The 144,179-nt window shown below is 40.1% G+C and overlaps 4 protein-coding genes across 11 annotated transcripts in view; 2 read left to right on the top strand and 2 right to left on the bottom strand.

The window, feature by feature from the left end:
• Positions 1 to 53,443, top strand: part of casz1 (castor zinc finger 1) — a 173,936-nt gene extending 120,493 nt beyond the window's left edge. For 2 of the 7 annotated variants that reach the window (XM_068326393.1, XM_068326385.1), the window contains 18 exons: positions 21,425 to 21,976; positions 26,984 to 27,884; positions 29,559 to 29,624; positions 32,284 to 32,380; positions 34,818 to 34,982; positions 36,417 to 36,589; positions 37,228 to 38,096; positions 41,444 to 41,576; positions 41,972 to 42,035; positions 42,977 to 43,131; positions 43,368 to 43,490; positions 43,593 to 43,913; positions 44,015 to 44,213; positions 45,067 to 45,238; positions 46,805 to 46,953; positions 47,683 to 47,920; positions 48,785 to 49,138; positions 49,886 to 53,443. In XM_068326393.1, coding sequence (XP_068182494.1) covers positions 21,469 to 21,976; positions 26,984 to 27,884; positions 29,559 to 29,624; positions 32,284 to 32,380; positions 34,818 to 34,982; positions 36,417 to 36,589; positions 37,228 to 38,096; positions 41,444 to 41,576; positions 41,972 to 42,035; positions 42,977 to 43,131; positions 43,368 to 43,490; positions 43,593 to 43,913; positions 44,015 to 44,213; positions 45,067 to 45,238; positions 46,805 to 46,953; positions 47,683 to 47,920; positions 48,785 to 49,138; positions 49,886 to 51,165 — 5,967 coding nt within the window. In that variant the 5' untranslated portion in view covers positions 21,425 to 21,468 and the 3' untranslated portion in view covers positions 51,166 to 53,443. Of the gene's footprint in view, positions 1 to 6,184; positions 6,329 to 21,112; positions 21,131 to 21,424; positions 21,977 to 26,983; positions 27,885 to 29,558; positions 29,625 to 32,283; positions 32,381 to 34,817; positions 34,983 to 36,416; positions 36,590 to 37,227; positions 38,097 to 41,443; positions 41,577 to 41,971; positions 42,036 to 42,976; positions 43,132 to 43,367; positions 43,491 to 43,592; positions 43,914 to 44,014; positions 44,214 to 45,066; positions 45,239 to 46,804; positions 46,954 to 47,682; positions 47,921 to 48,784; positions 49,139 to 49,885 lie in introns of those variants that run through there. The other 5 variants (XM_068326377.1, XM_068326370.1, XM_068326399.1 and 2 more) reach the window with 5 other exon arrangements.
• Positions 53,444 to 66,644: 13,201 nt separating this feature from the next.
• pex14 (peroxisomal biogenesis factor 14) lies at positions 66,645 to 124,644 on the bottom strand. The gene is made up of 9 exons (XM_068334336.1): positions 124,597 to 124,644; positions 118,980 to 119,027; positions 99,706 to 99,790; positions 89,142 to 89,264; positions 86,054 to 86,139; positions 84,366 to 84,468; positions 80,150 to 80,247; positions 71,039 to 71,130; positions 66,645 to 68,772 (listed from the first exon to the last, which is right to left on the bottom strand). Exons 1-9 carry the CDS (start codon positions 124,630 to 124,632, stop codon positions 68,316 to 68,318), a joined length of 1,128 nt encoding a protein of 375 aa, XP_068190437.1. The 5' UTR covers positions 124,633 to 124,644; the 3' UTR covers positions 66,645 to 68,315.
• Positions 124,645 to 128,080: 3,436 nt separating this feature from the next.
• Positions 128,081 to 134,069, top strand: dffa (DNA fragmentation factor, alpha polypeptide). Of its 2 annotated transcripts, none has more exons than XM_068334586.1 (6): positions 128,081 to 128,280; positions 129,266 to 129,424; positions 129,506 to 129,660; positions 130,793 to 130,997; positions 131,923 to 132,050; positions 133,093 to 134,069. In XM_068334586.1, exons 1-6 carry the CDS (start codon positions 128,187 to 128,189, stop codon positions 133,315 to 133,317), a joined length of 966 nt encoding a protein of 321 aa, XP_068190687.1. In that variant the 5' UTR covers positions 128,081 to 128,186; the 3' UTR covers positions 133,318 to 134,069. The 2 variants fall into 2 exon arrangements, with proteins under 2 accessions (XP_068190687.1, XP_068190696.1); XM_068334595.1 differs by having other exon boundaries at positions 133,051 to 133,185.
• A 2,233-nt stretch (positions 134,070 to 136,302) lies between these two features.
• On the bottom strand, positions 136,303 to 140,416 carry masp2 (MBL associated serine protease 2). Its single transcript, XM_068341878.1, has 6 exons — positions 140,349 to 140,416; positions 140,053 to 140,272; positions 139,787 to 139,964; positions 139,043 to 139,174; positions 136,749 to 136,945; positions 136,303 to 136,531 (listed from the first exon to the last, which is right to left on the bottom strand). The coding sequence occupies exons 1-6, from the start codon at positions 140,354 to 140,356 to the stop codon at positions 136,358 to 136,360; spliced, it is 909 nt and encodes a 302-aa protein (XP_068197979.1). The 5' UTR covers positions 140,357 to 140,416; the 3' UTR covers positions 136,303 to 136,357.
• Between the last annotated feature and the right edge of the window lie 3,763 nt (positions 140,417 to 144,179).

The following is a 144,179-nucleotide window of genomic DNA, read 5'->3' as shown; positions in this document are numbered from 1 at the left end:
CCTCAGATGACTTTCAAGAGGAGAATTAAAGCAACCAGAATTCACAGAATCGTCCCAGGTCTCAACCACAATAGTATGCAAACACAAATATTTTCTTTTAATTAAAAAGGTCTCATCTCGTTGTATCCTCCCCCAAGCCTTATGCTAACTCTCAGTGACCCCCCAGTACACACACACACACACACACACACACACACACACGCACGCGCGCCCACACTTGTGATGCTGTGCTGTGTTACTTACAGTCACACCAAAACAGAAAAATTTGAGAAAAGTGACTTTTAATTTTTAATTTTCTCTTGATTAGCTCCCACTGCACCCCGACCTAAAAAAATCAACAACAACAACAAAAACCTCGGCTCCTTCTCCAAAATATTGCAGCCTACCTGTCCCATGGTGGCACAAAAAAAAAGGCAGGGAAGGGAAGAGACGGGATGTTAAGGGCTGGTGTGTGTGTGTGTGTGTGTGTGTGTGTGTGTGTGTGTGTGTGTGTGTGTGTGTGTGTGTGTGTGTGTGTGTGTGTGTGTGTGTGTGTGTGTGTGCTGATAGCAGCGGTGTATGTTTGTGTATAGGTGTGGTTTTGCGGGGGGTGGTGGCTTGATAGTAATGCATCTTGATGGTTTCAGAGATCTTTCATTTCAGAAACAGGGGCCTCATTAACCATAGTCTTCATCAGGCCAGCAAGCAGCGGGCACATTAGGGGTCCACAGGAAGTTAGAGTACAGCAGGAGAGTGCATTAAGGAGGCCTGGGGAGACACACTCCCTTAGTTCCACTTCCACCTCCAGTGCTTTTCTATATCTTAATGTACCTTTCAGAGGAATTTGGATAGAGGTCAATAATTATGCTCTTTAAATTATTCAGTCGAGGTCCTCTGTAATTGTGCTTTTTAGAGCTCGGACATTGACAGCATGCTTTACTGCACCGTGTTTGGGGCACGGCCTGACCGGATGAATCAGTGTAGAGTAAGAGTGCATGAGTGTTCCACTCTTATCACCAACTTGTAACTGATTGATGTACAAGTGATGTTAGTTTCCAAATTTTCTGCCGTTTCAACTTCACGTGAGCAAAGTGACTCACTGATTGAACAAATTTGTCCGCACCACAACTCTGGGTGTCTTTCAGACATCAGGACTGACTTTGTTCTGGCCATGTTGATGTCAGAGACACAGTGGGCTACCAGCCACTGTGTGGGAATGTTTAGTTTGGGACACAACCTTGTTATTTTTGTTACACGGAGAAGAGGAAAGTGCAAACTGCTAGGGTGGCAGAAAAAAAATCACCGAACTTCCACCACAAAGCCATCCAGTGCAACGTTTGACTGCACATGATAACATTATCCGCCCGCACAACAAGTCCTCTTTCAGACACAGATTAGTTACACATCGCTGAAAGCGGCAGAGAGCAATTCACTGTTGTCACAGGGTCTAATATTTATATTTATTTAGTTGGGAGAAGCACTGACAAACATGTCACACACCTGCAGTTTTATGGCACATGCTACTGCAGTTTGGTGTCAAAGGAAGAGTCTGTACAGTACAGTTTTGTTGGGGTGTGAGGAAGACTGTAATTACTGTCTGACAATTCCTCTAGTCGCTGCATAAAATAGTGTTTATCCAGTCGCCCGTGTTTCTGTCGTGGCTGAGGGAGGGGAGGGTCATGTTTTGTACAACGGAGACAGCTAGGGCAATCAGAAGAAGAATCGTGACTCCAAAACATCCAGCCTCTCCTTCTTTTCCCTCCTTTTTTCTTTGTTTTTTTCTCCCTCTCCCTCTTTCCGTTGAGAACTGGTGCGTTAGAAAATGAGATCTCCCTTGCTTCCCCCTCTGACACACCCACACGCAAATAAACATAAAAAGCTAATTTGTTAGCGCCCTCATTTCAGAGGCCTGAGCAGCAGAATATTGTTGGGGAGAGAAGTAATGCTTTGTCAAATGTTGACATGTGTTGCAAACATGGGGCCTTCAGCAGCGTTTTGTACAGCAGCTCAGGCACATTGTCGGCACATGAAGAGAGGATGCTTTGAAACAAGATTAGCCTCCAAATGGCCCAGCGTACCCCCTCCCATCCATACTCCCATGCATAATGTGTGTGCGTGCGTGCGTGCGTGCTTGCGTGCGTGAGTGCGTGCGTGCGCGTGCGTGCTAAATGATCAGATTCAGTGAAATATTTGTGGGCCTGTTTCTCACAGGAGTCCTGGTATCATGTGCCGTATATCACGGTACATCTGATGGTGTGTGTACACGAATGTCCTGCTGCTAGGCCCTCATTGTCTTCCACATGATTTGGTTTTGTTTTGTGGGCCAGAAAGTAGGCGGCACTGAGGCTACCTCCCCTTGACTTTGGGTCACGGTGACACTGGGCAGGGGGAGGGAAAAAAATCCATCACCCCCACACCCTGCCCCCACAAAAATGAATCAAAATTGGAAAACAACATGCAAGGTCCGCCTAATACAGGAACACTTGCAATATGCTGATGTTTTCTTTTGCACACTGTGTTTGCTAAATTGCCTTTGACTGCGTGCATCAGTAATGAAACTTTATGTCCTTGCGGAGAGGGCAGCAAGTCCGTTCCAGTTAGGACCAGGACGATCTCGCCTGTCTGGCTTTTGTAAGACTTTTTTTTTTTTCTAATTTGTCCCTATGAATAAATGAAGCCCATGAAGTCATTTTTTTCCATATTTCTGTAAATTGCTTTAAAAGCATTTTATCATGTCATAAAAATGCACAATTGATCTGTTGGGTTTAGCCCATTGGACAGCTGTGTGTTTTGTTAATGGCCACTTTGCTCCAAGCGGCTTATTAAAAAATTTATATATAAATGCTAAAATAGCATAAATTATTTAGATACAGTAAGCATTTTTTTGTTTTGGTAAGGTAGGGAGGGGCTGTTATCAGTATGGAAATTTACCATAGTATATTATCTGCTGAAATATAGTAATATATCTGCTCAGACACATATGTGTCCTCCTCACTACACCCCCACACATGCAGAGGCGCAGGAAAAAAAGTATATATTTTTTGATGACTTCGTTTCAGCAACCATGGAATGTCACCCATATCCTGGTTGATTGTACTTTCGAGTTTTATGATGTTTTTCCATTGATTTGTTTCCCCGGCGCAGCTGCCGACCTCTATTGAGGGACGAACGTAATCAGCGCTGACGCAAATTAGATGGTTATTCGTTTCGAAAATTGACAGAAAAACAATAAAAAAGATGAAATGCTCCCAAATCAATAGATATAATGAAATTCAAATAATCCGAGAGATGAGGTCTCCATGGCAACTGATAATGTGGAAAAGAAAACAATTTAATAAAGGACAGACACGCTTTGAAAACAGATTGGGGAGGGGGGAGGCTGTAAAGCGGGGAGAGGAGAGGGAAGCAGAGCAGAGGAGGTGGGGAGACGGAGGGATAGAGGGAGGGAGGTGAAGGGGTGTTTGTGGCTGTAGTGGTTGCTCTATAGCTTGTTTCCCCCAGTGTGTGAAGGATCTGTGTCTGTTCCAAGGACACGGGAATAATTAGAAAAGCTTTCAGGCCAGAAAGTGCAGATTCAGGTTTTAATACACAAAATTATTTCAGGGGCAGTGAATCGGAAAGCCATTTGTTGGTGACCTTCCTGAGAGGCCTCCCCCTCCCTGGTACAGGGCAAGATGGAGGCTATGTGGCAGCGCTGCCTGAGTTATGGCATATTTGTGTTTTTATAGAGGCAGAGGGAATGGAGTTGGGGAAGTTGGGAGGGGGATGTGGGGGGATGTGTGTATGGTTGCGTTTCAGTGTGTGTGTCTGTGTGTGTGTTGCATCCTTTTGGGGGGTGGGGGGTGGGGTTCTGGCAGGAGTTTGGGCAGAGGCAGGGAGAGCAAAGACATGAAGGGAGAAGGTGCTGTGAGACAAAGTGGGAAGTTGCAGATCCGGCTGTATTTACAGATCAGTTGTCAAAAGGAACCATTTAAGGGGAATGCACTCGTTCCTGCGCCGTGACAGGCGAGGTGCCTGTTTAAGAAGCAAAAACAACTACGAACCTGAGAGGGAGATAGTCAAACACAGGCTTTTTCTGTTGAAGACAGACAGAGCAGGGGGTGGTGAGGGAAGCGAGTGGGTGTTAAGTGACTTCATTTGGAGTCTATTTAAGGTATGTTTTACTTGTCCTTGTGCCACTCCTTTAATATCTAATACAGGGGCTGCCTTCTAGCTAGAAGAGCAAGTGAATAATGATTGAATGCATCATTTTTATTTCCTGTAAATATAAATGACATTCCTTTTATATGACAAAAAAACCTGTGTTTGACTTCATTTTTGCTGTCCGAGGAGATTTGCAACTGATGTTAACAATACGAGTCTGTTCTCCTGAGTAGCTTATCAGGATTTTTAATATGTACACTTTCTGGCGGCTTTATTTAACATCCGTATCCTGCTTTTTTTTTACATCCTATTTTCTTTATTACCCTTTGTCAATGTTTTGAAGGTAGTCTGCTTGGGCGTTGGAGCCTTGTCTGTCAGGCAGTGACTACAATTTTTGTGTCATTAGAAGGCTTTGTTTGACTCAAATAAAGGTGATCCGCCCTCTATTCAAATGATACCAACAGCAGGTCCGGGATATCACATCTTGAGTGTAGATACTCTTATCCTGTTCCAGGCAGCAATAAATGGAAAAACAAGTCCTCACGCAAAACATGGCCTGATAATTACTGTTCTTGTATGTATTTTAACAGCATAGGATCCTGGTGTGAATCACAACTTTACTGCAATATAAACTGTCATAAATGTTGGGCAATGTTTGATAAAAATGTGGGATCAAGTTCCACATAGTGTTCAACTTAATCAGCTTTTATTTGTTGCTTAATATACCATTAAATTGAACTCACAGTCTCCAGTCTACATTTAAACAGCGTCTCACTCATATTCTCACATTTCTGATTTGATTCAGCTGATAATATGATGTTGGTTACAAAAGATAATCAAGGTCATATTCAGACTTTGGACTTCCCTCTCTTTTTTCACAAGGGAAACAGGAAAAAAGGGATCTGACATTCTTCAACAGGACAGCTAATATTCTCCTATTCTCATATTGCAATGTGAAAAGTGCCCCACAAGTAGGAGAGAAACTAAAAATTCCCCACTGTTCACCGAGAGCCTTCAAATCTAACACGAAAGTGTCAATGAAAACTGTTTTTTTTAATATATAAAAAACAGCTATAAAGATAGAACTGAGACCTGAAAGACGAGAGCTGCTGTGTGTTTGTGTATGAATGATCTGTTTGTGTGTGCATGCACATTTACTGACACGCACACATAGGGCACAGAGCACATGTTATCACTGTCACCAGTAGCAGTAGCAAACAGCGGTGGTTGTTCCGCGTGTGTGTGACTGTTGTGTGTGTGTGTGTGTGTGTGTGTGTGTGTGGGAGTGTGTCTACTTGTCCATGCCCACAATCTCTCTCTCGCTCTCTCTAGCTGGTGGTTGTGAGAGCCACACTGTAAGTCAATCTGTGTTCGAATGTTTTTTGTGTGTGTGCCTGTATGTGTGTGTGTGTGTGTGTGTGTGTGCGTGTGTGTGTGTGTGTGTGTGTGTGTGTGTGTGTGTGTGTGGGTGTGTGTGTGTGCGTGTGTGTGGGTGAGGCACTGCTGTGAACTTCAGTGACCAGGAGCCAGGACTAAGCTTTGCCAAACAAGGCTGGAAAAGGCCGAGGGCCAGCTCCCTGTGCACGTCACCAACTTCACACCTGTCTCTTTCTCTTTCTCTCTCTCTCTCTCTCTCTCTCTCTCTCTCTCTCTCTCTCTCTCTCTCTCTCTCTCTCTCTCACACACACACACACACACACACACACACACACACGGCTCATACAGCCGTGCTGCCCGGCACAGGGCTTTCATTGTAGCCGTGACAGGAGGGTGCCCGTTAAATGGCTCTCTCCTTCCTGGGCCTGTGCGTGTACGTCTGTGTGCAAGTGTGTGTTTTCTTCCCCCATGTGGCTGTGGGATGGAGAAGGGCGATGAAGGACCCCTACTGGTAAAGTGGGTAAACTCAGCCTTGACATCTGTGCTCGTAGAATGAGGGAGGGAGAGAGGGAGTGGAGAGGGAAGGGGAGAGGGTTAGGGTAAGGAGGGAGGAAAGACAAACAGCAAGAGAGGAGGACAGAGTGGGATAGAGGAAAGGAGTGAGAAGGAGAGAGGGAGGGAGAGAGAGACAGAGGAAGAGGGGGAGAGAGAGAGAGATCAGAGCCTCGACAGAGAGCAGTTGAGGAGAAAATGCCTTGCTTTATGGAGAAAATTCTTCCAGGGCAGGAGGGAGAGGTGAGACAGAGCGCAGAGGGCGGTCTGCTGCCAGGTAAGACTCACACACACTTTCCTCTCCCTCTCCCCTCTCTCTCCCTGTCTCTCTCTCTCTCTCTCTCTCTCTCTCTCTCTCTCTCTCTCTCTCTCTCTCTCTCTCTCTCTCTGATACACACACACACACACACACACACACACTCAACAGAGGAGTTGAGTGCTACCTCGAGGTGAACGAGTTTGCTACTAGTTGCAGTTGGCATGAGTCAGGCACGCATGTGTAGTAATTTGGTGGGTGGTGTCAAAGTGTGAGTGTGTGTATGTCTGTGTGTGTATGTGAAGAAGAGAGTTAGGAAATGTGCAGGTGTGATGTTTACCTTCTGGAAAAATGTATTTTTTAATTACAGATGCATATTTGTACTTTTAGCAGTGGGTATCAGTGGTGTGGTTAATTAGTTTTAATGGTGTGCTGCTTCCTTAAAAGTTTTCTTGTTGACTTCTTGTCCTAAAGCCTTCCTCGGTTTTACTTTTTATTTAAGTTTATTTAATTAATGGCATTCAGAGGTGAAAAGTAAATATATTTACTCCAATATCCCAAATACATTTTATTGGAGTACTTCTACCTTTATATACCGCCCGACTTTAAATTTTTATTCCATTTCAGGGAAATAGAGGCATAAAAGAAAAAAAGTTATTTATTTTTCAGCTAATGTTTTATTATTTTGCATTAAAGTTTGAACTTTCAATTTAACTACAATTTTTAAAATATCGCTGTTGCTACTTCTATAAGTAAAGAATCTACAGACTATTTACAACCACTAATTTTAAATTACATTCACAACGTAGCAACAGAACTATGTTTAGCAAATATTTGTTATTCATATGAGACCGTTTCAGACTGTTAAAGCGATTAAGTGCTACACAAGTATTTAACTTGACTTTAAAGTGAAAGGCATTATGCTATACATACACCACTACCTGGGATGAAAATAGTAACATTTAAAAGCACCTAAAATCCTGGCACGCTAATGTCTCACACAGACACGTGGTGATTTGTACTGTTGGTGTAGATTTAGTTGTTTAGATACAGATGTTGTGATTGAGATGTTTGTCATTGGAGGGATTTTCTACTTCACAGATGTAAACAGTGACTGTTGAACAAAGGCTAAAGTGTCCTTTTCTCTCTCGTGGAGAAATACTGATGAGAGGAGTAATCCTCCTCATGTTCAATTAGATTTTCTCCTTTTTGTTAAATAAATACTGTGTCTGTGAACATAAACATGGATTTACACGAGTTGCTACTCGTGTGTGTATTCCTCAGCCTAACGCTGCAGCTCGGGCCTGATATTTCTTGTCTAGGCCCACATATCTGGTATAAAAGGAAAAGACGGGGCAGGAGTTGATCAACTCAGATTTCGTGTCAGTTGTTTATTTGTTTTTTATCAAATGAAATCAGTTCTAGTGAAAAGTGAAGCAAGAATAGAATCTGGCTTGTTGTGGTGATTTGGCAGCCAGTCCCGTGTCCCATTGGACTCGTTGCCGTGTGGCGGTCATGTGTGTTTGTTATTTAAGTAGTGTGTGTATACACCACTGCTCTACATGCATATTGTGTGTGTGTGTGTGTGTGTGTGTGTGTGTGTGTGTGTGTGTGTGTGTGTGTGTGTGTGTGTGTGTGTGTGTGTATGTGTGTGAGTAGTGGGTGGCAAGTAGCAGCGTTCACAAGAGAGACATTTTACTAAGCAGACATTTCCCCCTCTGTTTTCACTCTGACCTGGTAGGAGATTGATGACTGAATTGTGGAGTACATGTTAACAGTAACTGCTGATTTATGAAGATACTTAGGGTAAGTGAGGCTGCACAGGCTGAAGGGGAAGAAAAAGATATAGCCTTTTAAGTTAATGCAAAAATATAGTCTTTTTAAGTAATAATTGTTATTACCACTGCAGGGTTGGGAGAGAGGTTTGAGTTAGAGTTTGATGCGCACAAAGTGCAATGTGAAGCGTTTCCTCTCTCTCCCCTGGCCATATGCCCTCCTTTGTTTCTGCCTTGAGCCTTAACTCCATTTAACATCACAATTTGTTTGCAAAGAAAAATAAATTTAAAGCAGAGTTGTTTGGATTTCCATTGACAGACAGATGGATTGAGGTTTAGATTCGTTTAAATAGCTAAATTCAAATATTTGAACTGAAAACATGGTTTTTTCCTGAGTAAACCTCAGTGGAAACCTGTCTTGAATGAACCTTTGCACTGCAACAAGTGCAGTGTATGTTTTGGCAGCCCCCCATTGCCAAAGATCCCTCAGAAAATCTGCATGTAATTTTAGAAGAATCAAATTCTTTCCCTTTTGTTGGCCCATGAACACCCTCGATATTATGCACACAGAGAATCCTCCTTTCAATTCAAATATGAGATTCAATCCATTTGGATGTGATCTATAGCGTTTTTAAGGAATAAAGCAATTTTGGGGGATACGAAATAGTGCTTCTCCTGTAAGAGAGATGACTTTCATTTTTTTCAAGGCACCTCTTTGACTGAGTGAAATGTTTCCCTTGTTCGCTCAGGGACGACTTTATTTCTTACCAGGGATTTAACACTCACTCAGTCCCCTCATAAATACAGCATCCCTCAGCCCTTCACTAGCCATAACTCATGCGCTAACTCTCTAGCTAACTAAACTCATATAGCAGAGCCAACACTTGTTTGTCTTTTACCTCAGCCTCGCTCTCTCACTGTTCCTCTCTGTCCCTTTTGTCTCTTCCCAGCTGATTTATTCTAGATGGAGTTTTTTCTGACTGTTGTCTCACCAGGTTGAGTTCCTTGGCCCACTCGTGGAGTGGGTTTTCGAAAAAATGTGCATTTGAATGTGAGCCAGCCTAATCTCCTTAAGGCCAATTCAGAGTGAGACTAATGTTACAAGAATGAATGAGAACAACATTGGAGAAAATGCAGACATCTTTCTCCCTGTGTCAAAACATATTTCAGGTCTCCAAAGAATGAAACATTTCTGTCTCAAAAGCTCTCTGTAAGGCAAACGATATAAACTTCCTGCTTTCAAGACACCTGTTGACACCCTCCATTTCTTCAGAAAAGTTTTTATTAGGACCTTCCCTTTGAGCAGAAGAAAAGTGTGATATTAACAGCAAGGCTCAGGTCTTTTCACTGATCTGATGGCGTTTTTAAGAGGGGAACAGTCCTTTTGGCATGGTTCAAGCATCGGTTGTGAGCACCCTGCAGATATCTTCTGTTTTCTTCTCTTCGTCAACATCTCAACACCCACCAAAATTACAACTGCTCATTTTGATGTCTCCTGGCAACATCCGGCATTTTATTCTATTTGCTTCCGAAATCACAGGCCCCACTCTGAGGAATTACCCTCACCAGAAGTTGATGCTGGATTGAGGGAGGAGAGTATCACTAATTTTGCTTCATCCGCATCTCCCCACTCTCCTTGCTGTCCTTCATTTCTTTTTGATCTCGCCATCAAATCTTCCCAGGTTTTTATGAGTGACGTTTACCAAGAGTGTCTTGGGAAATGGCATGCTGAAGAAGACATTTGAGAAAATGCGCCTTAGCAAGCTTTCACCTTTGATAAAGCCATAGTTCCAGTGGGAGAGGAAGAAGAAAGCCAAAGAGTAAGAGCATTGTTGGCAATGAAATACGCCTTGCAAGCAGGAGCATCTCTCTGATCTTAGCCTGTTAAAACAACAATGTATAGCACAACTGATTCTGTAATGGCACATCAAGCATTTCTCTCAGTGTTTGACTCAGAGCACTGATCTGTATCTGGCCACCACACTGTGCCTTTATTGCAAATCAGCTGGGCACGAAATAATCTCATAAAGGAGCACTCACACATACACAGTGAGTCACACTGGTACTGCCATCACTATTGGCATACTTTCAGCCACATCTCCAGTTGCCAAAATGCTGGCATGGCACTTGAGAGTGCTTCTCAAAAAGTGAGAAATAACGGGGAAGTGGAGAGTAGCTGGAGACACAGAGAACAAGAAATGTTAACTTCAGTAATTACTACCTCCATAGAGAAGCAGAGGAGAGGACAGTGAGGCAAGCAAGAGCATGAAGGAGGCCCCGTGTGCAGATAATGAAGGGGTATCATAGTAGCTCTGACAGCGTTAATCTTAGAGTGCTTCAATGTGTGTGTTTCTATCTGGGTGTGTGAATGCTCTGTGCAGCATGTGCATACACTGCCAAGGCACACAGAGGCCGGCTTGTAGTGCTGGTGACTCCTGTCCTACCTGTGAGACTATTCAACGCACCTGACAGCACATTTTATCCAACCATTTTTGAGAGTTACCACCTCTCACAGCTTCTCAGAGGAAATCCTGAAACTCCACATCCTCTCGCTCGTCCTCGCACGAGCAATCAGATCACCCATCAGCTCCCACCCTTTCAGAGGAAGGAGGAAGAAAAAGGAAGGCGAAAGGGGGGAAGAGCAGATCAACTTTCTTTGTGCATTTTCTTTTCTTTTTTCCTCTTCCCATTTGAAGTAGTGAGACACTCACTTAAGCCTCATTGCACACCAACGCACAACACACAAGAAAGTGTTATGAATATGTATCAACACAGCATATGGCAGCAGTAGCGCTGGGACTAGGTGTGTCCAGAAGGGTAGCGTGCTGCCGATGCATTATTCTCCATTCAAATTACCACGGTAAGAATGCAATGAGGAGCTGAGAGGTGTTCACCACATCTTTAGGTGGGGAAGAAGACAAACCTGGATCATGCAACACAGCAGGAATGACAGAGTTGTGATGAGCACAGTCGTGGGCCAGCTGAGTTTCCTTGATTTGGTAGATTTTTTTGGCAGTTTCAAACTCAGCACTCACTGACACGAGTGTGATTAAAGTGTGACACATTAGGATGCGCACGGGAAGTAACCTCCTCTAAAGCGTTCATTATTAGATGCATGACAGACCTGAATATTTATAAAATAGGTTTTAATAATTAATAGCAGCAATCTGCTCCCGTAATTCATCAGATTGGCACTTCAACAGAGTATCCGTTTTCACTTTAAAATAATAATAAGAGGAATATTAATGTTGGAGGAATGTAAAACTGGCAGCTGGATACAGCGCAAATAGGCAAGCACTCCATGTTCACTTCTGAGGCTTTGCTTAACCTGTCACTTTTCAAATAAAATTACATTTAAAGCCACCGACACTGCGCCGTTTGAAGAACTTCAGTTGTTTGTGCTCGACAATTTAGCGAGTGCCTTCTCACAAATGTGGCAAGTCATGAAGATAAAGATGCAGGAAACAAAGTGGGTTTGGTGTAGAATGCAAAAGTAGTCGGTGTGGTTTTATCAAAAGCAAGTTTATTTGTTTGAGTCAACTTGGCAGCACTCCGTTTAGTATACAAAAATAGACAGCATTTTTTTTCCTACAAAGCAATTCTTTCATTGTTTCAAGCTCGCTTTTCATTTTTCTTTTTTGTGAATGTTGTTTTATCTTACCTTCCAATTCACTTATGGCGCATTTCTACCGTTACTTAACTCCCAGAGAATGTTTCTGTTTCAGGTGAAAAGTGAACTTTTTGGTCACGCACACTTTACGTGCTATTGCTGATGCAATCCTGAGTTAATCTTCTTTGTGGATCAGTTTTTCCTCAATTTAAACTGTCATTCATTTCTTTTTTTTGTGCAAGGTATTTTTATTAGTTTTCCAAGTTATGCAAAGAGAATTTGTACAACATGTAAATCAGAGAAGGAAAATTCCCATCCATCCAACCGCCCCTTCCCCTTCCCCTTCCTTTGACCTAACGGGCTCACAAATTCATTATAGTAAGACAAATCATGTGCAAGATAGAGGTGAGCCTGTCAGACAAATATACAAATACACATACAACAACAACAACAACAACAAAAACATAAAAAAACAAACAAACAAACAAACAAACAAAAAACCCAACAACAAAAAATAAATAAAAACCAAAAGATAAATTTAAACAGAAAATTACATTGGTGGATTGTTACATAACAGCTACAGGAGGGTATATGGCAAAATCTGGAAAAAAGTGGCCTTAGTTGACGAGTTAACATTGCCCAATAATTGATATAGGTATGTGTCCTGTACATGCTAGGCATATAGGATTAAAAAAGTAAAATTCAGATTATGGGAGGGTTTGTAAATCTGTAAAATATTCTATAAGTGGAGACCACTACTTAAAAAATATGTCATTTGTTTCTTAACAAATGACAGGACCCTGCTTCCAGGTAGAGCAGAAGGAGGACGCGATACTCCACAAACACACATTTAATATTGATTACCGCCACTTAACATATGTGCATTGCATTGCACACTCCCCACGCACGGGCACACATCATAGATCGCTTGAACCCTTGCTGCCGCTGTCATCCTGCTCATCAGAAAAAGTAAATCTAAAGTTCTGGCAGTCACTGCCACAGGTTCTAAAACATGCAAATCCCAGAAGCAGGAAGACTCGTTCTCATCACTTCCTCTCTTGGAACCACAAAGAATGTGTTCTGATCAAAATTTAATTGTGCATCATCAGAAGAAAAGAGTTAATGCTGAAATTGTGATTTAAGGGGTTGAAATAGCAGCAGTTCACAGTGATCTGTGGATCATTTTGGGGGAATATAGAATCTGCGCGGGTTGACATTTTATCGGGCACCTGTGATTCACTCTACCGCATGTAAATTCTGAAAGAGGAAAGGTCTGTCAGGCGGAGCAAATTTTTTTTAATGGCAGCAAGGGATCGATGTTGTCAGCGCAGGCATCCTGTCTGGAAATACAAGCTTTTTGGGGGGGTAAATGTCACCTCCTTCTTTCTTTTAAAGGAGGGAGAGTAGACGAGCAAAGGGAGAAGAAGCAGGAGATGGAAGGGGTCAGAAGGTCAGTGAGATCTGACCGTAACATTCTGAGCTGGGCTGAATTTAGGAAAATTGCTTCAAAAATATTGACTCTCATTCTTGAGGCCCCCGTATCTGAAAAACAAATTTGAAACGTAACCTTGGAAATCAATTAAGGAGTCCTGGTAGCTTGAGAAGAAAAAAAAATAAGGGGAAAGGTCCACCCCTTTTTCCTTTCCCCCCTTCCTACATGTCTTTTCCTTTCCTCCACTTCACTTGGATTTGGATCTGTTCATCAGCCCTGCCTTGTTTGAGCAGGCTATGTCAGCAAGGGCATTATTTAATTTTTTCAACGGCATAGTGTTTTATATGCTGTCAAAATGTCTTAAGAGTCTTATTAAAGAAATGCCACAGCTCATTTCCTTGTAGTGCAATTCATATGCTGGTGAAAGGGGGCATGTCTAAAGATCTAAACAGCTTTGCTTTTTAGGCTTCACATTAGGGGTTATCTGTGAGGGCTTGTCATTGATTGACATTATCTGGCCTGACAGGGCCTCATATCAAGGTTAACCTCATGGACAAAAGTGCCACTCGCATTGGATGTACAACCGCGCCATCTCACTTTCACAATAATAAAAAAAAAAATACATGGAAATTTTATATAAAGGTACAGTCTCCTCCACTTGCAGATGAGCGGGGTACTGCGCGTCGGCTTTGTCTGTGTGTGGAAGCCAGGTGGAGATTTCCAGACTTAATTGATAACTAATGGAGCAGCGTGTGCTGAGTTTACCCTGGAGGATTGTCGTGTGTGTGTGTGTGTGTGTGTGTGTGTGTGTGTGTGTGTGTGTGTGTGTGTGTGTGTGTGTGTGTGTGTGTGTGTGTGTGTGTGTGTGTGTGTGTGTGTGTGTGTGTGTGTGTGTGTGTGTGTGTGTGTGTGTGTGTGTGTGTGTGTTCTTTGGAGAGCTGGGGTGGGGATGGGGCTGCAATGGCAAGAAGATGGGCAGAGTTCATTTTACCTCAAGAAAGTAGTGCATCCCTGGGATGCGCTTCAAGACAAATTTGTGGGTAGGTAGGACTATACGGTAAGTAGCTATCAACAGAGATGTTGATCCAAGCCAAATGAAAAACTACAGCAGTAGAAAGTCAGTCAATAAAAATTATCCAAAAGAGATGAGGAGGGAAAAAAAAGTATCAGTTGCATGAACCCGGAAAATCATTCCAGTTTTGGGGGCCGTCTCATTGTTGCCCCTCGGATGCACCTGTTGTGCGATTTCATTAACAACAAAGCAGCTGAAACCGATTAACAACCTCTTCTGCTACTTAACTGACCAAATCAATATCGCAGAAGTTTGACTGATAGGTTGCTATCCACTGATTAAAAAGTGTTCCTCTAATATTTTGTTTTTTTGGAAGAAAGCTCTCATTGCCACTTGCTTTTTCTCCAATTTTTGCATCTTTTTCAGGGGCATGGTGATAATCAGTTAATCAACCTTTATTTGTATAGCACTTAATCACATCAGCAGACATTTCAAAGTGCTTTAACAGACAGACAAACACAGAGAAACCCAACAGGACGCTTATGATTGCTCTGGAGGGTCTAACTAACTCTTCGCTCACTGCAGCGTGTAAAACGAGCACACGTCGTGTTGCTGTTTGGTTGATTTTAATATGGCAGAATCACGCAGGTCAGTCTCTTGACGAGAAACTCACGCCAGTGACTTGATTGAAACATATTGGCGATTTCCGGGTTCGAAATTTAAATGGATAAATGGTAAAAATTGTGAATATTTTTATTGAACAGAAGTACAAGCGTGGGTCCCTGGGACAGACGGTGTCTGATGATCGTGCGTCCCTGTCAAAAAATGTGAGTCAAAGGACGTAGACAAACGAGAACACTGGATGTGGATGACACAGCAGTGGATTTCCAGATCCTGGTAAATCAAATATCAAATATCACCCAACAACATCAGTCTGGAGGCGCTGAGCACAGTTCACATTTTGCTTTGTAGAAGAAAGTATGTAACTAACACAAACATGTGAGCACAATACACAAGCTCATTCACATCTCCCCTTCTCCCTCCCAACAAGCCACAAAGGCGAAGAGAGATCCCCGTGACCAAAATACAACTGAAGCAGTTAATCTGTACAGATATTAGCTCAAGGGCCCTTGAGAGGTGCACCGCTGAGCCCCTTCTCCACCGTACTATCTATGCTGCCTTGCTGCCGCACCAACCATAAGGGAGGGACGCAGGGTCGTCTGCTCATTTACCATGGCGATTGGCTAATCAAATTGCACTCCTGGTGTCTTGAAACTGAACATGGGAGCTGCGCTTCAAAATAAAGCTGCAGGAATATATTTCCCTTGTTCCAGCCTGTGGAAACATGGGAGTGTGAGTGATTGTGTATTTTGTTTAAGGACAACTTCTTTCTCCCGCAACACTTACAAATGAAGCCATCATCTGGTGCCAGCTGTGAGTCCAGATTTGATGTACAATTTTAACAACTTGGCCGTGTGTCCCATGAATTACCCTAAGCAGCAAACTCAATAAATTTGGCTGTTTTTGTACGAGGCTGTCAGAATGGCTCTTGTCACTCATGTCATATTGTTTTTATTTTTTTTCTCCCTTAGACCATTTTAGGCTGTTTGTCCTCTGTTCTGAAGAACAACATAATCACCCTGTTTGTGATGAAGCTTTAGGGCTCATTTGTCCTGAGATTTCAACTTCCTGTCTGATTAGCTTCAGGTTCATTATCTTTCCTCTTCTGTGTTAAAATGTACATTGTTTTCTTCAGCCGTTGTCCTAAGCAGTGGGTGTGGGTGTTACCGGGGCCGTTTGATTTTTACTTTGTCCTGTAGCATCTTCTTTGTGTTTCCTGGCGGTGTGACGGGAGCGTGGCATTTAGCTGAGGGCTTGCATTTGATAACAGCTTGTGGACTGAGCTGAGGTGTGATAGTCCAAACAGGTCCTTCAAGGTCAGCGCCACAGAAAGACAGCACACAACATACAAGGTCAGACTCAAGACTAAAAGCAATAAGTGCTTTATTGATAGAGAGAGAAAAAACAACAAGCAGGCAGATGTGCAACCAACTGATTAATAATAAAATACATTTGTGAGAGAGAGAGGGGGACAGGGGGAGGGTAGAGGGCTGGGAAGAGGAGACGACTACCTCCTGAGTTTATGCCCATGTGTTGTATACAGTTGTGTGTTACCCTGATTTGAACCAAAAACAAATATTTTTAAAAACAGTCATTAAAAATGGAAGAAAACAGGACCGACCCGTACTGGTGGCAGTTTTTTTGGCTGTAAAAAAATTTTTTTCTTCATGCATGAATCATTTTCTTTCATCTCTGTGTGATTTGCACGGTACAGTGTGAAAGTACAGTTTAAGTGAAGATCACAGAGAAGTCACTCTCCTGTTTTTACAGTAATCTACCTGTCACATATATCTCCCAGTATCAGGTTTTATGATAGAGAAAAGTCAGCTTAGGTTCCTTTTTTCCATCCAGTCACTAATGGACAATGTGCCAATTGTACTTTGCCTACTGCGCTATTATGTTTATGAAAATAAGCTGAGGGTATTGGCCTGTCGACATGTTTTATGTGCTTTTATCATCCTTTCTCTCATGCTCCTTATCTTTTTTTCCATCTCCTCCCCAACCTAACAAACCTGCCCAGTTAGAAGTGTTCCATAGTGGATCAGTTAGTGTCAATTCTTTTTAAGCACTCTGAGAAAGAGCAGGACTTGGTGATTTCTAGATGTGCTGCCGTCCCCTTTCCCTCAATGATTGTCTCTAACAGAACACACCCACCCCCAGCCCCTCAGTCTCTGGAAGTTTATATCCACCTTTACAGCCTTTTTATATCCCTTTTCAACATAAACCTCTCCTCAGATGTACCCACTCCCAAACCCCCATCTATCAACTAGTTGGCAGTGGCATTGTTTTTAATCATCAGAACCTCAAAATTATTATTATCACTTCTGATGCGGCAATTAAAACTTCAGGTCAGAGGCACAACGAGCGGTGATCAGCAGCCGAGCTGAGAAGTTTTAATTAGACGATCAGAACCATTAATGCACAAAAAAAAAGGTGTGCGCTGGGAAATTAACGGGAACATCTTAATCAGGGTTAGCGACTCCGAAGAGGAGTCAAGTGAACAGAGAGCAAAAAACAAATCATTTCCGCACCACTGGGACAAAACTCAATTAAATATGCATGCGGAAAAATGGAAATTTCTCAGCATCGGCTGCACCGACTATCGGAAAACTGTGGCAAAATCTCACTGCGGGGTCGGCGACCTGCTTATTGTTATTCTTGTGTAATAAAAATGAGAAAGGGGCCAGATGCTGGGGTCTAGGTGTCGTGGCATAGTTGTCCATCAGTGGCTTTCCGCTTGACTTCCTTGTGGCTGCCACAGCCTCTCTACCATGCAGGAGTAGGGGGAGCAGAAGGAAACATTTTCTTATTGCAAGTTGTAAATTTGCAAAAATAAAAACATGGTAATTTCAAGTGTGTCTGTGTATGTTTGCCTGCATGGCTCAGTGATTTCCCAGAAACACACATATACTCATACACTCTCTCACAGATACATCTCCCTGGAGAGCCAGAAACAGAAAGGGTTCTCTTAGCTACACACAGGGCGCTGCCGCCTTGTCGATTAATCTGCCAAAGGTTCATAAAGTTGTATTTGGGTTTTTTTTAAAGAGCTCCAGCAACTCTGGGTTCCATATTGTAAAATAATCCAGAGCTAAGCAGACATCTCCAAGACTCTGTTTGTGTTAATTAACTCCTGATATTGCCGGGAGTTTGTCCCTGTGTCAGTCATGTTGGAACTCAGCAGGAATCTACAACAAGCCCTGTACCTGTGTTTGATTAGGTGAAGACATAAGCTTCAGTTTAAACAGGTAATATCTACCCCTCGTATATACAGACCCTCCTGAGTGCTCCCTCCATACAAGCTGATAACTGACTGCAGGAAGTCTGTTTGTTTATAGTGCAGCACTGCAGTTTGAATGAACAATTGAGACAGTTTTCTATATCTAGTATGTATGACTATGTATTCTATAAGATGATTACACAAGCAATTTGGACATACAGTACGCTGCCTCGTCTTGTATGTCAGAAAGAAGTTAAGTTATGACCCTGCCTCTCACAACCTTTGTTAACTCCCATATCCTTCACCAGGAGCTGCCTTGATTGCAGTCTGTGCACGTTCATACAAATAATGCACTTCCAACAGCGTTATTAGGATTTGAAGCACCACTTGATTGGGCATGATATCATCCTGGCACACAAACAGAGATTCTGCATCAAAAACCAACATGACCTTTGGGGCTTAAAGCGGTAGAAGCGTAGGGGTTTGCAGCGTTGTGGGTTTAGACTTGAACACAGCGTCATCCAGCACTGAGAAGAAACAGGACCCATAAGAACTTTGATGCACTTATTTTTGACTGAAGATGAAAAAGAACCAGACCTCTCGCAAATGTATTCAACATAGTTTCTTGACTTTTTCCTCAGGTTTTTGCCTTATACAGACAGTATATGGCACTCCTTTGTGGCCCTGCACTGTTTCCAGAAAAATAGTGTCACAGTTAACATAAGCAGCTGGAAAAATTAGTTTCAGCTGTTCGGACCTGTCTGTTTTTTCCAACTCCCAGTGCTCAGTGAGGTCTCTCCTCCTTGACAATTAGCACACCAGGCTAAAACAGACTGTAAATAATGTCCGATGCATGTGACAGTGTTGTTTTTCATTCTGATATTCATTAATAAGCCAGGATGCTTACTGGACTCTCTGGGAGGTGGGAGCACTGGTCCCAGAGGGAAAAGTTGTTCTTTCATGTAGGTCCCCACAGATTTTATCTCATTGTACGCTATCATGCACACAAATGACTTGAGGTAAACAGCTTAGTGTTACCATAGCAATCCTTATTGTAAGCAATGGGGAAAAAAGCTGCTGTGGACAGAAACCCTCAGCATAAAGACTAGTTTAGACAGCTTCCATAAACCACCCAACCATAGCATGTTCATCCTCACGGGAAGCTCACAATTTTAAATGTGTTTTAAAGCTCTCCCTACCTTTGAAAGGAAAACACGGAATGTCTGCTTAAGATTTCTGATTATTCACTTAGAGGCCTGCTTAGACAGTCAGCCGGGAGCGCTGCTCACGCTTCTTATTCTTAACAGAAAACGATACATATATATTAACTAATGGAAAGAAACAACTGTGAAGGGGTCATTTCCTACAAGGAGCTGGAGATTGCAATGCAAAGGAAATCGGTAGTTGAGCATGAAATACTGAACGCAGTGAACAAAAAAAAATGACCTCCACTGCAACACCCAAATGACCTCAATCTTCCTTTGTAAAGTATTTCTGGAAAAAAATTGTGAAAATTTATGTCTTCCACTTCCTAATAGTTTTTCCAGCTGATTCCTTTTTTTTTTTTCCACAATTGCTGTCTCCTTAAAGGTGACCCTTTCACCTACACTTGCAATTGTCTAACACTAAATTGTACAATAATGTGCTGGTGATATACAACCTACTCAAAACTACATAATTCCTGAAGTCATTGTTTCAGAGAGGAAGCCTGCAAAGTAAATACAGTAAATGAGAAAGCATGTGTGTGTGGAGCCTGGTGTGTGTTGTCTGGAGACGGGGTGATCTGTAAACTCCTTCAGATTGTATATCCTTTAATGATTCCACAGCTTTGCAAAAGAAAATGAAAACAGGATTTTATGTTGCATCGATGTGATTTACATAATGCTGGCAATGGCTCACACATGATTGTGCTTGGCTTTATGGTTGAGAGCAAATGAAGAGCCTCATACTCATTGTTATATAGAGCGAATTGAGTCTTTAAAATAGAACTTTGTTACCCTTGATATCACATATTTTTTTCAGCTAAAATGGTATGTCCGTAGCTCTGTCTAGTAGACTATTATTACCATGGTGTGGTTGAGTAGAGATTCAACACGGCTTCACACAAGAAATATTTGTGCTGCTGTTTTCACAGAGCCTCAAATAATAAATGTATTCATAACCGTTGAACACAAACAGAATACAGGTTAACATGCTTTTCTGAGCTCTGGCAATTCTTCTGCTTTTTTAACATTATAAATTCAGTGTTACTCATGGTCACCTCCTACCTCCTTACAGAACTTCAAAGTTATTTACAACTTGATAATGATCTGGCCTTGATTTTGAGTCTGGAAAATCCTGTTGTAAGGTGAACTTTGGTGGCTCTGGAAATAAAGTGAAAGGTACTAGAGTGCATTTTCTGCCCTAAAAAGGCAGCTCTGGATATGGAATGCCACAGGCAGCTGTTCCTGCCTCATCAGAGGACATGTTATAAAGATAGCCCCACTTGGGTTGAAATAATGCCACCCATTCCTGCCCCAAAGCACACTCTATCAAGCTCTATTGTTCAGAGGCCACACTGAGGAAAAAATGTTGGGACTGTGCAGTATGTCTTGTTAAGAGAAATATGTAAAACATGACAACTGCATTTTAGTGTGCGAGCATGCATGCATTTGTGCGTGCATGCGGGTGTGTGTGTGTGTGTGTGTGTGTGTGTGTTCAAGTATCCATGTTACTGTCTTGGCTGGGTCAGCAATAAAATACAGCAGAGGGTAGAAACAGCTTATATACATGGATTATTATTTTCCTTTTAATAAAGTGAGACTAGCAGCCTCGTCAGAAACAGTTATTGAGTCTGATCCCTCTGAATAGCCAACAAGAGAACACGGCTCCAAAAAGCCCAAAAGTGCTCAGCATATTAACTCCACATCCTGACAGCTTTAATGCTGTGCAGCCCCTCACTCAGTGGCAGGACCACAGCCTCTTGAGGTGAGAATGAAGATAACATTTCACAGTGTCTCTAAAGCGCTGTCATGTGAAGGATTATGTAGCCGTGTACTTGCTGCTTGTAGTACCATAGGGGGTCTGATACCTATCTGACACTGATTTTCATCTACCACTTTTTTCTTCTCTTTTTTTCCCACTACTGCGCTGAAGTCTGAGCTGACTGAAGAGGTGTGACTTAGGAAGATATGTATAGTATCTGTGTGTGTCCTTACAGTCTTCTGATGTTATTGTTAAGTGTGGTATTGATAGCAGCAGTCACTGTTCTGTGCGTTTTTATCATTGTGTTGTTGAAACCAGTTCAAGCTGCTGCCATACAAAAGGTGGATTAAATGTTGGTTTTGATGATACTGGGCTTCACATTTTTTGGTTCAAAGGGTTAAGTTATAAGGTTGTTTTAGAACACCAATAAGTCAGACACTGTTTAGCTAATCTATATTCTTTTTGTGTTTGTGTTTCCTTCAGCTGAAAGGAGTTTATGCACTGAAACGACCTCAGGAAAATCCAAGATGGCTGCCAAAAGGAAAGGTGGCCTAAAACTCAATGCTATCTGTGCCAAGCTGAGCCGTCAGGTGGTGTTTGACAGCAGCTCCCAGAATGCAGAGGGAGACCAGAGTGTAGCAGACAACAGCGAGCGAGGCAGTTCTCACTTCGATGACAATGAGTCCAACTTCCCCGAGAGCCTGAGCCTAAGTCAAAGCCTAGAAGAGGACCAGAAGAGACGCGAGGCCATCGAGAAGTGGGTCAACGGTGAGTACAGCGACGAGCCACCAGCTCCTGAGGATGAGCAGGAGCATGAACTTAAAGTCAGCACTGACGAAGATGGCCCTCCTGAGGGCGTGTACATGGTACAGCCCAAAGGCTGCAGTGATGATGAAGAGGAGGCCGAGCCTGTGGTAGGATCTCGAGAGGGCAGCTTCCATGAAAACAAAGAAGCTGAAGACAAGCCCTCAAAAGACGACACGTACATGCCACCAAGCGAGACCCCAAGTCGCCAAACTACTTTCTCTACTCCAGGTACACTATGACGCTTTACCAGCCAGTTTCTTTGTGACAGCCAAAGACAGATCAGTAATTTCTATTTTTTATGTTTGTGTACTTATATTATTCCAGGTATTTCCAAAAAAATCCCAGACAGATTTGCAATTTTAGTGGTGAAGATGATGTCGCCTGTCAATCGCATCATGCATCATGGTGTCTTTACCCCCTGTCGTTGTAATCACACTTCTGTTACTGTGTAATTTAGAGACGTCTAAGCAGAAGTAATTACATATGTTTTATTTCATCCAACACTACCTTTGCCCTTCATTGCCAAATTCCACTCCAGAGTTTTGTGGGGCAAAGCCTGAGATAGGGGTTGGGTGACATTGCCACATCCACATAAGCTTAAGTTAGGCCTTGATTGGAAAGAGACACTAAAGTTACAGTATGAATAGCCGGTGACATTATTATGCTTAAGACAGGTTCAACAGGCAGGCCAAGGGGGGAAAGCAGGATCTTGTCAATGTGTGGTTAACTGTATGAAGGAATTCATAACTGAAGGAGGCTTATGCACTCCTCTAGCAGCTGTGGGCCAGGAGCACATGGCCGGACCAGGCTAAGCTTCATATTACACCCAGGATTACATATTGAGTCTTTGATTTTCCCTAAGCTCACTAAACTTAGCCACCGCCTCAAGCTCCTCTGTTACATGGAGTTTAATCTGCCATAGTGGGGGGTTGATTTTTTTTTTTTCACTTTTCAAAACCATGATATCAACCGTCAATATGTTCATTTGTTATATAATGAGTTCTTGTAAATGACTCATAATAACCCTTCTTCTTCTTCTGTTGTAAGAATAGATAAACCTCTTTTCCAGAAAGTACATTTTATAAGGTCTTTTTCCAGAAACTCGGGGAAGGGGAGTGGGGAGGTTGTTGTGATTCAAGAATAACTTTTGTGTTGTGCTTGCTCACTTCAGTTGAAAGGTTGGGGTTTTCTTTTTGTATCATCTTCTTAAGCTATGTACCTCAGCATCGTGTATACATGCTCTTTATGTTGTTATTTCTTGTTATTTTCACTAACTGCACAACAGCAACTCTGGTCACATATGGAACAGGGGGCAGGAGCTTCTCAGAAAATTAAACAGGTTTCTGTTCAGAGGCAAATGAAGAAGGTCTTGTGGTTTTAATCAGTCATTTAGTGTTTATTTCATGGCCATAAAAAAAAGGGTGTCTGTAAATATGTATTACAGTTGTGTAGGTGAACACCTTCCCTCAATGTTTGAAGACTGTGGGGAGAGCATACTGCATCAGTTGTAAATCTTGTCTGTAGACCTTTTTCTTTTTTTTTAGCATTGCTTTTTGTTGATTGTAACTGGGGCATCTATATTGCCATATTTCTACTCGGCTCACAATTAAACCATTTTTTCCTTCTCTCTCTCTCTCTCTCTCTCTCTCTCTCTCTCTCTCTCTCTCTCTCTCTCTCTCTCTCACCACTGTCTTTCAAAGTCTGATGCGGAGTACACATAATTATGCATATAAACATAGCGGCTTAATTATCTCTCACAACATCAGTGACAATGTAATTAACAAACATTGCAAGATCAATGAGAGAAACTGCGACCTTCAAAACATTTAACTCCTCACATTGAGGCATGGCGCGGTTTTCCTATCAGTGCAAAACCCCGGAATACTTTTCCTAGATAATTTAGAAGTCACATTAGAGCCCTCGTGAGCCAGTCAATCCAAAAAAACCAGTGAATGAAAGCAATGACAGTGATGCTGGCAGCGATGGATCAAATGGGCTCGACCATGACTCCCATTTGTGTGTCTGGCTTCACTGTTAAAGGTTATTGTTCATTTCAAGCTGATTCAAAGCCCTTTCTATTTACTACCTGTTAATTAACTAAGTAAACAATGAGGAAGTTTGAACCTCGTACAGTTCTGCGTGTGTCAAATTAGTTCAAACAAATTCAGGTAATATCATTTATTCAAAGCAGCTCCTGATTAGGATACCACTGTCCATTTACACAAAGCACACATGAACTAATTCACCAACATGAAGGGAAATTAACTTTTAAAAATCTATTTAAATTAATGCACCACGTAAAATAATATCATTCAATCCGTTTGAGAGTGCTGCCTGAATTTTTTTTTTACCAAACGGTTTACATTGTGAAGCCTTTAGAGGTTTTCCATGTCTAGATTAGTCCATATATAGCCACTAGTATGCAACTTTATCATCAGCGACACCTCTGCCTCTCAGTCCTCTTAGCAGAGAGGCTATGCCACACTGCTGGCCATTTTTGGTCAGCCTAAAGGAGATATGGTGCCCATCTGTTATCATATCTGGGGGAGGAAATGTGGCCTAATTGCCTTAAATACAGACAAGGCAGGTCTGTCATGTGTGTTACATGTTGCTCGCCTGAAGTGTCAAGATTAGGAAACACTCCTTTGTAGATGTTTCAGTGACGCCCAAGAGTGCAGAGGGAAATGTCAAATGTGTTAGCAAACAGAGCAGTAAAAGATGAGAGTGAAAGAAAAACGGAAGATTTTTTTTTTTGATGGTGCGGGTGGGAATGGTTGTACCAGGGTCACCTCAACCTATGCACATACATCTTGTTGCTCACATGGTTGACTGGTGTTTTAGAGGGGTTATCTCTTGTCAGACCCATCCAATCATGAACAGTGAGTTTGTCACATTAATGATACTCTCCTGAGTAGACGCTCGGCCGATTAGCATTAGTTGTATTTTAGAAGATAATGATTAGAAACCTCAAAAATGTTAGCAGTTAGCAGATAACCCGCTGGTGAATGAAAACGGGATGTTTTCTATATTTTGATAACTATTTAAATGTAATTCCTCATTCACTAAAGTGTACTTCCAATTTTTTGACTCATACCAATGTGGGTGGGTCTGTCCTAACTTTAGAAATAGATGATATACTGTCACCGGAGATGTCCTCGTAAATACAGTAGCACTAAAGTTCAACTAAGCACTGGTGTAATCAGAAATCCAATGAGAGATCAAATGAAAAAAATGTTCACTAACAAGTTTGGAACTCTTCCGATATGCAAGAAATGGGTAGAACGATGTCAGTTGGACATGGTCTACAGTAACGTACGGTATATCTGTATCTATAGCACTATATCTTCATGTGACAACTCAGTTGATATGATAAAACTATCTGTGGCAAACATGCAGGCATTTCCTGTCAAATATCTGATCAATTTCTCTTAAATTTTTCATGCCTTTTTTATCCACCAGATACTCTTTAATACTGATTCACTTATCAGGGGAGCTACTCCAACAGTCAATGGAAATTTGGAGATTACATGCTGCAGAGGAGATGTGAAGAAGCAGGGCTCACAACCTATTCAGCAATAACAGAGAAATTTGAGACAAGAGCATAAATATTTGTGTGTTAATGAACATGGTGGTAGGTGGCCTAACCTCTTGTCAAGACGCTTGTCTTGTTAAACATGGTTTTTAAAAAAAGGTTTTTGGACACTGGTCCTGCAATTGTGCCAAGAAGGAGCTAAGAAGGCCAAAGTTTTTACAGGATTCAGGTGACATTATACGTAATGTGGTGCATTCTGTCTTTTGGTATCCTGCCTAACATGCAACATTAACAAAAGGTTAAGGTAGGGAGGAGCTGCATCAGAACTCCTCTTTCTAATTGTGTCTTTCTGTCTTTCTATACCCTTTCTCTATACCTGGCCATGGTCTTCTTTTTCATGTGGAACTTCAATAAACTGCTGCCAGGCCAAATCATTTTCCATTTTCCCCACTCCCTGACCCCTTGCACTAACCTGGATGAAAGTTAATGGGCCAGAATTAATCTCCACATAATGCAATTATACTATACATTGACTATATTTCGCCCATGTCCTTGGGGAAGTTGTCCAATTTAATGGACTCTTAAAATGAAAGTGATGTTTCAGTTCACAAATGTGTAAAAAGCAGAGAGATGGTAACGTTCCACTCTTTTCACTGTTGAAGGTGACACAGTAAACATCTTATTTTTCAAATACCTTGGTTACGCCAAGATTCATGGGAAATTTTATGAGATGCCTTCAACATGTCATAATTTCATAGCATTTAGTAATTGTAAGTCTGGAATTTTCAAGATCAACTCAAGTAAAAAGTCACAGGAAAATGTACTTGAAGAGTAATTAATTTACAAATATTTCAGACTGATAATGTCTGTTTTATCATATACTGTGTATATACTCTTAAAATGATTATTAAACTTTTTTTTCTTTTACATACAGAATAATAGTGGAAGTATTTCATTATTGAAGATACTACCACAACATACAGAGAATAAAACATCAGAAAAGGGGTTGTTTTCTCTGTGCTTCATTCAACTGCAAAATTTGCAGGACTGACTTGTTGTGCAACCAAAACAGGAAGCGCATTGCCACAAACTACCTGTTTGTACACAAATAAATTCACAGACATTTACAGATACAGTTGTAGCTTACAGTGGAGAATCACTTGTCCCATTGTTTGGCTACCTACATTTCTGAAACAAGGTCAGCAATTACAGATGAAGATAATTTAAATAATGTAGTTACCATAAAATCCATAGAATGTCATAAATGTTGTAGGTTATCGGTAAACTATCACAAAAGCAGTTTTATGAGATAGACTTGATTGGGATGGAAAAAAATAATCTATACTTGTAGTACAAATTGTAGTTTGTGATTTTTTTTTTTTACAAAATGACAAAATAATGCAGAGTCAACGTTGACATCTTCAGCGATTAAGTACTTGTCCAAGCATCAGTCATTATGGAACAGAACAATTAGGTGGACTGACTGATTTGTCTAGTAATTAACACATCTTGACCAAGTTGGTTTAGTTCATTCTCAGAGTAAATAATGAATTAATATGTATTTACGGCAGTGGCAGGCACCATTAATGGCCCTGATATTTACAAAATTCATTAAAGTCTACATTATTGATAATTGCTTTGAAATAAAAATATATGAAAGCACTGCATAACGTAGGAGCTCACCATATTGTTTCTCTGTGCAGGAGAAGCATCTGCCCTGCGAGACTATGCAGCCAACACCATGAATGAATTTTTGGGAATGTTCGGATATGATGACCAGCAGGTAAGGGATGAGCTGACCAAGAAGATCAGCTTTGACAAGCTCAAAGCCGCTACCTCAGACCCCTCGTCCCTCAGTAGTGAGGAAGCCTCACGGCGCGCCCGCTTCTCCAAGTATGAAGAATACATTCGCAAGTTAAAAGCCGGTGAAACCTTACCTTGGCCCATGCATGCTTCCCCACCCAAACCAGATGACCTCAACTCAAAACTGGCCCAAGATACGAGCGGTACGATGCTCCAGACCTCTGGGGGCCTCCCAGGGGCTGAGGCACAGATCTACCCCACCAACCTGGACCATAAACCACCAAGTGGACCTCAGCTGGGCACTTCTCAGCAACCAAATCCCTCTCACGTCCAAAACATGGCACCCAGAGCCTCCAAGTATGATTTCTTTATTCAGAAGCTGAAGATGGGTGAGAGCCTGCAACAGCAGAATGGTAATGCATACAAGCGACCCTCCAAGTATGACTTGGAGAACGTGAAGTTTCTGCACCTCTTCAAGCCTGGTGAGGGCAACCCTGACATGGGTGGTGCAATTGCATTTAAGACTGGCAAAGTGGGCCGCCCTTCAAAGTACGATATCAGAACAATTCAGAAGTTAATGCCAGGAAATCCTGAGGGCTCTCTGATGCCCAATGTCCTTGCGACGGCACCAGGTAACCCAGGAGCTCCTGGTGTACCCAGCGTTGGCGCAGCTGGGGCTAGCATCGCTCCGGGGCTCACAATGGACCAGACGGGTCACATAAGCTTCAACACCTCTGACTACCTGAAGTCCAGCTTTTCCAAGACTGACTCCATCACAACTGGCACTGTGTCGTCCGTTAAGTAAGTCCTATGAAACATCCTAACATGCCATATCTCTGTCAAATTCTTAAATTGCAGCAAAATAATCTTACTTTGTTATCTGGGTATAGTTATTTAAGTTAGTGGGTGAATGATTTGAGTGTTATGCATTAAAGAAGCTCAAAATGATTTTCCTTATAGAAAGGTGCATTTTTGACTCATCCTCACAAAATGATAGGTACAACATTCAGTCCTGCTGACAAAATATTGTGTGAAGCACGGCATTAGTTATTTGCATCAAAAGCAGATAATAAATAGCATAACTTGTCATTAAAAATCCACTTAAAAGTTTACTGGTGATGTGAAAAGATCCCAAGTTCCAGTGGAACGCCTTGGAGATAATGTGAAGCTCACATACACTTAACAGCTACCGCGAGTCAGTTAGCCTTACGCAAAGGTAATTGCTACCTCCACAGCAGCCAACAGGAGTGTAGTGTGAAATAGCGCATAGCGCCCAATAGATCCACGACATGATGAGTTGCGAAGGCACATGAAGTGTTTACTCGCTGTAGCACTCCATGGAGACTGATTTAGCACAGTCATCGCAAAGTGACTGACTTCTTTCGTTTGGCTAGGGTGTAACAACTCTCCCTTTAATTACTTTGGAGCCATGACTAACCTCCCGGCAAGTCGCAAGGGCCGACTCTACACTGCCTGACGAGTGCACTTTAAAGGAAGCAAACGAGGGGTTTGGGGAGCTAGTCTACAGTCATGTGCACTACCAGTAGGAAACAGCTCCCAGAGTCTGTTTGATTGGTTTTGACCTTGTCTCTAGTTAGTCAAGACCTATCAAAGACACTGTTCAAGAGCCCTCAGGCACATCTCCCTCAGGCTTTGACCTTTGTCAGGTCGGGGCTCAGTAGAGCCGCAAGCTTGGCTAGCCGACCCAGTCTGGTGCTTGTGTACAGAGTGGAAAGGGGGTGCTAGGGAAAATGTGTGGCAGCGGATGCTCCCCTCTGGGCCAGATTAACCTCAGGTTATACCCCGTGTGGAGCTGCTTACATGAAGCTAAATGCCATTTCTGAAGGCGGACAAACAGAACCAATACTACATTACGGCTGTCATTCCACAGGCAGCACTGCTACCTACTTCTTGAGGGAAATCATATCACAGGTGACAAAAAGCATACAGCTTTCCTCAGCAAGACTCTGTAATGTGATAAATTCATCCTGAATTCCTGTTTTGAACAGAAACTGATTGAGTTAAAATTGGTGCTAAGTCGATTAGCTTGATCCATATGCACTCGGCGCTGCGGTGTTATCTTACATCTTTGTTTGAACTGAGTACAGACTGATTGGAGACAACCTGACATCAGTATTAGAGCCAAGGCCCTTATCAGAAAATGCCCTTTTAGAGCTTTTCTTCCACATCCCCATTATCCAGTTTTGCATATGAGCACTCACCAAAATACTCCATAAAAGATTAATGTCCCTTTGCTCCTGCATTTTGCTTTTCGTTGGTTGAGAGGCCATGCATCAAAGTGTCTGACTTCCATCCCTGAGTCATACAGCACATGCAAACGATGTTGTGCCACAAGAAAATGTATATTGATAGACCAAAGTTTGGGAACAGCTTGTAAGTTAATGTTATGTCAGTTTGTTTTTTAGCCCAACCTCGATATTAATCCACCCTGGTTTGTGTTAACTGTTGCATTAGGAATGGCCTGCCACCAGATAAACCCCCCAGCGATGACATCAACCTCTACCAGAAATATATTGCCAGGTATGCAAATCTCTCAATGTGCATCACAAATGAGAAAATGTACTGAAAACAGAGATGACCCTTCTTTGATAGTGTTTTTTCATTTATCATTCACTAGATCATAGAGAGGTATGAGAAGTTATTTATGCACTAAATTGATTAAGAAAAGACTGCAATTTGTATGCTCAAGGGAAGTAAAAGATGAGAGGTAATGAAAGAGAAATGGCTTAATGGTAGCTGACAGATGTGGTTGAATAAAGGCTCCTGATATGTATAAAACTAAAACACTGAAGAGAGCATAATTCTGTGAAACTGTGCTGTTAACTGAGACAGAGAGGCAGCTTGCTTTGTCAAAGCTGTTCTTGAGTTTCTCTGTTTGTTGTTGAACACATTAGAAACTGGCTGATCTAAAAAGCCAGTCATTCGCACCAACAAAGACAAAAACATCAGGGGAGGGGAGGTATCCTGTGTGTCAATGGACGCAGAACAATGTCCACGGTTCAGGATTCATTGTGAGCCGACACTAGAAAGGTGATTATCGCTTGTTTGTTTATTCCATTTAAAAAGAGAGAAAAACAGCATTTGAAAAGCCAAAGTGGCTTTGGCGTTAATGATTACTTCTCTAAGCCATAACATGAAGGACACAAATCAAAGCCTTGGCACTGACAGACAGACACACACACATACATACACGTGTCTTCTTCAGCATACACACACACACATACACACAACCCCTTCCTTGGACTGATTACATTTTGCAAGAAGATTTAATTAAGGAATTTTTAATGAGGCTTCTGCTGGCACTGCCAAGAACTGTTTTGATATTTGCGCTGCATAATGCATAAAATTTGTCTAAACATCTCGGCAGTTGATGCACGGGGAGGCTGCAGATAAGCTTAGATACAGTTTCAATTTCCGTGTTGGAGTTGTGGAAAAAAAGAGAAAGGATAGAAGAGAAGGGAGGGAAAAAATGGAAAAGGAGGGCTCATAAAAAGGGCAAATGTGGCACCGAGAGGGGCGGTAGAAGCAAGGGAGGGTCTTCTCTGGTGCTACGGCTAATGAGTGCAAACTAATACTAACAACCCACTTTGTAAATGGTTTCAAATTTAATTATTTGGGAAAAGAGATTTTAAAAAAAACTTCATCTCCTCACCACACTATAGTTGAATGTTTTAAAGAGCTTCCCTCGTACTGTTTAGTCTCAGTTCTCACTCTTTAAATGCTTTTATGCATCCAGTATTGCCTGAGAACATTCGTCTGTGTATCTCTATTGTAACTCGAGATGCGCTGCAATCTCTGTATCGTGGCGATATTAATATTTAATCTGCTTCTGAATAGCAGCGGCCCATTAGGCCCCCTGACGCGGCAAGTGGGAATTGTCCAGAGGCAAGTGATACAGCTGGGCAATGAGCAGAGGGGTGGGCTGTAGTCTCAGGAGAACTGGAGGGGGGTGATTAGTGTAAATGTGTATGCGGGTGCATGTATTGTACGTGCAAGAGTATAGCAAACATTAGTGGTCGGGATATATGTTGACACTGTTTTATGCATACACGTAGTTTGACTTCTGGTTGTATCTTCCCAAAAACAGCCCCTTTTACTTTCATCTTCATTTTCCAGACACAGACGCGCGCGCACACACACACACACACACACACACACACACACACACACACACACACACACACACACACACACACACACACACACACACACACACACACACACACAGCCAACTTAAAGAGTAGTGGATGTGCCGTTCAATTAGCTTAATGAACTCAGCAAAGTGATCTGTAAATGCAGCTCTGGGATAATCCTAACAAGGAAAAAACTGAAAGAGAGATGGAAAAAATATTACTTAGCCCCCTTTTCCCCCTCTCCTCTACGCTAGCAGATGGAGTTCTTGGCAGCAGTAGCGCAAATGTTTATTTGTGTGTTTTCACTGGTAATTGGAGGGTTTTAACAGTCATCATCGTCAGGCTTATAATCACCACCGTAAAAGTGGCTGTACTGTAGCAAGCAGTGGCCTTTTTTTTTTTCTTTTCTACCGAGCACCAGATAGAAATCTGTTTTCAGGGCTACAGAAAAAAGAGAGAAAAGGTTTTGGGTAAAAAGTAGACAGAGTTAATCCTACATGTCAGGATGTGTGACCCTTTTGCTCACAGAATAAAGCAATAGAAGAGCCCACTGATTTGACGAGGGCTGAGAAATAAAGTAGTGATGATGTTCGCCATCCTTGAGCTCATGTGTATATATGCGTGTCGAGGGAAAGGGTTTTAGTGTGATAAGTGTCTCTTACGGCTGCTTTGGAAATAAATGGAGCTAATTCAGCTGAAATTGGTGTGACAGACGGGTAAATTGTTGCAGCAGTGTGGAAAGAAGAAGTCAGTTTGAAGGTGTGAACCGTGTTACTTTGAAGGTGAGATGAACATAATGCCTTCATATTCTTTTTTTTTTTGCACTGGTCCTTGTATTTCAGATCATTTCTTTTCTAATTACTCCTGATTGCTTTTGATTATGGCTGAATCACACTAACATCTGTTCGAGCAGCTTTACCATTCAACTTTTTTATCATGTGACTGACTGCGCAATAAGCTCTGATGTGCTCCCATGTCTTGATGTTGCTCCGTGTAGCTATAAAAATATGCAACTCTTGGAACACATCCTGCTACTTGATTTTCAGGTTTTCTGGAAGTCAGCACTGTGGACATGTGCATTGTGCCTACCAGTACAGAGAGCATTACCACTGCATGGACCCTGAGTGTAACTACCAGGTGAGCGTGAGTACTATATTATCTTTTTGAGCATCACACAAATACATCTAAGTTTTAAGTTTGTTAGAGGTGTCAGCATTTCTTTGGAACAAGGTTCTAAAGAAAAAACAAAGGTTACCTTAGGTGACTTAAAGGTAAGCTTTTTTTCTTTAAGAAACAAGCAAGGTGAGATTGTAATCCTAGGATATACAAACAATATAATCTTTTTTTGGTCACACCCATGCAAATTCCACTTACACGTTCTGCTGTTGTTTGTTGAACAAGGTACGTGTGCTAACGTCCATTCAGTTTGCAGGTGCCTTCCAGACGCAGTTGGTGTTTGACAGTTGGCCTTTTATCACATGGTTTAATTGTAAATATGCTTGAAATATGGCTGTTTTTTTATGTATGTATTTTTTTTCTAGACATCTGGCACTGACTGGGGACCTGCATTTAATCCACTTTCATTAATCTTGTCCTGCTCCCAGGAGTTGTCATGTATGGCACAGGAAGGAGAAAAAACACAGAGCAGATCATACAGCAGGCCCTGTGTTTGCTGTAGCATATGGCCTGAGAGAGTTAGGCAAACACGGGAAGATTTGTCAAAGATGTCAAAAATCCATGCACAGCCAGCGCTGCGTGTGTTTTCTTTCCTTTCCTGACAATTTTCTGAATAAAGCCATCTTTAGCAGTAATCTTCTTTGTCTGCTCCTGATCAGGAGAGATTACCACCCGATAAATATTGTTTGCATCACAGATCCTAGCTTTCATTTTCTTCCACTTCACAGTCTGATGGGGCACGTTCTTGAAGGAATACAAAGGAAAATCATTTCATGTCATTATTTAGAGTGTTAGTTCAGGTTATCATGGCAATTTCCACGGTCAGCTCCACATTTCTCTGTTGCTTTTGCGTTGCGTGGAAACACCGATATGCTTTGGGAGCCAGCTCTCAGGGATGTCAATATGCTGAAAAAAACAAGCAGGCAGTGATGAGCAGCCCCTTTCGAAGTGATAACTCATGAAATGTTACATGACACACTCTCTTGGAATATTATCCCACTGCCAGCCTCATGGCGATTGGCTGAGTCTTAACATTCTCCTTTCATGGGCTTGTACATGAGCGAGAGTGTGCATCTTGCCACACTAGTGGGAATCCTAAAATAAATGTAGCAAGTGGCTCCCAACCTTCATCACCACTCAACTGAAAATGAGATCTTTTTCCCAGTCAGCTCTCTCCATGGCCTATTTTGGACAGCTTGATGGATCGAATGTACCATGACCGCAGTTCAACTCATCTTCCGGTCATCATTAACCAGTAGATACCAGAAAGGCCAAAGCCCAGAGATGCGCCTTGGATTTCTCAGCAAAATGATTCACATTGTCGTTGAATCAAAAACATGCTTCAATTAGATTAAAACTGTTGTGAAGTTTTTGCGCTACAGGAGTCAAACATCTCAGAAATATGCAGCAGGGAAACAGGCCAAGAGAAAGAAATGAACGGCTGTGTGAGATCTTAGATTTGAATTTGTGTACAAGAGAAACGCATGACACAAAGCAATTACCCTACTTTGTGTAGTAATTAGTTGCTTTTAGAATAGTCCTTTTTGATGTTTTTCCTTCAACTGGAGATAAATATGGATTGAAGACAGAACTGTCATTGATTTGCACGTCTCCCATTACAATTTCTGTAACATCAGCTTAAACCCAATTACAGCAGATTCAGTTGCTGCAGGTCTCTGTGGAGTGGCATTTCTGTTTTCCCTTCCTGATTCCTGGGCGGAGGAGGAATTTCATTTTTTATCTACTCATTTATACCAACATTTTGTAATTTTAGAAGGTGGTTCTCTTTGCATATTCACTCACCATTGCAGAAGAAGCCTTCACAAAAAGCGAGTGTAAATACTTTAATTAAAAATGGAATCATATCTCAGTGAATTAAAAAGGAAAATGTTTTTTTGGTTGGCTTATTTGTTTGTTTGTTTGTTTCAGTTGTCTTCTGTTTTCCCTTGTGCACATCTCGGAACCCATCTGCACGGAACATAATTTTTCCAATGAAGGAAACATCAGAACTGTGATCTTGCATGTCGATTGATTCATCTTAATTAAAAAAAAAAAACACCTTTTGGTAGATGGGAAAACATAATGTTGAGACAGTGGGTGGATGTGGAACGTATTTCATTTTCCGTGTGATAGCAACTTATGTGCTCAGTGTTGTCCCAGATTTTTTATGCTGATTTTGGACAAACATAACTTAAAGTAAATTGATAGAACAGAACTGTCTTTCTTAAAGACATCCTGTCCCTCTCCATTGCAGTGAGGATAGCCCTCCCTAAATGCCAGTTGGCTCCTGCATATTGCAGCTGCTGCTTCTGCACAGATTAAGTGACTTGTTGCTGATTCTGTGAATGGTTTAAATAAACACCAACCTGTTGTAATAAATTTCCCCCCTCGTCCCCATTTGCAGAGGTTTACCAGCAAGCAGGATGTAATCAGGCACTACAACATGCACAAGAAGAGGGACAATTCCCTGCAGCATGGCTTCATGCGCTTCAGCCCTCTGGATGACTGCAGCGTCTACTACCATGGCTGCCACCTCAATGGAAAAAGCACCCATTACCACTGCATGCAGGTACACTGCAACTGTCCTCCTTCTCCCACGCACCTCTAACCAAAAAGGAAGCCACAAGCACCTACAATAGACATTCATTTACACAAAGATACCTACATGTAAAGGTAAAGAGAGAAATGTTTGCCACATGTGCTCATCACATACAGTATGAACAAGCCACAAATCATTTATGCTGATGAAAGAATTAGAAATATACTGATGGAGATAAATGCATTATTCATTATTCAGTTCTTAGTCACATGTTGATGATATTCCAGTGTGATGTTCAGATCTGGGAAGTCAAGCCCCTTTTTTTATTTCCACAAAAGTGTCTTTATAGAATGGTTTTGCCAAACGTGTCTTAAAATAAATAAAAGAAAATTGGAAAAGGTTGAATACACGTGAGGCCGCTGGTGCTTTCTCCATCGCTTCACTCTCTCGCTCCTTAATTGGCATGGATAAAATTCAGTTAGGTGTTTATATAAACTACACATTTTTCATCTTTTAGTACCAAGCCGCCAGTTGAAGATTATTCCCCTTCTGGATTTGTTTAATTTTTTTTACATCTGCTTATTTTCAATGTGTCATTGTGCCGAGAGCTTTCTCCCCGGCGGGGCAGCGGCACAGCAGAGGATGGCTTGAGATATATTCTTTTTTAAACCCCTCTAACGGCGTAATTGTTATTAGGACATTTCAGTCCTTGTTTTAACAGTCCCTGAGAACCTGCAGATGTTGGCATCGGCTAGCTTGATTTAGGGGGGAAAAAAACAGAGTGGCATTTTTTTCATTGTTTGACTCAATATGGAGAAGTTGCCCGGTTTGCACGGGTGAAAAGTGCCAGGGATGATATACAATTGCTGCTTTTAATTCAAACATTACCTGTCCCCCTGTCCCCCGTCCCCCCTTTGCTGGCTCTGAAGACTCTTGAGTACCAGCACATTTTAAACTCAAGACCAAAACAGTCATCTTTCTCCCTCACTTTACTCTGCCCCCTCCACCTTTGAAATCTGTTCTCAGTGTTAGAAAAAGTTTTTAGTGACAGCATCATCGCCCTTTGAACATTAATTTTCTTTTCTGAAAGGCAGATTTGCAGATAGAAACTTAAATTTAAGTTGCCTGCGATAACCTCTGCCTAGAAATGATACTTTTTTTTTTTCAATTGCCACAGTCACAAAATTGTTTCCAATTCAACTGTTTGACTTGAAAGTTGGACCACAAATTATGAACATGTGAAACAAACAAACAAACTTCTTCCACCCATTTCTAGGCCACTAGCAGTTTCTTAACCACAGTGTGCTCCGGTCTGTGTAGCTTGTGCAGTGTCACATCTCTTTATAGCAATGTGTTATCAGGTTTGGCTTTTTTTTCCCAAAACTGTTCTTGCAACCTGAAACTCTTGTTTCTGCTGTGGACCTAAATGTTTTTCGGTGGCCATGCTTTATTTGCTGTTTGCAGGTGGGTTGCAGCAAGGTGTACACCAGCACCTCAGATGTCATGACACATGAAAACTTCCATAAAAAGAATGCCCAGCTGATCAATGACGGCTTCCAGAGATTTCGCGCCACTGAGGATTGCGGCACAGTTGGGTGTCAGTTCTATGGACAGAAGACTACTCACTTCCACTGCAGGTGAATGGGCCTAACATGATAGAATTTTTCATTTTAGTTACAAAAACCACACAGTCTAGGTAATCTGTAAACAAGCATAAATGCATAAAAAGTTATTTTCTCCATTTTTAATACTTATCTCTAAAGACATTTAAGTTCCCGTGGCCCATGATTGTAGTTTTCATACAAAACAAAATCCAGTAAATGAACAGCAAAATGAAAAACATTGTCAGCTAATTCTATTGAAGGTACAAATAAAATGGCAACTCATGGCATCCTTGTTTTAAAATTATGTTTTTGTCAGACTTTTAAGGTAATAGGAAAAAGAAAAAAAACCAATACATATACAAAAATAATTAATTGAAAAGGACTTTTATTCAAATACAGCCACCATGTCCGTTATCAATGGTTGTAGGCATTTGGTTTATTCAGACTCGCTTCCTGGAATGTATCCCTCTGGCAAAGGTTGAAGATGGCAAAGTGTCAATGAGCTGCTGCTGTGTTATTGAACCACCTCAGTTATCATTCCTCCATTGTAAAGTATTTGAATCATGTGGACCCTCTCCAAGACTCCCAGCAGCTTTCAGCTACTCCGGTGTCTTTGTAACAGAGCATCACGGCTAATCCTGTTTTCCTTTTAAATTCTGTTCTTGTTTCAGGCGCCCGGGCTGCACATTCACCTTCAAGAACAAATGTGACATTGAAAAGCACAAGAGCTACCATATTAAGGATGATGCCTATGCCAAAGATGGCTTCAAGAAGTTCTACAAATATGAGGAGTGCAAATATGAAGGCTGTGTGTACAGCAAAGCCACCAACCACTTCCACTGCATCCGGTCAGGTTGTGGGTTCACATTTACCTCTACAAGCCAGATGACCTCCCACAAACGTAAACATGAGCGTAGACACATCCGGTCCTCCGGTGTCATGGGCCTCTCATCCACCTTCCTGGTGCCGAAGGATGAACCAGAAGAATCAAGCAATGATGACCTGATGGACTTCTCGACCATGAGCAGCAAGAACTCCAGCCTGAGTGCCTCTCCCACCACCCAGCAGTCCACCACTGTACCAAGCTTACTGACCGCGGCCACCACTGCTGTCTCGTCCTCCTCTACATCAGGGCACACGCTCAAACCTGCGCCCACACTGTCAGGCGCAGGCCAGCGTATGTCCAACCTGCTGTCCCAGGCCCTGCCTAGCAACATGCCGGTGGCCCTGGCTCTTTCCAACAGCGCTCTGGCCTCCTCAAACCCATTCTTCCCCCTCATGCCCAGGCTTCCTCTCCAGCCACCTCCACCCGCCGCTGGCCTGATATCTGCTGTATCTTCTGGGGCCCACTCCATGCCCACCGACTCACTGATTCAAGGTTGTTCCACAGCAGGATCAGACGGACCCATGGCATCAACCCCAACATCTTTCGCAAACTCCTCTATTATGGAGAAGATTTCTGCAAGCAAAGGTCTGATTTCACCAATGATGGCAAGACTGGCAGCTGCTGCCCTTAAGCCTTCCAACACCCCAGACACAGGTAGGGCAACCCACACATGGGAACACTTTCAAAATAGAAACAAGTTATTTTTGCTGAATGAGTGAAATATTTTAATAATCAAATAATTATGGGTTATACATACACAGCTTGTCATACATCCACAGAAGGTAATTGTTTTGCTTCATATTAATGTAACTTAAATTTTTAAATTAAACAAGCGTACTGAAGACAGTTATTACTTGATAAAACTAAAAATAGCTGACTGATTAATTCCTAACACAGTTACAATATGTGATAAACAATAACCTTTTGAGTTGTGTCTTATTCCAACAAGAATATACTGCATGTATACTAAAGGTCACATTCTTTTTTTTTTTTTTTTTTTAACTCAACAGCAGCTAGGAAAGAGAAAGTACACTCAGAGTTAATCACTGTCCTACAGCGAGGGGAAAGGCAGCAAAACTGCTGCTTTCAGGTTTACAGGGACACACCAGAGGCATGGTCCTCCGCTCTGGGCTTGTTGTCGTGTTGATCATTTCTTAGATACCCACAATCCATTTGGTGATAAATGCGCTGACAGGGGAGAGTGGAGTCTGTAAAAGTCTCTTATGATGTTCAGAGTGGGGTATCCTGGGGCTTGTGTTGAACATGTTTCCTCATCATTGGTCTCTTATCTATGCCTGTGCTCGTTCCAAGCAAATGGAGGTGGAATAAAATTAAGTTTAGAAATTGCAAGAACAAAAAAAAAACAAAAAAAAAAGTCCTTTTACTGTATCTGCCATACAAACTGATAAAAAAAAAGAAAAAAACAGAAATCACTGAGGCAGAAATGACTCAGTGCACTAGAGCTGAGAAAGAGGCTTTTTTTCACTGATACAAGGAACTAGACACAGTTGCACGCATCAGCAAAGACACACTTTTTGAATTTCTAGAAACTGTTCCTACAAAACATGTCAATATCTATTCAGCATAAACACAATTCACATAAATTTTGGAAGTAATTGCCTTGTCAATGTTTATCATATTGCTGGAAACAAAGCATCTGAAAATGAAATTGAACCGTTAAATTGAAATTGAAGTGTGGGCTTGCATTTGGTAGCAGTGGGGCCTCCTGCAATGAGCCTAAGCAGGTGGGGTGCAGATTGTAAATGGGGCTGCAAGGGGGAGCATCTCCGGATGTTGAGACTGGGAAGGATTACAATTCCTGGTGGTGTTCCTGGAGCAGGACAAGCCCTCAGAGATCGCTGGGGCAGCTGCTCTGGGGAGCTGGGCTGAGCCCAGGCTGTCAGACTGAGCTCCACCTCTGGGCTTCCAGCAGGTAGCCTGAACATTGGGAAGACCCCCACTGAGGGTGTGGATGCCACAGATGGTGCTTTCACCACCCCTCTCGTTGTCTCACTGAGAGACTGCGACTCAAATCTCTTAGCTAGATAACAAAGCTGGTTAGAAATAAGCTGTACTACCGTGACCACATTCTTCACTGTAATGCATACAGGATGGAGGTTAGCTGTAGTTTTGTTTCTTGTATTTGCTTCATAAAATGTGTGAACAGGACATTTGGGGCTAAATTAAGTAGGAAGTGGTTTTTGCTTCTCAGAAAAAAAGGTGTGAGAAAAGTCAGTGTTTGTGGCTATTTTTCAGTCTTTATTTTCATGGGGTTATGAAACTGCACCTCTGCTGTGGTGAATTGTGTATTTTCCTAATTCTGCTCTCAGTATTTTCTCAATATATATTTTTTTATTATTAATGTTCCACTCCAATTTACCCCTAAGTGTTTTCCCAGAGATCCAAGCATCTGAAGGGTTTACTAATTAGACACACAGTACAAATGATCTTTCACAAGCTCTGTATCTTATCCGGAGTAATTACATGGTGATACATTATTCCTGGATAATTTCCAGAAAGAAGTTGCTTTGAATCAAACTCATTTGTTCTCCTTATTTGGGGAGTAGATAGAAAAAAAAAATAACATGATGACGTGCAGCAGAATAAGAGACTTATGTATTATTATCCAGTTTAAACAGTCAGTTTATGCTCTGATTTAGTAAAGGAATTCTTTAATCTGCCCCATGATTGTATGGAGATCATATATTGAGGGGCTGCTCTTGATATACTGTGCTCTCATTTGGTCAACGTTGATTTAATCGCCAACGACAAGACAGGATCTGTCTGGCTAGTTAATTTTGGGTGTACTCTTATCAAGTGGGGGGAGGGGAGGAGTTTTAGACCAAGACTTGGTTTCCATTCTGTGACCTCCAACCAAATGCAAAATTGTTTGACTGCTGTTTTCCTTCAGCCCCCACTCCAAACACACCTCCAGCACTCCAACCTCAGCCATTGTCAAACAAAACTGACAGTGACACTTCCCCATCAGCTGACAAGGCCCAAGACTTGCTTTTCCACTCCTATTCTGTGTGATATGTCTGTGGGTCATCTTCTGAGAGGGGGGAACTCGGTGGTCTGTTTCCCCCTTACGTAGGCTGGTCTTGTTTTCTCCGCATCAAGAAAAAAAGGACGGAGGCCTCACCAGTCTGAGGGCCAAGGGCACACACTTGGTTGCTCATGACCTTGCCTGTCACTATGCCTCACCACCATCCCCGATTCCTGAACAACAGATTCACTCACCAAACCAATCACTGGTGTTCTCATGTCTTGCCTGAGAGGCGACTAAAGGGTCACCCTTCCAGTCACATTTTTTCTAGAAATAAGACACCAGTTATTGTCTACCAAAAGCTTTCCTTTCTCGTCATAGCCCCAGGACAAATTAATATTTCAATCCCTTGGGAAGGGAGGGCGGGTAAGAATTCACCTTCCTGTCAGCATTTTTTACTGCGCGTCATGTCCTGGTCTTTATTTATTTAATTTCAGCGATCCTGTCCTCAGTCACAGCATCTACTGAATACCTATTTGGAGGAGAATGTGATTGAGAGGTCATGCTATTTGAACCAATCTGATTGGCTGTCAGCTCTAATCTGACCAACATAGCACCCCTGTTCCTTGTGGGTACACTCAGTGGCATTGGCTGCCGTCCGTTGTCAGGCCAACGAGGAGTCTGGGAAGGTGGGAAAGGAGGGGGGTGGCCAATCTGAGACTGCCACTTTCCCTCAGCATTAGCATCTCACTTAATGACCAGTTAAGAGGCAGTCTGGCAAATGAGTTGTGACAAGTGCTGCAGAAAAAGGAGTCTTTTTCCCTCATATCTCCCGCCTCTCAATCACCATTTAAAAGGCTTGACAGCCTGACATAATTTTGCAATAATAATCACTCAGAGTATTCTTTTCAGGCCAGGACAGAAGTCACATTAGATCTTGTCACCGCATAATAATGCTGACCAACAATAACTTGGTTGTCTCGTTTCTCCTCTGCATCTGTGGCTTAATCCTCAGGGAATGGGCAGGCTGTTCCAACCAGCCCATTCAGAGTGGTTCAAGTGAAGCAGGAGGCACTGGACGTCAACTCTGGGGCCTCCCTGGACTCCGGACAGGAGCACAGCCTGGACCTGAGCAAAAAAGACCACAGGTACACTATTGCATGATACACAGAATGTTAATGATAATGCAACAATTCACCAAGTAAATCCACAAGGAAATAAGGTTTCTGTGACTAGTCAATGGTTTTTACCTTCTTGGCATCGAGGCTTAGATTCACAATTATTTACCAAAAATATGTCATTTATTTTCATGTGCACACAATTATAAAATCAAAGTCATGCTATATTTCTCCGTGTTTGCGAGTGAACGATGTTTGTATATACCTTCAACTCCAATTTTCCCTTCAACTCAAAGTAAATGTTATTTCTTAGGAAGACAGCATTTTTCTTCTTCATTATATTGCCACACCTCGTGTGATAAATAGTAATATTTACTGTTCTCATGCAAATCTTGACTAAACATTGTTCATTTTCCTTGTTCCAGTAATGAATCAAATGGACATGCTGTACCAGGGAATACATCTCTTTTATCCTCGCTTATGAATAAGGTAAGATCCATCCATCAAACGCCTTTCATCCAAAGACAAATTAGAGGGACACAGAGGGGCCTGTTTGTTTTTTAATGTTTCACCGCTAATAAGATGAGTTTGTACCATTTAAATTTTCCAACCATTTTTCATACAGTGTAATTTTCACTGCACCTCTCACAAATTAATATAATGAAGCAGTAGCTGGGTGTCATACCAGATATATAGAGATGTTTGTTTTTGATGAGCTGTTTTGAACTCACCGTCCATTTTTTCTCCTCCTTTATACTTTTCGTTCCCCTGCCTCACTCTGCATTTATTTATCGAGTTGGTAAATTATTTGATTAAAAAGTCAGAGGAGGAAAAACACAGGAAGGTGCTGCCCTCATTTTTTACCATACTAAATGTTAGTGTATGTAAATTCAAACGTGTGGGGGTTTTTTTTTTGGTGAAGATTAAAATGGACATTGTCTTGATCGTATATCTTGTCTGATTGATGTAAATGTGCGAGGTATTTTCCATCACATTGATGGTGTAATGACAGATCAGCTTCCATTTTAATTATTTATCCTCCCCCTCCTTTCCGCTGAGCGCTTGCCTTCTAACACACGGACACACACGTCGTTTTTTTCTCCCCAGGAAAGCTAAACTTTTGAGTTGCTTTCCTCAAAGCTGTCATTAAAGACAGATATTGGAGGATCTTGAAAACCTGTGGTACTTCAGCTCCTTGTCATGTCAGTTATTTGGGATTGATTCAAGCCACCACATCACATGAAAGGATGAACCATTACTCCCAAAGGATGCTTGGCACACACACACACTTGGCCTCCACTCAAGCTAAAAACTGTATGCTTTTTTGTCGCGCCAAAACATTTGTGGTGTGTGTTAACCCTACATTCTTTTTCTTTTTGCATATGCTCAGTTAAATGGGCAGCTGGGTATTTATTTGTGTGTGTTTTTAGATGTCACAGGTGAACCCTGCCCTGTTCAACATGAAGACAGAGCTGGAGGCCGGCCAGGGCGGCAACACATCGGAGGCAGCACAGTATCTGAACAGAGTCCTGAAGAGAAACCTGCAGGAAAAACCTACTGAGATCTGGAGGACATACCTCCGCAGGTGTGGGACATGAAGCGTGATATCAAAGTAGTTTTAGGAGTTTAGCTAGCTGAAGTCCTTTTTTTCGCTGCGCTATATGTAGTGCTCTCCCCTTCTGGTTGAATGGAGTGGAAATGAGTAATAGTTTACAGAACAATGAAAAAGCAATACATATCATTGGATGTGTAGAAAGAACATTTTCTTGCTTATTTAAGATAACAGTGTATTGACTGTTTTCATTATGTGTGTATGTCAAGGTTTGACACAGATGACTTCTGTGAGGCTCAGTGTGACTTCCTTCAGAAAGTTCATTTCCACTGCGTGGTCGAAGACTGTGGTGCGCTCTTCAGCACTGTGGATGGGGCCATAAAACACGCTAAGTGAGTGTCACACCACTTAATAATCAGAAAATACGCTCTTTCCGCAGTTATATTTTGACCTTATTGATCGACATAGAAATGAGTTTGAGTCTTGTTTTTCAGCTTCCACCTTCGAGCCACCTTGAAAGTGAAGTCGGAGCCTCAGTTCAGTGAAAGCAAGGAGTCCGGGGAGGGTGCCCCCATGCAGCCTGCTGCCCCTGTGTCTCTGGCCAACACTCCCTCCATGGATGGAGCACACCTCACCTCCTCTGGCGGCTACAGCTCCCCTACTCCCTCCCTACTGGCCTGGAAGCAGTTGACCGGCAGCATCCCTCAGATGCCGGCCTCAATGCCCAACCTGCCAGCAAACTCCCCTCTGGCCACCACCTCTCTGGAGAATGCTAAGCCACAAGTCAAACCTGGTTTCCTGCAGTTCCAGGAAAAGTAAGAAAAAAATTTGTGTCATTACTTTACATGAGATTGTGTTGATTTCCTTCTTTGGGCCAAGCAATGATTAAATTATATTTTCCATTTTATCCATCCAGTGATCCCTGCTTGGCTACTGATTGTAAATACTCAAACAAGTTCCACTTCCACTGCTTGTTTGGGAATTGCAAGTATGTGTGCAAGACATCTGGCAAAGCCGAGTCCCATTGTTTGGACCACATCAACCCGAACAACAACCTGGTCAACATTCGTGACCAGTTTTCCTACTACTCTCTCCAGTGTCTCTGTCCCAACCAGGTGAGTTTGCGCCTTGATAACTCAGCCAGGAGCTGAATCACCTACTGTCATCGCCTAGAGTTTTCTAAGCATGAAGTATGCTATCTATTAGACCAGTGTTAGAGGTTATTTGACTCAAGGCTTTCACAACCACTGCTCTCCGTCTTCCATCTCAGCTGAAAAAGACAGTCGACTCACCCCAGTAATGCCTGTTTATATGTCAATGATGTCATTTTGACTGCCGCATTCTCCTCTCAGAAAAGGCCAATTTAGCTGATATTACCCAATAAATCATTGTCACTTGCACAGTAAACAAGGCTGTCTGGAATAGGGCAAAAATCAGGGGAATGCTTTGCAAATGAAACCTAAATGGCAGCCCCTGCCTGCTCTCATGAGCCTGTATTTGGAAAACCGTTTAAATGAATTCATTAATGTGTCGAAAATCACTCCTCTCACAAAAAGCGCCCCCACTCATCCTCCTCCCTCCCCCTTTCCCCCCTTAGTCTCCATCGCCTGAACTGAACAGATCTTATTTACCCTGTCCTTTAGGAGTCTCACAAACAGATGGTGGTGTACAGACACGTTAAAAAGGAGGGGTATTTGTGGGAAGCAGGAAAAAATCATTCATAGTTATAAAACTGTAGGATGTTCCCAACAATCAGAAAGTAAAGGACCATAGGTTTTTGGAGACTGACACTTTTTTATTTAATCTTTCTTTAAAATTATTATTATTATTATTATTATTATTGTTGTTGTTGTTGTTGTTTTGTTACTTTTATTATTATTATTATTGTTACTATTATTAATCTTGCCTTCGACTTTCACATATTCACATGTGACTAATGAAACAGGAAATTCTTCATCCCTTCTGCAGCATTGTGAGTTCAGAATGAGGGGTCACTATCACTGCCTGCGGCCAGGATGCTACTTCGTCACTAACATCACCACCAAACTGCCGTGGCACGTCAAGAAACACGAGAAAGCAGAGCGCCGTGCCGCCAATGGTTTCAAATATTTCACCAAGAGAGAAGAGTGTGGGCGGCTGGGTAAGAAAGAAAAATGTCCTCTTGCACAAGTTGAAAGTTTTGGTCTTTGGCTCTTGTTCACCTAGCTTTCCGAATTGAAAAACACCATCCCTTGACTCTGTTTTACCATGATGCTTGTGTGGCTTGAAAGTGCTGTATTGACAAACACATAGATAGATTTTTGGCAGCTCTATGCAAGAGGATATTCTCTGTGTTTACAAAGGGAGAGAGACCAGTGTTGGCAAACAGTGTCATGCTGTGTGAGTTGTTTAAGAGGCATGAAACAAGTCTGCCTCGTAGGTTTTGTTGCCCACTTTGCATATTCACAATGGCACCTCAGGTCCCAGAGGCAGGCTTGTCTGTACTATATAAGCACTAATGTCAAAGAGGGGAATCACATTCAGGTTGTTTTCTTCTTCCTTTTGCCCCCGTCAGAAATGAGCAATTAGGTTTGTGTTTGTTAATTATCTGGCTTGTCTGGTTTAGCCTGTTTGTGTTCTGAAGCTGCGCCTCACGGCCACTGCTGCCATCACACAGGAATGAATTAAAGTGAACTGTTTTTCTTTTTCTGGTGGTAACGCATGCTTTTCAGAACACAGAAACAAAGCAAACAAAAAACCTTCCATAAACAGCCGTTTTTTGTCCTCAGCCTGATCTGCCAATTGCATTGTTTAGTGCTGGGGGAAAAATACAGAAAGGATTACCATCGCTTGCGCTCCAGTCATAAAGAATTGATGGGTTGCCAGTATCCATGGCAGCAACATTAAACTGAACACCGCCGATGATGTTACCTGGTTTCTGTCTGACAAAAGGCCCTCCATGTCACCAGGGTTACTGCTATTTGCTCAACTTTGCGTGTTTAAAATATTGTGTGTACAAAAGATACTTGATGACACAGACATGTTGTGCTCTTAAACCGGGTGCCATGGTAACTGACATGCTAGCACCTGCCCTGCATGTTACTCTTTCAATTATTTCTGCCTGCTTTTATATAATGGTATTTGATTAACAGACACAAAACGGAACACTCATTTAATTTGAAATCATAAAGCAATTAGACCTATACCTCTTAAAACATGTGAAAACAACAGAAGATTATGAAGCAGACAGAAGTATGGTGGAGAACAAAAGGGAAAATGACAATAGAGATACTTTGAAAAATGAATTTAATATGGTAATAATGGTATATTTACTTTGGTTTGCAGGGGTGTGTGCATTATTGGCCCACAGAAAATGAGAATTTATTTATGTAAATTCTTAATTGAATAAAGCATGTCAGTGTAATAAAAGAGCTCCACGGGTCTAGTGCACAGAAGCCTCCACTTGCTCAGTATGACACTGGAATGATCTAATATTCCTCCTACATTTATTCTCTGAAATACTTTGAAACCCGATCCCTCTTTTGTCAGAGCTATATCATGAGATTAAAAAAATATATAATAAAACATTTTTGCTTTAGATCTAATCATCACATTGTCTACTGATTATATTGCCTTCAGTTACAGGAGCTGCTCTCAGATGCCTGCCATCAAGCAAAATGAAAATTAATCTCCAAATGCAGAGTTTTTAACTGTTTTCTGTTTACAGGTTGTAAGTATAACCAAGTCAACAGCCACTTCCACTGCATCCGTGACGGCTGCCAGTTCTCCTTCCTGCTCAAACACCAGATGACCTCTCACGCACGCAAACACATGAGGCGAATGCTGGGGAAGAACTTTGACAGAGTGCCATCACAGGTATAAACACACAAAAGTGAACATGTGACGCATTCCATTATGTGAAAATATGCTGCAGACGTCCAAGTACAATATGTGTTACTTGAAACATTTTTCATCAAAGCCAAGTTTAACTCACACCCTTTTACAGAGAAACTACGTAAATAGAACATGTTTAAGTTTGCTTTGATTTGGGTTTATGCATACGGTGACTTAAAATTAAAACAAATTACATTAAAATGAAATACAAATTTCAACCATAACACATACTGTCATTTTTATTGTGATTCAAAAAAAATACTTAAAATGACTTAGAAATAGATTATTGAAAAAGCAAAATAGCAGAAAGATGGCTGTAAACATTTATCACACCAATCGGTCATGTTCATTTCAAGATTTTGCTCCAGTAATTATTTTTTAAAAACTACATTTATTGCATTACATTTATTTTTTGTTTTTACAAAATCCGTCTTGCTCTGTGAGTCAGATATAGGTAAGAGTCGTAAACCTGTAAATCACCAAAGTAAGTAACCTGTAAAACCAGTGAATGACAAATCAGTCTTGACTTTGTTTTGATGGTCCTGTGCCAAACATAATTTATGAGTTCTCTTCTCCTGTTTTTTCCTGTTGAAGTCTTTGTGTAATGTAATGACTTTTGAGTCATGTTCTGTCGGTCATGCTTATGTTACATGTCCAACTGCAGCATTTTCGCTTCAAATCTACCTCAATAATGAATTTTATTTGTTCAAGGTAATGCCACTTGGTCAGAGGCCGGACGACCAGCAGCATGCATCCGGAATGATGTCTGCACCGGTGCTGAACCAGTCCGATGTCAACTCCAACTTCTCCTCCGCCGGTATAGACGAAACTGATGATTACATGGACTACATGGGAGGAGGCGGCAGCCCCCTGGGCCTCTCCTCTGAGTCTTCCAACCAGGACCGGAGCTGCACCAGCACACCTGTAGGAAACGATGGCTCTCCCGCAGGTGAGCATGTGACAGGAAACCTGACAGGTGTCAGCATGGAGAAACTTCATATGAATTAGTCTGAAAGTTGAATAGTGCAAGAAGAGCTTCCTATTCTTTAATCATGCTTCACACTCCACACCAGCAACTTGTCATTTCATACATTCTTTAATCATATTTCTCATGATTTAGTCGTTTGACTTAAAATCAATAACATAATGACCCATTAATCATATTATATTAGGTTGATGACAATGCTGTGTTCTTACATCCCGAGTCTTGGACATTATCTTTTGCAGTGTGCCTTGTCATCCTCATAAAACATCCATTTTGCACATCAGTAGTTTGAGTTATTGCACTGTATGTAGCTTATTACATCCTCCCTGGCTGGAGATCATCCCTGTGGCTTTAGGTGTACTTCAGTATTTTTAGCGGGTGGATTGTGGGAGAAAAGACACTGAAGCCTTTTTTCCCTTAATCATGCAGATTAAATGGTTTCTTCTGTGATTTTTTTCTATATCTGAGCATGTCTGTGATTTTCACATTTCTCCATGTGATGCCAATATTATCCACTACTTTCATCATGGTTGTCTTGGCTGGTGTTTTGGTTACTTGTCTTGAATGGGCCTCATTTTGTATCATCCTCTTATCTTTTATCTTTCCCTTTTTACCCCCCCCCCCTCCATTTGTGTGTGTGTGTGTGTGTGTGTGTGTGTGTGTGTGTGTGTGTGTGTGTGTGTGTGTGTGTGTGCGCGCGCGCATGTTTGTGTGTGTGTTTGTTTGTTTGTGCGTGAAATCTGACCCTTGTTCTTGTGAATATTCCCGTTTGTGTGTTTTTCCCCTCCTGTGTGTCCTTCACCCTCTCTGGTCAACCTGTCTCTCCAGGACAAGGCTGCCCTGCTACCACTTCTGCTCCAACCACCCCTGCTGACACTAGTGCTATCCAAAATGCACTTCCTTCTTCCACTCCTCCTCTTCCACCGCCACTACTTCCTCCCTCTGCTCCTCAGCCTGGCTTCCAGTCCCAGGCCCCATCCCTCTCTCCTGCTCTCCTTCGACCTCCTCTCCCCTCACTCCCATACCTCCTCTCTCCATCCTGTCTGTCATACTCTCTGCTCAGCGCCTCTCTCGGAGCCACTCGGAGTGTTGTCATGCCAACCAACACACCAGCTTTCAGCCCCATCATTGCCACTCCGTCTCCGGTTAAAAATGACGTCCCTATAGTTCAAGATGCTGCAGGTACTTATCCCCGGCGCAAACCAACATTGCAGCTGTCAGTTGAACTTGTCCTTTGCAGCATTTAACTGTGTGAGCAGCCTGTCTCTGTCAGATTGTACTAGAAAAAAAATAGCTTTCCAGCATGCAGTACTTGTGTAGAACTGAAGAAAAGTGCATGCTTTTTGAGTGGGAACACTAACAGAATGTGTATAAATCCTCATACACTTTTTCATGTCTTTTTGCTTTATGTGTGACTGAGACTTAGCGATAGAGTAGCCAATGTAGCACCTGTAGTTTGAATCTATGGCCTTGTTTGGTTTCCATTAACACCAAAGCCTCTTAGTTTAATCACTCCAGAAGTTTTATCGAGGCCCACTGCTTGATGTCCTGCAGAACAGGGATCACATCATTAGCAATGACCCCAGGGTGTTGCAAAAGGTGGGGTGCCCTCATAAAACAACATGGAGATAAGATGGTTGGTTAAGACCCACAGCTCCACTACTGTTTGGAGGCTGGAGACACCCCGTAAAAGTGTCATGTTCCAAAGTCAATCTATCATTTTCCTCTCCTTTAATCAATCTGGGAATCAGGCATTTAAAAAAATGTGACTCTGTTCTTACTCAGCTATGAACCACTTCTGGCTTAGTAAGGTTGCACATTAAAGAATCAACTAGGGCGGCCGAAGTCTAATTTGCTTGTAGATTGTGGGCTTCACTTTGTAAATCGGCTGATTATTCTTTATTAATATGTGTCCTTTCTTTCTTACAGGTAACACCATCTCCATTCCCACGGCTACTGGTTCAAAAAAGCGTTTCTGGATCATTGAGGACATGTCGCCGTTTGGCAAACGCCGCAAAACTGCATCGTCACGTAAGATGCTGGATGAGGGAATGATGCTGGACGGATTCCGCCGCTATGACCTCTATGAGAACTGCAAGGACGCCGGGTGTCAGTTTTCCCTGAAGGTGACCCACTACCACTGCACACGTGAGAACTGTGGCTACAAGTTCTGCGGCCGCACCCACATGTACAAGCATGCACAGCACCATGACCGTGTTGACAACTTGGTCTTGGATGACTTCAAACGCTTCAAATCCTCACTCAGCTGCAACTTCCTCGACTGCCAGTTTTCAGGCAACAGCACCCACTTCCACTGTCTGCGCTGTGGCTTCCGCTGCACCGACAGCACCAAGGTGACGGCCCACCGCAAGCACCACGGCAAGCAAGACGTGATCAGCGCGGCTGGCTTCTGCCAGTTCAGCTCAAGCGTTGATTGTCAGGTTCCCGACTGCAAATATAAGCTCAAGTGTTCACACTTCCACTGCACCTTCCCTGAGTGCAAGCACACAGTGGTGGGCATGTCCCAGATGGACTCCCACAAGAGAAAGCACGAGAAGCAGGAGCGTGGCGATCTGCCGTCTGTGTCGCCCAAACAGGAAGGCACACACCACATGGGAGGGAGCATTGCCCCTCCAGTCTCCATGGGTCTGTCTATTTCCACACCTGGGGGCCTCCATGGGATGTCCCATACCATTAACACCAGTGCTCACTCCATGCTCTACCCAACTGGTGGCATTGTGTACCCACCGTCCTCCCTCAGTCTGGACAGCTCTCTTAACTTGAGCACTGATACCAGCAGCTCCCTGTTCTTCCTGAAGAATGCAGCCGGTTTGGGTCTCAGCGACTCGTTAGACCTCAGCAAGAAGATTCACTATGATGGAGCACGCCCCAGCCACAAGGCCACACCCCCACTGGGCCTCCCGGCATCTCAAGATGACATGACAGGAACGTCCGGAGACGCTGAAGATGACCTGTCGCCAGAAGAGGAGGCGCAGGTAGAAGAAGAGGAGGAAGAAGAGGAGGACGAGGAGGAAGAAGAGGATGAAGAGGACGACGAAGACGAGGAGGTAGAGGAGGATCTCAACACTGACTCGAATGATGATTCGATAACGGAGCCCGATGGCGAAAAGGACAACGGTGAGAATTTTAATGCTTCCGTTAACCACACTGATACTTCCCAAATGGAAAAGCAAGACGTTGACCCATGAAAAAATAAAACATGACTGTGTGAACTGAAGAAAACCCTGTGTACTTTGAACAAACAACAATGAAAGTGGCCTCATTTATCACGTTTAGAGACTTCAAATGACAACAAAAAAACACAACAGCGTGGAGAAAATGATGGCCCAAAATGATTTATTATGATGTTTACAAGATGACCAACATTATTAATTCAATTATGCATTAAAAAATATGAACGAAGACACACAGAATCAGGCTCTGTTTTACATACAGGGCAGCAATGTAAAGCATTTTACTACACATCAGTCTTTTTGTGTGCGTGCATGTTTGACTTTAATTTATTTTTTTCACTTTTTTGTGTGTTAAGAAAAATAATAGAAAATCAAAAACAAATCCTCACTATATAACTATATATGTAAGTGTGTGTGTGTGTGTGTGTGTGTGTGTGTGTGTGTGTGAACGATGATATACAAAAGGAATTGTTGGCTCAAGCAGATAAATAGCTGAGCTGTAGATACACAGAAAAAAGACATGTAATTCACTAAGGGGGAACAGGATGTGTTGAAACCTTTGTTTTTTTTTCTGTATTAAAATTATTAATTATTATTACTATACAGTGAGAGAAAGGAAGTGACATTGTGCTTCCCACCTCCTTTAGATGTATTTCTTTATTCTCAACATGGATGTGGAATTGACCAGGAAATGTCTGGTCTCTCAGCTGCAGTCAGGTGTCCAGAAAGCCTCCATTCTCAACAGTTTTCTCAGACGTTAGAAGAATTTGTTCAACTAGCAACCAAATCCAGGCTCAGCCCTTGTAATTTTATCCCCCTGTGGAGGAATCAAATTTGTGTGTGGGTAGTGCACTTTTATCCATGATAGATAACTCAAGTATATTTAAAAATATTTTGTTACCGTTTGCATCTGTAATACAAAGTTGTTTTGTTGTGTTGTTTGTCGGAAGCATATCGATTTGTAAAGAAGGTTAGGCCGTGATTAACAGCTGGCAAATCGGCTTGAGGAGGGGGTCAAACTGATCAGAGGAAACAATGAGTCAGATGCAGCAAAGAGGAAGCGGCAGGGAGCGTGTTTAATGTTGAATATATACAGACCGAAAATGTCTCAACAGCATTTTGTTTTCCATTCACTCTGGCTGTGGTTGAGCTCCTGTTGTTTTTATTTAATATTTATGTGACCTTCCAATGAGAAATTTCTAGGGTGTTATTGCACTTTTTTGTTTCATTTTTACCGTCTGAAAAATATATCTTTTAACAGTGAATTTGCTTTAAATATTTTGTTTTAGTTCACTTTTGCTTTAATGCACAAATAGATGTGTGACAAAGAACTGTCGTTCTGTGTTTTATTTAAGGACTGGTTTTATTTTGTTTCTGTAATTGGACATTGTATTGACAAGAAAAAAAAAAGGAAACAGGTGCACTTAAAAAATTGTGTCCTAAAAGGAAACACTAACAAGGGGTTTAAAATTTTTCAGAAGTGTAATGCTCACTTACTGTAGTGCTAAATTATACATTTGTTCAAGCCACCCTCTGGTTTATATTGAGAAATTATGTACGACCGAGAAGTTGACACACTGATCACAAGTTATCTCCTGAGCTTGGCATTGGAAATAAATTATATCAATATAGGGAATAATGTGTGTAGATGGTATTCCTCCAGATGTTTTGAGAAGAAAAAAGGTTGTACAGTATTTTCCTCTGTAAAAAATACTATATATGAACAAAATGCTCTTTGATGAACAGCTTCCTTTAAAAAGAAAAACGTTAAAAGGCAAAATGAATAATAAAAAGTTTAAAAAAAATTCAAATAGCCTCAACATATTTTGCTTGTGTGCATGGCCTTTTTTTATTAATTACACCTGAATTTTAAAAAGATTTGTTCACACTGTAGCATTGTCAAATTACCTTATTCTTTTTGCAGAATTTTTTTTTCTTTTCCAAACAATGTCAGAAGCTCAAACTAAAATACACTGATTTGAATTCACCAATGTTTTAGTTAGTGTTTTATTCATTGTAATTTTTCTAATTGTGTGTTCTTGGTTTTGTTTGTTTTCTTTCTCTTAATTTAAAATTTTGGTTTATATTACTTTGCTGTGGGCATGCCTTGTTCACAGACTACTCACTAACTGTCTCCTGGGACTCTGTTGAACACAGAGGTAACATTTGTTGTGTTTGACAGAAGTTGGGGCTCGGAGACACTGTGCACTTGAATTCAGTTTGTGTGTGTGAGGGTGTAAAATAGGACTTGTAAAAAGTTGAAAATAAAGAAACTATAATTATTATAATGATACACATGTAGTGCTTGATAGTGCTTCGTCCTTGGGTCACATAAAGGGGTGAGGTGCTGCAGGATGACAGCCGGGCAAAAGGTCACAGCAGTGACCTCTTCATCTCTTCTTCTGTCTGTTGGTGACACGACTCAGTGTGTGTGTGTGTGTGTGTGTGTGTGTGTGTGTGTGTGTGTGTGTGTGTGTGTGTGTGTGTGTGTGTGTGTGGAGGGGGGGTTCATTGGAGATGAATATGGCATTGCTGTAACAAAAATAAAAAAACAACACAGAAAAAAAAGAGAACAGACCCGTGGCTCCGGTCTAGCTGCTCAGAGCTTCAGCACAGCATATTTGAAAATCTTGGGACGTCTATTCTCTGCTTTGTCTCATTATAAATCTGAATAAGATACTGGACACTTCCTTTGTAATAGAATTTGACCAAAAAGTTTTTTTTTTTTAAAGTAAAGCCTGCATTCAAGCAGGTAGAGGAATCAACAATATTTGTTGGAGGATTTTCCCTTTGTTAATGTAAAGACATTGTGGTGCAGAATCAGATCAGAGCCAAGGACCATTAGGGAGATTTAAAGGCCTGCTACTGCTCTCTGCATCTTGTTCAGTGTAAAAAGGGCACCTTTTTTTCCTTGAGCCGTCTACTAGATTCTCCTCCCACTCCCCCGTGTCACCCAGTGGCCAGTGTGTTGGTTCTGTCTGTCCCTTTGTCTACAGCTGTTCTTGTCCTTCCTCTTCCTTGTGATGTTTTTTTAATAAAAAAAAAAGAAAAAAAAACATGGGTAAAGGCGTCACCATCTGTCAGCCAGCTGGCATCCTGTATATAATCTACCAGGAAAAAAAGAATAAATATGAAAATTATATTACACAAAAACCAGACGGAAACGACCTCCAAATCCTGCATAGGCTGCAGTTGAAACGACAGATCATTTTACTGTTTTAATTAAGAGAGTAAAAAGCATAAAAAAAGTGATGTGGAAATATACCAAGATGTATTTCCACTACTGGAAAAATGTAATATGAAAGCACCCTTATTACTGCGGCATAGTGGAGACAGAGCAACATTCTAGACTTTGTAAAATCTATTGCACTTTTGGACTAAAAGCCATCTCCCATTAGTGTTCAATTTGGCTAGATTCACGATACATTTTGTATGAAAAGAAGACAATGAAGCTTTTTTTTTTTCTTTTTTTTTTAGAAAGTCTAGTTAAATTTGTTGCCCTTGGCACTACTATTCATTTTTATCGTATTGCCTATTTCCACTTGGATACAGTGCTGTTCATCTTCATTGTGCAAAATTTATGTTTTTTTCCTCTGTTTCTGCATGTCTTATGCAAAGATTGAGCTTTTACTCAGTGAAATAAAAACAAACTGAATGACTTTTGGCCTATTTTCAGTGTCAATGTCTTTCTGAATATAAAAAAATATGTTTATTTATGCATGTTTAATATATTATATATATATGTATACACACACACAAACACACACACACTCACACACACAGTATATATACATATATAAAACAACATTTGAACACACCTTCCCAAATGGTGTCCAGTGTGGCGGGTACGCTTGTGTTGCTGACATGCTGAGTGTTGATGTGCCAAGAACAGGTTGAGCGAGAGTGTGAGCAGTGTGGAGAGGCAACAGTCAGGACTGGGAACACACATGACAGGTGTGCGCTGCATATGTGGTCACATGATGCCTATAAGGCAGATTAAGGCCCAAACAGATGAAGCGCTGCTTAATGGCAGCTTTTATTAAGTTCACAAAGCGTGGAGGGAGGGGGTGAATTGAGGAAAAGCAGGTGGCTGGGCCTGTGCACTCTTAGATGAAGACAGATACTCTACAGTAGAGTCTAAGGAGGATAGCCACTGTGGAAGGATTTATGAAGATTTGCCTGCCCTGGACTCATCGCCTTGCCTGTTCCTGAATACTGCAATCATAACCAGAGGGAGAAACTGAAAAGCTCTTAGATAAAACTGTAAAATATAGCGATATTAGTATAGACAAAAATGATTATAAAGATTGCATTTGAAGATAATGTGCAAATATCAATAACATGATAAATGTATCTGCCACCATTATAAACTACACAGAAATATGCATTAAGTTTGTCATTATTACAATATTGTAAATGTATGTAGAGAAACTGGCAGGAGAACTGCTGAAAAGCTGCTCAGATCAGTAAAGTGAGATACTCTCAGGATGTTTGATGACAGCCTGATGCAGATACACTGATATCTGTATGTCAACAAGACATTTCATTTCAGTTTACACTTCCTTCAGACAGAAACCACTTGAACAAATAATAGATTGACTCCTCCAGATACAAGGATTCATGATTTTCACTCCTGTTTCCTTTTGAATTAGGTGGAGACCAAAAACAAAGCCAAAATCACTCAACGTTGGACTTAATGAATAAGAAAAGGTTACAGATGTTGAGTGTCTTTTTTCTGCAGCGACCTGGAACATCAACAAGTGATACATTTGTAACATTTTACAGTTTTTGCTGTCCAAGTGTCGCTTGAAAAATAATTAGTTAATATGAAAAATTTAGATTTTTGTACAAATACTAAGCTCAGTGGCGAGTTTACGAATGATACATCTGCTCCAAGCTAATGTCGCTGCTTACAACTCCCAGCTAGTTGGAAACACATCAAAGTAACACAAAACTATTGTTCTTTTTTAAAAGGCTTTAAACGTATTTCCTAATATTTTTACATTCGTAATTTTAAGTTAAAAACATGTAACATCTATAATAAAAACCTATTCACAGTTTAACATAGATTGCACACACCATTTGTCCGCTAGCTTTGTGATCACACCAAATCTTATTGCACAAGGTATTGTACTGTCAAGGTGATTTGAATTCTAAGAGCCTTTCACATAGGAGCCTGTCTCACCATCTCACATCTCATATCTTCATCATCACACAGTCCAGATTGTTGCTGGTAGGCTCCACAGGTAAACAAAATATCATGTATCACATTGTATGTCAGCATTGCTCATTTTACTGCTTCACTCACCCATTTATAGTTCACATTTTTGGATGTTTCCCTCATGTCTTTCAGCATTCTGCCCCAGTTGCCCCTGTCTTTAAACACTATGCCCTTTGGAACAGATGTTCATTTATCTATTTTTGTATGTGTATCAGCTTATTTTGGAAAGACCTCAGTCACAAGGCAGAAAAGGGAGCTGTGTGGAAAAAAAACTGCTTTGCCATTGGTAGCAGCTGTTGCTACTGAGACACCTCAGAGGAAATGAAGAATTGGACACACATTCATCCAATTTGCCATTAACAAGACCTTATTGGATGCAGGGCCAGAAGTACATGCAACTTATCTTATGAAGCTCTCATGATATGCTGCTGCTCTTCTTCAACTGGACTGACATGTGAGACAATGTTGGTATCTTTGTCCGGGGATCAAAATATAGAATTTATCAGCTTCTAAAGTATGGTAGTAGGCATTGAACCTGTGTTATTTCATATGTTTGTATTATATAATTTCATTATTACAATGAGTAAATGTCCTATGTATAATGCCGTGAACATTAGGAAACCAAATTCATCATGCAATCTGTTTTGTTTTGTTTCGTTTTTTTAAATGCAAGAACAACTCATGAGTTCCTCATTTTCCATGACTGGTGTACAAGAACAGTTCACCTGATATACATTACATTGACTAAGTTTTAACTAAGTTTTATCCAGGGGTGGGCGGTCATGGCCAGCAAGGCCTTGACTGCTGGTCCAACATAATCAGAAATCATGATAATATATATGATAAAAGTTATATTTTAATGCATTTTTCTTAAAGAAATGCATTTAAATATATGTATAAATATATAGCATATATGTTGTATGTTAGGATATAATATGACATAGGCCAACACTAAGTTTTTGTTCTATTTTTAGATTAAAGAGTTTTATCCAATCGAGATTCAGCTAGCTTGTGTTGCCAGGTTGAATGAAATCTGCCCAGGGCCTTCAAAATTTAGAATGCAGGCCTCCCTGCACTGTGAGAAAACGGACACATGTAGTTAATAGACAGATGCGATAGCCAATCAGAGCTGGCCTTCTAAGGCCTGCTAGCTGGCCCCACGTTGTCCTGACATGCACATGTCCCGTGATTGGATACTCACTCTGAGAAGGCGGTGCTATGCAGATCACAAGAGTCGGTAACAGTTAGAGCATAGAGCTTTAGAAGTCTGCATGCGTTTTGAAACTGGGAAATCTACTTGCTATTTGCTCCCACAATGGCTGAATGAGGACAAAATGAAGATTTGGTTGCTAATATACTCGTAACGCCATTTTTAAGACGCACATTTGAAAAGAAGCTAGCTCTTGTGAGACAAGAGACTAAACCGAAGCTCTTTCAGCATTGGCCTCCATGTCAATAGAAAAGGATTTGTTTCGGGCATTAAAATGCACAGACAGACTGTACAACCAAGTCATCGAAGTTTTCATGAGTAAAGAATTGGATTTTGTGTTTAAATAAGCCGTTTGAACAGCTGTTTTGGTGAGTACAAGCATTTTGGTTTTTTTATTTTTTCATATTTAATAGACTTGTTTCATTATAACACTGCTGGAAAATAGCCCATTTTAAACACGATAGAGGTGATACAACATCTAGTATTCTGCGAGTACATTTCTGTATTTCATTTCTCTAACTGTGGTGTCATAAATGATCGTCATTTCAGGCGGTCTTGTTTTGTGACGTAGTTGTGTGACATCTAAAAAAGGTGTGGCCGCGGGTTCTTCTGTGCGAGTGACAATCAAAGAAGTAGGGCTGACGCTTCTTCTGAAGTGACGGTTTTTGTTCCATTTGAGAGTTATAAACGCCTCAGTCCTGAACAGTACATTGGTGGTAACGGTTGGAGCCGATTACAGTATTATGGGATGTATTTATGCAAGTTTGATGAAGTACAACATGAATGAAGGCCTAAGTGTCAAATGCACGGCCCGCCACTGGTTTTAACATAGCTATTTCTATTTTGTTATTAATTGACAGATGTGACTCTGATTGGAAGCCTTATTATTGTACTCAAATTATAATTTCCAAATATGTTGTTAAAGTATCTTCTGAAAATAATCGATTTTCTCTGCAGTGAAATCAAAAACCAACATATAATTTGCCAATATTTTACAACACTGACTTCTACACAGAAAAACATAAGGAATATTTATAATTATATATAAATATCTGCAAGGGCATCTTCTGCTTGCATGGTCATTGGTTTGATACCCAGCCCCTACAGAAAGGGCATCAGGCATAATTCCTGTGCCGGATCCATAGCATGGTTTTCCATTTTGTTCCTATGGAACAATCTCTGTTAAAACATTAGAAGAAATATCTGAGCTGGAACATGAGATTCTACCCAACATCCACTACTGATGCTAGTTTACAATCTGTCCAAAAAGGAGATTAAGTTTCTACATTTAAAAACAACCTCAGTAAGCCAGGTCATTGAACTAGAACTAGGTTCTTTGCAAGCTTTTTAGTATAGCAATAACTGGTCAGATGAATACTGACTTCATTTTCCACAAATATATATGCTAACTTTAAAAGATCATGTCTTGCATGATTTTAATCATGTTCCTCTCTCCTCTTGTGGGAACACCTATATTTAATTTCTGGTCGTGTACAATTTTCTGTTTTATTACAATAAATAGCACATACATTTTTGAGTGGCTGGTGCAGCTACAAACCTTTGCCTTTCAGCACATTTAGTTTGGTTCTATTTTGACATAAAGATAACAAAGCATTCCTCCCAGTCTGTGGAGCATTCAGTGAAAACAAACAATGGTAGTTTGGTTAATTAAAAAAAAAAAAATCTGAAAAACTGGTAACTCCACCCAATTCATACACACCAGAAAGCAAATAATGCATAAGTATGAAATGATACTCGTCTTGACTGAAGAAAATATTTTATCTAATTGCATTAAAGGTCATGAATATGTCACATCTCATCACAGATGTGACGGCATTACAGGTCAGTGAAGGCCACTGAAATTTCACATTTCAATTTAATTCTAGAAGAATCCTTTAAATACCTTTTATTAATCAGATACCTCATACCTTGTGCATTTTAAATTACAATTTAAATTTTAAATGTGACCGCATTCTCATAATAAAATGTGGGTACCTTGCTTAATTCCGATATTCCTGTGAGCCCGATTTAAAATGAACATATTTTCAGAGGGGTTGGGGCAGGGGAAAGGGGGCATAATATGATGATGATATTTGGTAAACATGCAGTTGTCATTTTACAAACACAAACAGAATCTAGGGGGAACATTAGCGCTGAGGCCCTTTAAACAGCTTGTGAAAAAATGAGCCTCCCGTCAACCCGTTACATAAATGTTTACTAAGATATACCAAACAGTGGGTTCTATTTGTCTTACTTTGCCTCAAGTTTGCCTATCACCATAGATTAGTCATTCCCAGAGGTAAACACAAATTTGCCAACAGAACAAAACAACTACGAAGAGACATCGGCCAGAAACAAGTGCATAAATCGGTGGATCCAGTCTTGCTTGAAGTCACATCTTTGTTACTCCTCCACTGTTTTGTTTCAGGTTTGGACCACAGATCACAGATGAGTGGGAGCATTTCATCACTTTATAAGTTTCATCCAAAAGGAGGAAGGGTGGAGGCTCAAAAAAAACAGTGTTCTGTCAGAAGCCAGAGTAATTCTTATACTTCAGTTGCCACAATTCAACACTGCAAACTGGCAAGTGAGGCCTACTGCTGCTTTCTTGCCAAACAGAGATTTCGAAGTGCTAAGTGCTGTAAATTTCCTTAATTTGACGTGAGTCAGAGGGGAATGAGATTATTTTCTCTCAGTGAAAAAGCTTGGCAAATTGGCTGACAATAAGCTGGAAAGGTCCAACATGTTGTTTCTGCTTTGTGATGATGGCTGAAACACACAACGGACAGTGTCTGACAGAGCTGTAAATCTATTTGACTCTGGCACCAACACTTTATGACTCATTCAGCTGTAATTTCTGTGGAGAAAAATGATTATTTTTTCTCCCAGACAGGGTAAAAGACATTTGTCTGCCTGCACGGAGAGGGTAGCTGGTATACGGACACCAAATCCCAAATTCCCATCTGTAAGCCAAGTTTCTGTTAGGAATTTTCATTTCATAGAAATAATTTGACAGTAATTGCAGGTGGTGAATCACTGCGAAATGGCAATGTTAATCTAGTTAACTGTGGTTAATTAATAATATCCTACTGTGACAAGGGCTTGGACAACACAAGCTTTATTTGTTCTGCACTAATCGCTTTTGCTCATGGTGGAGTTGCCAGAAATCACAAAAATAAAGGAAACATTTTAAAAGGTATTTCTATTGAGACTGCAATGCAAAGGGCATTTATGTCACTGAGCTTGCGGCGGGGGGGGGGGGCCTGAAATAGCACGGGCTTTACGCTTTACAGAAATGTGACAACTGTGGCATTTGAAAGAATACGTGCTGATTATTAAACGTTTTGCAGGTTGGAACGAGTTTAGGTGATTTGGAAATACAATATTGTTTCTGACCGGTTCCACTGTTGCACAACTGTTGCAATACATTTAAAATTAAAGTATTACAATCAGCTTTATTTTTGTTGAATGACTCTTGACTAACATCCCCCCTCCCTCCGTGAAAATCACAAGAGCCTTTAAAAAGACTGGTTTCAGTATCACAGCTGTGACCTTCATAAAACAGAGCTCGGCAACAGGTGGGCATCATGTGTGTGCTAATCTTCCACATTATGGTTGTTGATAACAGACACTCAGTGGCTTGCTCAGTTAAAACTCAGTAATTTAATATGGAATACATCAGCAATGTGATATTTGTAGCATGGAAGAAGCAAAGGTTGGGAAGATTTTACTGATGCTAATAATAGAAAACGGCCATCATTCAATATGGGTTTCTGTTACCAAAAGAATTCTGTGAGTACCGCAGACCCTCCAAAACAAGACATTGAGTGTCCACTGAGGGATTTTGGGATTATTTTTTTCTCTCACTCTCCTACTCACTAAGGGCATGAAAATGTGGATTGTATTTCGCTGTGACAATCCATGCCAATTTTGGAGGATGAGGTTGGTGAATGTACAGCCTCTCCTTGTTTATCATCAGCATTGATTATGATGGTTGAAAATATTGGGTCCACTGAAAAAGGTATTCGGAACAAACTTCCCTTCTTATTTTATAAGTGATGAGATTGTTTGCATTTACATGTTTCTTCTATGTGTACGTGTTATAGGGACTGATGTTGGGTATGAACCATTTGCTCACCAAAGCAAGTCATATCTTTAGTTGTAGCTATCAGAGGTGACGTGATGTAGATTATACAGTGTGTATATATAAAGGAATGGGGGAAAAAAGTGTACATTGTTCATATTCGCTCTATTTTTTTTAAGATGAGGAGCGCAACATAAAAAGGCTGGTTGGATAGTTACATGCCATTCGTACTCCACACGCACACAAACCAATGCAGTGGGGACACTTTGATCGACTGCATTAAGCAGCACTGGAGAAACACTGAAAAGATAGTGAACATGTCCAGAGATGAAATCCTCATCCCAGCTATTCTCACTTAAAGAATCATTCCAAACTCACCTCCTCCTCTTTTTCTAAACTGATTATTTACATAGCTGATCTTTCTTTTACCTTTGTTTATTAGCTCTGAAATCATACGGGGAAACATCACACTGAATGGAAGTGTCAATATTACTTTAGATTTCTGCCTCACATGGCTGTAGACTTGCTTATGGATGAGTTAAATAGTTGAACAGCTGTGCTAACAGAACTTAAGGAAAATTAGGAACAATAAAAGCCATAAACAATAGCATGGATTCTTGTATTTTCTTCTCTCCTCCTCATTCCCCTATCTCCTGCTTGGCTCCATGCTTCAGGTGTTCCACAGCCAGGACTCGTGATTAGTGAAATTTGCACAAATGCTGGAGGGCTCTGCACCTGTTGCCCCTGTGCTTCTTACAGCCGCGGCCCCCTAGCAGGCTGACAGGCCTTGCTATGGATAATCCAATCTTCTCACGATGGCAATACTCCCCTCCACCAGCGCAGGACAAGGGCATTCGATTTTTCTACCTCTTGTCTCCCTTCATGTTCTCATGGCCACCATGCTCTTGATGGCTCATTATAGGATCATTCACAAACACTGCCAGCCAGTCTCAACCACCCTGTTCTCAACAGACTTCTACTGCTGCTTTTCCTACCTATTCCCTCACCAGCACACTCCTTTATCTGCCTATAAGGCGAATAAAGCTCTCCTTCAGGTTCAAAAGAGGCCCAACTGACTTCCACATAACAACCCTCCAGTACCCCATACTCCATTTGGATTTGAAACAATGCCAGGAGAAAATCAAGTGACACAGGCCACACATAGTGGGAGAGTGGGAGGGAGGGAATGCGATCCCACTTGATTGTTGAGCGTTTATATAGCAAGTGATGACAAAGTGCTTTATGACTTTGCAGTGTTCGGTGGGCCCTGCGATTGAAGCCTTATACAGGCAAAGCCCCCTGGTGACCTTGGCTTGTCAAATGTTCTCATTTTCACCAGGAAGGAGCCAGTGTTCAGAGCTGGTAAGCTGCTTTTAGAGAGACTGCCACTGAGAGCTTTTGGAGGTGACCCATACCTCCTTTCACAGCTAAGAACAATGTTGTAGAATCTGTCATAGAAAGGTTTAGGCCTGCTAAGCCATAGAAAAATAGCAAAAAATATTGATTTTATCACATTACAAATAAAACTAGCTCAATACTGAAAAAAAGAGTCGTGCATACTGTAAATTTAATAAGGTATACATACTGTATATCTATAGAATACACAATATAAAGACTAGAATGTGTCTATGTGTAACTCACAACCTAACAAAAGGGATAGATTTATGAAATAAATGAGCAACACAGCAGCAGCATAGGCAGGGCTTAGAAATCAATTCTGAGTGACAAACACAAACTCTGATGAGACCGAAGACAAAGGGAAATAAGTGATTCGGACAAAAACAATTTCACATAGTGTCCTCTAAACTGGAAAAAACAAAACAGGCATTAAAAAATACAGCTTTAAGCCACTGATATCAGCATGCTCCAAGTTCTGTGCTTTGCTCTCCATCCAGCAGGAAATGGAGGAGGTAGTAAAGACTTAATAAAAGGGACTTTTTGTTGAATAAAGTCAATTGAACCTGTAGGAAAAGTACCAAAACATTTTCAAAGACTAACAGGAAGTCCCAATCTGCAATACTCAAAAAAAAAAAATCCTGAATGACACCCTTTCCCAACCCCTCTATTAAGTTTCTCATAATCAATCAAAATACGTGAATCATAATAGATGCAAATGGCAAACAAATACCTCTCAACAAATGAGACTGTAATATATCTAACCCTACCAATTTTTCCTGGAAATCTGTCAAACAGTTTATGAACACACAGTTTATGAAGACATTGTCCGTAACTTTATAAATATTTGGTTATGAGACAAAGAATGAATTTGTGCTGCAACAGTTTAAAGAATCATATAGGTTATAACAACGCTTCCAAAGGAGCACATGGATGTCTTTATATGAAAATTTACAAAAATCCATTGCCAAATTAATAAAATACTTCACTGAATATCATACATGCCAACCTTATGGTAGTGCAAGAAGTCATAGGAATTCATGAACCAGTCCGGCATTTAGTCAGATTCTTCCATTAAATATTTAGCAATTTCAATGTGAGATTAAAGCTTTAAATTTATGATGGCACCCATTGGTTATATTACAACCTATCCATTAGCATCAATACTGCTAACACGGCTAACAAATGTACAGAGCGTACCAGAGAAATCTAATTGTGACTTGGATGGGAACACATTGAAAGGTTAGCATATTTTCACTACAGATGGCAATAACATCAGTCCAAACAAATATTCCTGACAAGTAAAAGGATATTTCCAAAGGGGCTAAGCAAACCAGTGAGTTCCACAGGCCTTGTTACACATCAAGTATTACATCAGATTGTTCCCAGGTGCATGCAACATGCGTCTTAACTTACAGGGAAAAGAGACAAATTTTATTCTTACGCCTCCTCTTCCTGCATCATCCATGACCTTTCCTATGCAAATTTTTTTCAGGAAACTTCCCCTTGGAGACTGATTTATGGAAGCTGTGTTCAGTGGAGCTTGCCACTTCACAACCTGGACCTCTGCTAGGATGTGAACTGTCTTGAATCAGTGAGATGAGAGAAGAAAAGCTAGATTGTGATCACATTGAAGGACTCAAGGACTTTTAAGTGAGTAGAGATGATGTGTAATGGTGTAGTCACGTTAGCCCTCTGACTGAATGAGATGGGCTAACAACCCTTGCATTGATCCAAGGAGACACTCAGCCCTCTAACCTGCTGAGTGCTGACTTACAGTGAACAATGGAGTTCAGAGCGCGTCAATACACTACCATATTGAGTGCTCTCCGTTTAGCAGCAAGATTGATGAGGTTACGGCTCCCAACTGGGAAGCCAAATGGTGTCAAAACCAAGGTGCTGCTTTGGACACACAATGACTCATTGCACTGCCACATCCAGAGGTGCTGGTTATGGGCTAGCACACCTACTTCAACCAAGAAGTGTCCTCAACAAGCCTCGGAATTTGTTTGCAGAATGTGGTGGATGTTCAGCATTTTAAAATGTAGATGATAACATAAGGCAGGTATAGATGGTACATTCCTGACGGCAACGTAATTCCCCAAAGACACTAAATGATGTAGAAGTGGATTTATTACATTTGGTCACTATAAATCTAAGGTTGGCATGAACTCCAGGGGGAAGTTAATGGATGACAAAGGGGTGTGGCATCGAGCAGCAATGAAGTTTACATCTCATCAATTCATGAAATGCAACTTATCATTCAGACACAGTTGAATTCAAGAATATGATAAAGCACAGAAATTCAAAATTTTGGATAACCTGTACAGAATTGGGCATTTTCAGAATCTTGTTGGTCAGTCATTATATTGGCAAGATAGTAGAAAACATCGATATTAAGATAAACTGTATGATTTAAGCTTCACTGCCATCAAACTTATGACAGCAGCATTCATGCTCAAACATTAGGAGAAAGCTGTATTTTGATAAATTTTGCTGTTATGCTGCAAAAACAGATTCAAATGGGACACAAACTATTCATGTTCTTTGATCCAATGTGTATCCTTGCATGGGTTCTATATTTTATACAGTACAACATAAATATGATAGCATTTTAATTAAATGTAAAGCACCACCTAATGAGAATATGGCTCATCTAAGACCTCTGTTGGCTGAGTAACTTCAGTGAGATGCTTCTTGTAGCCATCTACCAGTCTTTTTCCTGGAAAGCTGCATTGGGTTTAATGCCCTCTGTTCTGGTGGCCAAATAGTTCAATTTTAGACTTATCTGTCCAAAGACCATTATTCCAGAAGTTCTGGTCTTCATTCACTCTGGCGCACTCCTGTCTTGCCAGTTTAACTTTTGTTTCTGAGTTTTTTACATTACTGCATTCTTCAAAACCATGTATTTCATAATGAAGCACTTAAAATGAAGTATACAGTGCCTGCTTCTTTTTCTGTCTACAGAATAGGAAACCTTATTTGAGCAGGCAGCACCGAAAGACTATCAACCTACAGAAACAAACAAAAAAGTCACAACGAATAACTATGTCACTTAGTCATTTCCAGAAAGAAGTTGAAAGTCCCTGCCATGTCATGCTTTCTGAAAACTCAGTACAGGTGGAATCTAGATTCTAGAGACAGATGTATAGCAGTATATTCTTCATATGGATAGGTTACCATTAGTTTGGCAGTTTAACATAGAACACACAATGAGGACACCTGAATCAGAATCTACATGCTTTGGATGACCTAACCTTCAAACATGTAGGATTTTTTGTGTGTGACAAATTATTTACAACTACATAAAGAGTAAAAATCTTTCTTGATATGAATGTAAGGGAACTTCCTTCTGCAAACAAACGTAGGCAGACAAACACATTAATACAATCTCACAATGACTCAAATGAAAACACACTCACAACTTCTGCGTCTTACCATATTTCCTTTTTTTTTTTTTTGAAACTATATGGACATAAACAGAAAGAAAGATTTTACTCAATTGTGATTTGAAACTGACAACTGTCAATCCAAATTCAAACTAAAATTGAAACCGTAGAAAAGTGACTGACTGCTGGGCCAGTAATACCATTTTTAATAGCATGAATACACTGTGGTCATTTAGAATGAGTACAGCAAAGGTTTTACTTGAGATACACAAAATTTATTATATAATATACTGTATGTACAATCTGAGCAGAAATTCACACAGCAATCAGCAGGTTACTGAACAGATCCATCAATGAAACTAAAGTGGCATTGCTGCCTAACCTACCCCTCTGGATTAAGTACTTAGAAAAGCTTATTCCTTCGTACATAAAATCACAAACATATCATTTACAGGATACTGCATCATTGGTGTCTCATTGTTAGACACTTTTGACATAAACTGACTTAATATTTCTAAACACCTGCCGGATAAGAGTGTCATATAGAAAAGTGTTTAGCTTTTCTCCGTTACCATGAACACAATGAGATGAAGGTGAAAAGAGTCTAAGTGGTGATATTTTTCTCATGGATTCTTCTTGTTAGCTGCAGAAAGAGTGAGTAATTCAGTATGTGAAAGATTCATTTACTACTTTCCTTTTCAATCATGGGGCTTTCCTTTTTATACTTCTCCGATCCACCTTCACACTGGTTAAAAAAAGTGATGCAACGGCTGTTGTAACCCTTTCTTTCTGAATCTTAATTACAAAATATTGGTGCCATTTTTTGTAAAGATTGCTCACTGTAGGAGGCCCTACATAATTTGGACCGGAGGGATTGTCATGGAAAGCAACACAATGCGACTGGGCGTTCTGTATTAGATTTCCGCTATTAGCCTCCTTGACATTTCAAGGTGCATGAACTAATACATCTGTTATTTGTTGATCATTTGATTATTAACATACTTCACAAACCAAATCAGCTGCCCTGCTGGAGACACAGACACAGCTCAGTAGACAAGTCTGGGTTCTTTCCCATTCTGCCAAGCACAAACAGTCACAGAGATGCTCAATTCAGCTCTCAATGAAAAAACAGTAGAAAAAAAATGTTTATCTTCCTTTCCTTTTAGCATATGAGCAGTCCGACACCGGCATGGAACGAAGCCCGTCATCACATTCTAATCTCGAATTTCAGGGCTTTTATTTCACCCAAATGCCATCCTGCTGGCCTTGTGAATTATTGACAGACTGACACCAATGCAAAAGGACACATAAAAGAGGCTAAAAGCTCCAGCCCTGGAAGAGCTTGTCCTTTCCTATTGCCATCAACAGGGAGACAAACTCTGCTAATGCTTCTTTGGACGCTGACTGTAACTTTGAGATTAAAGTACAAACAAATGACTGCTGACCTCCTGCTGCACTTAACAGGATATATTCTGTGCAGAACTGAACTTTTGGTCTTTATAGGAACTTGCAATTGAAAAGGAAACCAAGGAGAAAATGAATTATCTTATCAAAATATGGATGATTAAACAAATGGGTCATACTGCATAAAGTCTATTGAAGTCACTCTGATTTGACTGTTGCTTATCACTAGCTTGGGGAAATAATGTCTCAGCGTGCAATGGTTTAATTTACCTGATGTTAACAGTAAATTCAGTTAGCTGTGTCAACTGAACTTCCATGTGTACTGACTCTTTTACTCAAAGATGTTACATGGAAAAGAGTTAAAAGAAAAACAGAATGAGTGGAAGAAGAGAGGAACAGAAGAAAATATTATCAGTAGAGATGAGGAGATGAGCAGCTCTGTTTTGTGCTTTTTATTGTTGTCTAATCAACCTCACTCTCATGGCTGGCACCCTCAGGCCGCCTTAGTTTGTCTACTTGTTCATTAATCTGTCCATCTCCACCTCTCCGATCCTCTGTCTGCATGCTTACATCTTCATCCTCTTCTGTATGGTTAATAACCTCCACCTCCTCCTCCGTTTTGTTCTCTTCCCCCTGAACCTCCATACGGACCTGGTCCTTCAAGTCCAGGGGCAGCGTTGGGATGAGGTTAACAGGGCTGGACTCTCCGTTTACATCATGAGCCCCATCGGGCCCTCTAAGTAAATTCTGGGAGTTGTGATGTCCATCTTTGACAGGGGAGGAATTGACTGACTCGTTACTGAGAGGGGAGATGTCGCTGCTGCTGTTGACAGATGGTGAACCAGGAACCGAAGCTGGCTTCAGGGGAATCTGCCATGAAGGGATTTTAGGAACAGTGGGAGTGGAAGGGAATTGTTTCCTGTGGAGAAGAATAACAGGTGGAGAGGGTGGTGCAAAACAGAAAGAAGGCCGGGTCAGAATTTTGTGAAAAACTTTCTATTTCAGACAATGTAAAAGTCACAATAGAGTATAGTGCAGCCACTGACATACTACTAACAAATTGTCTGCAAGTTAGGTGTTAAATAAGGGCATATATATTTTGTATTTAGCAGGAAGCTGCCACACAAAGCACCCAATGTAAATCTAATAATTACAACGCCGAAAATGGCTTTCACCCCCAAACAGCCAGATGTTCATCACACCTGGTAAAGAAGACATTTTTTTAATTACATCCGCTGCACCTTTAAAGATCAAAAAGAAAATGTTGAATAGTAATAGGATCAGCATTTCTTGGTGGTTAAAAAAAACCTTTGGAGGTGATTTGGATCATTTTGACAGGAACAACGCGTTTGGCGACAGATGGTGAAACAGAGACTTGATTGTGTGATTCAAGCCTTTGCCAGAAAACTCATTGAGAGAGTCAGGATGAAGTCAAGAAAGCAAATGACAAAGGGATTATTACTGATTATAACCTACGAATAAAACATTCCCAACTCGATAGTTCTGAAGCAATTTTCACCCTCCCCTGGTTTTTCTGATGTACACTTACTTCAGGCTTCATTATAGACACTGATACATAATCATGCATGCTAATGGACTGCCTGAGCTGGGCTGTACCTGACTAGACTGAAGAACAAAGCTGGAAGGAACATGCGGACATTAAGATGTATATTATACCAGTATTATCATTTGCTAGATCAGATTCTACCCTGACCAAAAACAAATTCTACCCTGACCAAAAACAAAAGAAATTGCTGACAAAAACATCCATCTCATTGACCAGGACACAACAAAAATTCCACTTGACCTTAAGATGAAATAGGATATTTTATTTATTCATTCCAAGGTGGGAAATTAGCAAAATCACTGATCTGGCTGTGTTTCTGCATGGTTGACAATTGTAGAAATTGTTTTGGAGAGCTGAAAAAATCAACAAAACTCCATATGTACTTATACCTAATGTACAGAAACATATTTTAACCCATAGCCAACGTAGAGGTTTTACCCCAAACACAGATTCTTTAGCTGATACATTTTAAATATATTGTACTACACGTACTTCAGTGCTGGAAACTGTACATTGTTGGAACACTGACAATTCTAGGAATAGGGAAGTTGCCTGTGTCTTGCTGCTGATGCTGGACCATGCTTCTTCTTTTTTTTTTAAACACTCAATATGTGCCTTGCTTGTTGACATACCATGTCATTTGGAGCTTAGAAGGATTTTCCTTCAGGGGTTGTCTCCTCTGTTTACCTGTGCTAAATCTCAGCGTCACCTTATCTTTTTTTGTTTTTCCTGTGCTGATTTTCGTGTGCCACGAGCTGAAATCATACCCTCAAATTTAAAAGCAGCTACCTCGGCAGGTTGAAGTGGCTGTTGCTTTACTTTTATTTACCCATTTAATATTGTATGAACACAGATCTGACACTGACACTGGGCTAATCAGCTGGTCAGGTGACTGGAATTTCCCCAGTCCTGCTAATATCCAACCATGGCTTCCAGCTCACTATACTGTATAGTACTGAGACAGCAGCCGTTTGACCTTAAATATTTTTGTTTTCATTCACTTATTTTTTGCAGATAAGGCATTCAGTAATGGTCTTGTTTTCAGTCGCTTATCTGAATCCAAGTAAAGGATTTACACTGGAGACTATCCAAGCTGAAATTGAACGAGAGGTGGGGTAAACCTTGCACAAGACCACACAAACGAACAAACAACCATTCATGCACAAATTTCACACACATGGTCAGTTTGAAATAGCCAATTCACCTGAAATGCATGTTTTTGAGTTAGGAGGAGAATCCACACAAACACGTGGAGTGTTGCCCTTATTTTGTGGCTTGACTACTAAATTTACTACAGTCACTGATCTTTATTATTGTCACAACCTATTGAAATATCTCCAGTCTTGGCGATATGCTAACAAAATAAATAGACTGAATACATTATGAATGATGCTGTTCTGTTCATTAATCTAGAATGATTCAAATGCACCACATCCAGGATCTCACAAGTGCGTGAAAACACCACACACACACACACACACACACACACACACACACACACACAGACACAGACACACACACACACACACACACACACACACACACACACACACACACACACACACACACACACACACACTCACTTTTTCATGTGATGGGGATCTGGGGACTTTGTTACCTGCTGAGCAGTAAGCCCTTCAAAGAGACGATTTCAGCCTTCAACTCTGCAACTGTTTGGTTGTCCAGAAACTGTTTGGTTGAGGATGATGCCTATAGGAAAAACATTAGTCAGGAAAACGCATGAAATGTCACTCCTACACACACACAAGCTATGTCAAGGTCAAATGAAGGTTTGCAGCATAAAGTCAATATGTGTCTTTCAACAACTCTTCTGTGCTCAGTTTCAACAATATAAAAAAGGCTTTGTTTAAGGAAAGAGAAATAGGTTACAAGGTAAACAAATAAGGCAAATTCAAATGCTGAAAGCCACATGTTTTTGTGTAGTAAGGTCATTCGTCACCATAACAACCTCATAAGTGTCTGCTGCTGGTGATGACGGAATGGACGACAAACAATCCAACTACACTCACACTTTTATGGCCTCCATTGCTCAGAAGGTCCAGAGAGTGGAAATAATGTTGTTTTTAATAAATTTTTTACATTTTTTACTTTGTACCTCGAGCAGATTAGGCCAGTGATCAGTGTTTTGGATAATTCTTGTATCCTGAACAATTGAGGAAGACCCCGGCTTAACACTTTCATGTGTTCTTTAGGTGCTTTATCAAAGGAGCGTGTTATCACACCAACTGGGGTAGCATATAATTCAGCAGTTTATTTGAATAGCAAATTACTGCAAAAAAATCTGCTTTGGTAGCGCTTTTTCAGGGATAGGTAGCACTTTGACAGAAAGAACTTAAATAACTTTAAATGATGAATTTGATTCTTACAAAATGAAAAAAAAACCAAAACAAAAAAAAACAAAACACATGACAACAGTGAAATGCCACGAAAAAACACAAAAGAATTTCTAAAAATCTGTGTTGCTGAAAAAAAAGAAAGAAAATTCAATAGAAATTCAAAAGGCAAATTTATGACAGCCCAAAAGAGAGGTCAGTACATGTAAGAGTTGTCTAGGTCAAGGGTATGTCCTCCTGTTTCATTTGAGCTAGAGACAATGACATATGAGGCTGTAGGATTATGTAGTGTTAAGAAAGTCAGTGGTAAACTGGCGAGAATGAGTAATGTTGATATTGAATTTCTGTACCCTAATCAGCCGTCATAATTCGGAGCAATGAGCAAAAGAAATTCTGAGAACGCATTATATGTTTCCAGATGGTATTCTGTTACCCAATTTTTTTGGGAATACATCATCTGTAATATGGTGGGAGAAACAATTCCAGAACTGGTTACAACTACCAATAAAAAGAATGCTGCATGCTCTGCAAGTGGACCACAGCAGGTGAACACTAAGGAGCATACTAAAACCAACTGCTGATAAAATCTAGTGTACTTTTCCCATACTTTTATGTATTGAAAAAACCGTTAGCACAAGACTAAAGACTCTAGTCAACTAAAAGGGATAAAAAATGATAAACATTTGACTGATTTACAGTAGACTATTTGTTAAAAACTAAAAGATCGGATGACTGTCATTTGATCACGCCTACAAATGATTCATTCTTTGAGGTGTTCTTCAGTTAGACAATAGGAAATGTGTACAGTATTTTCTGCACTATAGGGCGTACTGGACTATAGGGCGCACCCTCAATAATTTGTTTGTTTTATAATTTATTTCATATATAAGGCGTACCGGATTATAAGGCGCACACAATAAAATTAAAAAAAATTGATAAACTGCAGCAGCTGTAGTTGTGCAATCCGTGCACTAGATAGAGCTGCGCTGCTCAGGCAGTCATGATTGCATTCATGACTTCCTGACTACCTTTGAATGGCCCCTATTGTTATGTCAATAAGCCATTCTGAGCTTCATCAAGGAAACCTGATCACTTGATCACTTTGCCATCATAGAAAGAAGTCAACACGCATATTACAAAACCTGACATTAAAAACTGGTTAAATTCATTACAAGTGCAGTCACTGCAAACAGAGCGGATTATTTCCTGATCTGAAGTTACGAAGCAGATATTTAAGCTCCGTCTTTGTTTATTAATTAAATATTGTTTCGATCGGTAGTCCAGTCGGAGGTGAGGTGCAGCTATTTGCTGCTGTGTGTCCTAAACAATTTTTTAACTAGTTTTTAATGTCTGGCTGCTAATTTACTGGCAAATGTGACGCTGTTTTACTCCTAGAACTGACTTTAACGTCGGTGTCTCACCGTCGTGAATCTCACAGCATATCGCTGCAGACAGAATACACAAGAGTGAATGCCCCCCTCCGCCGCCCGCCCAGAGCTATCAACTACATTTGTAAATCAATTGCAGCACACCCGTTGGCACCTTTGTCTAGCAGTGACTCTGCTCTTGAAATTTCAGAAAAGGCTGGAAGTTGGGCGGCAGTGGCTCAGCGGTAGAGCAAAAACGTCTTGAAGACAGGATCGCCCAGCCATTTGGGGTTCGAATCCCGCTCCCGCCAGAAGAACCATCGGAGTGTGAGCCGACGGTGGGAGGCGTCAGCTCACCTCCCAGCCACTGCCGAGGCGCCCTTGAGCAAGGTGCCGTCCCCCCTACAAGATGCTCATTGGGGCAAGACCCTCGTGTGTGACCCGTCATTCTGCCTCCTTGTACCTCTGTATGTCCTCTCTATACTAACTGCATGCCTGCAGGCCCCTAGTGTGTGCTGTGTTCTGGGGCCTGCAACCGCCGTGTGTGTAATTAACACATATATGTACATGTGAAGTGTGATGTGTAAAAATAATTTCCCCAAGAGGGAAAATTAAAAGTAATTAAAGTAATGGTTAAGTTCAGCTTTGAGGGTCTTTCATTCACCTTTATGCCAGTTTCTCCGTGTGTTTCCACAGACTAATAGAATGGACCGTCACCAGATTCCAGATGACAGCACAATGGCATTTTTAAGACCAATTAAGTTTAAAGTGGGTTATTTCCGACACCAAATAGTTAGGAAATACTGAGATCAGTCAGTCAGTCAAACTTCATTAATAGAATTGTTGAACGTTCCTTATGTTTTGCTACGTAATCACCGGTGCTCCTACAGTCTGCTCTACCGTCTGAGAGCAGCTCAGAGCCGGGACTTCGGTGACGCCCCTTGACTACCGTTGTTAGGGGGCGTAGGCCCGAGTGCCTTGTGAGGGGGCTCCTCTGGTGGCGGAGTGCGGCATGACTGGCGGCCAGACGGCGGCCTTTTTTGAGCGATCATGTTTTTAACCAATATTAATATGAATATTAATCCATATATATGACGCAACGGATTATAAGGAGCACTACGAATTTCTGAGAAAATTTTAGGCTTTTAGGTGCACCTTATAGTGCGGAAAATACGGTAATTTTTTTAAGAGACTGAATTGGATTATATACAGGGTTTAGTTTAGCCATTATGTACATAAGTGTGCAAAGAAAGTGGCTGATAGGGACTGTGTTGAGCAGAGCAGGGTTCTAGTGTATATGCCAACAGAAACAAAGAGTAGACACCAAATGAGCAGGAGGTTGAGGAATTAAAAAAAACAAAAAACAGCTTTGTGGTCAGACACTCCTAGGCTAGACTGACAAACATCAACATTATCAAGAATAAAACCATAAGAGTACAATGTAGAAGGTGTGTCCCTTTAGGTATGTTGCATTTTCAGCTGACAAGTTAAGGTATAAAATCCATAGTTAAACAAAAAAACTAGAGTGACAATATACTGTAACTGTGTATCAAACTCACCTGAAACTAAAATGCTATCAAAATATTGCTTCAAAATAATTCATGATCAAAACATTTTTAATAAACTTTTTTTTCCAGGGGTATGCTTATTAAATGATAAAGAAAAATTGGCTTTGCCATCTATTATAGTATTGGAAACATTGATGTATGTATTTTTGGATCCTTGGTACTGAATCTCCATGTGATCCTGGAATATTCTCTTCATTCAGCTCAACAATCACCTGGGTCGATCCCTTCTCTGTTTAACAATATGTGTAAGCAGAAGCATATCAAAACGTTTTGTTTTGATCAAAACATTACAGGAAAAAGAGTAATTTGATCTTTAACAAACTAAATACTAACACATTTTGAAATGTGGATACAATCGGACCAGTTAAAGATGATTGGGGCAAGCCAGTAAAGGTTAATGGGATTGAGCTGGTTTTGACTACAACTGGGTTGTTTCTGTGTGGCCTTGGAGTATATTTTTGTATTACACAATGCTGATTATTGATCCTGACAGGAATAATACATACAGGAATAAATTCATACAGGGGGAAATCAAAACCAGCAGGATACTCTGTTTCAGAAAAAGGCCTACAAAAATAAGAAAATAAGATGCTGAGTAGGGGTTTTGATGGAGAAAGCAGCATTTGCTAAAAACCAAAATGATATAAAACTAAAGCAATAGACTAAATTTCCAGGGCAATTTGTCTGTCCTTTTTATTGTCTAGAACACAGTTTAAAAACAAAATCCCATTTTCTCCCAAAGTGACTAAAAAAGCAAAGACATGCTCAAATTTTGCATTCGTAGACGTAGCTTATAAAGATGGTTGAAATATTTGAACATTGAAGGATCATGACAAGGAATTTTTAGGCGAAAAAGTCTGATGCACGAAAGGTTAAAGCCGATGATGTACATAGTTGCCCTCTATACAGTCTTTTTCTGACTAAAACACAAACATAATGTGATAAATAGGAAGACAGAGAGTTGATACCAGAGGGAGGAGAGTAAAAACACAAGAAAAAAAGGTACAATAAAAATGAAAATAAAAACTGCAACTATGACTCCCCTGACACACCAGAGGAAGCTTGTTATGGAACGTGGACCCCCTATCGAGGGTAGAGGGATAACTGACTCTTTTGCTTGTAATTAAATCTAAGAGAAATTAATTGAATCACATCTGAAAGGGATCAGACTCATTTACAGTGGAAGGAGGGAGGCTGAACAGAAATGAAGGGAGGCAGAAAAGGAAGCAAGGGGAAGAAGATTTTTTTTTTTATCAACTCTTAAACCTCTCTGATAAGAAGTCATGTTTTAAGAGGAGGTGCACTGGAGGCTTGCTGAAGACACTCTTATTACAGCAGTCACCTCATTAGAACCATCTTAATCCCTCGTCTCCCAAGGCACCTGTATAATAAGGCTGGATTTGGCTTCTCTCTCATTTTATAGAGAAAAAAATTAATTGCTCTACGAGCTGAGCTAAATGACTTGCTAGAAAAAAAGCCCATTGCTCCAAATAACTGAAACAGGAGGTTTCATACACACCCGTATCACTTAGGCAAAAAAAGGTTTTAGAGTAGAATAGCTAACCACCTGCTACATACATAATATGTATTAGCCACTGAGCACAGCCATATAATATCTAAATCAAGGGTTGTCACACAACACTACCACTGACATATGTCTTATTAAGTCTGAATAAACCTAATTAAATGTTGAGCCAGGACTGAATTTCAGCTGAGACACATTATGTGTGTGCATACACACCCATTGTGTGAGAATCTTGTGATAAGTGCATTGCTGCCTGGGTGGAGGCAAAGTGGAAAGGTATCAGTGACCAGAGAGTCTGAAAGAAAACACCGCTGATTTTAAAAGCCCCACGTCAAGTGTTGACACATATCCAATAGACCACACAAGTGTGTAAGATGTGATGTTTTAACAAACTGCTGATCAAAATATTGAAATTCTGGAATTATGTGGCGGCTTTTATTACAAAAGCATTTTCCGGAAGATATTTCCAGGTTTACAGAGTAATTATCCAGTCATTTCCATATAGGACTTCAAAATGTACAATTTGAATATTTGCTTTTCGATTATCATTGTATTATCATAATTATTATTTATTATTATTCCTATTAATTTATGAGTCATGACAATGACTCCTTGTTTATGTATACTATTTAATGTGGTGCCGGTGAGGTGTATGTTATATATAAACGTTTTAAATATTTTACTGTATGAATCTATTTATTTACATTCGGCCAAGAAATAATCTAAAACCTTGTTTTTGTAACCTAAATGTGTCTGTGTGATTGAAAGAAGATTTGTATTCTGTCATTAACTTTAAATACAGTGACCAAATGTTTAACTTTGCGATTCTCAACTTTCTATTTCCTGATTCCAGGGATGTGGACAAAATAAAGAGACAATGTACATTAAGAGTGGGTAACAGGCATTCAAATTAATATCACAATAGTTAGACCTTCTAATTTTACTAATATAATGCTATTCTCATTCCTCCAGGTCATGTAATCATTAATGTTTGAATCTGACACAACTGGACTTCAGTTTGAAGAATCATTTTCAGCTGTAACCTGCTGGTATGGAGTATGGATATTTAAAGGTGTTAGTGACCTAAGATTTAAATATCTCTACTCCATACCAGTAAGTTAGAATTGCCAAAGCTTCTTGGATGAAATGGATTTAAAATCTAAGCAGAAATCCAGTTGCTTCAGATTTCGCCTTCAAAGACAATTAGCCCTTTTTAATGCTTTTTGTAGTTCAGTCAGCTCCACTTTTGTACTCAACAAAGCCACTTTGCATGTAGGACGTATGTTTGGAGGACGAATATGATGCAATCCTGAGGACAGTTCATGACCACAGGCAAAGGTGTTCATTGAATCAACCAACATGAGGAAGATTAGTGATAGGATCTAAATGTGAGTTTCTGGGTTTAATTGCCCAACTCTTACTTTTCTATAAGACTAAAGGCAAATAATGCATTTATGGATTGTGACTGTGTGCCTTTGGAGCTTGACTCAGTCATTCTGTTGCACGGGTGCAATGATCAAAGGGCTGTGCCCGAAAAACAACCCAAACTAAATAAATGCTCACACAAATAGGTGTGACCCATGACATCATCACCATAAGGGGGCCTATTATTATATATAGATTTCTTTTAACTAGTTAAAAAGCCTTGTATCTAATATTTCTTGGGTAAACCCATTAGTTGGCAGGGGTCACCCTTTTTCCGCTGGTTAAATAAGTGTTTAATAAAAAAGAGAAATATTACATGCAAAGAAAAAAAGACTATCAACTCAGCAGCACCGAAGGATGGCAACGCATCTGGCTAAATGAAGATAAATGCCTGTGGACCATTAGCAACAAGATAAGATCTTTAACAAGCCTTGTTTAAGAGTGTCTGAAGGCGAATTAATTCACAGTTACTCCGCCGGCAGACAGTGTGTTTTCGTGTAACACATGTATATTTATGATGGAATTAGTTTCAAAAGGAAGTTCCCAGAGGAGTGTTTTTGAGTGGAAACACTGCTACAGTGCAATTGATTTCACTCTATTTATGCACTTTCCCACTGGCAGTTTGTCTCTTGCAAGTAAGGAGGCGGTTTCTAATCTTCTATGTAGTATCCACTAATAAAGAGAATGATCAGTGAGTTGAGACAGCAGGGCAAACACAGTTAACAGGCAGATTTGTAACGATAATGGAGCAGAAATAGACTTGGCTGTCTAACATCAGTCGTGAATCATCCTGAGGCAAATATTGTATATCCTTAACATCAGAACACATAGGTGTCTTGCATAACATATACATCATATATTACAGGTCTGAGAAAATAGTGAAAGAAGAGGTTTTAGGCCGCGAATTCTGTAAATTTGCTGCAATGAAATCTGCCGTTTGTGTGTATGTGCATGCATGTGAACATGAGTCAGTCTGTGTAAACTCACTTCCATAATGAGGTCCCCAGTTAAGGGACAGTAAATGTGCTCCACAATTGAGCAGTTTCCAAACTACGAGAAATATTTACATAGCAGCTGAGGAAACAGAAGCCTCCATGTGTTTTGGGTTAAAGGCACATTTCCTTGTTGAGAGGTATAATTCGTAAGCGTGGTGCACTTTGAGCAGTGTGGTGAGTCAAACCCCGAAAGCCGCAAACAGTGAATGATAAGTAGCTCACCACCAACATGTGTTTCCCATCAAATGTGCCAGACCTGAAACCAATTTCCCAATTTCCCACATGGCCTAAGACAACAGAGGGGCTTGTGCCAGCTCAAAGGGAAAATTTAAGATTAACACTAAGGCTATAAAGTAAAGTTTATGATTTGTTTAATGGGTGTTTTGATGTGAATTATACTTATTATACACTAAGCTGTCCAACAAGGCACTCATAGCAAATGAAGAAGAAACTTTTTAATCCAATCTTTGATTTGAAGATGACAAATGAAAAGAAAAAACATCTCTTATCCATTTCAGCCTGAGGGAACTCATTGTTTAAAGTGGGCCTAGAAGCCTGCCTGACAAAAAACCCCAAACATTGATAGTTGTTTGTGACTGGCATGGGCTCAAATCCAATCATCACTACTATGCACACAGATATGTTGATTTGCTTTTGACACTGCTAAGACAGACTGTGTGGCTGAGAACTTTAAATAGCAAAAAAGAAGCTATGACTTGACAGTTTTTAATAAACCTCATCCAAGGAAGAGATTCCTGTTTTTCTTCCTCGTTTGTGCCAAAGCAGATGTGTGCGCATATGTTTTCCTGTGATATCCAGATGCTACAGTGAAACACCCACGTGCTTAACAAGCTGTGGAGATAAAACATTGTCTAAGATTGTCTCTTTCAAGAGTCTTTTTTTAGAGCCTAGAGATCATAAAGCAATTTATGAGTAGTGTTATAAAAAGCAAGCAACATTTCATTTCAGCACATCATTTTTTAGAACAATCACTCAGAATTGTAACTCTTATGGTGAATCAGACTAAGTAGATTATGAAAACTGTCTATAAAAATCAGAGGGAAGAGATATGACAATATGGTTAAAGATTATGGTCCCATGATGAGATGCACCATATTTTTTGGCAGCTTGTGTTCAGATGATATAGAGTGTAATAAGACTGTCCATCTTAAGTTGTTATGACTCAGGGGGAGTTAAGAGATTTTAGTACACAGAGGCCTAGAGAGAATCTTTTCCCTGTCCTCATCAATCTGGAGACACCTACCAGCTTCCTTCGGCGATTTCTAAGTTACAATCTGTCTATCAAATATACCGGGCTTTCAATGATTTGTTTCAGCTCATGATTAAGTGAGAATCAAATTAATACAACTGCTAAAAGCCTCTTAAAATTGTTGCCTGTAAAATGAGGTTATGAAATAGTAAAAAAAAAAAAGTAAGATCAGAGGTTTTACTGACATTATCTGTGTAGGTGAGTGTAGAGTTGCTGATGAGCTACCTCTGTTGTAGCCATTTCTTGAGAAAGCTCCTGGATCTTCTGCTGCTGCTGGTTTAGGAGCTCCTGGATAGAGACCAGGGTCTGCTGCAGCTGACCAACTGTAGAGACAAGCAGAAGCAAGCTCAGCATGCTTCAAAGTAACCAGAAAAAAGAGAAGACTGTGTGATAAGTCCCATTAAACTGAATATTTCCTTTGCAAAGACAGTGACAGAACTGATGAGACTCAACTTGTGTCAGTGATCAAAGGTGTCCTCTAAGAATTATAATCAACGCTAATACCAGATAACTTCAGTCACAGCTTCTTCGTCCAAGACGCTGAGGTTGATGGTGCGCAAAGCGGGATGGGGGTCGGCACATAGGATGGAGATATTAATCTCTAGTGCCTGAACTTAAATCAAATAATAGTCTCTAACCTTCCATTATCCACCCAGACACTGCCTTCTAATGCATCTTAAATCCTCAAACGATCAACAAAGGAAAAAACAAGGCTCTCATTTGGGAGGAGGCTGCCAGACAAAATGTCCCCCCTAATCCTAATAAATATTGTTCTTTTTCCATTGACTTTGAAGATTGAATTAGTTCAAGTGTTGGTGTTGGACGAGGGTGTATGATTTCAAATAACACCAGGCACAGTTTGTTGCCCCCTGCTTCCAGTCACGCGTGTATTACCAAACAATACATTAAGTTTCCCCGAGCTGATTATATTACAGAAAACCAATAAACATTCATATAAATCATGGGCGTGTAAAGTGTTAAATCAAGCTTAATAGGATTAACATCAACAGATATTGTGGCGGCCCACTGCTGAGGTTGTCAGGCCAATGGTTAAAAGCCTGTGCTGCAGCTGGCTGGACAGGATGTAAAGAACCCTCCTCTCGCATTAACCCAGGCTGGGACAAAAGACAGAGCCTGGCTTGAAGGTTGTGTTTTGTTTAAAAGAAAAAGACAGAAAACAAAACAGACAAAATATTTGATCTTTCAAAGAAGCTAATATCTTGTAGTGACACCTGTGTTTAAATGGGTGGAGTTGTATCAATATGGGTGGGGTGCTGAAATGTTTGATCTTTTCATGGTTGCAAAATCCTATGGGATACGAGTTTGAGCAGGATCATCAGCAGAGGCCAAAGACCATTGTGCAAACTGTTTGAGGTTGTTACTCGGTTTGTGATGCAGTGTGACCAGCATGTCTGAAGAAGGCAATAAAACAAAAATACTATGGCCATCCCTGCCTAAAAAAAGGTGCTACCATAACAGGGTGTGCACACTAAACCAGACGCTTGCCTATTAGTTTCTGATTCCATATTGCCACAAAACAGCTTATCCAGATGTGTTGGTCAGTCTACAAGCCTATAATGATGTGCCCCCTAAATTACCACTGGCACCACTTTTCAGCCAATTCAGCAAAACACAAATTTGACGAATTTGTACCGTCACATACTACAAAAATGCTTAACTTCTTATGTCCAGCAATCATAGATATGGAGCCAGGAATAATGAAATCAATGACTTTGGCCCAGCATGAATCAGAAAGTGTCTGTGTGCCTGCGTGTGTGTGGGTCTGTGTGTGTGAAAGAGAGAGGGAATGAGAGAAAGAGCAAGAGCAGAGAGAAAATCTCAGACGAGATGATGTGTGAGGCTTGCAGCTGCTATGAGGAGGGTGCCCATTGTGTATTCAGTAAATTATTCAGTAAATACCTCTATATAATGTACACTACATATGTCCAGTCCTGTCTCATCCTTTAATGGCCAGCTGGTCACCAATATGGCTCCCACCAACAAAGAGTGCCCAAACAGTCGTGCAATTCTGTTCCAGCCTGGCTCTGCTGAAAGATTTCCAAGATCCATCTATTAGTTGTTGTGTGAATTTGTACGCATATCATAATGGGAATCAAGGCACCTACTCTTGAGAAGGGGTTTGCGAGAGATACTAATGTAGTTACCGTTCAAAAAATAATACACCACCTCATTGCAAGCAGCACTAAAGAAATATGAACTTTAGCAAAAAAGATTCAACCAAATGGCAGCAGTAAGGCAGTGAGTCACTATTAGTCAGTGCAGCGAAAGAGAGATGGATCAAGAGGGACAGCAGATGAACAAAAAATCCAGTGTAATAGCAACCCCTCTCCCCAACTGTCATTAACTACAACAGCAGTTTGGCTATGGCAATCATAGCAAATTAGTTCCCCAGACTGGCTGAAGACAGACCCTTGTTTTTGTTCACCTAGTCCTGCAAACACAAGTGAAGTCTTACAATGAAATCCTGTCTTCACCTACAAACAAAGCAGGGCAGTTGGCACAGTATATATCCAAATAGTGATAAGAAGAACAAGAACGGGCAGTGAAATAGCCAGAGGAATCATGTTTGCATAGTTGGGAGAATATGACCATAAAAGAGCATATATTTGTTAATCAGATTCAGGTTGGCACACCTTGCACGCAATCTCACATAGTTGCTGTCCTCCACCTACGTTTGCGAGACAGAAAACACGGGTGTGACTGGATATAATGATAACAGCCATATTTTCATCCACACTGTGTTGATCCGTGACAGGCGCTGTAAACTGAAACACTTAATTTGTTTTAATTTGAAAATGAAGGGACGATCAAACAAAGGACGCTTGTATTTAAACTGACATGGTCATCAAGTTAGAGTGCAGCCTCTGAAAGGAACATTTGTTTTCACTCCTCTGTCTGTTCACAGCTCACAACCACTGATAACAAAAAGCATGACAGTAACTTATCGCTTTCTTACCAAACCTGGAAAATGTACATATTTGCCATTTTGACAAAAACCATGTGCTCTAACACACATTAGGCACAATATACTCCTAAAGTGAACTTTTTTTTACCTTGATGTGTGTTTTCTCACACAGATTTCAATCATTTCAAGTTAAACACTGGCCTACATCAGCCCAAAGCTTCTTTTTTTTCCAAAATCATCTTTTTGGAATGACTTTTAATGCTTGATACAATGTGCCATTACCTTGTGCTTCATATTTGTTTCATCGGAGCATACCATGTAACATTTAAAACACCCACATCTATTTTATGTAGAATCTGTGTATTTACATTATCCCAAACATTTCCTTCATCAAAACAAGCATAACCTGTGAGTTTATTCAAGGTAACAGGGCATTTCCTTTATTTGCGTACAACTGCAATTTGAGGAGGACAACGAGGAAACAAGTCAGTAAATGTTACTGAACGTAATGAGAATAAACATTTCTGCCTGAGTCATGACAGATAGATTTTCATTGGCAACTGAGGTTGTTGAACAGTAAATATGACAACTCCCAAGATACCATGCTACTTACATCGTCAACAAACTACTTTCTTTTTTACTTTATTTACTTTTTTCTTTTGCTTTATTGTTTTGACTAAGTCTATTACATATCACATTACTGAGCTTTTTAACTTTAACTTAATCTAATAGCATCTGAGAAAGTATTGAAAGTATTACAGTAGTTTGAACTGCACCTTTTTCATTTCCCTAGACATGAATCTTTAAGGGACTTCAACTTTCAGGTTACAAAACACCAGTTCAAACACCACTGCTAATAGACCAAAATGTTCTCAAAATGTTCTCAGAGTGCCTCTCTCATTTACCCCTCTCTGGATTTTTATTTATTCTGACAAAAGAGCTATGGAAGCGACTCTTACTCTGCTTCTCTCTCTCTTCCTGCCTGACAGCTAGGTTGTGATTCCTCACCTGTCCAACATGGGAGCTGCACCTGTCACCATGCACTTAATCACACCAGGGCCAGTGCTGAGCTCAGACACCACATAGTGCCATGTAGCACGAACGTCCTACACACAGATGTGTATACACCCATACACACACGGAAAATTAAAATGAACTTTCTCACCGCCAATGGGGAGGAGGGTGGATCATGATGATGGTGGAGATTTGGATGGGGTTGAGGTTGGTGCAGAGGGGGGGAAATGGAGAGAGGGGGGACTAAGAGAGAGAGGATGGGCGGGGGGGTAGAGAAAAGTTGTCATTTCCCAACTCCTCATTAATATTCCGAGGTTAAGAGCTTTTCAGCGAAACGTAATTAATTGAGCCAGAGCCTGACAGTAAACAAGCAATTTCAAATTAAAGCGAAATGACAGCAGCGTCATTTGTTAAAAACGTGCGGGGCCCCCCGATTTTGGCGACAGATAAATGAGGGAAAATGTGAAGGAGCGAGAAAGTGATGAAGATATTAATCTTCACCTGTCTGTGTCAGCGTGCCACTCATTGCCTCAATGTTGCTCTCCATCCTCTGCAGATGCTTCTTGTCCTCTCGGCTGCCCATAATGAAGGGAAGGATGTATTTCTGTAATTAAAAGCATGGCACAATATTACACTTCTCTCTGGTGGGAAGAACAGAAAGATGAGAAAAAGACAGAGCCACCTCCACTTAGCAGTAGAGCAGTAGACTCCATTGTTTTTATTGGACACGTGTTTCATTGTCTTAACGGCCTGATTAGGTGCACGCATTTCGAGTATCCAAGCAACTGACGGGTATGTGCACAGATGTAGTGTTGAAGCCATTAGAAGGTTAGAAAAGTAATCAACTATTTTGATAATGAGTTTGTTATTTCAGTTGCTTATCAAGTATAAAAAACAAAACTGTGGGTTAGCTGTTTCTATTTTATATTCACTGTAAAATATTTCAAGACACATTTTGAAATTTTGTAAAACTTTATAGAGCAAGCAATTTGTTAATGAAGTTAGGAAATGATTCGCCTTAACTATAATAAAACAAATGTTAATCATTTGTTTTAACGCTTCAAATTGTTAATCATCTCTTTGCCACTTAATATAAAACAGCTGAATTGAAATGACTGAATTCCTAGTGTGTGATTAGAGCTGAAATAATCCAACGAAATCAAATGTGAATATGACCACCAGAAGCGTTTTTTTTGTTTTGTTTCAAAGTTGAGCAAACATCACTTCAGCACTCGCAGCCTGTTTGCAGCTCCCTGCTGTCTGGGCCACAACAGCACAAGTATTAAACACATTTTAGAGAAAACAATTAAATGAGTGTCAACACACAGTAATTAATAAGTGGGTGTCTGGGAGTGTGGTGTTTACAAGGTGCACCATAACATAAATAAAGTATGGACAGAAGCTTGGACATATGGTGCGACTGGCGCTACGCTCGAGTGACATGACAGCAACCTGTGCCATCCCGCCGGGGAATCCCACCTCCCAGGTGACCAGCGGCAGGGCGCCATATGAAAGAAAACAGTGGACTGGCACAGTGTGTATTCTTCAGAGGAAGAATGTGTGGACAGAGATATTGGGTACGGGAGACCCCGAATGTGCATGTTCAGCACTTTGAGATGCATAAGGGTCAGGTGAGAATGCATGTACATGATATGCTCTCTCTTTCTTACACTCACAGAGGAGAAAAGCCTGCTGCCTGAGCTCCTGTCCTCTAAAATGAGAGTAATGGCTTCCACATGCCACTCAGACTACTACTAACAACCACTATGGGATAAATGTCACAAGGGACAAGGGGCCTCATGAGCTCATGTTCAAGGGCTGCTAAGCCCGATAAAAACCGGGTGATTATTTTTAGGAGGATGTCAAAAAAGTGGTTGTGCAATTTGTTAGTGACTATATTTGCTGAAGGAAAAATAAATATCTGACAAAAGGAATGATGTGAGAGTAAAAAAAGATGGGGTTCAAATCAGATCATGTTTAATGTAAAGTAGAATGAGATTAACACCAATACCAGAGTGACTTAACATACTGAATAGGTACCTTCTACTCTGGCCCAGTATTTCATTATAAACTGACTAATTTAAATCTGTGGTCAGAGATGCTGTGCTGACAGATTTTAGAATGCAAAGCATGACAAACAAGTTTTGGAGAGCCATTATCTTTTAAAATAGCTAAAAGATAGTACTTACTTTGTAAAGCTGATGAAAGCCAAAGGCGATGCCCACCATAATGATGGTGAGGGCACCGTAGTCTCTCAATCTGTAGCCTGCTGGACCTGAAGTGGAAGATCACTCACTTAAGCAAAGTATTTTTGAGACAGATTTATTTAAGCACTGATCATATGAGTACAGTGCATTAACCTGAACTGAAACCAAAAAATAAAGACCTAACAAGTCACTTGATCAATAAAACAGACAACATTTTTACTGAGAATTTTTTATGCATTTGATATGTTGTTTATGTATGTTCCCAACCAGTCCAGATATACCTCATTTTCAATTCAATATAGTAAGGCTTAGAGAAAGCCTAAATTGTCAAATGAGCCTTGTCAAATTTTTTGTCTGTTGTAGTACTCATATCTTAATTGATGAACTCAGGATTATTTCAACCAAACAAGAGATGATTATGGAAAGATAAAAAAAAGTTTTATTTAATTTTATTTTGTCAAATACATTTTCAGATGAATTAAAAAAGCAAATACTGTTGTATTTTGTTTAAAAAAAATAGGCAAACATGGATTGAGAATATGAATGCTCCTATTCTGTTTGACAAAAAAGTTTGCTTAAGAGTATTTACTTACTTGATGTTTTCTGAGTTAAATATGTTTAATTACTAGACAGCATACTAAGAGTGGCAGCTATCAGTAGTGTCTCAAGTATGAAGTCGCACTGAAAGGCAAGATGGACCAACCCTTGCTGTTCATGCTAACTTCAACAAATAAACTACTTCCAAAGGTACTTGCTCACTTGCCTTCACACGATTACGAACTTGAGCGGCAAAGGATTCAATACAATGTCAGACCATCCTTTGAAGCTCAAACAGCTTCAACTCTTCTAGGAAAGCTTTCCACAAGGTTTAGTAATTGTTTATGGGAATTTAGGACCATTATTCCTGTAGGACATTTGGATTAGATTTGAGATTAGATTGTGGTATTGGGCAAGGAGACCCGGCTCACAGTCTCTGCTTCAATCCATTCCAAAAGAGTTCTATTAGATGCATGACAGTAATGTTACTACACACCAAACTAATCCATATCTTTAGGGTCTCTATTTTGTGCACTGGTGGGCAATCATGTTGGAACAGGAAGGGGCCATTTTCACACTGTTCCCACAAAGCTGGGAGCATGAAATTGTCCAAAATTTCTTGGGATGTTGAAGCATTGAGAGTTTGTTTCCCTGGGACTAAGAACCCAACTCCCGAAAAACAATCCCACTTCAAAACCCCCCCACCAAACATTACACTTGGCACAATATAGTCAGACAAATATGTTTCTCCTGGTAACTGACAAACCCAGCCTCATTCATCAGATTGCCAGACAGAGAAATGTTAGGTCTACGGAGCAAACAAGGATCCTGTCCTGCTCTTCCTGGAAGGACACTATTGTCTTCCATTTATTTCGGGAGGAGCCTAATACAATGTCTTTGTATGAACCTTTAAGCAACTGAAAATGTAAGTGTGTGTTTGTATGTTCGGAAAATGACTGTTGCGTTGAGTGACAGATACTGTGAAATGTATCATTGTGTAAGCTGTCATTTGGGTAGGCCAGCTGTCTTTCAAAGTGGAAACTCCCCACACAAACAAGGTGTTCAACTGGAAATGTCACTAAACAACAAAAAGTCTGGAAGAAAATACTATTTTTCTATAATTTACTTTGACTGAGCCCAAACGAAGGGACATTTATTAAAGTTTGGGCCAGTGATATTATATTGGAGGTCTGATTTCTCTTAATGTACTGTGCGGTACATGTTAACTGGCTTGAAATAAACCAGATTGATCTTGTGCCTTACCACTTGTCTGATTTGACATGCAAATAAAATAGGAAACACACTGACATACTGGACTATACAATATAGTTTCAGGGTGAACGGTATTTTATTCTTCTCAACTCAAGGGTACATTTCATTGCTACTGCTGCATTCAGGGATAAAAGTGTAACCTTTCATATCAAAACTTTTGAATCATTCTCCAGCATCCATATGGTAACCACATAAATTTGGGTCTTCATCAACATTATAGCTGCAATAGACTGTCAGTTATCCCAGAATACCATGCTTCTCAAAGCCCTGGGAGTCCTTGGAATAGGAGGTTGACCCTGAACAAGACTCGGTGCATCACTAGAGGTCTTCACTTGCTCTTTTACACCCCACATCACCACACCCACCCTCTCCCTTTTCCTGTACCACCTCCACTCTGCCATCTTCCTTTTTTTATTTGGTCACTTAAGCTGTGGAACTGTGGTCTCCATCCCCCGTTTTTCCAATCTCCTCTCAAATTTATTGGGTTCAGTGGAGGCCTTCCTGTCCTTCTACAGCGTGAAAATAGAGATCAGAGTATCCATTACTCCGACAGAGATGGATGCGGGTCCCCATGCACCGTCCCCATAACAAGGACATCAAAGGGAGGTAGCCCCCTCTTTTCAGCATGACCCCCCATACAAGACTCCCCGCTCTCACCTCATTATGCGGCTCCCTTATAGCCATTTTGATATAAAACCCCCTACTATGGACGGAGAGCCACGAGTCTTCCTAACTACATGGCCATCCCATCAACATCACTTTCATTACAAAACATGAGATGCCAGGGGAGTCAAGGACAGTGTGGTAATAAATGAGGGTGGAATATATCTGGAATCATTGTCATATAGGTTAAGCATTACGCGGACTTCATTCTGCATTGGTAAATCAGTGGACAGCATTCATAACCCCCTGTGGTAATAAAGATACAAGTTGCAGTGTGGGGTCTAGGCAGGGTGGAACCCTTTGGAACAAAATGGTAAGAGACTTCATACTTTTGTCATATTCCCTGTATCTGAATTCACAACCATGGCAAATGCTGCTTGGCATCAAACAATGTAAGTAATACCTGTAAACCTCCTTGTGTTTTGCAAGATATTCCAGTTCAGCAGGTCTAAATCAATTAAACAACAGCAAACACCTCTAACGGCACACCTGGACAAGAGGTTTAGATTTGACTTTTCAGTTGAGATGGCATACTTAAATATTAATATTATGTGTATGCACAATGTATCAAAGGGAGGAAAAGGGTGTTTGCACTTACTGTGTGATGCAGGAATTAGCTGAGGTGTATAGAGGGAATGAGAGGCACCCACAGGGTTTAGAGGCAGAACTTCCGTGCTGTCAGAGCGCTGGATAGCCAATTCCACCTCCTCATCCGTCAGCCCTGAACATAAGACACACAAGTTTAAGATATTTCAGAGGTAGGTTAAGTGACTGCATGTTAATGCGAAAATCTTAATGGCTACTTGGCTACAACAATATATGCTTAAATACTTCTCAAGCACCTCACAAATCTTTTAACTACAGTTCAGAGAAAACATATCATATCTTCATTCCATTTTACCCACTCTCTTATCAAAAATACATTTTCATTTTATAATTCAGATATTCCAGTGGGATTTTCTGTTTTAGAGATATGTATCACAGGAGGATAGTGTGAAAAGGTTCACAAAATGAAATCTGAAACTCTGCTAGCCTATTAACTGCCACCAAAGGCAAAGAAAATAAGTCTGTCCACTTCTTCAGTTATATTTCCCATGTGAAGATTGCGTACACCCTAGACAGCTAAAATGCATTATTTTAATTTCTTCATTGTAATGTAAATGTATTACATAATTTTGCAAATGCCAATATAATTTAATCTTCAGATCTTTTTAATGATTTTAGCGATGATTAAATTGCAAAGGGTTCCCTGATGGGGAATCAGAAGGGAGAAGAGAAAAAAGTCTAATATGAACATATCCTTTTGTGACAAGAAAGGATTTTATTTCAGGCACCATATGCTGCCAATGCTGTATCTCATCATTTAATAAGGATTGTACCCAAAACAAAGGAAAATAATTAGAACTTTAAATGAACTACAAACAAATCAAGCAATTTATAGCAAAACTATTACAAGGGAGTGACAAGATTAGTATCTTTAGTAGTTAGATGTTGATTTACAATATGGTAAAAATATGTCTGATCAAGTCATATTATGTTAAGTGTTGCTCATTGGGTGTCTACTCCAACTTATGGCATAAGCCTTCCTTAATGACAAACATAACCTGCATTAGAGAGCCCTTTGCTTCAAATGTTCCCTCAGGATAAACAGAGTTTACACAAATTCAGAATAAGCTCTTGATAGAAACTGAACATTTGGAAAGGAATCAGTCACTTTCCTGACATATGGCATCATCTGTTTTAGGCATTATAATAAATCATTAAACAGAAAATGGATACATTTCAATTGGGTACCATCAAACCAATGATTCTTCACGTTTGAATATCTTTTTATTTGGTGTGATAGAATATCAAATCTGAAATGTAGTTTTCTATATCAGAAATCCCTATCTATTCTGGTATCAAACACGAAAAATAAATCTTCTGGTAATGTACTGCACATCTTAAATTAAGAGGAAGTCCTCTGCGCCACATATTTAAATACTTAAGGTACATCAAATAGCCATGAAAATTTTTGAATAATTGAAGGCAAATATTGGCCAGTCTGTAGTCTACAACAAGTCCTGAGTGCCAGGAAGTGGTGAGCACCATGCGCTGAGTTTGTGCAGTCAGACTGCACTGTAAAATAAGCAATAATGTGTCCCCGGAGTCCTGATTCATCTGACCACAGGAGACTACGCGGTGGCAGACTATTGAGTGATGTTGTGATCTAGGTTTCACAGAAAGAGAAGAAATAATAACATGCTTCAGGTTTTTCCTTTCACATTGAAATTTAATTTGTATTAATACTCCAGGCTTAATATATGTACATAACAACTGAGCATCTTTGATGTTGTTAATGCAGCTAATGAAAGTTTTTTTTAAAGCTTGCATCAAAAAAATTATACAGCTTGCCAAGTTGTGTTGAATGCTCTGATCCGTTCATTGTTGGTGTGAGAACAACAGAAAATGAAAGAGAACTCAGATCCAAAATAGGAGACCAAGGTTAAATTGAGTTTTACATATTAAAAGGAGAAGACAAAAAACAGGGTTGTGAAATTTATTATGGGTTCCAAAACCTGTGGAGTGACCCATGAACCCCCATTTCAGATTGTCCTGTGGGGAGATGAATTTTTTTAAGACATAAATTACACCTAATGATGACACCATAAAAAAGAACAATAATGGAAAGCTATTCTGTATTTCATTATACTGTATTATTTGGTGCACCTGATACACACACTGCCTGTTTATGAGTAACCGTATTAGCAGATGCTCAGCCAAAGCATTTACTTTGACCTTGCCATTCTCATTGGGGCATGAAATTACGGTGCTGGCACCTCGATATTACAGCTATAAATACTGTAAACTGCATATCTGGGCTACGTTTTCTATTGTCTTTCAACATAAACCTGATCGGTATTTATTTAAAGGAAAACCCATTGCTCGTCAGGTTATTTACAGCTCTATTTTCAGTGGCTCTATTCCCTCAGTATTTTTTAAGGGCAAAGTGGCAGCAAGGCTCTTACACTAAATCCATTTCTCCAATTCTGTCAGTTCTGGACTTTATGGGTCAGCACCTAGGCAGGACAACCAATTATAAAAATTGCTTACTAAAATATTTTGGATGATAAAAGGTGAATGCCTTTTTTGACTGTTCTCCAAGACCTGAATTATATAGTTGCCCTTGAGTTTAAATTACTTACATTTTGAATATCGTATTTGGAAAAAAAATTGCATGACAGGGGTCATAAATAGATGGAGGTCAATGGGTTATTAAAAAATTGAGCACAACTTCAATGTGTTTCACAGTCTACGCTGGTGAGAGATTGTACATGTCATTTGGTACAACTGCTTGAAACTAGGGTGCCCTAAATAATGACCACTCTCATAGAGTATTCATTTATGTATTAAAAAAAGAGGGACTCTGCTCTCATTTCCCTGCTTTATCACCTTGTACTGATGACAAAGTAGGCAAGGCCTAGGCTAGGTGGCGCCGTGGAGTAATTTATAACCACATCAATCCCTTTACCCTCTCTGCAGGCCTTGGTCATTGTCATTTTTGTCCGAGAGGTGAGCCACATAACCCCGCTTATAAACAGCATATCTGAGATGATGAACCTTATCCTTACCCTTACCTTCATAGAAGCTATGGTAATAGACCAACAGCTTACCTGTGTTTCCTGTGACCCTCGATCACTGGCCCCTCCACTCAGGGTGAAATCTATTAGTATTATTTATTCAACTCAGTAACAACTGGGACAATATAAAAAAGAAACAAATCAAGGTATCATTTATGTCTCACGGACAATGAATATACTGTCCATTTCACATTCTGAATTTACATTAAAAAATGTGTGAATATTCTGTGTACTTTACTTTCTCTGTCAAACTGCATTCAGTTTTTGTAATCTAAGAGCCACTGACTGGTGTCAGCTCAGGAGCTGTGGTCAAACTGACATGTTGAAAATGTTGTTGACTTTATTCCCTTCCTTTTGGGAGGTAATTATGTATGTAACTGCTAAATGTTTGAGAAAATGGTGGTGCCAAAATGGGACCTCAGCACTCTTTGAGGCTAAATACGTTAATTGTAGAGGACATAGATGGAACAATTCACTAAATGAGACTGTAGCACATCACATTTCAGTCAAATACAATGAAATTTACTTAATCTTGGCAAGCAATAAGTCAACCCCGATTGCTTTAAAATGGCTTTAAATGCAATTCATTTTCCCACTTCCCTGCAAGAAAAAAAAAATCTGGGTTTAACTCATACATATTACATCTAAGTGACAATCTTTCGATATCTCAGCCAGTTTATTCAACATGGACTCCAGGACAGCTAGACTTCTTGGACTGCATAATTGCTAATGCATGCTCCGAAAGTGAAAGTAGAAAAGAAACAAAATTGTATTTTCCAACAAACATTGAAATAAACTACACAATTAAAATTTCTATGGGAAAAAAACAGTGATGTAACCAGAGCAGCATCCATCAATGTAGATTAGGGCATAAATGTGCAGAGAAATAATATGCACAAGTGAGACATTTGTGTAAAGATTCTGCAACATGCAATCAAAGTGGGGCCTATTTTCTCCTTCATCAGCCGTCCAACGTAAGTACTGGCAAGAAGAGGATTCCAATTTAAATTCTACTCCACTGGGAGATGGTATTGTTTCATTTTATGTGTGCTTTGACATTTCTGACTGTTAATATAGAGTAAAATCCTCAAGTATTTACATAAATATTGCATTAAACTGAATTAGAAATTAAGACTGACACATTTGCTGCGGTGACGGAGGGAGAAGTATAATGATTAAGTTTGTAGGTCGAAAGGTTGAGAGGATAGATAGATGTTGGGCACAGAAACAGGGGTTGTGCTGGCCTGCTGTGTTTTATAGACAAACGTCTATTAAGGCTCAGTTACAACAGAAAAGACCAATCCTAGAGACATATTTCCAACAGATCAAATTCTGTTACTCTTTTAAATTAATGCATTGAAATTTCATGGAGAATAAGTGACAATTTTTTCAATGAAACGTTTGTTAATTTGGCACCTTCACTTTGGAGAATACGAAACATTATTTACATTCATCCTGTCGTGAGGCTTCTTATACCTGTATATTAAAATGAAAGACTATTGCAAACCATTTTCCTGAAGCAACACAGGAGATTCTACACGAATGTTCAGAATTTCAAGGTTCACATTTGTATGACTATATAACAGTTATCTGATGGGTATCTCGGAGTGCTACTCTAACACTTTTTGCTTAGGGTTTCTTTACCCTATTTTCACTCATCTTTATCTCTTTGAGATCAATGTCCCTATGCAAATTGAGCTCTTGCTTAGACCTACAATGGGAACTGATGTTCCAAAATAAATCTGCATTAAAGTATCATACATATTTCATGGACATAAAGTGCAGTAAGAGCAAGGCATTTTGGATAGTGGAACTCTGCGGAGTTTACAACAAAGTATAAAGTAAAAAGAAAATGTGGTATAGTATGACATCATATCTCAATTGATCTTTTTCTCCCTTCGGCTTTTCACCTCAGTTGCCTCCCTCTAACCCTGTCTCTAAATCCTTCTACCAATATATTAACTAGCTCTCCTCTCGACGTGTCCAAACCATCACAGTCTGGCCTCTCTGATTTTATCTCCAAAACCTCTAACAAGTGCTGTCCTTTTGATGTACTCATTCCTGAGCCTATCCATCCTGTTCTGGGCTTGCACTAGGAGCTAGTATGACTAAGCCACTGTGGCTCCGTGTAAAAGAATTGAGTAAGCCACAAAAAGCCACACTCTGTGTCCAAGACAGTGGTGCAGCGCGCGGACGACCAATGCTCATCGTGGGGGGCGTGGAGGGGTCCAGGGGGCCTCCCCCGGGAAATTTTTTAGAAAATGGGGTTGTTTTCCTGTATTCTGAGGGCAAAATCATTTGTTCAGTTTACCTACAAAAATACACTAAAGTCAACAGTTCAAGCTTAACTATCTTTATTTCTGTCCTACTTATTCAGAGGATTCCAATTTAAATTCCATTCACTATGTGAAGATACAGTCATACAAAATATTACTCAATGTTTACTTGTAAGTTTTACTTGGACTAGAAGATATTTTAACTTTGACCACCACCAAAACCATTGGTATGCCATAGTTTATTTTATTTTTTTAAATTCAATAACATGATTTTTCATTTCAATTTAAAAGGCATGAAAAATAGCAAGCAAGGTGAATACACATTTACATGCATCGCTGGTTATTCCTGCTGGTCATAGGAAACAAAAGTCTAAGACTACAAACAAGTATTGATAATACCTTTCATTTACCCTCTGATCGGTCTGTCACCACTCCTCCCCCCTCTCAGCATTCACCATTTGTTTATTAATGAGGACTTCAACACAAACTGTACTATAAAACACTGGATTATTTTGATCGATCGTCCTCGCCTTGTCTTACACCAATTCGCGGGTTCAGCTTCTAAAAAAACAATATTTTTGTTTTTCATTGGACGAGAGGAGGTCATGACCCGAGTGCATATTTAATGATCGGGAGCGTTCGGGTCACTTCGGCTATTTCCGTCGGCATGCTTCGGCTGAATTCCATCGGCATGCGGAAGTAGCGAAAATAGTGGCGCTATTTCCACATGCCGACGGAATTTAGCCGCGCCGCTAGCGAGCGAAAAAGTTGTAAGTTTTAGCCATTTTTCCATAAAAATAAGAACTCCACTGTGGCTAACCAGTCTAAAAACCTTGTAGCCAATCTGGAATTTACTTCGCCGATGGCGAAGTGGCGAATGGCTAGTGCAAGCCCAGCTGTTCACTCCCAAAGAGAACCTCAGCATCTTCATCTCTGCTACCTCCAGCTCTGTCTCCTGTCTTTTCCTCAGTGACACTGTCTCGAGACCAAACAACATCGCTGGTCTCACCAGAGTTTTGTACACCTTTCAAGTCAGTCAGTCATCTTCTGATTACCACCGCTATATCCACCGCAGCGGGTCACGGGGAGCCGGAGCCTATCTCGGCGGCATAGGGCGTGAGGCGGGGGACACTCCCGGCACGATGCCAGTGAACCACAGGTGCACCTTTCATTTTAGCTGAAATCCTTCTATCACACATCACACCTGACACTTTTCTCCACCCATTCCATCCTGCCTGTACACGCTTTATCACCTCTTTTCCACACTCTCCACTGGACTGTTGACCCTAAGTACTTAAAATCCTCCACATTCTTGATCTCTTCTCCCTGTAACCTCACTCTTCCACTTGGGTCCCTCTCATTCACACACATGTACTCTGTCTTACTGCAGCTAACCTTCATTCCTCTCCTTTCAAGGACAAACCTCTACCTCTCTAGCTTCTCCTCCACCTGTTCCCTGCTCTCACTACAGATCACAATGTAATCTGCAAACATCATAGCCCATGGAGATTCCTGTCTAATTACGTCTGTCAGCCTGTCCATCACCATATTAGCGAACAAGAAGGTGCACAGAGCTGATCCCTGATGCAGTCCCACCCCCACCTCGAACTCCTCTGTCACACCTACAGCACACCTCACCATTGTCTTACAGTCCTCATACATGTTCAGCACCGCTCTAACATACTGCTCTGCCACTCCAGACTTCCTCATACAATACCACAGTTCCTCCCTGGACACCCTGTCATAAGCTTTCTCCAGATCTACAAAAACACAATGCAGCTCCATCTGGCCTTCTCTGTACCTCTCTATCAACATCCTCAAAGCAAATACTGCATCTGTAGTACTCTTTTCGGAATGAAACTGTAAAGCTGCTCACAAATGCTCACTTCTGCCCTTAGTCTAGCTTCAACTACCCTTTCTCATAACTTTATTGTATGGCTCATCAGCTTTATTCCTCTGTAGTTGCCACAACTCTCCGCATCTCCCTTGTTCATAAAAATGGGCACCAGCCCACTTCTCCATTTCTCAGGCATCTTCTCATTAGCTAAGATCCTGTTGAACAACCCAGTCAGAAACTCTACTGCCACCTCTCCTAGACACTCATACCTCTACAGGTATATCATCAGGACCAATTACCTTTCCACTCTTCATCCTCTTCAATGCCCTCCTCACTTCATCCTGACTGATCTTTGCTACTTTCTATTCCACAACAGTCACCTCTACTAGTCTTTGTTCTGTCTCATTTTCCTCGTTCATCAACTCTTCAAAGTACAGTAATACCTCTGTACTCGACCGCCTCTATACTCGACCAAATCGGTGCTCGACCAAAAAATTCAAGTAGAAAATGCATCGGACCCCGAACAGATTTTCGGTACTCGACCAGCCGAGTCGACCCGAACGCGCTCCTCGGCTGCGCTCCTCGGCCAGCAGGTAAGCGTCAGTTCGACTCAGACCGCCAGCGGAGTAAGACGTACGCAAATTACGTACACAAAGACGTACGGAAATTATAGCAAAATATGAAAGTGGTGTACGAGTGTCCGACCTCGCGTCGCAGTACGAAATGGCAAAGTCAACCATTTCCACTATCTTGAAGCAGAAGCAACTGACAATGGACAGGTTCCTTCTTAAAGAAAAGAGGAAGGCTACTGCCCAGCCAGATTCACCTCCACGGAAGAGAGAGAGAAGGGAGAAAACCCCTGAAGGCGCGTTACCTAGCGTCATCATGGAAGGGGATTCCCCTTCCATGATGACGCTAGTGCCCTCAACCACTCTCCAAAACGTAAAGTAAATTATACAAAATGGTTTATAATGCTTTATCTTTATCATGTACTGCTTGTGCACATTTACGTCTTCATTGTTGTTTAGATACACGTTCTTATAATATTTTAGGTATTTTTCTAAATGGTAAGAACGGATTAAAATACTTTCCATTATTTCTTATGGGAAAATTGGTTTCGGTGTTCAAACAAATCGGTGCTCAACCACCACCTCAGAACGGATTATGGTCGAGTACAGAGGTATTACTGTACTCTTCCCATCACACTACTGGCACCTGTCAATAGACTTCCATCCCTATCCTGAATCACCCTAACCTGCTTCACATCCTTCCCATTTCTGTCTCTGTCTTGCCAACCTGTAAAAATAAGTCTCTCTATCCTTACTGTCCAACCTAGCATACAAGTTATCATAAGCCCCTTGTTTGGCCTTTGCTACCTCTACTTTCACCTTACGCTGCATCTCCCTGTACTCCTGTCTACTCTCCTTAGTCCTCTCAGTGTCCCACTTCTTCTTAGCTGACCTCTTTCTCTGTATACATTTCTATGTACCTCCTCATTCCACCACCAAGTCTCCTTATCTACTTTCCTTCCAGATGACACACCAAGTACTCTCCTACCTCCTATCTCCTTCAGATTACACTGTCTACACAAGATGTAGTCGACCTCCAATCTTATAGGTCACCCTTTGTTCCAGCCTCTTCTGGAAGAAAGTATTCACTATAGCCGTTTCAATCCCTTTTGCAAAGTCAACCACCATTTGTCCTTCTGCATTCCTCTCTTGGATACCAAACCTGCCCAACACCTCCTCTTCACCTCTGTTTCCTGCACCAACATGTCCATTGAAGTCTGCACCAATGACAACTCTCTCACTTCTAGATATGATCTGCATCACCTCATCAAAGTCCAACTAGAACTTCTCCTTCTCCTCTAGCTCACATCCTACCAGTGGAGCATACTCATTAACAACATTGAACATCACACCTTTGATTTCTTGCTTCAAACTAATCACTACCTGACACTCTTTTTACCTCCAGGACATTCCTAACAAACTCCTCCTTCAAGGTAACTCCTACTCCACTTCTCATCCTATCTACACCATGATAGAAAAACTTGAACCCTGCTCCTGAACTTCTAGCCTTGCTACCTTTCCACCTGGTCTCCCGGAGAAACAGTATGTCTACCTTCCTCCTCTGCATCATGTCAACCAACTCTCTTCCTTTTCCTGTCATAGTTCCAACATTCAATGTTCCTACCCTCAGTCCTATACTCTCAGTGTTCCTCTTCTCTCTCTTCCTTCGAACACACTTTCCTCCTCTCCTTCAACCAAGAGTAGTCCAATTTCCAAAGGCACCCTGTAGGTGAACAGCACCAATGGCGGTCGTTGTTAACCGGGGCCTCAACCGATCCGGTATGGAAGTCATAGATTTGAGTCGCATGTTTGATTTGGCAAAATTTTTACACTGGATGCCATTCCTGACACAACCATCTGTATTTATCTGGGCTTGGGACCGGCACAATATGACACTGGATTGTGCCATCTTGCGGCTTGTATTTGAGAGAAATAGCAGTAGATTATGAACATGCCTCAGTTGTCAATAATGGGACACATACAGAAATTTCAAAAGATATCAAGAGTCATTACAGACACAGGAGATGTGTGTAGTAGCAGCCAGCAACCATGGATTTGGTTTCAAGTTACCTTCCCATGTCATGGAGCTTTTAGGCTCACTTTTCACCGTTTGGTTACTCTAATGCTGCAGGACTAGTCCCCAAACACTGTAGAGGTGCGGTATCCTAAGAAAAAAACTGTCCTGCAAAAAACTGAAATAACAATACTAGCGTAAACAGTATACCTAAGGCCAGGCAGCTTTTCTCATTTACTAACCAGCTGTAAGAAGTACATGGTGAAATTGCGCACATTCCCATTACCATTAGTAAAGTGAACTTTAGTTTACAGAACTAAAGCTTTTTATTTCCCAAACAAAACTGTACCCTGTGTGAGAAATCACCTCACTGAATTGCTAAAAAACAAGAGCCATCATTCCTGTATAGAAAGCCCCCTGTGTCATGCCTCAAATTTACTATTACAGTTAAATTAAGTAAAAGGGTTCAAATGCTTGAAGGCAGTATTGATAATTCCATTGAAATGCAGAGAGTTTGTCAATATTAATTTTCCTGAACCCAAAGGAGCATCCCAACTGGTGTGTCATTTATTCACAGGGTCGGATTCAGGCACTCCGAAGCTAAATCGACCTTTGTTAGACCCCCCAGGGCAAACAGCTAGTCACAACCTTTGATCCTTATAAAGCAAAGTAAAACACTCCCAAAATAAAAAACAGATACAGTATCTGCAAAACTGGACAACCACATGGATTAAAATAATACAATGTTAATACGATTTTGTGACAGCCATGCAGTATTACTTTTATTTTTCAAGGCTTCTTGCAGTATATTTCAAATAAATCAAGAGCAAATCACATGCCTCTCACCTTTTTTCTTCAAGAATGCTTTCCTGGTTGCCAAGGGACTTTCTTGTACTTTAGGGTTCTGTAGAAATTTCACAGCTGTGGCAATCTGGGAAGACACAAAATGTTTTATTATTATTTATTTTATTACTCAATGTGATGCCTGTATAGACAGTCATAGACAGTCTACTGATGGTGCTTTCAACAGTACAAAACTAGACCATCTTTAAGAAAGGGATTAATTGTAAATCAAGACCAAAGAACAAAAAAAGAAGAGAGAAAAGGAATCCTTTTAAAAGTTGCTTTTAAGCCCCTACACTCAGAAGTGATGAAGAATGACCACCTGACCAACTTTCAGCTAAATGTTGGGAACAACCAAATCAGCAGTTATAAAATCAACCCATCAAAAGTGCTGGATAAATGGAGTATGGAGCTTAATTTGCTATTACCCCTTAAAGACAAACTTCCATTCTTAAGTGCGCAGACGAAGAAAATCTATACTTGCAGAGGTGATCGTTTGTATCTAATAACTTGAGAATCCTAGGCTGAAAACTTCTGTAATTCTTCCAGTTTAAAACCTGCTATGATCAAATCACCCAGCCTGAATGTCATAATGACTTGAAACGTTAATGCACTAGAAAGTTAAATAGCATCAGAACACACAGTAGTTTTAAGTGCATCACGTTCATCGATTCTATTATGTTTTCCTTCGAGATGCACCTTAATTTTCCACCCCAGTATGCATTTCCAAGAACTGTAAGGAGAAAAAAAATCTTCCTCAAATGGCATTAAAACATAAATTTGGACTGGGCGCCATTAAGTAGCGCATCCTAAAATAGATAAATATATAAGAACAGAGAGAAAAATGAAACACACTAGAGGGGAGGTTTAGATGACTTATTATCGCACCTGTGGTCCCAATGATTCAATTGTAAAAGTCATCCCTCTAATAGGTTGAAAGGTTTTGATTACTCTTCTTTTCTCTTAGTGTTGAAAGATAGAACGTGATTGAGCGCCCTGCCAGTGGTAATTCGTTTTGGGTAATGCATTGCATATACTATGAACCCTGTTCAATTCCAAAGAATTGCAGTTTTAAATTGTCCGAGGTGTGAGTGTGGCAGGGAAGCTGTGTAAAGAGCTAAATGCACGGTACAGTACAAAACTTTTAACAACATGACAAAATGTATTCCTTCATTTTCCTTTCCAATGTTTTAATTAGCAACACGAGTGAATACGGTATTCTTAAGCATCTACACAGCTACAATAAAAGTACTCCACATGGTAAGGATGAATCACTGATGAAACTTTTAGTTAATTTTTTTCAAAATCTGACAGATTTATTCCAACAAATACTGCTACAATTCATTTAGACACTAATCTACTATTTCACGGTGACAATACAGTAACCTTGATATTCATCAGAATACACAAGTGGCATGGCAGTCCTTGTATCTATTTGCTGAAGGCTTATTCAAGTCAGTCATCTGGAACCTTCACTGTGACATGCAGACTAAACTATTTGCATGGTCAACCCTCATCTGATGATGTGGGTCAAAGGATAGAGTTAAATATAGAGAAAATAAAATACATTTTAAAAAATCAGAAAGCTCTTGGTAAAGCTTTAATAGTTCAATGAAATTAGTCAACAAAACATCTTGTGGTAATTGTAGAATTCAGAAATAATAAACAAAAGAAAATCTAACCTTTTAATAATTATTCCAAATAAGACAGCCATGTTACTGAAAGGTAATGATCTCATAAAGGGGGAAAACGCTGAATGAGCAAATCTTGTTTACATTGTCCTAAAATTTCAATAGCGCAACACAGACTAGAAAATTGTGTCAATGCTAATGGGCATAAGTATGACATCTTAGTAAGGACCTCAGCTAGCTCAGCGGTACACTAATGAGGCAAATGTCCATTTGGTTAAAACTCTTGTGGTAGATCTTCAGGGAGAGGAAAAGTGCACTTCTTAGCAGATGACATAGATGCTTTGCACAAGTTCCATCCAGACATCTCAATCAATTATAACCACATTGCACAGGTTTCAGTCTTGTCTTGTTATTGACTTATGGATCATCTCAGTTATAGTGTTGGATAGCACACAACTGAGCTTTTAACGGAGTAAGATGGATAACAGCACACAGCAGTAAAAAAGATACAAAGATAACAAAATGAAATTCTCTTTTTTTCGAACACGAATAAATATTTTTTACTTAAATCAACAAATAGGCATTGATGTAAACCGCAATCAAAGTTTAGATTGCTAATATACCAAAGTGCACCGTGTTAAAAGCAATAATCTTTACAAACTAGATAACCAATAGAGTGTAAGGTAATTCCGAAAAAGAGGCAAAAATCCAATCACAGGAAGAGATAACACTAACCAACACACTTAAAGAGAGTGAAGTTGTTAAACCGACAAGATTACAACAATGTTATTGAGTTTGAATTGGACAAGACTTTGTACTGCCCTTGTCTGAAAATTACAACTGTGATACCTTGAATTGTCAGAAATGAGGATGAAATCCAATTACATTCGAACGGCATGGTTGCATGTCTGAAGAAAACTATGTAACCAGTTGTATATTTTTCTTCTAACAAGTAAAAGCATTTAACTATATTATATATTAAGATCTAGGAATAGTTTATGTAAGATTTCAAGATTTGGGAAGTAATTTTTTTTCTGCAATAAAATAAGAATGGAGCGTATGCCTTACAAATGTTTCAGGCATTTAAAATTACAGCAAGTAATGTAAAGGAAATGGAGAACATTTGAACTGCAACTGACAAAAAAGTAAGAACAAAGAGAAAACTCTTGATGTCTGTGTGAACACTTCGGTCAAATCAAACCACCAATTAAAGGAAAATCCTTTACTGACAGCGTTGTACAAAAAAAAAAAGGAGTGTTTGCAACTGTCACTACTGTTTATTTAATGTTGACATGAATTAAATACTGTCGTGTCACAAGCAACTTCACAAAGATTCTACAGACATTTAAAGAAAGAAAGATCTTTGTCATTATACACAGACGGTACAACAACGAAATTGGGCCAACATGACCTAATATTCCTTAGATGCGTGTTTTCCTGATAATGGGAGGAAACTGGAGAACCCGGAGAAAACCCAATCAGACATGGAGAGAACATGCAAACTCTTCACAAAAAGGCCTAGTTGGAAATGATGGGATTTGAACCCCTGACCTTCTTGCTGTGAGGCAGCAGTGCTAATCACTACACCACTGTACCATTTCCTTTTATTTTTTTTAAAGAAAATTAATTAGCATGCAGTTAGTAGATTACTAATGCATTTCACAAAAAAGGTATTAAAACTTTTATTTTCAAACAATGACGACATTCATACAGCATGATGGCACCAGAAACTCAATGCAATAGAGGGGCTAAAAGGAAATCATTAGCAAGTATAGAATACAGTCTCACTGTGAATCAATTCATTCCAAATTGGCCCGGCTTGTACATTTGTGGTGAAGTGCCCCTGATATAATAACAGACTGATAGACATGAACAAAAATTGTGTTAGGATCATCTCAAATTTCTCCCCCAAACACATGTTGGAGGACCAAAAGCCAGAGAAAGTGAGAGACGAGGAAAAATGAAGCTCTATATTAATTTGGTGCTTCCATGGATGATTTGCTATCAGGGCTGGTTGTCTTAAATGACTTAACCCAATACCTCTGTGATACCAGAGCCCTGTCAGAGAGGAATGAAGCTTAAATGCAATTACTTTTAGTTGCCTGACTGCTTCATGTGGCCAACAGTGCTTTTTAATCTTTTTAAAAGAGCGGCTTTAAATGCCCTTCTAATTGTAACATCGTTCCCACCTTAATGTGACCTTTAGTAGAGGAAGCAAAGTCTCATGAGGCAAGCTTCACGAAATTATTGACCCTGAAGTGAGGTCGAGACCCGATCATTTAGGTAACCCAGGAGTTTTGCTGACCCTGCTTAACCACACTGACAATGACAAAAATGTATTTTTCTGTCTCCAGCAGGTTTAAACTTTTATTGATGTAAAGCGCAACAAGTTGTAGAAAAGGGGATAGTAAACAAATACATGAGAAAATATAATGCTTTGCTTTCCTTCCTTGCTTTTTTCTCTGAATATGGTAAATGTGTATCGAATGGTCATAAGTTTAGAAATTAAAGGGCGGAGACTAAATTTCAATAGATGATAAAGGGTCATGGAAAACTTTATTGACATTTACTTTGCAAAGGTTTAAAAATAACATCCAGAGCAGTACCAGTGTCAGTTTTAGACACATGAACAGGGGTGCATCATGACATCATTATGAGCATAATGTGACTTTTGAGAGAGGACAGCATGATGGCAATTATGCTTTTTCAAGACTACTGCATTAAAATACTTTCCGTTGAGAATCATTTCCCTATCAGAGCTCTGAGACCACAGTAGCACTTCAATAGTAAGCAACACTTGGTGTTCTGGTTTTAACTTGAGTTAAAGCATATTTATATTTCAAAATGGCAAGCCCATATTTTTCTAGTCTCCTGGGTATGCATAAAGATGACTTTTTTGTTTTGTTTGATATTAATTTAAGCTGATATAGACATGGAAACTATAGTTTTACATTCACAGGCCTGTTTCAAGAACTTGATGAACAAGATTGAAAAAGGACATTTTATTGCAGTGTAAACAAAATTCATGCCAGCATTTTTTTTTTACCCCTTACAATTTAAACCTGAAGATAAGCATGACATTCAAACAAATTGACTGAAGTTAAAGAGTACAGTACAGCTCAGACTGACGTTCTTTAATGTGTAACTGTCAGTCCTGTTGCCTGGGGTTGCCCTTGCTTAACTTGTGAGAAAGATGACTGTTTAGATAAGGACACCCCCAGCCCAGGGAGCCCAGAGAGTTGTGATGATTTAAGAGCAGCAACTCCATCGGTAACACCTCACTTTCAGCTGCTTTTGACAATACTTATACAGCCCACAAATTCCTTTCAATTCCTGTAACAGGCCAAAACCATGAGTCTGGCGGCGCTCTGAAAGATGAGGGTCATCAGAGATTAACCCATGGCACTTTAGCAGTGGGGGCGCATGAGAGGAGTCGCAATGGAGCACAACAAACTACTTAGCCACCACAAAACAATCCAGCCCCTTCTCAGCTTCAATCCAGTAATGGATACTTCCTCAGCTCCTCAATTGGTCAAAATGTTTTCATACAATAATTTAATTCAGAAACACATTTACAAAGCAGGAGTAATCAATTTTAATTAGTTGATTTTTTTTTCCATTCGCATAAAATTTAATGTACTACCATCGATCTCCTTTGTTCTTTAATGCAGTGCCTCTTTACTGTAATTCAAAGCTTTTTTTCTTCTTTGTCCATTTCTTTTACAGTTAATGATGACATTCAGAGACAAGCAGCTACTGAGTAACGACACCAACCATTACTTAAGACAAGAGCGCACAAGATGTAATTTTAGACTATAGCAATGTGCTAAAAAAATATGCCTATAATGTAGTTAATGTATGAAAAATGTTTTTTACTAAAAGAACCTTTAATATATTAATTTACATGAAAATTAGGCAGCATACAAATGTGGTCGTTGCTTGCTGGTTTTATGTTACTCAGTTTAATATATTTTTATATAACGATAATAATAATAATAAAAATGTTTCTTTTAATGAAAAAAAAACTGTAGTGAATTGAGCATTTGTAACAGTATTTTATGACAAATGCAATGGACAAATAATTACCAAACAAATAAATCTTACAAAATAATATAACCTTCTATTTAAACTTTGGTTTATAAACAACTTGTGAAATATAGAAAGATATTGATTTATTCTTTTCAAAAATAAACTCACTCTCCATAAAATTTAAAACAAAGAAAAACGACACTGAAATACAGTATATTGTCACTGGTAAACAATCTACATATAAAAAAGAGCGGCTACAGTCAAATAAACAAAACAACAAAGCTTAACAACTACCACTGCTGTGTGTGTTGCCCTTCTTAACATTGGGGCCCCCAGGCCTTTCAAACTCAATTAGTTGATTGAGGAAAAATGCAAGTAGCACCAGTAACAAACAACAAGAAGAGACACAGCACAGAAGTTGTGTTGTAATGTCAGAAGAAGAGCCACCTTCATCGTGACTGCAAATAACAGTGACAACCCTATTCTCTTCTGTTGATCCAAATTTGGACCATCACTGGCACAGCTCTCACCTAAAAACAGATACACACCAAGTATTGTGTTACAGCAATGTAACACAAAGTGAATCACTGAAACGAGTAAAATAAAGCACGGAGATTGGGTGAAAATGCAGCCAGTTTGCATTATTTTTGTGAGGAGTTCTGCCAAGTTGAAGAATAAAAATAGAATAGAGAGGCAAGTGACAACAGAGAGAGGAATCTTTTTATTGATCTCATTATTCCCTGTTGGGCACATTGTAACACCAGATGAAAGTATTGCCACAATGACAACCAGATTGTGACATTCCAGTGGCATTAAAATCCATGTCAATTCTTCTCCTGTCAATAGCCGCAATTAAGTAATTGTGTGTTTTCAATCAGCAATTTCAGGGTCTTCAAAAGGGGTCAAAAATTGGTGGTGTAACCCTTCACACAGGGTGAGACCCTTCTTTCCTTTGCATGAAAGAGCCGTATAGCGTTTGAGACACGATGAGACAGGGTCAGAGCCAGAGAAGATTAACATCGCCATCTACTGGTCAGGGGTGGAAGCGGTACAGTAACAAGAGGGAGGAAAAGACTGGCAGTTTACCCTTTCACCGAGACGTGTCAAAGATGTTTAGACACACTTGCCAAGACAATAGGCCACACATCCACAGCGGTACATTAATCAGATTGAAATCACCATCAAAATTAGGGAAGAAACTTGAGAGAGTAAGGCTTCTTTTATTAAATGAAACAGGTCGAGTCTGTTCCTGATCTCATTAAGTGACAAAGGAAAAATGTTGGCTTCCAACTGCCAGTAAGAATTTAACCTCAAGCGCAGGATAACCATAAAAACAGTGTGGTGTTGACAGCATCAGAAAGCAACGATTATGACTGTTTGAAAAATAGCACTTCTTTTTTCTCACTTATCAAGATGACAGAGTTTACCAACAAGACTTCTTTGTAGTTCCATCCATCTATTTTCTTGTAGACAAGACGATCTACAAGAAAATCATCTCATCTGCAGCCCCTTATCTGTTATGCAGGTCACATTCAGCTGCAGCCTATCCCACAACGTGCAAAAGGTGGGGTACACCCCAGATAAGACACCAGCTCATTGCAGGCCCAAGTGAAAAAACTACACACTCACAATACATAAGACATACTGTATATGTCTTATGTGCGTGTGTATACACACACATATATATATACATACATACATACATACATACATACATACATACATACATACAATATGACAATTTGAAGTGATCAATTCACCAAGGCTGCATGTTTTTGGAGGCGAGAGGAAACCAAAGAACCCACGCAGGACATACAAACTCTGCAAACAAAAGAATCAAACCCGGAACCATCTTGCTGTGAGGCAACAGCCGCCTCTTTAATTCTTTATTCTAACGTTTCCAACCCAGCCTCAGAATCTTAATGGTACAATAAAGTGAGAAAAGAATGTGTGACATCTGATTTATAAGACCACACCTACACATAATCCTCCTCTTCTGATGACTTCATACAGAATTTTCAGGTTTTTCAGGAAGTCGGCATTAAGCAGACTGTAACAATTAAAAAAAACAACTGATGTAAAGACAGTACATTTAGTCCCATATTACTTCAGCCTTATGCAAAGTTCTTACATTTAATCACAGTACCGACTACATGCCATTAATGGTTAAAGTCGAGGCATCGATGCCCATTAAAACTTAGTATCAACTCATGTAGTGACGTTGATAAACAAGATTTTACCAGGCCTTTCTGAACGACAGATGAGAAGAGACAACCTACAGTGAACCATGATAATGTCACACAGGGTGACGTGTTACAGCAAAGGTGCTGAGTTGGCAAGCAGTTCAGCAGCAGACGTGCACCTGTTCTGACATTTTCTGTCGACCTTGACACAAAAAACACATGACAATGCCACTCTGCATTTCAAAAGTACAGCCTGTTTGACAAAGCCCCTTCACTTCCCCTTTTCTTATCCCCCATGGTACATAAAATACTTTTCACACATTATGGATGGAGAGAAAACCCCAATACAGTCCTTCAGATGTGAGTAAGCAACAACAAGGGGTTTTGTACAGAATCAGATTTGGGTACAAAGATTCTAGGTCCATAATGCTTCCCAAATTGATAGTGGTCACAATCTGGACAAAAACGTCCTCAGCTTTTCTTTGATTCATTCCATTTTACTTGCATCTTTTGAGATTCTTCACAATCACATTTGATGTACTATTTCAGTAAAAGAGAAAAGGAAAATAAATATAATATTCAAATTAATCACTATGTTAACAATATGTGAAGAATTTTTGACACACATACCAGGGAGGGGAGCCCATTCATGTTCTGTATTATTGTCAGTTTTGCCAGTGGCTATGGTTGTTGTTTTTGTTTACTGTGCCAGCCAGTTTCACTGCTGGTCTAAACTTCTGCCGCACCTTAATAATAGCTTTTAAAAGTCTTGTTTCACCTTAAGACTGTGTGCCAACACAAAGAACATTAGCAAGAGTTTCAAGAAACCGACGGCTGTCTAATATACATGAAGGAATTGACATTCTGCCACAATCAGTGCCAAGTGTTGCTCAACATTTACAGTGTAAGAAAACATGTCATTTAACAATAGGCCTGAAACCAGTTGATATAAAAACAAAAAGCCATGCAAAACTTATGAAAATAGGTCAATATTTTATTTTTGGCAAATTTATATGTGCTAAAATGAAATCAAAGAAATTATTAAAGTTTGTTTCATTCAGAAAGCGTACTTTGGAAAACCGCAGCTGAATTGTGAGTCAGGCTGAACTTTCCATGACAACACACCGAAAACTAAACAGTTTACTGTCAAAGCACCTCAGTATCTCACATCTAAAGGCTAATTAGACTGCGTTCTGTCAGTTAAGTGTTCTATTTTTGTGGGGTTTTAAGATAATTTATCTCAGTTTCTGTATACTGTCACTTTCATTTTAGTCTGGAGAGTGGCCCATTATCTCTTTTTTCAGATTCCCTAGATAATGCCACAATCTCAGGCTGCCACATACAGAGAAATTCTAAAAACCCATTAGCATTTTGCTTTCATTATTTTTAATCAAACACTGAAAACCAACACATATTAATTAATAACCATTAGCAGTTTTTTGCCCCTCTCCAAGAGGAGATGTTTGGGGGGGGGGGGGGAAGCAATTAACTTAACAAAATTTTTTTCTTTTTTCAGAAATCCCTGATAAATGCTATGTGAGGTAAAAGTAAGAACCGTAATACATTCTTGCTGTCATATTCCATTAAACTGCTATTACAGTCTTGATATAACTATTAGTCACTACGTTATTAATAATATTAATGTATTTACATTTTTGGTATACAAGCCTGCTTTCATGCAACAATTTATTAACCTGCTTTCAGATATGTTAAAACGTTCCCCATCTAGTTCTATTGTGTTTACCATTGATTGTAAAAACAGTCAAAATCTAAGTCAAATCCCCCTCTGCCCCCACCTCGTAATGTATTGGAGCGGACTATTTACATTAGAGGACTGGAATAAAGTGCATTTACATCTGAAGCATAACTTCATAATTTACATTCCAACATTTATTAGAGGTGACAAACGAGCATTTGGTCCACTTGTGCTTTTCCACAATGCAGTAGTCATTCAATCCATATAAATTACAGCTGGGCAAGGCAGTGCAAGAGCAAATTATTTTATTATATTTATGCATGTATGACTCTATAGGGGGTTACAAAGACAAACAAGGAATTACTTGATTAGGCTGAATGTGGTTAACAAAGAAAGAAATATGAGAATGGGGTTGAGTCAATCAAATTTCAGCATTATTTAAATGTTGGCTTAATTAAAAAAAATCTAAACTACACTGAGTGTCAAGGCTTTAGATCTACAAGATTGGTGCATTTATAAAATGACTAAACTGCATCTGTTACCTTAACTACATTTTACAGTAGACTACTGTGTGTTTTATACAGATCAGAGAGCTATTTTTAACTACTGTTGTTCCAATAGCTTTCCCGTAGCAAGAGCAAATATTATTCAATTAAAAGAAACTTGCCTAAAAGGCAGTATTATATTACATAATGAGACAGGGTAGCATTTTCAGAAGTGTAGTTAAAAATTCACTGAGGGGATCCCAGTATTTGAACAAATATCTGACGCTGCAGGGGAGCTTGCCGACAAATTAACAGCTAATAACTTACTGGGAAGCCAGATAAAAAGAGGAAAAAAATGGTCCCCCAAAGTGTCAATTACAAATAATTTTTCCTCTCATTTTTTTTCCATACTTGTGAAAACATGGTAAGCTAAAACCCATTTTGAGTACCGGACCACAATTACATGCTGCTCATTTCTTCCTTTTTTTTTTTTAGATTTTACTCACTGGATTCATTCACAGAGAAACAATTCAGCATCGACAGCAATACTGTTCTGCCAGCGTAAGCCTATGGTTCCCTTGTGAGAGTACTTGCTGGTCAGAGAAGAAAGACAGATGGGTGAAGGGACAGGGGGAAATAAAGAGGGATTCAATCAAATTCATGTTCATTTAAATCAGAGGACATCACAAAAATGAGAAAGATGCTGACAAATCAAAAGGTCTCAGTACCGGAATTACCATAGTCATTTACTTATTAAAGCTAGGATTCTTCCTGTCAATCAAGAGCCATCACATTCTCCAATTGCGCCGGAAAGCCAGCGTAATTGCTTCTCATACTAATCAACACAACTTGTGTAATTATGCCTTGAAAGTGACATTGGAGGCTGAGAGTGATGTGAGCAGTCTTGACAGCGGAGACATCTCAGATTCATCGGGAGATTTCCAGCCTCGCTGCAAGGAGACAAGCCGCTCTCAGACCAAGTTACTCACTCGAGCAGTTTACAACCATAAACACAAAGAAAAGACAGTAAATCAAGCTGAAGTAATTACAATGCAGAATCGAGAATGCAAAGGAAGCTCAATAAGGCCACTTTCCAAAATATATTGAAGCAAACTGACTATGCTGTAATTAAACTGGTGTCATATTTCTATAATTTCTTAAACAAACACGTCATGAAAGTACACTAAATAGTAGGAGAATGGAAAATTATAGCCGTTACGACACTACTTGAATTATATTTATATTCTGTTAAATCACGGCCTTTGCTCGTCTCTACACTGAACTTTGCATAAAGCCAGGTTTATTATGAATCTATGCGGGGGAAAGATGTCCAAAACCATTTCCCAGAATCCATCTGTCACTATTCACACTGGCCAAGCTGGGGGAGGGGGTGGGGGTCAGAGAGAGGTCAAATTGCTGCAACAAATCAAGAACCACGGGTCACAACATGAAACTCTATCTACATAAAATATGTGTTATTATTGACATTCAGTGACAGCAGCTTCTTCTTCATTTACTATGAACTTTACAGTGAATTAACGGATTTTCAATGTGGTCATCAAAAATAGAGTCATTGTCAGGATTGGCAGTGCAGATCTAATGTGGCTAAGCAGATGAGGCAGAGATCACAAAATATCATAAATTACACAAAATTCATAAAATACGTTGGACTCATCTGTGTTTATCATGTTCAAAGAGCTGGAAGGATTCATCAGAAAAAGTCGCAAACATCAAAAAGCAGTCAACTGATGAGTCTGGCATACGATGAGGGTTATAAACATAATGATTTCATCAGTGAACAGAAATGAACACAAGAGATTTATGGTTTGTAAAAAGTTCAAACAACAGAAAAACCAAAAATCCTTGTCTGTGTCATTCCTTACTTGTGACCTCCAAACTTAAACACATGTGGAAAAGAACGCAAACAAATATTCTGTCGTGGCCAAACATGAAAACACAATATATATATATATATATATATATATATATATATATATAGTACAGTCACTGACACAGAAAACAGAGGCTTTTACTGGAAAAGCCAGCGTGAATCACCCCTTGCGTTCAACTCTAATGAGTCAAAAAGTGTGACCTGCACTTAAACAAGAAGTCACAGCCTGAAGCTGTAAACTCATTTTCCCCATCTAAGCCAGCAACGTCGGCAGGACCTGGAAGATGTACTCCGACCATGCACGATAAATTTGACGTGAAATCATAATCATAAAAGCAATTAGCTGACCCTGCGCCACTCGTCCTTGGACATGACAGTGAGAATTCATACAGAGTCCTCTAAGGAGGTTTGCTGCTGGGTTGGGCGAGGATGGCAAAAAGTGCAACACAGCAACGATAAAATGAAGAGCCCTTCCTGTATCATTAACCACTGAAACAAACAGCACATGATGCACAATAAGTGTTGTGCTGAGAAACAGAGAATTGAGCTTTTGAGCTTTTTCTAAAGAGAAAACTTCCCCACAACCACAGAGACAAATGTTGCTGTGCAATTGTTTCAAAAGCAAACCTTTATGCTCTGGAAACTTAATGTGATTGATGGCATGTCATCATCTTATTTTAAACCACTCTGTATTTCCTCACGTTGTGGGACGTAGTTTTCAATTCGTTCCAACAAGGAGTTAACTTGTTCAAAAATCATCATGAAAACGTGAAGATCGACTCATACCACAACACGTCTTTGTTCCATTCATCTAGACAACATGTTTACTTTTAATATGACAGGATGCTGAATCTATTGACTGTTAAATGGCAGGTGATTCAATTTATCGGACTTTTCTCTTTCTGAGAGCATGTTAGAATCTGAGAAAACGCTCTTCACACACCCATACATGCACACAGTTTCTCCTCATCACTTCCCAACCAGTAATTACAGCAAGGCCGAACTAGTGGCTGCCACCTAGTGACCGCCTTTTCCAATAATCATGAAATATCTCTATGGCTCACGCCCCCACTCGAACCATAATTCTCCTTTACTGCAGACAGCTCCAATAAAGGATTACAATTACAATTAAAGTAATGAGCAAAGAGGAAAAAAGGAAAATCTCAAAGAAGGTTCCCTTGGTAGCCTACTTTCTTGACAGAATAGAGTTACCATACCAGACTCATTACTGGCTCCCATTTTTTATTCTGCCCCAATAATTAATTTGGAGCATGTTGAAAGCTGGAGTCCTCAAAAATTAAAATAATGGCTTTAAAAATGATGAATGGGAAATGAATTGAAATATGAAATAAGACATTAAGTTCTTGTTATTTTTGCTTTATGGTAGTATAAATCTGAAAAGGTTCAAATCGTCTAAAAAATGTATTGGTGTGTCTGGTTTTTCTTTTTTAAATTGTACGAGTCATGTTATCCAGGGAAGAAAAACACACACAAAGAAGATAGATTGGTGGTGAAAGGACACATCTCTCTGCAAACACATGTCCCATGTGGACATGTGGAAAGTCATTAAGAACAAAAAAAAAAGAACTGATTCAAGGCCTGAGAGTCACCTCTGACTTCCTGGTGTCATCAATGTGTTACATTCATGTTACACCCACACAAACGTGAAGAAAGAAATCTCTTTTCAGAACTGACATATGAGGAACATCTGTCTGCCTGAGACTCGCTGGGCTGAGCAGAAGATCTGCTGGGGAGGGAGAAAAACAAGGGGACAGTTTACAGCAGCAGTGCCTTCATGTTGCTGGCTGGACCGATTACTGCTGCCATGTCCTTTGCCAACCAGCCAGGTCCCCCACGACTCCTGTTCTTGACACGCTGTTCCTTTCCTACTTGATGGTATGATGGCTATAGCAAGGGGCTACGGAAATTTGGAGACTGCTGAGCCAAAACAGATCACTTCAAAGCAGCTTATTTAACGCTTGCTAAATTTTTCATCATAGTCGCTTAATATCCTGGGGAAGGGGAGCTTTTGAAGTCGCTGTGAGACCGGGGATGTTCTTCTCACAATTCTTTTTCCCCTCCCATTACCACCCTCCCTCTGCTGTACTAAAACCCCTACACCTAAACACATTCACACGCTAAGTTAACACTATGCATGCATGCTTTTTCATCTAAGGCCTGTGGTGTTTTCTTGTATAGAGTAAATGTCTGCTAGTGAAACCTAGAAGAAGTGGACCTCTGATTGGAGAGGGGTTCAACCGTCCATCAGCTCAACCGCTCGATCCCATGACCTTTCACATACCATCAGAGGTCTTCAGTCTGAGGAAGTCGTTTTAATTTTTCTGCAAGATACCCAGAAACAAAATCAAATACACTGTTCTCGACACTTAAGAAGTTATCAGTAGCTGTATAAATTTCACTGGTTGTACAGATTACATCTTCTTTTTCTTCTCCCTTTGGCTTTTCCCGTCAGGGGTCGCCACAGTATATCAGTTGCCTCCATCTAACTCTGTCTTCTGCATCCTCTTCTCTCACACCAACTACCTTCATGTCCTCTTTCACTACAGTACATTATTATCTATAATATATATTAATTACAGATGCAGTATTCAGCCATTTTCGTGAGTCCATCAGAAAAAAACTATGGAAATAACTGATTTATTCAGGCACCAAAACCAAACTGTCATCAAAGTCTACAACTCTCAACCAACAATTCTCATTTTTCACTATATCTAACAGTTACAGATCTATGAAAGTTTGACATTCATTCCAAGTCCTTGATCATGAAAATGTTCCTGTAGTATATAAAGCACATTGGTATCATATTCACAAAATCCACATTTCACTGATGGCATTTGCTTCCCGTGATCTAACTCAGTAACTTTATGTTACACACACCTAACTGAATGAACATCATCTTAGCAGTAAATCTGTTCCATTGTCATTTGTTGTCTCACAGGAAGACTTTTTTTTTTAATCAGCCTTATAAGGTGAAACATTGTGGACAAACTGTTCTGGAATATTACAAAGGTGCAGATCAAATTTTCGGGTGTGGCCAAGCATTTTTAGAGATGACTTATTAGGTTAAAACCAAAAGCCTTGCATTCTCAGTATCCATGAAAACATGTCCATTACTTTTAAGGAATTCTGCCAGCACACAATCTAACAAGAAAGGGGGAAAAAAATTCCCACCTTGGTTGAGGGCAGAATTTGTTACTTTACTTTCCCCTTTATTACTTATGGCAAATTTTATATCTTTAGGCTGTTCAGTCAAATAAAAACATGCAGCAGATAAACAAGTAATGGAAAATGTGCCTTAATTGCAGCTATAATATCAATATCAGTGATGACAATATTAATTCAGAAATGTTCTTTAATCATATGATTATTGACGGAGTGTGACTTCACTTTGACTAAACTATGGATATTGACACAAGTTGAAATATAATACAGGTTTTATGAGGCAGAAAAAAATTGATTTTAATTTTTCACATGCAAATGCTATTATGTTGTTTTGATTCCCTGTTTTTAGATCCTGTTCTAGTATGTGATTAAAGGGATTTGTTAATAAATAGATACGGTGCTTGGGTGGATCTGAAGATAATGAAAACAGATTTTGAAAGATGGAAGTGAGAACAGAGTGTCACTACAGCAGGGCTCGAAATTGCGCCCATTGTGGTCACATGTGCCCAAATTTTTATCAGTGCGACTATTAAATATATTTGGGAGCACCGGTGCGACTAGGGAAAAAAATCTGGTGCGCCTTTTTTTGTGAGACCGCGCTCCTGCAGTCCTGCCAGGAAACAGTAAGAGCGCAGCTGCGGCTGCTCTCCTGGGCGAGGGAGAGAGGCGCGCGGAACGGAGATGGACGAAGCAGTCTCTATCACTCCGTCACTACCTTGCTTTTGGGTAGGTGCTCCTAAAGTCTTTGCTGGTGCGACTAACTTCTAAATTTGGGAGCACCAGTGCTACCAAGAAAAAAAGTTAATTTCGAGCCCTGCACTACAGGGAGACAGTAAAAAGTTAACACTGGTGAGAGACTGGCAGGAGTAATGGTCATGGCAGCTGTAAGTGGAAGGTGAAAGAGGGTGAAGGGTCTAGATAAAGATGAAGTAAGCAGAGGAAAGAGCAGCGCCAGGGGCAAAAGCAGCGGTTGGGACACCAGTCAGCTACAGACCACACACACTCCCCGAATCCCTGACACCCTTTTAACTCCTCGTCTCTTTCTCTAAACTATCTGCAGGGTCCAGACCTGCCCTTCTGGTCTAATGGAGAGGAGGCTGGGACGCTGGTCCCAGAGCTGGACCTTCTTGCCACTGAGGAGAGCCCACATCATGCAGTGCACCAAAGCTGATCTGGGTGAAGTCAGTCAAAATCTGTTAAAATGACTGGTGTCCCCAGTCCCACACACCGGCTTGTCTGACATGCACATGTACACATAAATGTTAAGCAAACGCATTCCTTCGTTCTCTCTCTCTCTCTGACCTCCCCTCTCTCGCTCTACCCTGCCAGCAGTCCCTTTCCTCTCATCCAGATAAAATCCTTTCAGACACAAATTTCAATTATTCACCTCATCCAAATAATGCCATGTGACAAGAATTATCCCTACTGTAATAATCCACTTAACTGGGAAAGAGCAGCTCATCAGAAAGAGTGAGGAGAAAAGGGGCCGGAAGTGAGTGTGGTGGCAGCAGTGGCAGTGGTGGGACTTGTCAACCAGTCAGAAATCAGGACCCTCATAAGAAGAATTTCTTTCCTTTTTGAGGGGGCAGTCTTGAAGCGCAAAGGGATGACGAAATTGAAGTAAATTGAAAGAAAGCCTGGGAGAATGCTCCCGCAATCAATAACCCCAGGATTAAATTAGCTTTGGCATGAAGGGATGATGGGGGAGGATGAAGAGTGAATGGTGGTGAATGACATTGAGACATGTAGACTGCACAAAACAGTACTCCTCTAACCTGGATGCTGTCCATGCAAAGACAGCGAATGTACCTGTGATGTATTTTATCCAAGTTAGCAATAAGATGGGCCGGCTATTATTGCTGTCATCACTTGACCTCATTATGTTTTACTGTGAATACCATCCTTCTCACATTTCAAAAAAGAAAAAGTATATTTGCTCTTTTAAAAGCTGCTGCTCAGACACATTGAGAATTATAAATTGCATAGAAAAAAAAATATTTGTTGTTTCTTCTGTTTCCAGAAAAATCTACTTTTGACTAAAAACTTAAGATTTAAATGACGAATAAAAACATTAATATTTCTACTATACTTCTTATACTTAACTGAATACTTGAATATACTACAGTGTTCTCATTTGTGTGTGTCCTTGAGTCTTCGAAGCACATTTTTTGGCAGGGACGCAAGCTTTCAATGCAATTCCATTCAACAAAAATATTCAAAATCTTTCCACAACTCCACTTCAATTTTGAACCTAGAAATCGCCATTATATTTTGATCTCACACAAGTGTCTCGTGCGAGTTTCTCATCACGAGACTCACCTGCGTGGTTCTGCCTTACTAAAATCGACCAAGCAGCAGCACGACGTAGCTGCAGTGAGAGCGAGGACTTACTCAGACCCTTCAGTGAGAGCATGAGCTGTCGCTTATGCTTGGAGAGTCCTGTTGAGTTTGTGTTTGTCAATGTGCTTTGAAATGTCTGCTGATGTGATTGAACTCTATACAAATAAAGGTTGATTATTACCATGCCTCCAAAAAACATGCAAAAGTTGGAGAAAACCCAAGTGACAATGACATTAGCTCTTTCTTTTTTTCTAAAACAGTTTTTAATGACTACCAGGCCTTAACATTTTGATAAAAGTAATATATAATTTTACTTTTTTACATTTTTACTCAAATAGTTATCACATTGTTAATAAAATCATTTAAATTAGCAGTTTTTTTATGTTTAGTTTTTATGTTGTACTATTGGCAAAACTCTATCCTTCCATACGCTTCTACCATATATTGTTATTACTTTTGGGATTCGTAAATGTCATGTTGGGATACACAAGTTTTTCTTGAAGCGCATCCCAGGGATGCACAACTTTCTTGAGCAGGGCTCGAAATTGCGACCATTGTGGTCGCATATGCCCAAATTTTTATCATTGTGACCATTAAATATATTTGGGAGCACCGGTGCGACTAGACAAAAAAATCTGGTGCGCCTTTTTTTGTGAGACCGCGCTCCTGCAGTCCTGCCAGGAAACAGTAAGAGCGCAGCTGCAGCTGCTCTCCTGGGCGAGGGAGAGAGGCAACGGAGATGGACAGAGCGTCTCTATTGCTCCGTCACTGCCTTGCTTTTGGGTAGATGCTCCTAAAGTCTTTGCTGGTGCTACTAACTTCTAAATTTGGGAGCACCAGTGCTACCAAGAAAAAAAGTTAATTTCGAGCCCTGTTGAGGTAAAATGAACTTTGATACTATACTATACTATACTATACTATACTACTGTAATGAAGGAATTAAACAGTGGCTCAGTGGTAAAGCGGGCGGTAGAGCACGTCGTCCCATGATTCAAGATCGGCGGTTCGATTCCCGCTCCCGCCCAAAAAAAATACCCGGAGGTGAGCTGACAGTGGGAGGTGTCAGCTCACCTCCGGAGCACTGCCGAGGCACCCTTGAGCAAGGTGCCGTCCCCTTTACAAATTGCTCATTTGAGGCGCACCAAGAAGGAGCTGCCTGCCACTCTACCTCCCTTGCATGCCTACAGGCCCCTTTGTGTGTGGTGTGTGTATTACAGGGGCCTGTACACACTAATATGCAAGAATGTGATTTGATTTGATTTACTAACAAAAACTAGAGTGTGCGTTCTTAATTTCTCTTCGGGGATTATAACAGTGTATTAAAAATTAAAAAAATACTTATAGATGCTGTGACATTTAAATTCCTTTTCTGCAGGCTAAGCCTTCAAGAAGGAGAAAGAACTTAAGTTTCCAAGCATTTTAAGGCTAAAATGACTGGTTACTAATTGCAAACTTAATCTTATATGTAATATAATTTGATTAGCAAAGGAAAAGTGTGGATTGATGAAACAATTAAAACAATCTTTTCAAGTTACCAGATTATAAAAGTAGTAATTTAATGCTCCAAGACCATGAAGCTGATTTCACTGATGAACAGAGACATTGACTGACCACTAAAATAATCTTAAAGTCCTAAAAGAATGCATAACTTGAAACACTGATAACACACAAAATCCAATATTATTTTACAATTGTGTTAAAACTAACAATCGTTTAGACAAACCAGCTATATCTTCATTTAAGGACTTTGGTGGATCAATCAGAAACAGCTAAAAATAACTGTTTTTAAATGCAGATTACTTTATCATTAGCAGTTCACCGTCTTATCTGAATTCTTACCAGTGCTTCTCTGGGGGCAGCTTTAACATCTCTGGAGGGAAGACCAGACTGAGAAAGTAGACAAACAAATGCTTGTGTTAGAGTGCCATCTAGTGGAGGACAGAGGATGTGTAAGTTCAATGAACGTTCAAAAAGTTTCAAAAGGGACATTAAAAACCACTCTCTTCACATGTTTCTATGAATCAGTCTCACGGGTTAATACTATTGAATTCGTTTTCTGAAAAGGAATAAAACACAAGCATCTTTATCCAATCCAATCTTTATTTGTTGAGCACTTTACCACAACCGCAGTCGACCAAAGTGCTGTACAGGCGAATGAATAAAAAAGAACAAACATTATAGATAAAACACAAAATGTCTCAAATATTATAAGTAAAGTTAATCAATTAAAAACATAAAACATACAATATGGATAAAGACAAAGCATATAGATAGATAGATAGATAGATAGATAGATAGATAGATAGATAGATAGATAGATAGATAGATAGATAGATAGATAGATAGATAGATAGATAGATAGATAGATAGATACTTTATTAATCCCGGAGGAAATTGCATATATCCACTGCTCAGGCATTACTTAACAAATAATACTGGATAAATACCAGGAGAAAAGGAAACACTGACATCACAGGACATACCACAAGACATACATTACACTAACAGACAGGCACATGCAGCACTAACAGGACTTATATACTAAACTATAACTAAAAATATAAACAGTATAAAATTTAAAAATATTACAGTATTAAAATATAAACAGTATAAAATAAAATCTAAACAGTATAAAATTGAATTAAAATATAAAAACAGTATAAAAAATAAATAAATAAATTTTATATATATATATATATATACAACAGTATAAAATTAAATTTAAATTAAATTAAATCCATTTTCAACCCCGTGCTGACCTCGCCACCTCCCCCCCGCTCCTCCTGAGAGAGTCATTGTACCCCCTGATGGCACGGGGCACGAAGGAGGACCTCAGCCTCTCTGTGGAGGCGCTGTGTGACAGCAGTCTGCCGCTGAAGGTGCTTCTCTGCTGGGAGAAGGTGGTGTGTAGGGGGTGCCTGGTGTTGTTCATGATGGCCTTAATTTTAGACATGGTCCTGCTCTCCAGAAGCATATCCACAGAGTCCAGGCTCAGCCCGACCACTGAGCCCGCTCTGCGGATGAGTCTGTTCAGACGGTCCATATCTCTTTTCCTGGCCCCCCCACCCCAACACACAATGGCGTATGACAGCACACTGGAGACTACGGACTGATAGAACATGAAAAGGAGCTTAGGACAGATGTTGAAGGAGGCCAGCCTCCTTAGGAAGTACATCCTGCTCTGCCCCTTCTTGTACACACAGTTGGAGTTGAGTGACCAGTCCAGTCTGCTGTCTAGCTGCAGTCCCAGGTACTTATAGTTTTCAACCACCTCCACCTCACTGCCATTGATGATCACCGGCTGTGGAGAGGGAGGTGCCCGCCGGAAATCCAGAACCATCTCCTTTGTCTTGGAGACGTTGAGCTGGAGCTGGTTCTGTTGGCACCACTCCACGAAGTCAGCCACTAATGCCCTGTACCCCCCCTCATCACCCTCCCGGATACATGCCACTATTGCGGTGTCATCGGAGTACTTCTGTATGTGGCATGTATCCGAGTTGTGCTTGAAGTCTGATGTGTAGAGGGTGAAGAGAATGGGGGATAGAACGGTCCCCTGTGGCGCCCCCGTGCTGCTGGTCACCATAGAAGACAAGCAGTCCCCTATACGGACGTACTGGGGTCTGTCCGTTAGGTAGTCCGTAATCCAGCTCACGAGGTAGGGGTCCACAGCCATGGAGGTCAGTTTATCCTGCAGGAGCTGGGGCTGGATGGTGTGGAAGGCACTCGAAAAGTCGAAGAAGAGCACTCTGACGGCACAGCCCCCGGCGTCCAGGTAGGAGAGTGTGCGGTGGAGGAGGTACATGACAGCATCGTCAACCCCAACCTTGGCCTGATAGGCAAACTGGAGAGGGTCCATAGCACCCTGCACCTGTGGACGCATGAGCTCCAGGACCAGTCGCTCTAGGGTCTTCATTACGTGGGAGGTAAGAGCGACCGGTCGGTGGTCGTTGAGCTCAGTAGGGCGTCCTTTTTTGGGTACAGGGACAATGCAGGAGGTCTTCCACAGTGACGGGACCCTCCCCAGCCGCAGACTGAGGTTGAACAATTGTTGCAGGGGGTCCCCTAGTTCCGAAGCACAGGCTCGGAGGAGTCTTGGGGAGACCTTATCTGGTCCAGCCGCCTTGTAGGGACGGAGCCTCCTCAGCGTTGTCGTCACCAGGTCTGCAGTGATGATGGTCTCGGTCGTGGTGGGAGCAGGAGGTTGTGGCGAGGTTGGAAGTCCAGTGGTTGAGGTGGGGCCGTTGAGCTTCGCAGTTCTTGGAGTGGGCTCGGGAGAAGTGGCAGGGGTGGAAGGAGAGGAAGCACCGGAGGAGGGAGCATCAGTGGAGCGGTCTGTAGGGCCAGGAGAGGCCTGTAGGCCAGGAGAGGCCTGGGACGAGGAGCCGGGAGTGGTGGGGGAGCTGAACCGATTGAAAAAGCTGTTAAGTTCATTCGCTCGTTCAATATTCCCCTCCACAGTGCTGCGCCCTTTCCCGTGTCCGGTGATGGTTCTCATCCCATTCCAGACCTCCCGCACTTGGTTGCGCCCCAGCTGCTTCTCCAGCTTCCTCCTGTATGCCTCCTTGGCCTCCCTCAGGCAGAGTCTCACTTCCTTCTGGGCCTTCCTCATCTCCTCCTCGTTCTTGCTCCTGAACGCCCGCTTCTTCCTGTTCAGGACAGCCTTGACTTCCTTGGTTACCCATGGTTTGTTGTTGGGGTAACACCTGATTGTCCTGACAGGGGCCACGGTGTCCACACAGAAGTTTATGTAGTCTGTAAAACACTGAGCTGCCCCCTCAATGTCTTCCCCATGTGAGCCCACAATAACATCCCAATCGGTGATCTGGAAGCAGTTCCTCAGCATCTCCTCTGTTTCCGGGGACCACCTCCTGACCTGTCGTGTTGTTGCTGGCAGCCGTTTCACCAGCGGGATGTAGGTGGGCTGTAGGTACACTAGGTTGTGGTCTGATTTACCTAGTGGAGGGAGGGGGGTGGCGGTGTATGCCTCCTTAGCATTAGTGTAGAACAGATCGATGGTTCTGTTCTTACGTGTGGGACAGTCTACACACTGGACCATTGTGGGGAGAGATGAGTCCAAGGTGACGTGGTTAAAGTCACCGGTGATGATGACGAGCGCCTCCGGGTGCCGGGTCCGAAGAGCAGAGGTGGTCCCACAGATGGTCTCTCGTGCCGCCTCAGGGTCCGCACGTGGAGGGATGTAGACGGCGAGGACGATGACGTGTGAGAATTCACGCGCCAGGTAGTAGGGTCTGATGCTAACAGCTGTTAGCTCCAGGTCGCGGTTACACAGTGTTGATTTCACCGTCACATGTCCCGGATGGCACCATCTATCGTTGGTGTAGATGATTAATCCACCTCCTTTCTTCTTACCGGCGGTGTTCGTGTCCCGGTCCGCTCGTACGGAGGAGAAGCCGGTTAGTCGGACGTTAGCGTCTGGCACGTCGCCAGTTAGCCACGTCTCAGAGAACACCAACAAGCTGGTCTCCCGGTAGCGATGATCAGTCAGATATATCATATAATCAGAGCAATATAATCATATATAAATATATAATCTATATATATCTATAATAATCTATATATATAATATATATATATATATATATATATATATAATCTATATATATATAATATATAATATATAATCTATATATATATAATAATATATAATATAATAATAATATATAATAATAATATAATAATAATAATAATAATATATAATATATAATCTATATATATATAATCTATATATATCTATAATAAATATATAAATATATAATCATATATATATATAATCATATATAGTCATATAATCAGAGCAATAAAAAGTAAGATAATATAAGATTAGAGAAAATAAAATCTGGTGTCTATCTAGATGTTAAAAGCCAAGGAGAAGAGGTAGGTCTTCACACGAGATTTAAAAACAGACAGAGAAGAGGCCTGTCTGATTTGCTGAGGCAGATTATTCCACAATTTGGGTGCCACAACAGCAAAGGCACGGTCCCCTCGGAGCTTCTGTTTGGTTTTAGATCTTTATCATCACACATCAACCAACATGTGAGGCTGGTCACTTAAATTTGTCATTTTACTATCATGAACAATTCCATGCAAATTTGCTAAATGCACCGAAAGCCAAGTTACCGGAGCAAAGGTATACAATTTATCTAGCCATTTTGTATTACAATTCTCATCTTCATCAGCCCGTGTTAATAATATTAGTAAAGGAAGTGTCGCTACATAACTAGGATGCATGAACATAACAATGTCTAATGTTGTGTATTTGCACATTAAATATATTAAATAATGCTCATGTACTGGTTATTTATATATGAAGCAGTCACTAACTGTTTATAAAGTTAGGATTCATGACAAGAAACAGTTCAGTTTCTTGTTAATCTTTTGTCCTATGCCTGGTTTGGTCAGTAAGTTTATTCTTCCCCAAATGTAAAACATTTGCTACTTTCACTGACTACTGCTGTAAGAAAACTGTTCCAACATTCATTGATGAACATCTCTGCTGCTATACCTCAAGCTCTCTTGCTGATACACCTGCTGAAAATGAGATGCGCTGAAATTCAAATCCCTGCAAAAAGTTTCTATGGGACGTGGCCTGCAGTCAGGTGATTGCAGGCCACTCTAGAATGTTGAAAAGCCCCAAACATCTGAGGCTTATCTAGTTGGTTTTGGGTGTACTGGATCTGACATCTCACAGGCTTTTGGGTGGTGTGGTGTGTCGAATGTTTGATCATGGGATCCTTGGGACCACATCCAGAAAAAACATGTCTCCATTGCAGTCTGCCAAGTCTTTCACAGTGTTTTTTTAATATTGACTTTTCCAAATAGTTCTTATGAGGGATGCTATTGAGGTGGTTGCGTTACTTTGAGACTGCAGTGCTCATTAATAAATGTATTATGCACTGAATGCGGAAAAAACCCTGATGTGAGCTCCGTGAAGTGTTCATTTATGATTTGACTATTGAAATTCGGCTGATTGTTTGTATATTTGCCAGTCATCCTAGTATATGAAGTGTTAAATAATTTTGTTCTGTAACATTATTTGCTGAATGTTGAATGCAACGCACCACACTTCTTTGCCTAAAACTGACTTATAACTTCATCTAACTGCCACTATCAAGAGGTGAGACAGCGCCCCGGTCGAAGGGCTGCCGGACATTAATTCGCATACGGACACCAAACATGTCTTGGTAACATGTGGTCGACGGCAGGAAGGTCATCTTTGCACTTTCAGTCCACCTGTCAGCACAATTCTGCAACGTTGAAGGCGCTAGCTAAAATGCTAACTTATATGCTAGCCTTCGACAGCTGATTAGTTAGAAAAAAAGAAGTAGCTAAAATAGCGAAATTAAGGGGTCAAGGAATCTTCACACATTATACTGGTCAGTGATCCACGAAGACATCAACAGGTAAAATGATTTAGTAGCGTAAATGTAAGTTAGACCTGTGCTGGTGGGTCAGGTTGGTCGGTGGATGCCATCTTCCGGTCTCCTTTTGGTTTGAGTTGGAGGCTGCTCGATTGTATCACGCTCGATTACTTTTTCTGAAGGTTATCAGCGTTCCTGATCCACAGCTGGGAGTGGGATTGAAACCAATGAACTCAGGGGAGTTCACGGGCAAAATTATGCAAAATCCATACAATAGTGTTCCTTGGTCTATTTTCCAACACAGATTTATAGTTCGTAGCAACTTAATTTTTTCCCCTGCATAATATATGCATCTAATAATGAATTCTATATGATCCCTACAATAGTCAGCAATATGTTACAAATTTAAAGAAGTGTAATAAGCTATAGAGAATATAATGTGTGGAAATAAATTACTGCTCTGAAAGAAGTTGCCACAACACATCACATCACATCAGTTGCCAATCACACCTTACCTGATCATTAATAAACTAATACTAATATTAATGGGCTAGTTGGTATGTTTTGGTGGCGTCTAATAAGAGGACTGCTTTTTGGTCAAGTATGCAGTTGTTGTTTTTGTATGGATTTGGTTAAATTTGCCATTTTTTATATCTAGATTTTTTTAATGCTCCATATATTCATGTCAAATTGAACATATACACACTAATTATACAATGTTAATCCTTCAGTGACAGCTGCAGGACATGGGTGACGAAATTCATAGACCTTGACCCACAGACCTACTGCCCAAATTCAGCGTGGATGGGCTCCAGCCCCTATGACCCGACAGAGGATAAGATGTCATCAAAACTTAAATGAAGAAAAGGTGTGTGTTCAGATTCATTTAAAACAGGACCCAACTGAAAACAAAGCAGTAAATTGAAAAAGGATTACCTTATATAATTGATTAACTACATAAATAATAAACACAAGCATGCACAATAATTACACAAAAATGCAATTAATTACATAAGGAAAGCTCAACTCAGGAAAACCCACGATAATAAATTCACAAAATAAAAAATATTTTGTGAAGTTACACAAGGAAAATAATTCACATTGAAAAACCTGACAAAACCTACAGCAGGTACTATCAACTCAGACACTTTTCTCTTCATGTAGTATCTTCTTCACAGTGTTCCAAATATCATAGATAAAATGTATTCTCAAGCAAATTAGTTTCACATTAACAAGCTAAATTCTAATATAGCTGTCCATGTTAAAACTTTAAAGAAAAAAATTATCAGCTTTTTTTTTTATTTAATCAACTCTGGCATTTTACAAAAGCAGAGACACTGACCTTTTACAAGTTGCAAATGACCTGAGAAGTATTGATGCAATTAATACAGCTGCCTTTCAACAATCATAGTTTAATTAACTTGACAGACAAACTTGGTTCTAGTATCATATATCTGATAGTCAATTATTTTGTCAGTCTAAGGGCTCGTGTATTAGAATCATGGTTCTGAATGTGGCATTCTTCAGGGATGCATTTCTGGAGCCGGTTTTGTTATCATTATATATGCTCCCACTTGGAAACATTATTAACTACTGTATAATCAGGTCAATTGACATTTTTCTGCTGATGACACACAACTGTATTGCTGTCTCACCAAATGTCTCAAGTGCACCACATTCTCTCATTGCCTGTCTCACTGACATTAATGGATGTGTAAAAATATTTTAAAGGTAACTGGGGGAAAACTGCATCTTTTAATAGGCCCCAAAACAGCAAGAGAAAAACTGCAACCAGGTCTTGGCGACCTCAGCAAACCAGCATCACAAACTTGGGAGTTCAGTCAAATTGTAGTTCTCATTTTAGAAATGACTGACCTTTTATATTTTTAAACGATCTTAATTTAAATGTAATGTATTTATTTTCATATGGATGTCTCTCTGTGTTGATTCAATTTTACTGTGGGAAGTTCTATGGGCATCAAGTTTGCACAATGCAGTATTTTAACACTGATAAATCTGAGTTAAGCTATTGAGCTTTAACCTCAAACAATCATATGCAAAAAGCTCTCACAGTCTAAATAAGACCGTAAATTGCCAACATAGACTTAAGATATGTGAAACTGTTATATCTAGCTACTTGTGGTATTTTATTTGTTTATTATTATAGGCCTCTATTTCCTGACGTCTGAGTTTTTCCTCCAAATCAATCATCTGTCCCGTACAGAGTTTACCACCTTCTTGTCAGCCTTCCCTACCTCCTGGATTTATTTGCTTTGCCCTTCCCTTCATTTGCCAGTTTGTCTCTGTTTCTTAGTGTGTATCTTTTTGATTTCTGTCCAAATGAGCTTTCCCTGTGTTTCTGAAATGCCTATTACTTAAACCTCTTTTAGACTGCTGCTGGAATTGTATCATTTCCAGTGTACCAAACTGTTTTTGGCAAATTTTTGCTAAAGCTCCTCCCACAGCTGTGTTGTGTCTTTATGGGTTCCCTCAGGTGGTCGTTTATCTTTCTACGTGGCCTTGTGATGAACAGCCTGTCCAGGATCAATCCTCTCCCACACAAAGTCAGGTGGGATAGGCATCATGATTCCCCACTTCCTTTTTTTTTGAAGGGGTTAGCCCCTATCATTGCACTCCTTTGGCATCCTTTTTTGCATGAGGGTTCCGATCCCTGTCAGCAATTTTGCCTTCAGGGTTTCAAGAAGGTTGGTCGTGGTGAAGAACCTGTCAAAAAAAACTGGTGGGCAACAGACTCTGACAGATGAAAAATAATAATAAAAGAAATTAATACAAATGTCTACGACAAAGAACATTTCTTTAACACTTAAATATTATGCTAAAATACAACGAAGATAATTCTAAATTTAATCTGTTATGTGTTAATGTGTAATGTGTTATTATATTATATGTGTTAATGTGTAATGAGTGTTATATAAAATGTTCTAGCAACATTTCAAGTGAAAATTTGCGCATAAAAGCTATAACGCTCTAACTTCTCCTTTTTTCCATAAAATGTGCTTGCACGGATGAATGCAATTTTGCAAAATGAGGAAGTGAAAGGGATTAAAGACCCAGTCCTTTACATTCGGTATCATCAAAAACCCCTAAAAGTCCTCTGTAGATAGCAAAGAGTGTTACTGCAGTAGAATGAATATTTGTTAAGTAATAGTTTAATGTTACAGAAGAAAAACATAGTATGTCAAAATGAAGAATGTGGAACTTCTTTTCAAGATGCACTTTAGCACAAAATAAAGTAAGAATGAATCTGTCACATCAATAAATCATCATACGTATTATGATGGTTCCTGAAATCTCCTATTCATATCTCCCTAACACCAAATACAAGGTAAACACAATCACAGACAAAAGACATTCAATCTGCTCGAACAACAGAATGGAGCCGGATTGAATCGCATGACAGTAGATGTTAGTTTGTATCGAACACAAATTCGACTTCCAGTTGTCAGTATTTGTTCAATTAATCCAGAAGATGGCAGTGTTTCGACTTGAATAAGGCTAACTGGAGTTTATTCCCGAAGAAGAAGAAGAAGAAGAAGAAGACAAGGAAGAAGAAGAAGAAGCTCAGGACGAACCGTTGGCTTCTAAGAGCTGCAGAGATTAGATAGTAGACCATAGACCGCTGCTGTCAGTACGTCCCCTGCCTAAAATGACCGATGGGAAGCCGTGCAAGGTTTGCAATTTCACTCGACAAAAATCGTATGGGTTGGCAGTGCCTTCGTTAGGCGAACTGAAGGTTAAAGGTGAGTGTCGAACACTGAAGCTAGTCTGAGTTTGGACTCGGAAAGTTGTTAAGCTTCAGTTGTAATAAAGATGGTTTGTTGTAAATGACTCTCAATGTTTAGTTACCATTGTATTTAATAATGTATTTAATAATGTATTTAATAATCTTTCCTTTGGCCCACGTTTTTAGAAAATGACGTCGGTCGTGTAATTCGAGCGAACGCACACATTTTATAAAGTACACTGCTTCTCTTCAGGACTGTCGATCGTCATAATTTTGTAGTGAAGAGTTTAAGCTAGCTCCTGTGTCGATAACGAACGGTCGTGTTCAAACTTGTAGGAACCTGAAAAGTTGAGACAAGACTTCCCTCCTGTGCTGCTCATTCCTTGGACGATCGTCACCAGGCGTTGCCCAGACTTTTGAATTCTTAGCTTCATTATCGGTGCTTGTATTTCTACAGTTTTTTAAATGCATATACAGTGTATATATATATATATATATATATATATATATATATATATATATATATATATATATATACAGTATACTGTATATGCATTTAAAAAACTGTAGAAATACATATATATATAATATATGTGTGTGTGTGTGTGTTTATGTATATATATGTGTGTGGGTGTGTGTGTGTTTATGTATATATATATATATGTGTGTGTGTGTGTTTATGTATATATATATATGTGTGTGTGTGTGTGTGTTTATGTATATATATATATGTGTGTGTGTGTGTTTATGTATATGTGTGTGTGTTTATGTATATATATGTGTATATATATAATATGATGCTGATAATGTTCTGGATCAATGATTTTATGTCCAGATAATCATTTATTATTTACATGGCGTTTTAAATTAGTACGTGCTCCGTGATCTGAAGACTAGTCCTGATTGTATGGCTATACAGTAATATGACTTCAGGAATCTGCTGCATTCAGATCAGACGATATTATATAGAGTTAGCAAGTGACGTGTCCATGTTCTTCCAGGATGTGAGTTTCTTGGGATCAACCCCAATGACCCAGTCACAGTGGTCCTAGAGGATGATGGGACAATAGTTGCAGATGACGCCTACTTTTTGTGTTTACCTTTAAACACGAAGTTCATGCTGTTGAATGCCAAAGAGACATGGTCTCCAGTTCATAGGAGTGAGTTAGTTCTAATTATTATAATGGACTTTCAACATAATCTTGTGCACAATCTTGTGACTAATGCACTTTTATTTGTAGTGGACGGTGGCACAGCCTGGATTGCCAGGGATTCTATGTTGATTGAGGCAGATTCTGTGGATGCCTCCATCTCTGAAGCACCCTGGTGGGGCCTGGCTCAGAACCTGAAGCATGACCTTGCCGGCATCATCCTCATGTCTGAGGAAGACTTACAGGTATGATGTCAACATTGTTCACCTGTTTCATCGACAATATTTACTCTGCATATGGTCACAGTCGGATTTTCATGACGTAAGTTTCTGAGGAAATGCCATTTTATTATTATTATTTTAAGTGGAAGTACTCTTTAAAAGCGTATGTTTGAAAACATATAAAGTACCAAAACTCTACATCTCATGTCTGAAAAGAAAATGAAAATGTAAAAAAAATGTTTTAAAATTTATGTCAAGCAGGATTTAAGTTGAGGTTGTACAGGACATTACAATGGTGCTATTGCAGCTAGTGCTATGAAAATCAGTTTGTGCATTTTAGATGTCATCTTTGTTGACATATGGAATTGTTGTGGTTTGTTGTTGTTTTTACCTCAGCCAGAAAACTTGTTATCCTACAGGGAATTACATGTATGGTGATAATGTTGGAAAGGACCCTACAGAGACACGTCTGTCTCTGTGTATTCCTGTAGTTTCCATTGATTTTCATTGTTTAAGTTCTTCCAGTCATATAAATATTTTTTGTTGAACACTTCTTAGTTAAGGATTAAAGTCATGAATGGGATACATTTTTGACGGAGGTATGGTGTTGGTGATGACTGAAATAGTCACTATGTGACATCTCTCACAAAATACCGGTAGGCGTCCTTGTTGATTTATCAGATATACCAAGATATCCTGTGTTACTGATTTTACTGTCTTTTACGGGAGTTGGAGATCAGCGATATCTGTCCTCACTTCTCTCTGTCAGTTCCACTGTTGCATGTCTGTATCAGTGGCTCTCACTGTACTGTCTGAAAATCTGTTTTGTCTTTATCGTAAACAGGTAATAAACAAATGTCCATAGTTGAACAATCATAATACAGTATTTATCCTGTGGTATGCTGTGAGGTGAATAACTAAAAGTCTATCTGTGTTACTATTTCCCAACATGCTCTAGTGAGAAAACGAGAGGGAAATCATAGTTGGGCGTCAGCTATGGACTATTTAAAGATAACATCAGTAGGAATAAAAAATTCAGTCTTGAAAGAGAGACTTTTGGTCTTATATTGTCATCATCAATTAATATTAAAGTGTTTAGCTTTACCTCAAAACATTGTCTTTTGACTTGAAAAATAAGTGTCACCTGCTGTTCCAGACAATAGTGGATGCACCGTGCCCAGAACTAGCACTTGCTCTGGGCTTCCATGACAAGAGGGCTCAGGACCTCCAGGAGACATTGCAGAGGGTTTTGGACCGACGAGAGGAGGAGCGGCAGTCCAAAGAGTTGCTTCAACTCTACCTCAAAGCTATGGAGAAAGAGGATGGGCAACAGGAGGAGCCAATCCAACCCAGCCAGGAAGGTACAAGACTTTTTGTTTCCAGTGTGGGAATGATTCCTGCTCAGGCGATTTACTTCATGGCTTACACCAGAGTTGTTTGGTTATAGTTATATTGTGTTTTTCTGAAGCATTATAACCTTTTGCTTCTTATGGTTTGAAAGTCCGTTTTTATTTCTGCAGAGCTGGAAAATGTTAAATGCACAGACTGTTTCATAGCAGCACAAATAGCATTGTCATCCATCCATTTTCTTGTGCTTAACTTGTTCAGGTCACCATAACAACAAGTTATGCAGGTTAAGCAGGTCAATCCAAGCAGAACAATTTAGAAGCTTTATTATCACTGTCACTCTAAGTTGCTCTTGTTAGACTATGCCATTGAAGTCCCTTTTCTGTGACTCGCTTATTTTTCTGACATGTCACTCGAGTCCTGAGCCATACACCCACCAAGGTCGGACTGACCTAGACTGCTTGCTTTATAGGTAGATACTGAATCATGTGTTGCGTTTCCAACAGGAAAGCAATAACCAGAAAACCGCTTCTGTGAGTGAACAAACTCTAAACCCCTAATCAGCGTGTAGGGCTGGCACAATAATACATTCAAAGGAGTAAAAAATAAATTAAGGAGTGAAATAAATTAAAATATATATTGTGTTATATATATCTTTATTTGAAGACTAAAATATTATATTTGTAAGTCAATATTGTAATACATCTTTTTTAAACTGTTGTTTAGATCAATCAAAGGAATTATGTATTTAAAACAACATTTTGTCTTCAAAGAGAAATTTGGTGAATTTTTAAAAACATTTTCCCCCTTTGGTTTTCTCGAATACAAAGATGGATCGTGAGCTCATAGCTGTAGTGGAGATTTTTGACCACTAGGTGGCCCCATTTGTTTGTTTCTGAATAGAACCCGCATTAAAGAGAATCCATTTTAATGTAACAGGGTCTGGACACGTTGATCAGCCAGATGGGACGGAGGTGGATTCTGCATCTGGATTCACGTCGAGGACATTGATGGTCTTGAAAGGCAAAACAAACCCAGAGACCAGACTATCCACAGAGGATCTACAGGTAGTCCACTCACACACTGATACAGTCTGAATACAGTCTCATGTCTGCAGTTAAACATACAACTACTTTGATGAAGGTAAAGGTTTAATGTGCTTCATCCACCTCACAAGGAAAAGACAGGCTTCTATCAAAATAGAAGAATCTTGTAATAGGAGATGTAGAACCTAAACTGAAGTACACATTTTTCGACAACTAATGTTATTGAGAGACCAACATTTAGATGACAGGTGTCTTCAGCTGTCTCTGAAATGAACTCATATAGTTACGATCCAACCCAGCAGTGGCTGGAAATACATGTTTTCCATGAATCAGTGAAGCATTTATTTTGTCTACATGGATATTTCAATTATATATGCAGTGTATACATGTGTGTGAGTGATGATTTCTGTCTTTTCACTTGATTTAATGTGATTACCAGAGTATATTTGGAAAAATTTTGTCATACTATGTATTGTGCTGTTGCTAGGGGAAACAAGTGTCTGATCATGTCAGATAATGTATAATGTATAATGTAAGTCATAATGCACATTATTTATGATAGCTGTACTGTACAGTTCTGTTGCCTCTGAAGATTCAATTCCGAAATTCTTCTACATTACAGACCCAAACAACCGATCTTCATGTTAATGCGCCTCTTCAGCTGCCTTTTGCTTATATTCTTAAATTGCTCCCTGTGAAACAAACTGCTGTAAGCTAGTGAGTCTAATAAGCAAAAATCTAATGAAAAAATTGTGAGTTTGCAAGTCCTGCCACAGCAGGTCTATAATGTATTAGTGACATAAATTTGGTTATATAATCCAAGGGGATGTTACTTCACCTGGAATGCACGTATATGTTCTTACCTTTTGGAGAAAAAAAAATTGCAGCAAAAAATTAGGAGCATCTTTCAGAATGATTTAGTTTAATCAACATTGCTGACAACAGCCTCACATTATGTTCATATGTATGTCAAAATGATAATTCTGTATTATATGTATACGTATTTCACTTGTATATACAGTATATCCAGCATCTGACAAGAAGCCTCTGCTGTGAATCTTAGATGGTCGTGAGCAGAGGAGTTGAAGCTATGGAACAAGTTCTGTCCTGGGACAATAATAAGACATCTGTGCTGCTGGAGGCCTGTGAAGCTGAGCTAACCAGACGTCTCAAACAGTTTCAAGATGTGCAGTCCATCAGGAACTCTACAAACCTGGACAGCATCCGACAATCCACAGACAGGAGCATGGAGGGAGACATAGAATCCCCAGCTCAAGGCAGCGACTAGGCAAAATCTTTGCCTGAGACTGATAAGAATCCACACTAACTTCCTCTAGGTCAGTGGAGGGTGATATATCTATAATGATTGAGTCCATGAATGTAAGTGGTATAGACAGTTGGATCATTTTAGAAAACGGTGGAAGCAGCGATTTGCACAAGTGATGTTGTCCAAAGATATATTTGCATTAACCACTGGCATCAACTATTGATGCTTTGCATTCCGTGAAAGTAATCACATATATATATATATATATATATATATATATATATAATCTGTGTGAAGCATCACACAGCAGCTAGATGTTTTCATTGATGCACTTACTATATCTGCATTCTTGCTGAGAGTTATGTCAGTATGCTATGATCAGCCTGGAAAAAGCAGTTACCTAGAAAGTAATAGATCATTACTTTCTAGAATTTCCCTCTGCCTAGTCCAAGAAGCTGCAGAAGGCAGACATGAAATCTTCCTCCACATAAACCCCGAAGACACTGAAGCATTTTGGTTTTTTTAATGATTAGATGGTGAAATACAACTAATGAGCTTTAGCCATGCTAGTAAACAGATTTTGTTGCCTTCAGACAGCACCAGACCAGCTGTTTCTCTCTTTTGATGATTAAATAAACCATTTATTTACAAAAAGTTCCTGTCGAAGTTGCTTCCCAGTATTATTGCTTAATTTCTGTCTTGCTTACCTTTTTTGGGAACTTTGTGTTTGCTATAAAATTTATAGTTTGTATTAAATTTCATTCTGTGCAACAGCTCTTGTGTATTAATGGTATAAATTCCAGAAGATGATGAGGCTAGCAGCTTTCCACCCAAAGGACAATACTTAAATAAATTTTACAGCAGACAGAAATCATCTGTCTGTGATGCAGTATGTGTGTATGCTGATGCCTACCAAACAGATTTGTGTAATAGTTATTCATGAATGAGTAAAGACATCTATTTGAATAGGCTACAGAGACTCATTTGTCACCTTAATAAAAAGTCAGACAAGATTAGATGTCCACACTTGATGCATTTTTGCCTCACTGAGCACGTTGTGAACGACCTTATGGGCAGCAATGACAAGCTTCATCTTTGAGTTACATCGAACCAATATTCCCGGATGAATGCTCATTTAAGACCATCTAATATATACAAGTACTATTATAGAAGTTATGTATCAGTGTAGTGGGTGAGCAATGTCAGCGAGCGTGACTCATAGGACAAGACAAGCTTGTTGTCGGTCCTATAATGCCTCTTGAACAATGAAAAAAAAAGATGATAGGTTTGAAATGACAGGAAGGTCATTTTTTTGTGTAGTTGTTAGACTAGGGTGTCATTACCACCTTGTATTGAAGTAACACATACAGGGATAAGTGCAACATTCCAAATCCATGTGTATGAAATGATGGTTTAGTGCGTCATGTAGGTTTAACCTGTCAGTGCTGTTTTATAACTGGAAGTTATCGCGTATGTTACCCAGCACATGCACACGGTGCATCATAAATGGAAGTCGTATATGTCTGTACATAATTATATTCATGGTTCCTTTTTAAATTCATTTCAAAATGTGGTACAAAATATTTTCTTGAATAAATTGGTTATGAAACTTATGACTGATTTTTCCCCACCTTTTTATTGAGCCACAGAATATTAAAATTATTCCATGTACTGTATTTTCATGCATGAAACTAGTACATGCATTGTCAACAAAACAGTACTGAATGCATTGGCTGCCTTTTTGCTGCATGCTGCTGCTGGATCTTTTTTCCCCACTGTTGGTTAATGGTTTCATGGTGTGCGTAATTCCTGTGGCTTTGGCTCCAACAAGGCCCAATAGTTAAAAGTGTGTAGACCACAAGAGTAATCAATTGGGATGTTACACGGTCTGTAACTATTATATAACTACTCAGTTGCCCTGGGGATTGTCAGGGTATTTCACACTGGAAACAAACCTCTTCTCCAAAGTTTTTCTGATGTGGTGGGTTGACAATGCTGAGGTAATGACGAGATAAGTGCATACCATGTCTGACAAAGTTCTGGTGCCTTCAAAACAGCATATACATCTCGTTAAAAGATTAGTCACACTTTATATACTTTTTTTTTGTTAAAAAATGTCAAGCTTATTGAAAAGTAGTGCTGCCGTAAGTCTGAGAGACATTAAAAAACATAGTTAAATTAAATTGAATTAAGTGGGTTTCTTTGACACATTCACACATTAAAAAAATGCTCTTTTGAACCACTTGTGGGCCACAAATGGAGGAAACGTCAATGACTGAATGCGAAAGTGTTAAATAAGAGGGTTTCATGGAACTGAAGTATTTTGCTCTGACTCTTGATAGAGCAGTGGAACTGGGACTGCTGGGAACAAGCTGCATAATGTATGAAGGTTAAATCGTGAGCAACCATGACTTCATAGCCCTGATTGACTGAATTCTAGGAGATGGAATTAAATTATTTCTGCCATTGAATTGAAATGTGTTAAAATAGAGTAAAAATGGTGCATATTTAACTCCTAATAATAAAGGAATACCTCACTTAAGGAACCATACTGGTTGGATAAGGGGATCTATCAGCATCTTGATTCCGTAACAAAGTTTAAGAAGGTCTTTTGGTGTGGTTTCTCCGATTACCCTTTTTTTTTTTTTAAAGCAACATCTGAACCGAAATTAAGCTTTTCTAGTAGTGGGAGATTGGTTTAATGATCACACATGGCTTCAGAATTTGTACTATGTATAAAATGTATACTATGTATAATATACACAATACAGTAAACTGCTTTAAAAGAATCATAGTAACTTTTAATTCTCTTTATTTGCATAGACAATGAAATAGAACCTCTGAAATGAAACTATTAAAAGGATGGTGCTGGGGAAATTATAGCAATGTGACACTTTATCTGTAAATAAATATGATAGCATTTACATTTTAAAGTATGTGCATGTAAGGAAATTGGTAGATTTGCATCATTGTTATTACAAGTTACTGTTAAGCTATAAAACTTAATGCTATTGTAATGCTTTATTACTCATTCCATGTTGATGCCAACAAACAATCAGTATTAGCTTAAAGTTGGGGTTACGGCTTTGGTGCTGGTATACTTGATCCTCCATCCCTTGTTTGTTCCACTAGTGTCGGATCTGAACGTAACACGCACTTGGTAACTTCCTGTGTCAATTTGATCCGGTGGCATTGATCCACAGAACGGTCCGTACTCACGTCCAGATGTTGAAATCTTGTGAAAGGGGACATAAATTAAGAGAGGATTGTTTGTTCATTAAAGGTCTGACTGATTTATGCTCACCCAAACCTAAATCTGCAGGAACTGCCATGCTTACATCTCTAAAGGAGGACAACTGGGTAACAAACTGCCTCTACAAGCATGAGCATGAATACATTGGTTTTTCAACTTCCTGTGTTTTGTGTGTTTTTCCTGTGGTGTCTCTGCTAACCTTCAACATATCATAGGGGCAGGGGACGTCTGGGTGTCCCTCTATGTCAAAGGGTTCCAGGAATTCCAGGATAATTCTGTAGCCTTCTGGCAGTCGGATGATGTGGTCACACCTGCTCAGGGGTGGGTAGAAACTTGGATATTCTGGACTGCTCAGAAACCCAGACAGTGAGGTCAACACTCTGCTTCTGCATGGCACTGTAAGAGAACGCTCACAAATTTAAGAAAATCCTGCTTAACATTCAGATTTGGAGCCATTTTTGAATTGTTCATCCAGTCCTCAATATGCCTTATGCTATCCTTGCAAGTGGATTACGAACTACTCTGACCACAGACTATGACTATGGAGAGATCATTTTTATGCCAATTGAGATATTTCCAGACAACATAAATAATGGAATTCATTTAAGTTTGAATTATTGCCCTGACATGTATGCAGATGTTGTTAGAGGCAAAAACAAATGAGAATCTCAAAGAGGCCGAGTTGGCGCAATTCATATAATTAGTAAATCTCTAGGCAGATAATCATTTTCCCTTTTCATTGCATGATTTGTTTGGTCATCCATTTTCCTCTGGCAAAGGGTAATAATTTAAGGCACATGAACAAATAATTGTGATAAATTACCAGGTGTCAATGCACCGTTAGTGCCGCACAGAGATAAATTTTTTATGTTATTTGAAGTTGCCTTTCCCTTGCTAATAGATAGAAATTAACCTTGCATAATCCTAGCTGTTGGAGATCTATCTGCAACAGTTGCGAAGATATTTGGTGGATTCACTGGCTAACAAACGCACGGACGAACACACAAAAACTGTCAATCACAATACATCGTTGCTTTGAAGCGGGATGTAATGACTCCATATCCGCCAGCTTCCCAGCACATGCTCTGAGCACACATCCAGGGATGCCATCGGGGCCTGCAGCTTTATGTGCATTGTTCTGCTTCGACATCAGTGGGGGAGAGTGTTAGAGGTTGGTGGTTGGTAGCAAGCTATACCTTTGTTGCAGGTGTGTGGTTGTAAATACACCTGCAAATAGAGATTCCTCTGTGCTCCTTGTCTGAGAATGACAAAGAAGAATCAGTGGATTCAGCCTCCAGACCGAAGGACAATGAACATAGTATAATGACTCCAGTGCAACATATGGCCCAGGAGACCAAATGGTAGAAGAAACACTGGATTGACAAGGCCAAACGACACTTTTAGGGGAGGGTCTGTGCTTCTCAACGTGGAACACAAGTACCTTTACTGAACCCAGGTTGTTGTGTATTTGGTGTGTTTTAAGCCCCCCACCTTCAGATGTTTGAGTTTAATAACCAAATCCATTTGTGTCCCTACAAATCTCTGTGTCTCCAAATAATCAAAACTTGTGTTGCCCTTCAGATGTCTGAGGAGACTCCTGCTGCTCTGAGATTGCTGAGCAGGAGAAAGCGAGTGTTCCTTCACCGATAATCTGTGTCAGACAAAGATCCCGGGACCAGAGTCTGAGAATTAGAATGAAGAATCAGGGGATACCAATATTGAACCCCTGAATATTTTCGAATCCTCTCCCAGTCAGTATAAAAAGATGAAACACAGCGTTTCCAAATTCTTGAAGAGAGTGAAGACCTTTTACATGCTGCTGCCATCCCTATGTGAAGGAGTGATCGTGCTCTTTGGGTTACAGCTGGCATTCCAGTTGCAGAGCACTGAACGAAAGTGTACAGTATTTTCATTTTGTTAGTGTACTTTCTGTATGTACTCATGAAATAAATAAATCAATACTTTGAATTAAAGACTGAATTTCTTATGTAATGCACACACATGGAAAAACATTGGGTCAGGATGAGGTTAATAAAAGTAGTTTGAGTGATTCCAGCAGTGTTATTGAAACAATAGTCATATGGACCTCAAACTAAAGCCAACCCACTTTTAAACACTGTACTTTTAATCTCCAGTTTTCATTTATCCTTACTTCATATACTTTGAATTTTACCACAAAACATGTTTGTTCAATGACGAAGGTAATTGATGAGATTCAGCATACTGCAAAGTAATAAATACTACATCAGCAATAACAGCTCACAATTAAAGTAGGCATAACCTTTTGTTAAGGATCTTTTTCACTGTGATACCCTTTGAAGTGATAATTACTTCTACTTGTTCAGATTGCTACTTATTTGCCTGACACCCTGGAAAATTATTATATAATTACAGTACTCTGTTTCCATATAACTCTCCACAGTGTTCCTTTCTGCTTGTATCTTTAAGCCACTGAGGTGAGGTATTCCACAGCACTTGCATTTCATCTCTTACCTGTGCAGGTCCTGTTGTTGTCATGGAGAATATATCCTTGTTTGCATGTGCAGTAATATCCACCGATGTAATTGTGGCAAAAATGATCACACACTCTCTCCCCATCTATCTTGGAAAGGCACTCATTAATGTCTGTTAAAGAGTGAAACACAACACGATAACTATGTTTGATGGTCTCGAACACATATTGGATTTGCAAAATTGTGTGTGTGTGTGTGTGTGTGTGTGTGTGTGTGTGTGTGTGTGTGTGTGTGTGTGTGTGTGTGTGTGTGTGTGTGTGTGTGTGTGTGTGTGCGCATGCATGTGTATGTGTTTTCATGAATGTTTTGTATTAACCTAGTAAGTGACTAAAGATAGAATAATAAGTACAATTATTCACTGTGGGGCAGCACATTACCTCACAGCAAAAACGGTCCTGTGTGGAGTTGGCCTGTTTTCTTCGTGTACACATGAGTTCTCTCTGGGTTCTCTATCTTACTCTCAATACCGTTAGCATGGAATATGTAGGTGAATTGTTGACTATAAATTGCCCACAGACATGCATGTGAGTGCAGTTGGTTGCCTGTCTTTAATGTGGTCTCGAGATAAAGCAATTTGTTCAGAACGTACCCCATTATCTCCTCAGTGTCTGAGATAGAATCCAGCCAATAGTCATGCTTTATTTCCATGGCACATACTCTTGTGTAATTGCGGCTGCCTAAAATATATCTGCCGCTGGTAACAAATGCCACTAGTCTGCATCACCTTCAGAGGTGTAAAATGCTTGGAAGCCTGTGAATCGCCCCTCGTTAGAGTAGTCGCTCCTAAAAACCACTGACATGGTGTTCAAGGCTGACAGGATGACCGTGTTCCTTGGGGTGCTTTCATAGTTTTTTTCCTCCTCACCGCAGAACCGCAAAGTTTCATTTCCCTCTGCCAAAACCTGATTCGACAAGGTCAGAGGGTTTTTAGTCAGCAAGCCACAGACGATCAGTGCAGACAATCAGAGCTAGCGTTTCTCTAACGCGTACCTGGATGTAGTCGTATTCACACTGGTTTGAAGGCTCTATGCTGAAGTGGCTGAAATAGAGTTTGACCCTGTGGCCATGTGGGACACTGATATTCCACACAACATGCTGGTTATCAGGGTATGGCTGGGGGAAGTTGGGTGAGGTGAAGCTGCCATACAACCCTGACATTTCTACTCCCAGAGAGGCACAGAGGAGGGAAACCAGGACAAATACACACAACCTACAGGGCAAAATTAGGAGTGATGGCAGCAGCTACAAGCATTATTTTTCACATACAAATGTTAACTGACACTCACCTGTTCATGTTGCTTCACAGTCCTTTGTGTACAGAAATATTGCAGAATGCTGCTGCTGAATGCTCTCAGTGATCACAAGGTAAATGAACCCAGCCGGCTGGCTAGTGACATTTAGGTAAACAAAGTGAAACAGGCACATGATCAGTTGGTCATCATTACCCGCCTCTTGAAACAACGTAAATCTATCAAACTGATAAATGCCAGAATAATTTATATTCATTCTGATTCTGTTTTATTGTCTCAGTTCAGATTTACAAGGGGGGATGAAAGTATAGATCCTAACTAACTGCTCACTGCTATGTCCGTCAAACTGATTTCATACAGCAGGCACATCACAGTTGTCCAAATCAACTCCATAAACAGAAGAAAAACAACATTTTGAACCATTTTATTTATTTTGGACTTATCTAGTTAGTAAAACATTCAATCATTCATCTTCCTGACTGCTTCTTCTGCAGCGACTTACACGCGAGAGGCGAGGGACACTCCAACCGACAAACAACCACTTACTCTCACATTCACACCTACGAGCAGTTTGGAATAATCAGTTCATCTGCATGTTTTTGGATGTGTAAGGAAGCTGGAGAACCTTGAAGGAACCCAGGCAGACACGGGGAGAACATACAAACTCTGCACAGAAAGGATTCAAACCCTCTAGCAAGAAGCGACAGTGCTACTCACTGCGCCATGATGCCACATTGATGAAACATCTTGTATTAAATTTTTTATTTGAAAATTAAAACTAGAATCAAAATATAGACTATTTATGACAATGAAGGTCACCTGTCAGCCATATCATGCTTCAGTGCTTGTTGATCAGACTGGATTCATGTTGCAAAATAACCAATAACCTGCTCTAATAATGTCAAAACAGCAAATCTGTAAATACAATGTTGTCAGACAACAATCATCTGTCCATGTCTTTTGTTTCCACCTCAACAAAAAGGGTCAGGAGGGAGAGCAGGAATTCTGACAATCATTCAGTCCATAGCTGCTATTGTCCACAAGTCAGTCTTCGGCCCCATCGCTTCGGCCCAGATTGCATGGCAAATGTGTTGCTATTGTTGTGTAACTGAATGGTGAAGCCTTTTACAAGGTGGGAAAGTGCTTTATAAGTGCAGTCCATTTACCGGTAATTGCTGTATCAGGGACAAAAACAGTTTGTGGTACAACAGCAAAAATGAAATGAATGAAACCAGACTGCATAGCGCTTTTTTTTTTTATAGCTTACTTGCCTGCACTGGCAAATGTTTTACATCAAATTTCATTGTAACTGCTGCTATAATGAGGGGTTTGCAATATATTGATGCTTTACGTGTTGACGAAACAGGGATTTAGAAGTGGTAGCGCCTTTCAACCACCACCAGTCATAGATGCTTATAATAACCAGCTCCCATTTCCCTTAACCTTAAACCGCTAATGCCTAGCATTTGAAGTAAATTATAATAATTATCTATGTAAATATCAATGTTAATGTCCGTTTCTGAATGACCTCTCTGGTAGTACTCTACTTAAATGGTGCCCCAGCTTTTTACTTTTTGCCCTATTGTGAGCTAATGGGATGTTACACCAAAAGAGTACAGGAGGCACATAGTCTCCAACTGCAGAATTGCTTTTGCCTTTCAACAAAGAGTAAAAAAAGAATTCAGGCTCATCATACATATTACAAAAATCCCTCTCAGCCCTTATGGGGTAGTATCTGTCATGCTCAAGTTTGTTTCCTCAACCAAAGGTTTAGTAACTTCACTGTGCTTAGGGCTGGCCACACCTCCACTCTCCCAATTTGGGGGACACTACATATATCCCATTTCTTTTTCTGATAAAGTAGCATTAAAATAACTGTAAATTTTTCTGCCCACTTTTATGCATGTCCTGCTCAAATATCCCATGACTGACATATTAATTATGACAAATGCACACATCTACCTCTTTAGTGCTTCTTCCAAATTAACAGATGAACTGCAAAATAAAGTTCCAATGTGGATGACTTCATTCAGTTTTAGATAAAGTACATGGGAGACAAGAGTTGGAAAGGACTCAGAAGTAATAGTGTTATTGAAAAGGAAGGATTCAAGTAATGTTTATTTACATTACATGTTTTAATAACATGGTAAAGAGTTAAAATGTAAATTCAATTACTGTACATCCTGATGCTGGTATGTGACATGAAGTTAGTAATATTAAAAACTGTTAGCTTAAGTTGAACAAGTATGAGTTAAATATTTACACCACAGCTCTCTGTGAAAAGCAATTAACTGTACACAATCTCACATGTGTTTCAAAAGACATGAATGCCTCTGTTGTTCTCTTGTGTCTGTGTTTGGATAGACATTGAATGCTATGACATCTAATTTGCAGGCTTGTTATGCATGTTTCTGAGGGGCCTTGGAGCACTGCACACTCTTGTTTGGCAGAAATTAAATAAAATTGGTATCATAAATTGGTTATTATACCCTACAAGTTCATTATGGCTCCCTGGAGTCATGGAAAGTTTCTTAAGATAGTACATTATTTCCAAGCAAATGAAAATTCAACAAAATGACTGACTGTTCTATCCACAGGTCAATGCAGGAAGATCTCGTGTTTGCAGAGCGGAAGCTGATGATTGTTTTTGCTGATGCGCTTTGGCAGCTTTAAGTCTTCAGGGACTGGGAACTGGTGACATTTTAACTCAAAATGTAAAACACAGGAAATCATTCCTGGTTGGTCATAATCACAAACAAATTTCTCCAAATGGGAGCTTCAATAGATACTGAAGGAAAAGGCTTGTACATAGGGTGAAGTTTCGCTTGGTTGTTCCATATCATCACAGAACAGACTCTTCTGTGCCAAATAATTGTTCATGTATATTTCCTACAGAGGAATTATCATAAAGCTTCCTTTATTGTTACTGGAGACTTCAGTCAGGCTAAACTTCAAAAGGTTACGTCTGAATTTCATTCTCATGTTGTCTGCGACAAAATAAACCTTCTGTAATGGTCTAATAATTTCAAGTCTTTTTTTTGAGGATCCTGCTTTATTATTTTTACATATGACTAGTTATTTTGCACTCCAATGCCATCACTATGAATTTGTCCAGGGCCCATGTTTGATGGAATTCATCATAGATCTAAAAAAATATTGATATTAGAACAACTCCTAAAGAGAAACCCGTAAACATACTTGACTTACCCACTTGTTGTAAGTCAAGTCAATAAAAAGAGGTGCACATAAAATCTTTGGTGTGGCTCTCAAAAGATTGAATAAAGATGTTGCTTGATGCACACCATTTGAACTGCATTAAGTAGACATGTTTTAGATTCCTGGCATCACTTATAGCCAGATGAAATTGAATGGTGGGTGAGAGCCTCCACATTTTCACATTGTCTCCTACTTCCATGCAGATTATCTATCGTGAAACTCTTCTTAATTTTTTGGTTCTTTTTATACCCTTGGTTATTTAGAACAACTTCAAAGCACGTACAAGGTACACAGAATTTACACTAGGAACTCTCTGATCGCACCCATCTCGCTAAATTTTTAAACTGAAGCCCTTCGTAAATGCTTCATCTGTGTAGATTTCATTTTCCCTTCATACCTTAAACCACATGCATGGAATAGATGAAGAAACCCTTTATTTGGTTGTGGTTAGCGCTGCTGCCTCACAACACGGCGGACCCGGGTTCGAGTCCCGCTCTGTGCGGAGTTCGCATGCTCTCCCCGTATCTGCGTGGGTTCTCTCCGGGCTCTCTGGCTTCCTCCTACCTCCAAAAGCATGCGCTTCAGGTTGATTGGCCGTTCCAAATTGCCTGTAGGACTGAGTGTGTGTGTGTGCATGGTTGTATGTCTTTC

The sequence above is a fragment of the Antennarius striatus genome, chromosome 2 (genome assembly GCF_040054535.1).
Source record: "Antennarius striatus isolate MH-2024 chromosome 2, ASM4005453v1, whole genome shotgun sequence".
Taxonomy (NCBI): domain Eukaryota; kingdom Metazoa; phylum Chordata; class Actinopteri; order Lophiiformes; family Antennariidae; genus Antennarius; species Antennarius striatus.
This window is presented reverse-complemented; position numbering and strand designations above follow the sequence as displayed.

Bases quoted from the DNA above. Each gene is read 5' to 3' on its own strand.
- masp2 (XM_068341878.1), bottom strand. The intron at 139,175-139,786 runs GTGATGCAGACT...ACTCTTTAACAG, and splicing joins AGCATTTTACACCTCTGAAG to ACATTAATGAGTGCCTTTCC. The intron at 136,946-139,042 runs GTAAGAGATGAA...GTTCTCTTACAG, and splicing joins CAACAACAGGACCTGCACAG to TGCCATGCAGAAGCAGAGTG.
- dffa (XM_068334586.1), top strand. From the start codon at position 128,187: ATGACCGATGGGAAGCCGTGCAAGGTTTGCAATTTCACTCGACAAAAA. The intron at 129,661-130,792 runs GTATGATGTCAA...CTGCTGTTCCAG, and splicing joins TGTCTGAGGAAGACTTACAG to ACAATAGTGGATGCACCGTG. The intron at 132,051-133,092 runs GTAGTCCACTCA...TGTGAATCTTAG, and splicing joins TATCCACAGAGGATCTACAG to ATGGTCGTGAGCAGAGGAGT.
- pex14 (XM_068334336.1), bottom strand. From the start codon at position 124,632: ATGGCATCCACCGACCAACCTGACCCACCAGCACAG. The intron at 71,131-80,149 runs GTAGCTCATCAG...TTTTTCCTATAG, and splicing joins AAGAAATGGCTACAACAGAG to GCATCATCCTCAACCAAACA. The intron at 68,773-71,038 runs GTAACAAAGTCC...TCTTCTCCACAG, and splicing joins AAGGGCTTACTGCTCAGCAG to GAAACAATTCCCTTCCACTC.